This window comes from Pinus tabuliformis, chromosome 6 (genome assembly GCF_031772625.1).
Source record: "Pinus tabuliformis cultivar Carrire ecotype Pingquan chromosome 6, CPIR1, whole genome shotgun sequence".
NCBI lineage: Eukaryota > Viridiplantae > Streptophyta > Pinopsida > Pinales > Pinaceae > Pinus > Pinus tabuliformis.
The window spans coordinates 573,143,536-573,287,714 of record NC_142292.1 but is presented as its reverse complement, the minus strand read 5'-3'; the positions used below and the strand labels follow the sequence as shown (position 1 = coordinate 573,287,714).

The 144,179-nt window shown below is 38.9% G+C and overlaps 1 pseudogene; it reads right to left on the bottom strand.

Annotated features, from left to right (window-relative positions):
* Window positions 1-52,758: 52,758 nt before the first annotated feature.
* On the bottom strand, window positions 52,759-109,199 carry LOC149259813 (uncharacterized; annotated as a pseudogene).
* Window positions 109,200-144,179: the final 34,980 nt, after the last annotated feature.

Sequence of the window (144,179 nt, the reverse complement as noted above, 5' to 3'; positions counted from 1 at the left end):
ACAGTGTATTGTTACGTTGAGTCGAGCGAGGAGATGTCTAGGAACTCCATCTCATCCTGGATGTACCATGTAGATAGTCACAATACTTGAGTACCAAATTCAGCTCGTAATCCTTGATACCCAACTTCGTGCGGAGGGTATGGAAAACATTTGTGAACTCTAGCACATCTTGGTACCTTCCCTATCGTAGCGTGGTCCACTTTATGTATTTATCTTCATAGCTCCTAACATGGTAATATTGTTCCTTGATGGTGTCTTGGGAAGAATCCCAAGTGTGTGCGACTGAAAATAGTGAGGATTCCCTCTCGTCCTTTTTTTCATAGTAGGTTTCCCACCAGTCCTTAACGTGTGGGGCAGATTTGAGAAGTGAAAAAGTAATATTTTCCCGGTTGGAAAAGACACGAAATGAAAAATATCCTTCCAACAGATTCAACCATTTTTCTATGGTGTTCGCATCTATCTGGCCCTCAAATATGAGAATATAAAATTTAACTTGTACCTTAAAAGGAGTGGTGCCTCTAGAGTGGTTGTTGGATGAAGATGCATTGCCTGTGGGTAGCCTTCGGAGGATCTAGGAAAAGTTATCCATCATCACGTTCCTTTGTCGCTCGAGAGCTTCCTCAAGCAATATTTTGAAAGGATCTCATGCCCACTCATCTTTCTTTTCTTCTGTTATGGGAGGTCGTCATGGTTTATGAGGCTGGTCTTGCAACGGTTCAACCAGTTCGATCTCTAACTCCTTATACCCATTAGGGACATGCAAAGAAAAACAGATAAAGAGTAGACCGCTTTGATACCACTAATCCAAACTTAAATAGGAACACAAAAAATTACAGATATAACCATAAATATAGAGATGTAGCAGAAATAACACTTCATTTCATTAATGTCAAAATACTGAAATATGCTTACAAACAGAATGGAAATAAATTAGCTCGGGGGATGGTAGATTATCTCTGAGAAGAGATATTGTGGCTACATGCCTCTAAACTTTGTCACAATTAGGCTCAAGGGCCTATTTATTATCGAACAACAAGGGAAAACCCTAACCCCAAGAGATGTAACACCAAGAGTTTGTGGGCCCCGTTGGGGTCAGTTGGGCAACCAACTTCCCAGGGTCGTAACTTGGTCATATTATCTTCATTTGGCGCGTATGATACCTTTTTGGAAGGTATCTTTGGGTACTACAGGATTTTTCTACGGGCCTACTACAAACCTTAAAAAAACGTCGTTTAGGGGGTCAAAACTGCTCCGGAAGTTCAAGACCCGAAAAAATGCTAAAAAGAGTAAATGCTAAAATAATCAAGGAAACAGATGAAACCAAATGGAAGTCTAGGTGGAATAGCGAGTGGCCACCAATATCCAGCTAGATCAAAATCCCTTTGATTGACTTTAGGGAGTTAGAAGAGTCATTGTGGTGCTTACTGCATGAGGTGGTTTATAAACCACCTGCACAATGCACTCTCTCTCTCTTGTCTGGTTGACTTGATATCGGTGCAAAATTACCTTAAGCAATTAACTCCTAAAACTCTAAATCTGACTCTGTATGGTTATCTGTAAGAAATGTTGCAATGTAATTGACCAATGGTTGGGTGGAGAGTTGAAGTATTTCTTGTAGAAATTTGATAGAAAATGCAACTACTTAAGATTTCAAACTGAAAAACAAGAGACAATTCTACTCTACAATTTTATAAATTGGAAATCAAAATTTAGAACAACATGCATAGACATGAACCAAGTAAAACCATAAGTACACAGTGATTTCTAGGGGAACCCAACAGGGAAAAACCCCTCAAGCCTCTTTGCATTTACAATTTCATGCTCTAGCTCTGAGCACAACCTACAAAAGAAACATTGTTCTCTCTGTTGAATGAGAGGATCTAGCCAACACTTAGCCAATTTTTGCCTCCTCCAACCTCTTATTTCCTTGCACAAACTCAAGCTCCTAAACAACATGTATGTCCCTATTTCCTTGTGCAATTCCAAGGAATTGATCTCCTGACTGCATGTAACAATTGTACACTCAACTAGTACACAACTCATGCTACACTAGCCTTTTCTCCTCCACTTCAGTTGCGAAATTCAAATTCCATGCATGTATGACCTATTTTGGATTGATTGATCAGTTAACTAATGGATCTTTGAGTTATATTGTTCTCCCACTGCACAAATGACCTTCAACTAACTCTATCAATAGTTATAATCAGTTAATTGAGTACAAGTGAAAATAACTGAACTATATTACTAAAATTTAGCAATCACACATGCATGACTAAACTCCAAGCCCACTAACTTGAATTTATTTAGCTAACTGAGTGACAAGAGCCATGTCACACTAGTTAACTGCCTCCAATTTTTCCTACTGATGTGGAAATTTGATTTACTCAATTTGACTAAGGCTAAAGTCAAATTGAGCCTTTCTTGCTACATTTTCTAACACTCACTCTTAGCAAGAAAGGGATTTTTTACCACTGAAAATACCTACAATTGTTTTCCTCATCCATATGGCCTCACATGTTGCTTGACTTGCAGCCATGTATTCAACCTCCACTAAGCTGAGTGCCATAGACCTATGCTTCTTGTTGTACCATGAAATATTTGTGGACCCAACAGTGAAGATAGAACCTGAAGTACTTTTCATGTCTGATGGACTCCCTGCCCAATCTACGTCGATGAATCCGTAGAGATTCACTCCCTCTATCCTCTTGTACCATAATCCATAGTTGGTAGTGCCTCTGTGGTACTGTAACACATGCTTTGTTTCCTTCCAATATAGCTTGGTAAGCCTCAGCATAGATTGACTAAGCTAGTCTACTATATAACACATGTTGGGTCTTGTGTTCACCAGATACATCAAAGACCCCACAAGCTACATGTAAATCGTAGCATCAACCTCTTCACCTGAAGTGGCATTATCCTTCCTCCAGTTCGTAGCTAGAGGTGTGTCCATAGGCTTACAATTCTTCATGTGAAATCTCTGAAGTATTTCAAAGGCATACTTCCCTTGAGATATAGACAACTCATCATTACCTTGCCATACTTCCAACCTGAGGAAGTAATGCATTAAGACCATATATTTCATCTCAAATTCCCTTGCAAGATCCTCTTTGCAAGAGCAGATCATCTGCTCATCACCTGTCAATATTAAATCATCAACATACAAAAAAAGAATAAACAACTTACCATCTACCACAATGTGATAGAGGTTTGCATCTACTTCAATTTTGGTGAAGCCCAATCCACTGATATAAATTTTTATCCAAGTGTACCATGCTCAGGGTTCCTATTTGAGACCACACAATGCTCTCCTAAGTTTTCACACTCATGACCCCTAATCATATGTCTCAAATCCTTCTAGCTTCTCTATGTAAATTTCCTCCTCAACAACACCATTGAGAAAGGTGGTCTTCACATCCATCTAGTGGATCTTCCACCCCATATGTATATTTAATGCAAGAATTGATTCGATGGAGGAATACATTGCCACAGCGGAAACTGTTTCCTCACAGTCAAATCCCTCTACTTGAGAAAATACTTTGGCCACAAATATCGCCTTGTACTTCTTGATGCTCCCATCAGCTGCATACTTCACTTTGTAGATCCATTTGGAACCAACCATTGATTTCCCTTCTAGTGTTCGCACCACTTCCCATACATAATTCTTTATGATGTATTCACGTTATTCCACCATGGCATCAACCCAAACAAGTTGAGAAACGACTTCCTCAAATGAAGAAGGATCTATCTCAGTGAGATTTTTCATGAGAGCCATGTAACTAGTGTACCTCTCAGGTGTCCTCCTCTGCCTATGTTGTGATGTAGGAGATCCCACATGCTCTCTTGTATCTTGTATCAATGTATTAGCTTCTCTCATTCTCTTTCTCCCTTCTCTAGATGTTTATGGTTGAGTGGGTGTCTCCACTCAGCCTCCTCTATGCTCTTCCATTTGTGGCTACTCCATAACTTCCTAAATCTCATCCTGAGGCTCATCCTTTAGAGTTAGAAGCTCCTGCTATGGTGGGATACTCAGTTCTCATTCCAGAGAGAATCTCATATCCTTTTCCTCATCAAACTTGACATCTCTCCTCACCACTGTCATCCTCAGTGAAGGTAAATACACCCAGTAATTGTCTGGAGTTTCGTTGTATCCTAAGAAAACTCCCCTCTGTTATAGGCTCAAGTTTCCTCCTTGAATCCTTGGAGACATGAAAATAAAATAAAGCTCCAGAAATTTTGAAATGAGGCACATCAGGCTTTCTCTCAAAGAAATCTTCCTCTTGTGTGATAATACCAAGTATTCTATGAGGACTCTTGTTCTATGCTTATTCCCATAGATGCAATGGCAACCCCTAATCATGTAGCATAGCTCTTGTAGCTCCAACAATGGTTGTGCTCTTCCTCTCAACTACCCCATATTATTATGGGTTATGGGGTACTATTAGCTCTCTTTGAATACCTTCTTTGGCACAGAAGTACTTGAAGGCATTCGAAGCAAATTCACCTCCATGTCACTCCTAAGAGCCTTCACCTTCTTCCCAAATTCCTTCTCAACTAATGCCTTAAATTCTACAAATTTGGAAAACACTTAATCAATTTTCCTCATGAAGAAAATCCATCATTTTCTAGAGAAATCATCAATAAAAATTACATAGTGCTTATGTTTTTTGTGGAGGCTATAGAGAAGGGTCCATAAACATCAGAATGGACACGCCCCAAGATTGCATTTTCTCTACTATCTCTGCCATGGAATGTGGATTTGACATATTTCCCCAATGTGAAACCCTTGCAGACATCCTGCAGGTCAATGGAGCCTTTAGGGAGACTAGTGGTACTTTGCTGAATTATTTTTAAGGCACCATCATGTAGATGACCCAATATCCTATGCCAAAGTTCTCCAACATCTCGACTCTACACTTTTTATGCCTTGCTACTCAATGCATCGCAATCTCCTGCCTCAAGTTTGTATAGTTTCTTCACTCGAACTCAAATATGCTTCACTTTCCCGGTAGGTATGTGTCTCAAAAAGGATTTCTCTTTACTTAAAATAACATTGTAGCCTCTATCCTCCAATACTGCTACAGAGATCAGGTTCTTCTTCAGCCCAGGTACATACATAACATCTTTGACGCGAAGAGAGGAGGCCTGATCCCTATTAAAGGTGATAGTACAAATTCCTGTAGCATTGTACCTCCCATCATCCCCCAATTCAATATGCATTTGGAGATCCTCCTCCTCTAAGCTACTTAAAAATTCCTCGCACCCTATCATATGGAACGAGGCATTAAAATCAAGGTGCCACACACTCCCCATAATAGTGGTGCCACACGCTCCCCATAACAGTGTTGGCCATGCATGTTATTAGGGTGAAGTCTAATTTGAATTGTGAATCCAATGCTTCACCTCCTGCTCCTCTAGAAGGCTTCTTGTTAGAATTGTTGTGTGAACATTTTGTTGCATAGTTCTTGTATTCATGGCAGTGGAAACATTTTATCTTGCTCAAGTATTTCTTCTTTCCATTATTTTGGTTGGATTCGGGTTTTCTTTGTGTATTATTTCCTTTTCCCTTCTTCCACTTCCCAACCAAGGCAAAAGTCTCTTCATCTTCTTCTCTGGATGATGTTCCATCTCTGGTATTCCTCCTAATATCTTATTGAACCAAATCGGACCACAACCTTTCCAAATTTGGTAATTTTCCTTTCTATTCATAGATTTATTGTAGTTGTGTCGGGATTTTGGAAGGCCTAGAATAGCTAGGCTCACCAGATCATCTTCTACAACTTTCACCCCAACCCCTCCAAGCTCATCTCGAACTTGTGTGAATCTGGATAGATATTGTGGAATAGTATCATTTGTCTACATCCTAATGTTTCAAAGTTTGTCTTTCAGGGGAAATTTTTGATGGTCACTGTTATTTTTTAATAGATCAATTAGTGTCTTCCACATAGAAAATGGTGTTTCTTTTCCATGGATATTAGAGACCACATGGTCTCTCAAACCTTCCAAAAAACTTCTCCTAACCTTTGCAAGATCCTTCTTCCACTTTATTAATTGTTGCACATCCAACTATGGAGTTTTTGCAATATTAGTCTTAACATATTCTAACATACCATTATCATCAAGCATTTCTTCCATACAATCATTCCAGGCTATGAAATTTTAGCTACCCTTCAGGGCATGCTCTAATATCAATCCGTTAAAATACATTCTCCCGAATCTAAAGAAAAACGGCTACATTGAAGCTGCAAATTCGAAATTTCTAAGGAAAAATTCAAAATATTGGTTCTAATGTGATTTTAGGGCTCTAATACCATGTATAAATTTGATAGAAATTGCAACTTCTCAAGGTTCCAAACTAAAAAATAAGAGACACAATTCTACTCTACAATTCTGCAGAATGGAAATCATAATTTAGAACAACATGCAACAAGAAAAACCACAAGTACACAGTGATTTATATGGCAACCCAATTGGGAAAAACCCCTCAAGCCTCTTTTAATTAATCAGTTGAATAGAGAAACTATTACAATTGAATGTTCCAGCTCTAAGCACCACCTACAAAAGCAACATTGTTCTCTCTGTTGAATGAGAGACTCTAGTCAACACTTAGCCGGTTTCTGCCTCTTCCAGCCTCATATTTCCTTGCACAAATATGAGAAAATTCAAGCTCCTAAATAATAGTGAAGTCTTTATTTCCTTGTGCAATTCCCAAGGAATTGATCTCCTGATTGTATGCAACAATTATACACTCAACTAATATACAACTCATGTTACACTAGCCTTGTCTCCTCCACTTCAACTGAGCAGATCGAATTCCATGCATGCATGACCTATTTTAGGCTAATTAATTAGTTAACTTACAGATATTTGAGTTAGACTGTTGTCCCACTACACAACTGACCTTCAACTAACTCTATAAATAGTTAGAGGTCAGTTTATTGAGTACAACTAAAAATAACTGAACTAGATTGCTAAAATTTATAAATCACATATGCATGACTAAAATCTAAGCCCACTAACTCGAATTTACTGAACTAATTAAGTGACAAGAGCCATGTCACACTAGTTAACTACCTCTAAGTTGTCCTGCTGGTTTGGAAATTCGATTTACTCAATTTAACTAAGGCTAAAGTCAAACTAAGCCTTTCTTGCTACATTTTCTAACATTTCTTTAAGTTGCCAACCATTCAAGGTAATCAAAAAAGTGCATTTACTTGTGCTATGGGTAATTAATAATGTCTAATATGTGTTATGAAAGTGTGTATATTTACACAAGCAAAGGAGAAACGTTGATGTTCATGTATGTTGATGATGAATGCTTACTTATATATTCTCATAGTTATGCTTATTTCATAGAACATTGAGTTGTTGTCATTGCTATAAGCTATAGTGTTAGCTACATGAAGAAGCATGGTTGTTTGAATGAGTTTAATAGTAGACTAGTATGGTTTGAGTATCTAGTGTATCTACCGTGCAAAATGCATGCAGTGTGAATTGGGATGGGGGATTGGCCTTTTATTATCTTTGGAACTATTATTTTCCAGTGTCTAAAGGTACTTGAACTCTTTGTTGTTAATTTCTTTCCATTAGTGGCCTTTTGAACTTGGGCCCATAGGCCTTAAACTTAGGGAGTGGAAGCTTAGAGTGGTCACCCTTTTTCCCATATGTTGGTAAAAATAGGTCATAGTTTGGAAGGAGTCAGGGATGGGATGGTGTGTGCAGCCACGAGCTCTCTAAGTAAATTCAAAAAGGGGCATAGTTTAGAAGGAGACATGGTCTGGATGACGTGTGTGCATCACCAATATCTCCATCTAGAATTGAAATGGGGTGTAGTGAAAGTAACCAGGAACGTGATGACATATGTGCAGGTGGGACCCTATGCTCGCCAGGTAGAATTGAAATAGGATGTAGTTGAAGGTGCCCATGAACGGGATGATGTATGCATGGGTGGGACACCACCAAGATTACATATGAATGGGTGGATTCTATTAGGTACCATTCTCTACAATCTATTAGAAAGACCCATGACCAAGATGACGTATGCACGGGGGGGGGGGAGACTTGCTAGGCTATTAAAGCTACAAGTTGTTTGATGGAGATGCAACTGTGATGACATGCTTAGGTGGACTATTTTTTAATGGATAATGGTTTCAAATGAAATGGGGTCAAACTAGTGGATCTCATGGCCTTATGAACGCATGCAAGGTATTGATAGGATAAATGGCGTCTACATGGATGCCGCGTACAAACCAATAGGTGTATGAATACCAAGGGGTGACATGGCAGATCTACATGGGTCACATGTGGGTTCCCCATGGTAGTACCATGCTAACATGGAAAAAATCTAGTTGGTCAAACTTCAAATGGGCATAACTTTCAATCCAAGACTTGGATTGAGGTCAAAATTATGTCATCAAAAAGCTCTTTGTGAGTTAAATGTGATAATGATATCAGAAGTTAAGTATGCTAACTTTGGAGTTTAATCATTTTTGCAACCCCGTCTTCATAAAAAAGTCATGGAAGTTGGGTTAAATAATAAGTAACACCTCCCATGACCCAAGAATGTTTAAGGGGTGGGAGGGAGCATTACAATTTATGTATTTTTTGACTCTGGTTCACAGGTTAATCTCATAGCACTGAATATGGCCAATAAACTTGGATTGGAGGTTCAAAGTCATCCTATCTCATATCCATTGGGATGGGTAGAAAATGATGCATAAATCAAGATAGAAAAACAATCTGGGATAAAATTTTCTATCAGTGTCAATTTTATTGAGGAAGTAGAATTGGAGGTAGTTCCACTTGATGTATCTGTAGTTTTGCTTGGGATACCCTATATGTACATGTCAAATGTAATATTCAAGTAAATTTCTGAATAATACCACCTCATCAAGGATGGGAAAACATCATCATCGATTGACACAAAGGCAAGTCCACTATTTTATTTGTAAGTTCCAACTAAAGCAAGAAATTGATTGGTTCTAGCAAGAAATAAATTTTATTATTTTTAACAAAAAATCAATATAGTGAGGATCCAATAAGGGAAAATACATACCTAGAGGGGTGTACTAAATAAAGAGATGGAAATTGGAAGGTTCGTTGCAAGCATACAAGGGAGTGTTCTTTGAGCCTAAATGGATACCACCCAAGAGGGAAGTTGATAAAAAGATCATATTATTGTTGGACTCTCTATTACCATATATTGGGTTTTATATACAATCCATTTGAAAAGAAAGTAAATTGAAGAAGTAGTTGAAGCATTTTTTGAAGGTGTGATTTGACCAAGTACCTCACCTTATTGGTTTCCCATCATAATTGTGTCAAACAAGGATGGGACTTGGCAAAAGTGTATTGATTTTAGAGCACTAAACAAGATTATGCTCAAGAACAAGCACACCTTGCCCAGGGCTGGTGATATGTTAGTTCATTTATAGAAAAAAAAAAAAAATCACTAAGATTCATTTAAATTCAAGTTATCACCAAATTCAAGTCAAGACACTTGGAAGAGTATCTTCAAAACTAGAAAAGTTTTCTATGAGTGGTTAGTCATGTTATTTGGTTTATGCAATGCACTAATTATATTCATGATATTAATGAATGATGTATTATGCATTTATATATATTCATTTGTTATTGTTTATGAGGATGATATATTAGTTTATAGTGCTACCTGAGAGAAGCACATCTCACACTTGATGTAGGTGCTAAATACTTTGAAGAAGCACCAGCTAGTAGAAAATATCAAAAAATGTGATTTACGCGACAATTTTTTGTGTATTTAGGCTACATGATTAGTGGAAGGGAGCTTAAGATAAATCCTGCAAATATGAAGGCCATCATGAATTGATCGAGGCCTAAAAATGTTTATAAAATTAGGAGTTTCATTAGAGAAACAAGGTACCTGAAGAAATTCATAGCTTCAATTTTTGTGGTAGTTGCATCACTCCACACTATCACAGTGAGTACAAATAATTTCTAATCATGGAAGGGTCAACAAAAAGTATTTGAAGAGTTGAGAAAGGAAATCATCCAAGCACCAGTTCTTGTGTTACCAAACTTGTAGCAACCGTTTGAAGTGAAGACAGATGTGAGTGGGTATGTAAAGGGCATGGTCTTGATGCAAGTTGTAAGGATTGCATGTTACCAATTTGAAGTGTTTCATTGGGTGGTTTTCAACTACTCTACCTATGAAAGGTAGCTCTATGCCCTAGTCAAGCTATCAAAAAATGGAAACACTATCTGATGGGGAGGAGACCATCATCCATATTATTCACCAACCACTATAGTACTTGCAAGTCCAAAGTAAACTACAATAGACCAGACACTACAAGTGGATGGGATTCTTATAGTATTTTCATTTAGTAATCACATATAAGAAGTGTAGCACAAACAAATTGGTTGGCATGCTTTCAAGGACACCCACATCAAAATTATAGCTTTGGGAACTTTGATGCAAATGAATCCTTTCACCCGTGATGCATACAAAGAGGCATATACAGAGGATGAGGACTTCAAGGAGGTGTTCATCAATTATAGAGATAGATTCATGCAAATGATGGTGATAACACAGTTGACTATAATATCCAAAATGGGTTACTCTATAAGTTTGACAAGCCTTACATTCCTAAAGGTGAGTGACTGCAGCAAATCAGAGAGGTTCACACCTCCAAGGTTGTAGGGAATACAATGGAAAAATTATAGAGGTGTGTGTAGAAACCAAAAATGCAAGAAGATGTGGCAAGGTTCGTTAAAGGATATATAATTTGTTGTATTAACAAGCCTAGGAACAAGAAACAAGTTTTATACCATCCCTCACCTATACCCATCATCCTTGGAAAGCATTTCGATGGACTTTGTGGAAGGTTTACAAAAACTAGGAAGGGACATGATTAGATGTTCACGGTACTTGAAAATTTTAGCAAGATGTGCATTCTCATGCCCTATAAAAATTCCATCATAGGACAAGAAGTAGGAAACTTCTTCTTTACATAGTTCTAGGTTCACTTTTGAATGCACAGGCGCATCATTTCAGATAGGGACACTAGATTTCTTAGTGAATTTTGGGCTAATTTGTGGGAGAATAGGGACACAAAATTGAAGAATTGCACAAATACATATAAACATGGGAAAATAGGGGTCAACAGGAGTATGGTTTAGTGTTTAAGTGGTTACAATCAGAAGCATCTGAAGACCTCGAATGAAAATTTGGTATATACACGACACTCTTATAGCATAGCAATCCACACTTCTACTGGTAAGTCCCCATTTCAAAATTGTTTTGAATATTTTCCACCTTAACCTTTGTATGTTGTATATGGAAAACATGGAGGAGGGAGGGAGGATCTCTTAGTGATGTATTAAGAGCAGAAAAAATGGTTGAGAAGATTAGGTGAATCCATTTGTAAGTATATGAGATGTTGAAAAAGTCACAAGAAAAATACAGGGCTATACATTATCAACATAAAACAGAGGATTCATTTAGAGTGGGAGACAAAGTATTGCTACATCTTACCAACAAGAGGCTATAGGATCCTAGTAAGACATTAAGGCTCTGAGATATGAAAAAAGATGGGAGATAATGCCAACAGGTTCAATTTACCCCCACACGTGTGCATTTACTCAATGGTGAATGTGAAAAATATCAAACTCTATAAGCCTTACATGTTGTATTAGGAACAGGAGCATGTCCTACCTTCCATAAAGGACTTAGATCCAGAGGCCCAAGTAGAGTTGAAAAAGGATAAATTTTTTCAAAAGAGGTCCATAACTATAAGATAGTGGCAGCATGACCTTTGGAAAAGTGGGTTGAAGGGAAAACTTCCACGTAAGGCTAAATGGTATTCTTAACCCTTATTTGGCCATTGGGGGTTATGTTAAAATCAAACCATTGATAGGAGAAGGGGGTTTGTTCTATTTGATTGTATCTTGTTCCACTGCATAGTAGAATAACTTGGGAGTGGGAGTGAGAGAACATGATATGGGGGGTTTATTGTTTGTAGAATCCTATCAGGCCATAGGTCCTAAGTAACTCCATAGAGAGTGTCCTCTTCTTTTATATTTCCGTTATTTCCATTCCAAAGAAAGAGATAGTATAACAGTCACACCTTCTAGCAAGGGTTTCTCAAAGCATATATTATGTTAATTGTGTTAGATGTGTGATTATGTTTCATTGTTCTCTATTTTTTTCATTTATTTATTATATGCATAAACAAAAATTAGTGATAAATAAATATGGAATATATGGAAATTAACCAGCATAGTATAAATTTCAATTTATTTTAACATATCTATTGTAATGAACTGTCTAGTGAAACATCCACAAAAATTTACAGATTTTTTGTAGCTACTATAACACCCTCCAAAATTTTGGCTTACACTCAATTTCGAAGCCTTCCTTGGTCTTGCATTTTGTCGTCGCAAACACCAAAAATCATTTCATGAGCTTTCTTGAAGTATTTTTCTCCCTTTTGAAATTTTGGTTAACCGTCATCTTTCAACATGATTGGATATCGCACAATGTGTAGAAGCCAAATTTGATGGTTTCAAGGGTCTATCTTTGTGTATATGAGTTTTTCTAACTATGTAAACATCTGTCACACTCATTCATAAAAAAATTAGCATTGTAGCACAAGTGTCGTCATGGTCGTCCCAAAGTCTATCTTGAGTGTCGCACTTATTGTAAATGTTCATAAAGTGGTCACACGGAAGGAAATGCATTTTCATGTGTGTCGGGTGATCTATGTTGTTGTGTCGTCAAGTATTCTAAGTGTTAGATCACAGTAAAAGTCTTATCATTGTTCACATCAGTCTAACCAGTCTCACACTTAGCCATTTCTGAGAAGGCTTCCCGACTAAGAAACTTGGCTTCATCTGGCCTCCATGAACTGTGCACTATGCAATTCCATTCCTCTAACTATGACATTTCCCCTTGGCACTATGCAATGTGAATTTCCTTTCTCCTAGGACTACTACAATGCATAGTTTATGTGCTCAATATCTCGCCTTGACCTCAAGGTTTACGCAACCATTCCTCCCATCCTGGCCTTCACTGCGCACTGTGAAATCACAAGCCTCAAGGTCATCCCTTGACCCTCTAAATTGTGCAATTACACAGTATCACTACCTCTCTTTCCTCCCAAAACTGCACAGTGTGTCCTCTTAGTGCTTATCACCTCAGTCTGTCCCACTGGCTCTTAGAACTGTGCAGTTTTGTTTTCCTCGATCCTCCTTGAAATGCACACTACGTAGTCTCAGAGCTCAAGCCTCACCCTTAGCTACTAGAACTACACACTTCATAGTCACTGAGCCCTCTTTCCTGACTTTTCACCTAGTTCTGGCTCAGTTAATGGATCAAAATGCACTATCTTAGACTAGGTGGTTTTCAGACTGACGTCATCTCATAATGAATGAATTGCAGATGCAGGTACTCTATCACACCATGGAAAGATGATGAAGGAGGGAAGCTTGATGAAAGACACACTTGTAGCTAAACACACAAGCTAACCAATCAAGAAGAGAAAAGGGGACATCAATTTGCGATCACAACTCAAAACTCAAGATCATTGAAGATTCCTTATCACCAAGTCATACAGAGGTGAAAAGAAGAGCATATTCAACAAGAAACTCAGCACTCAGTAGCAGCAGTGGCTTGACATTGCCACATCATCATGCAGTCCATGTCAGCAGTGTCATGTCATGTCATGAGTAGTCACATGCCACATCTTGTGGCCAATGATGTAACATATGTTTCATAAATGTATTGTAAAGTGAAATTCCAACGGACATGTGTGGAATACGAAGAGTCATGTAAATTCAAAAATTTATATGAATTCAAACAGTAATGAGGGTATTCAAAGAGTCACAAGGAAGGGGAAGCATCACCCCTTATTTATATATACTCCCTCATTGTATGAGCAAAGGACTTTTCACCTTGTCTCCTCCCACAAAGCACTAGAGAGATAAGCTAGTTCTTTAGGGAGAAAGGATGGCTCCAATTCTCTACTACTGGAGCTAGTGATGTACATTGTAAACATGTGTCTTGGAAATTTTACTTAATAGAGGAAGCCTTCAAGGCTAGCACGTTCTTCATGCATGGATTATGAATGTTTGTAAGACTACTCTACGGATGTTTGTATCTCATGTTTTCTTTCACATGTGCTAATATAGTTGAACTATTTCAGTTGTTTTAGTACTTATCTTATTGAGAATTTGATGTAATGGTTGTTATTGTTGTCCCATCCTTGTGGACTATTCTGCGGGTTATTAGACAGATATTTCTTCATTTGTTGGTTGTAACAATTGTCACATCCTCTATGGGCTATTTCATTGGATGTTAGATGGATCCTTCCAGTTCATGTGTGTCTTCTTAGGTGGTACTATTACCCCTCTCTTATAGGCTCACTTTTCTCCTCTCTCTATAGCAGAAGAACCTTGGCACATTTGCAACTGAGCATTCACTAGGCACACCTTCTTGATTTTTTAAGGCACCATTCCATCCCTCTCTCTTGTTGACAGCTAGAGCCAAGGAACATTTGTAAGGACTCGGTAACTAGGCCTTTATACCGGATGGGACTCCTACACAAAATGGTGTGAGGTCTAATTGGGGCTTCATATCAGGGAGACCCCCTGGATGTTGGTGAGTCTAGTACCATCAACATTTATGGCGCTAGAAGAAGGGAGGCCTGAATTTTATGCCTGATAACCCCACCAACCCTAATCTTACTTCCTATGGTCAAGGTAGTAACATTCCTAACAACTTCCCTGCACGCATTCCTGAAGTTGGTAATTATTTTTAGCCCAAGACTGCACAACCTTACAAACTCACATACGAACAACTCAGGACCATCCGCCCCACCACCTAAAATTTTGTGAGAGCTATTGAATTGATACCTAGAATAAAAACTTTCCACATTTTCCGAAGAAGAACCAAACCACCCCTACTAGGATAGTGGTCTCAACAGTTGAAGAGTTGGTTCTCGCGAACCTTGAACAATTAGCAAACTCTGAAGAAAATACAGAAAAACTAAAATGGCCTCCAACCTTCAACAGTGGTGACGGTGATAACGTAGTGCTCTCGGACGATACTTTCCGCGGGTTGGGTAGATAAGAAGAAGAAGAAGAAGACCAATCATATTTTGAAGAAGAAGGGGAATACAGAGAAGAAGGCATTGCAGAACAAGATCTATATTGGATGTCTTAGGGCCCACTTACACTACCAAGTGTATTACATAAGATGCCAAGGCATCTGGAAAATATCCTAACGAAGTACAACCCTAACAAAATAGTAAAGGCAGAGGATCATCTAGACAACTTCTACCTACATCTACAAACACTTGAGGTACGTTATGATGATGTTGCATGTAGATTGTTTTTGTGTACCTTAGATGGTAGAGCAGTTGTATGGTATCTTAGTCTTCGTCTAATTTCCATACAGAACTGGAGGGGGTTTAAGAAAATTTTCCTTGAGAAATTTGTTGATGAAAACGCCCCTGCCATGTTGTTGAAAGAGATGAGTAGTCTCAAGATGGAGCAAAATGAAAAAGTGAAAGATTTTAATCATAGGTTTAACCATATTCTGAATAAGTTCCCAACAAACACTAATCTGCATGAATCCATCGCCATTGATTATTACACTTCTTCCTTGCCAACTAGCATTGCGCAACTTGTAAAGAGAACTGTGAAACAAACTTTGAAAGAAAATTATGAAGAGGCAATCATGGTTTAAAAGGACTTGCATGCGATTAGAGTCATTGTAGATGATGAACCAACCAAAGAATCTAAAGGCATGGGTAAAAGGTCTCAGACCTCCGTGAGCAAGGCCAAAGAGAGAAACTACTAACCTTGAGAGCTTGACTCGTACTGTCAAGACTTCATCAAATGAGGTTGCAGAGCTGAAACAAAGGTCAAGAAAGACCATTGTATGTTGCAAACCTCCTAAGTTAAACTTGTTCAGAAGGACTAGAAATTCCAGCAGTAGCAGCAACCAACCAGCTAAGTCAGTGCAAAGCTCAAACGTTGTATTGAATATTGAAAGCATGGGCAGAGACCAATATTGTTCATATCATCAAGAATATCATTCTGAGAAAACATGACCACAATGGAATCTCGCCATGAGCGATATTTCTACGCATATTGTTGATGCGGTAATGGTTGATGAGTAGACCAATCCTGTAGCAGAAAAGCAATAAGTTACTGCAACTGAAGAGACTCTAAGTGTGGGGCACATAGTAAACATGTTCAATTGTATACTCATATCCCAAAAGTGTATGGCCGAAAAACAGCCTCTGAGTGATGGTCCGTCCCAAAAGCAGATCAACCATTACAATCTTAGAAGCCAAGGACCAGGCACAGGACTATAGTTGACGAAGCAGAAACTCAAAGAAATTTTGTTAAGAAAAATCAGTCCACCCATCAACTCAGCACATAACACTCAGAGAAAGTATGGGAACGCAACTACAAAAAAAAATTACTTCCATAAGTAGTAAGAGTAAGACCAACATTCAAGAAGTCACAAACCAAATCACGCCCCCAGACACTTCAACAATTTGTCCCACTTTGGATTACAATATAATTGAAGACATGAAGAATGTTCGTGTGAATATCTCAATGTTCGAACTAACAAAGATCACAAGCCAATGAGACATCCTCTTATGTGCACTTGGGCAGTCCACCATAGGTAATGATGCTTCTTCAGACAAGGGATCTGGTACGTCCTTTGGTTCCCTCGAATCTATACTTAATGCTTTGACAATGGATGCAAATACACTCTGCCCTCCTTTTTTGTTAACTTTTGAAATCTTCAATTTTAATGTACACAATTGCTTGGTTGATTCTAGTGCATCAGTAAAAATAATTCCATTATATGTCACCAATAAAATCAATGAAAAATGGGACAAAACATATGCCCAAATCATTTAGCTGGACAAGACTCTTGTCCACACAATTGGTGAACTTGAAGATGTGACCATCTGTTTATCATCTGATGAGCGAGTCCACCAATGTATCAACATAGTGATTGTGGAAATTCCAAAAGCATATGGAGTATTTTTTACCAGAGATTGTTTCAGCAAGCTACAAGGGTGTTTTGCTATGGACTAGTCACATTTATGGCTTCCGCACAAGGGAAAAAATAATCAGATCCGAGCTAATTCAGAGAGATACATGAAACATATTGTTACTCCCTTGAATGAACACAATGAACCAATGGCTTTTGTAGAACTTATCTTCGGCAATTGCTTCCTGGAAAGTACTAGTGTAGTTCCCAGTCCTTGTACATATGAAATGTGAACTTTGTACTTTGATGGTTCCAAAACACAGGTTGGCTCTATTGCTGGTTACATTTTAATAGACCTACTACAGAGAAACATCTAATCTCTAGCCGCTTGGAATTTGAGTGCACGAACAACATTGTAGAATACCAGGCACTTGTTTTGGGCTTCCAAAGAGCCATTGACCTCAACGTTGTGATCCTAAAAGCAGTAGGTGACTTAGAAATTATTGTGCAATAGGTATGTGATACCATACATTGTGTGTCACCCCATCTTAAAAGCTATCAAAAATAGGTATGGCATTTGATTTCACAATTCCAATCTTTTAGTATTATTATTGTTCCTAGAATGCGTAACACAGCTACGGATGCATTAGAAAATGTTGTTGTTATGTTGTCACCATTAAGGGACAGTTTTTCTGTTGAAATTATTTATAAGTCATCTGCCCCTGATAATATCACTAATTTACGCGTTTTCAATGATGACCAGAAGATACTGCACTTCATGGTAAATTTTGATGTTTCCAAGAACATAACAATCGTTGAAGACGAGCACGAAAGAACCTTGTAGGATGAAGCTAGCTCAAGAAAAATAAATCTCATGCCGAAAGGTGTGGTATCACTAGAAAATTTTCATGACCTGCAAGAACCATTTCTGGGGACTTGTTAATGCTAAAACCCATAGTTCCACAATGTTGTATGAGAAAATCAATTTGGGAACAAAAAAGGATCTTAAGTTTGTTAATATTGGTACTTGTTGTAAACCACAGGAGACGCAAGGCTTTATCCGCTTGTTTAAGAAGTACTGAGATGTATGTGTGTGGATGTATGACGAACTTAAAACTTATGACATGCAAATTATCCAGCATGTGATTCCCATAAAGGAAGGGGCTAAGCCAATTCAACAAAAGCTACAAAAGGTACATCCGACGCTTGAGCCCCTCATTAAAAAAGAGTTAAGGAAATTTTTGATGCTCAGATCATATACAAAGTGCGACACTCCACCTGGGTATCAAACTTGGTCCTCGTAATAAAGAAATCTGGGGAAATCCGATTGTGTGTTGATTTCTGAAATCTGAATCATGCCTCGGAAAAATATAACTACCACGTTTCATATATGGAGCAAATATTACAAATAGTATCGGGTCAGAAATATTTTCTATCTTGGCTGGATATTCAGGATACAACCAGGTTCTAGTCTCAGAGCCTGATGAGCTTAAAACAACTTTCAACACAAAGTGGGGCACATTTGCATTCAAGTGAATGCCATTTGGGTTGATTAATGTTGGTGCTACTTTCCAATGTTCCATGGACATCGCATTCTGGGGACTGATTGGACATAGTGTAGTGGTCTATCTTGATGATGTTACAGTGTTTTCCAAACAGAGTTTCGATAACATACACCACTTGAAGAAAATTTTCAAGCGATGTCACATGTATATGATATATCTTAATCCAAAGAAGAGTATATTTGTAGTGTCTAAGGGTAACCTCTTAGGCCACATCATTGATAAGAGTGGGATTAAAGTAGACCTAGAGAGGTTCAAAGAAATTAAGCATATTCCCTTCCGAGTGAACAAAAAAGCTACGCAGTCGTTTATTTAGAAAAGCAATTTCCTTCGCAAGTTCATTTCCGATTACACTCGGATTGTTAAACCAATACAAGAGATCATAAATAAGGATGCAATATACAGATCAGACAAAAGGGAAAAGGGAAATTTTTCTCATATCAAACAATCTATTACAGAAGCACCTGCATTATATAGCCAAGACTTCAGCATATTTTTTTCTCTACACCTTTGCTTTTAACACTTCTCTTTTCATTGTGCTCATGCAAAAAGATGATCAAAATAATGAGCGGCCTATATATTTTATGAGTGCTAGTATTCAAGGACCCGAACTCAATTATCCTGCCATTAACAAGCAATCTTACGCATTATACAAGGTGCTAAAGCACTTTCGGCCCTATCTTTTGAAAAATCATTGTATTACCTTTATTCCCCACCCAGCATTCAAATCATTGTTTGTCCAACAAGAGCTAGGTGAGAGAAGACATGACTAGAAGAATGATCTACATGAATATGACTTAGAATTTAGACCAGTTAACACAATCAAGGGCCATGTTCTATGTCGACTATTAGCAGAAGAAGTGGACACAAAGGAAGAAGAATATGTCTCGGGTTGGGAGCAATAAATTGAAATGTACAATTTCGAGTGAGCTTCCCCCACTATTGTCATGAACTCTTGGTACATGGATGTGCGCCAATAACTTGAACATAGAATTGTGCCCCCTCATCTATCTGCACAACAAAACAGAGCACTCAGACTCAAAGCATTATCCTACCAATTGGTGCATGTGGTTCTTTTCAAAAATCACCATAATGGAGTATTTCTCAGGTGTTTGGAAGCACATGATTCAGAGAAAGTAATGCCTGATCTCCACGACGGACTAGTCGAGCGACATTTTGCGAGTAACACAATAGCACATAAATTTATATGGTTTGTCTTTTACTAGACTACATTATTTAGGGATTCTCATGCTTACACCCACAAGTGTCTGGTCTGTTAGAGGTGTGCCGGCATAAACAAGAAGTCAGCAGCCCCATTGCAGCCCATTGCAGTGGAAGAACCTTTTCAACAGTGGTTCTTGCATATTATTGGAGAAATATTTCTACATTCATTGAAGCAGCACTGCTATATTCTCACTTCTACAAATTATTTCACGTGGTGGACAGAAGTAGTTCCGCTCAAAAAGATGAATGATCAGGAAGTCATAAATTTCCTTCAGTGGAACATCATTTCCAGGTTCAACATTCCTACTTCACTTTTTTTCGACAATGCAACATAGTTTTCATCGTTAAGACTTTACGATTTTTCATTGGAAAATGGTATTGTATTGAAGCATTCAACTAACTATTATCCAAAGGGAAATGGTCTTGTTGAATCCACAAATAAGAACTTAATTCGTATCATCAAAAGGACCATATTCTCTAAGCAGCGAAATTGGAACTTCACTTTGGTAAATGCTTTATGGGATGATTGAGTCACGCCAAATCCCTCTCTTAAAAACTCACCTTACTTCCTGGTATATGGAAAAGAATCCATCCTCCCAACCAGCATCTACTTACGTGCACTCCAAATTTTGCAAGAATCCCAAGGCAAAGCATGCTTATTAGTATAGTGTAGGATGGACACCCTTCAAAAATTACAGGAAGAAAGGTTGAAGGCAAAAGGAAAGTTTTCATTTCACCAAAATTGTATCAAGGGGTGGTTCGAAAAGAAGTCTGCAATGAAGAACAACTTCAGTGTGGGTGGATTAGTCTTGAAGTGGGACAAATCCCACAAGGACTAAGGAAAACACACTAAGTTTCAGTCCTTGTGGATTGGGCCATTCAGTGTTCATGAAAAGCTTGCACAACACACTTATCATCTTCAATCACTTGACGGGAAGATTAACTCTCCCCCTATCAATGGCTAAGACTTAAAACATTACTTTTAATGATAATTTGGGGTTGTGCCTTACACTGTGTACACAGTATTTTATTTCTTGTTTGTTTGAATTTTGTCTTATTCTCGTCATGTGAATAAGTGTTGTGCATGAACATGTTGTGGCTTCTTAGTATTAGTGTGGTTAGATTCTAAAGAGTCTTGTGACACTTCAACATTTGGCTAACCTTCTCTCTATCTTCCTTGTGTTGGCTATATCTTTTGGCAGATGAAGTTCCAACAGTAAATACGATCCATACGCAAAGAGATTTTTGGTCCAACCATGAACCTATGTCTATTCACGAAACCTTATACCCACAATCGATTCTTGTGTTTCGGTGTTTTCATGCTTATCCAATTAGTAGAAGAGGAGAAGGGGAAATGCTAAACAAAAAAACCTAAACCAAAGGTATCTATATGCTTCTCTGAAGGGACAACCTCTTCTGCTCTCAATAAGTCAGGATCCCTCTTCCACCCCAAAATGAATGTGTTGATGCACAATCCTCTTTAAAATAAATAAAAAAAGGTGAAAGAAGAGAAATGCTTCCTGCGTAGAGAGGTGAAGCAAGCAAATCTGTTGGGGTATTTTCCAAGCTTCCTGGCAGCAGAGAAATTTTTGTGTTCCTTCGTGACTCTGTCAGGGTACTATCTAGGCGTGCTAGCAACGGAGCAGCACTAGAGATGAAAAATTATACTCTGAAAATATTAAGCTCGCGAGCTACACTACCCTTCCCAACTCAAAACATTGTGATATCGATGAATCTTATGTTGTGTTAAACCAAGGAGGAATAAAGGGAACCATGTCTATTCATGGGGTAAGTGGGAAGACCAAATTAATCTGCACGATGATTCAATACTCCTTGAAGAACCAAGGCCTTGCACAGAAGAAGTTAATCATGTTGGAAATAATACTGAGAGGGGGGGGTGAATCAGTATTATCTAGCAATTTAATAAATCTTCCTTATTTGATCTTTGAATTATTTTTGCATGTCAGTACCATAAAATAATGAGCATGAACAAAGACAATAGATAGTCACACCAAAGAACACAAGATATAAGGTGGAAACCCAATGTGGGTGAAAACCACCTGCTGCAATATGTCTCTATCTTCTTTCAAATTAGAAACTCCTTTTACAATGATTTTGTACTGGTGCAGTCCTTTACCAGTACACAGGCTGCAACCTGCAGAGAGCTACAACTCTCTCTCGTTTTCCAGTCTTCTCCTGGAAGGGAGCTACAACCCCCTACTTCTTTTCATAAAGCATCAAATGATCATCAAGTACATAACAGTTAGAGTCCACTACAGTTATCAAATCAGTAATAACAGAACTAACCTAGAACACCTTATCAACAAAGAAATTTAATCAACAGAACATCTTAAGACAGAGACGCAGATTTCCCTTCTGTGGCCTGCGACCAGACGCAGTTAACCTTCTGCTCCCCTGCATCCACACGCAGAGATCCTTCTGCTACGCTGCATGCCCACGCACTGTTCCTTCAACTGCATTGCATCCTGTTGCTGCAGGGACGCACCCAGAAATAAAATCGCGCCGCGTCTTTTTGCTCAGAGACGCACCTGATCCTTATTATGCTCTGCATCCCCACGCAGTGCGCCTGTTACTGTACTGCGTCCCGGACGCACCTGAATCTTACTCTGCCCTGCATCCCCACGCAGGTCTCTTCTTACTGCACTGCGTCCCGGCGCACTTGCCTTTCACTGAACCTGCGTACCTTCGGGTATGAATGATTTCAAGACTTTAAGAGTAACCCAAACAGTCAGATCTACAGATCTGATCATGTGCCAAAGAGATCTCAGTCTTTCAGAAGATTCGCCTTTTTAGATCTAGACCAGATCTAGCCTCATAAGATATTCAACCAAAGACACTTTCAAACCAAATGATCTCCTTTGCTTTATATAGGCAAGCTGCTCCTCAAATCATGGAACAATACCACGAGCCGACACCATAATAACACAATACCGTCGGCTAGATACCAAGAGTAAAACACAAGAAACCCCCACGTGAGCTTTTCTCTGCCTTGAAATGTGTGCACTGGGTGGACGCACCTCCTGAATGGCTGGCCTGCGACTCTGGACGCGGTCCCTGCAAGGTGTACCTGCAGGTACGCACCTTCTGAACTGATTTCCTGCGTCCTTCTTATTTTTCAATAAATTGAGAGCCTTGTCATGGGAGTTGCCATCAAGTACAACATCTGTAACATATAGCCATACCAGAGAACATAATGCCAACAATCTCCCCCTTTGGACTTGATGGCAACCTTACAATCTTCAGCTTCATTCTCCCCCTTTGACATCAAGGGAAAAGGGGTATGCTCCCCCTAAGATCATGCTCCCCCTGAAAAAGAACCAGATCTGTAACAAAGAACCATAATCCACCATGAAAGAGATAGAGACATATTGCAGCTATTTCCAAGATCTCCTTCTGACCATCCTCCATAATGCCAATAATGCATTATATGCTCCCCCTGAACCTGTACCATCAATCAGAAAAGATTCAACAATAAGATGATGCATCAACAACCCCCAGCTTTTGCCTGAGGTATTCAAAAGTGTCCCTGGGCAATGGTTTGGTGATAATATCAGCAACTTGTTCCTTAGAAGGAACATACTCCAACTTGACCTTCTGTTCAAGCACTTGTTCCCGGAGAAAATGATACTTGATTGGTATGTGCTTGGTTTTTGAATGCATAACTGGATTCTTTGAGATGCTGATTGCACTTGTGTTATCACATAAGATGGGGATAGGTGGTGTACAAGTGATTTGAAAATCCTGCAAAGTCTGCATCATCCAAAGGAGTTGGGTGCAACAAGATGCAGCAGCAACATATTCCGCTTCAGCTGTAGACAAGGCAATTGAACTCTGTTTCTTGTTGAACCAAGATACCAGTCTAGAACCCATAAAGAATGCACCACCACTTGTGCTTTTCCTGTCATCCACACTTCCGGCCCAATCTGCATCTGTATAAGCATGAAGAGTAATATCTGTATCTCTAGGATACCATAAGCCATAATTTTGAGTCCCTTGAAGATATTTGAAAATTCTCTTCACTGCCTGAAGATGAGTCTCCTTCGGATTTGCCTGAAATCTTCCAACTATTCCAACTGCATGCATGATGTCCGGTCGGGTACCTGTCAAATAAAGTAAACTTCCAATCATAGATCTGTAGGTTGGTTGATGTACTGCTGCAGATTCATCATTTGTACTGAGACTACATCCTGTGACCATGGGTGTACATACTGGTTTTGCATCTTCCATGCCATATTTCTTCAAAATCTGTTTGAGATACTTGGTTTGAGATAAAAAGATTCCTCCTTCCTTTTGTTGGATATGCAAACCAAGGAAATATGTCAGTTCTCCTAGCAAGGACATTTCAAATTCTTTCTGCATGACCGAGGCAAAGCTTTGACTCATAGCTTCTTCATTGCTGCCAAAAATAATGTCATCTACATACACAACAAGTATTAGCAATTTGTCATTTTCAACTTTTATATAAAGATTGCTATCTGTTGAACCTTTTTAAAAACCTTGTTGATGAAGATATTTGTCCAAGTGGTAGTACCAAGCCCTTGGAGCTTGTTTGAGACCATAGAGGGCCTTTTTCAATCTGCATACAAGGTTTGGATCATTTCCAAGAATGAACCCATCTGGTTGTTCAATGTATACTTCTTCTTCCAAGTCTCCATTCAGAAAGGCTGATTTCACGTCCATTTGAAATACTTTGAAGTTTTGAAAAATTGAGAGAGCAAGAAACATTCGGATGGCCTCAAGTCTTGCAACAGGAGCAAAGGTTTCTTCAAAGTCTATTCCTTCTTGCTGCGCATACCCTTTACAAACAAGTCTGGCTTTATTTCTAATTACTTCTCCATTTTCATTCAATTTGTTTTTGAAGACCCATTTTGTCCCGATAACATTCTTATCTTTTGGTCTAGGAACCAGCTCCCAAGTGTTGTTCTTTTCGATCTGCTCAAGTTCTTCATTCATTGCTTTCACCCAACATTCATCTTTGCATGCCTCTTTCACATTTTGTGGTTCAGTTGAGGAGAGTAATGCTAAATAGCTTGAAGCTTCTGCAATTGTTCTTCGAGTTTGTACACCTGCTTCTTTCTGTCCCATAATCTGAGATTCTGGATGGTTCTTCTGAACATATCTGGTTGGAGTCTTTTCTTCTATTCTTGTTTGCTCCTCTGGTTCTTCTTGAGGTTCTTCTTGAGATTCTTCTTCTTCATCATTCTGTCTTTGAGGGTAGCCTTCATCTTCTTCGATGTCTTCACGATGTACTTGCCTAGGAATGTATCCCTTCTCATCAACCACTACATCAATGCTGTCAACAATTCTGCCAAGTCTTTTATTGTAGCATTTGTATGCTTTTCTATATGGACAATAACCAAGAAGAATGCCTTCATCTGCTCTAGGTTCAAGTTTGCCAAGCTGCTCATCAGTATTCTTGATATAGCATTTGCTCCCAAAGATTTTGAAGTGCTTTACCGAAGGAGTCCTACCATTCCAAAGCTCGTGAGGAGTTTGAGTGTTGTTCACCCGGACATTCATTTTGTTGAGAATAACAACCGCAGCATGTGCAGCTTCACCCCAGAAAGTAGTGGGAGTTCCTGATTCATCAAGCATAGCACGAGCCATTTGTTGGATTGTTCTGTTCATTCTTTCCACAACTCCATTTTGCTGGGGAGTTCTTGCTGTAGAGAATTCTCTTCTTATCCCATGTTCTTCACAGAAATCGAAAAATTCATTTGACGTAAATTCCCCACCTCATGTCGGATCTGAGGCACTTAATTTTGTGACCTGATTCATTTTCCACCAAGGCTTTGAAGGATTTGAATTTTTCGAATGCTTCATCTTTGTGCTTCATAAGTCCTAACCAGACAAACCTGGAGAAATCGTCAATGAATAATATCAAGTATTCTTCTCCTCGAGGTGTTCTTTTCCTGAAGGGACCGCATGTATCTGTATGTACTAGCTCAAGAGGCATGCTAGCTGATCCTTCTTTCTCTGGAAAGTTAGTTCTGGTTTGTTTTCCAAACTGACATGATTTGCATATGGTGTTGTTAGGAATTTTGATATCTGGAAGATCGCGAACTGCCTGATATTTGCACGCTTTCCTTATTTGTGAGAAGGTTAGATGTCCCAACCTTCGATGCCATAACCAGTGCTCTTCATCCTTGGTCAGATAGCATTGTTGTTGTCCTTCTTCAAATATGTACAGATTATTTGGAGTTCTTTTGCCTTTGAGCACTGTTTTACCTGTATCAAGATCACGAACAAGACATCCATTCGATCTGAATATAACCTCGGTTCTTTGATCACACATCTGGCTGACACTTAGAAGATTATGCTTCAATCCATCTACATACAAAACATTTCCAGCCTTGACCTTTTCTTTTAACTGAGCAATGCCTTTTCCTTTTATAGTTGCAGGAGTATCATTTCCAAAAGAGACTTTCTTTCCCTTTTCTAGAGCAGAATAAGATTCAAGTTTTTCTTTATCACCTGTCATATGCTTCGAACATCCACTGTCAATGTACCATAGATTTTCCTGTCCCTCTGCATAAAAAGCTATCCCGCATCTTTCTGTTTGAGGTTCTTTTATTCTCCATGTTTTGGTGCTTGAGGCTTGTTCATTTTTCTGCTAAAACCTGCTCCTGCATTCAGAGTCTTCATGCCCAAAATTATTGCAAATAGAACATTCAACTTCATTTTCAAGAACCGAAAAGTTGTTATAGGTCCTTTTTGTAATCCCTGTCATACTTCTTTGTTTTTGAGCTTCCCTAGTCATGATTGTTTTATATGCAACACATTGAGCTGCTTTGTGACCAAAGTTATGACAAGAAAAGCATTGTCCATTGAAGAAACTTCTGCGGTTATCGAATCTACCTGCCAACTGATTGTAATTTCTATTTTCATCTATTCTTGAACCAAATTGAGAAGATTTTACCTGTGGCTGGTTCACCCTTAAGATGGATTGCCCCTGATAGTTTCTATTTGTAATTCGTCCCTGCTTTACCTGATGATCTTCATTGTTCTTTTGCTCATTTCTTCTTGCTGCATCAAGATAACTCATAGAGGTGGATGCTTGAGAGGTTTCTCCATTGTAGCCCAGACCTGTCTTGTTTAGAGGAGACCGCTGCACATTGATAATCTTATCCAAAGTTTCAGATCCTTTGACAAACTTAAGATTAATAGTTTTTGTTTTCTCAATCTCTTTTCTAAGACCAACAATTTCTCCTTCTAGTTTTTCAAGATGTTTTTCCTTTTCATCAATTTGAAATTGTAAAGTATCAATGATCACATTCTTTTCTTCTATACATCTCTTGAGTCTAGTAATTTCATCATAAAGGTTATCCACATCTACAGCATCCATATAATCATCATCTTCAAATGCCATTAACAACTTATATTCATTACCTCGTTCATCTTCATCACTGTTCGATAGACCATCACTATCTTCATGGGTGTAGTAGCTTTTCTTATTTGCACTTTGTTTCTTGTTCCATCTAGCAGGTTCCTTTCCTTTATCCTTATAAGGACATTTTGTAGCATAATGACCTACTCTTCCACAAGCAAAGCATTTAAAAGGTAACTTACCTCTGAATCTTCCAGAACCTCTTTGAAGTTTTCTGACAAAATTTGATTCTTCTTCCTCTTCTTCTGGGACGTGGATTGCTTCATAATAATCTTCTTTACCTGATGCCTTGAAAGCAGCTTCTCTTCTGTCTGATGGACCTCCCTTTCTCATTTCATAAGCAGTTAGAATTCCATGTAGCTGAGACATAGTGAGAATTCGTAGATTTTCCTTTTCTTCTATAGCAGATACTTTAGATTCAAACTTGGGGGACAATGATCCTAGAACCTTTTCAACCACTATAGCCTCTCTTATTTCTTCACCCAAGTTTTTCATACAATTAACAATCTCATCTACCCGAAGAAAATAGTTAGCCACACTTTCATCATTATACATCTTGAGAGTCTCATACTGAATCCTGAGAGTTTGAAGTTTAGCACGCTTTACCTGTTCATCTCCTTCATAGCTTGTGACAATTTTGTCCCATATCTCTTTTGCGGATTTGTAGTGCATTACCTTCATGAATTCCGTTTGGGATATACATCCTAACAGAGTACTGACTGCTTTTGCATTTGTTTCATACTTCTTTTTCTCAGCTGGATCTGTAGGAGTAGCTGAAGGAAAAGCGTAGCCTGTTTCAACAATGTCCCAAACTTCTGTACCAAGAGATTGAAGATATGCAGTAACTCTTACCTTCCAATAATTGAAGTTTGTCCCATCAAAAACCGGTGGCCTGATTGATGCTTCTCTCTCGTAGTTGCTCATGATGAACGATCTACCTTCAAGCGATCAAGCTTCTCTGAAGGACCTGCTCTGATACCAATTGTTGGAAATAATACTGAGAGGGGGGGGGTGAATCAGTATTATCTAGCAATTTAATAAATCTTCCTTATTTGATCTTTGAATTATTTTTGCATGTCAGTACCATAAAATAATGAGCATGAACAAAGACAACAGATAGTCACACCAAAGAACACAAGATATAAGGTGGAAACCCAATGTGGGTGAAAACCACCTGCTGCAATATGTCTCTATCTTCTTTCAAATTAGAAACTCCTTTTACAATGATTTTGTACTGGTGCAGTCCTTTACCAGTACACAGGCTGCAACCTGCAGAGAGCTACAACTCTCTCTCGTTTTCCAGTCTTCTCCTGGAAGGGAGCTACAACCCCCTACTTCTTTTCATAAAGCATCAAATGATCATCAAGTACATAACAGTTACAGTCCACTACAGTTATCAAATCAGTAATAACAGAACTAACCCAGAACACCTTATCAACAGAGAAATTTAATCAACAGAACATCTTAAGACAGAGACGCAGATTTCCCTTCTGTGGCCTACGACCAGACGCAGTTAAACTTCTGCTCCCTTGCGTCCACACGCAGAGATCCTTCTGCTGCGCTGCGTGCCCACGCACTGTTCCTTCAACTGCACTGCGTCCTGTTGCTGCAGGGACACACCCAGAAATAAAATCGCGCTGCGTCTTTTTGCTCAGAGACGCACCTGATCCTTATTATGCTCTGCGTCCCCACGCAGTGCGCCTATTACTGTACTGCGTCCCGGACGCACCTGAATCTTACTCTGCCCTGCGTCCCCACGCAGGTCTCTTCTTACTGCACTGCGTCCCGGCGCACTTGCCTTTCACTGAACCTGCGTACCTTCGGGTATGAATGATTTCAAGACTTTAAGAGTAACCCAAACAGTCAGATCTACAGATCTGATCATGCGCCAAAGATATCTCAGTCTTTCAGAAGATTCGCCTTTTTAGATCTAGACCAGATCTAGCCTCATAAGATATTCAACCAAAGACACTTTCAAACCAAATGATCTCCTTTGCTTTATATAGGCAAGTTGCTCCTCAAATCATGGAACAATACCACGAGCCGACACCATAATAACACAATACCGTCGGCTAGATACTAAGAGTAAAACACAAGAAACCCCCACGTGAGCTTTTCTCTGCCTTGAAATGTGTGCACTGGGTGGACGCACCTCCTGAATGGCTGGCCTGCGACTCTGAACGCGGTCCCTGCAAGGTGTACCTGTGGGTACGCACCTTCTGAACTGATTTCCTGCGTCCTTCTTATTTTTCAATAAATTGAGAGCCTTGTCATGGGAGTTGCCATCAAGTACAACATCTGTAACATATAGCCATACCAGAGAACATAATGCCAACAAATCAAGGCAGAGAAGCTGGAATTCTACCAGTGTGTCGCTAAGTGTTGTAGTTTCTACAATACCTTCAAAAAATTTGGCTTACATTCAATTCCAGAGCCTTCCTTGGCCTTGTATATTGTCGTTGCAAATGTTGGAAATCATTTCATGAGATTTCTTGAAGTATTTTTCTCCCTTTTGAAAGTTGGGTTAATTATCATTTTTCAACATGATTGGTTGGTGTATAATGTGTCAAAGCTTATTCTGATGGTTTCAAGGGTCTATCTTTGTGTATATGAGTTTTTCTATCTATCTAAACATTTGTCGCACTCATTCGCAAAGTTTGAGCATTGTCACACAAGTGTCGTCACGATCGTCCCAAAGTCTATCTTGAGTGTCACACTTGTCATAAATGGTCATAAAGTGGTCACACAGAGGGAAATTCATTGTTCATGTGTCCTAGGTGATCTATTTTGTTGTGTCGTCAATTATTCTAAGTGTGAGATCACAGTCAAAGTCTTATCACTATTCACATCAGTCTAACCGGTCTCACACTTAGCCATTTCTGAGAAGGCTTCCCGACCAAGCAACTTGGCTTCACCCAGCCTCCATGAACTACATAGTTCCAATCCTCTAGATGTGACCTTTCCTCTTGGCACTATGCAATCAACAGTTCCTACCTCCCAAGATTGTTTCACTACGCAGTTTTTGTGCTCAAGCTCCAGCCTTGACCTCCAAGATTGTGCAATCATTCCTCCTAGCCCGACCTTCACTGTGCACTGCACAGTCACAAGCCTCAAGCTCATCCCCTGATCCTCTAAACTTCGTAATTGACCAGTATCCCTACCTCCCTTGCCTCCCAAAACTATGTAGCGTGTCCTCTTAGTGCTCATCCCCTCGGCATGTCCCACTGGATCTCATAACTGCACAATTTTGTTTCCTTGGTATTTCCTTAACTGCACACTGCATAGTCTCAGAGCTCAAGCCTCACCCCTGACTATTGGAACTATGCACTACGTAGTCATTAAGCCCTGTTTCCGGACCTGTCACCTGGTTTCAACTTAGTTAATGGATCAAAATTCAATATCTTATACTAGGGGGTTTTCATATTGATGTCGTCTCGTCATGAGTGAATTGTAGATGCATGTACTCTATCACACCATGGAAAGATGATGAAGAAGGATATGAAGGAGGGAAACTTGTTAAAAGACACACTTGTAGCTAAACACACAAGCTAACCAATCAAGAAGAGCAAAAGGGACACCAGTTTGCGGTTGCAACTCAAGACTCAAGATCATTGAAAATTCCTTATCACCAAGTCATATGAAGGTGGAAAGAAGAGCATATTCAAGTAGACACTCAGCACTCATCAGTAGTAATGGCTTGACGTTGCCACATCATCATGCAGACCATGTCAGTAGTGTCATCTCATGTCATGTCATGAGTAGTCACATGCCACACCTTATGGCCAATGATGTAACATATGTTTCATAAATGTATTATAAAGTGAAAGTCCAAATGACATGTGTAGAATATGAAGAGTCATGTAAAGTTGAAAAGTCATAGGAAGTCAAACAGTCATGAGGGTAGTCAAAGTGTAACAAGGAAGTGGAAGCATCACCCCTTGGTTATATATACTCCCTCATTGTATGAGAAAAAGATTTTTCACCTTGGCTCCTCCCTCAAAGCATTAAAGAGATAGGTTAGTTCTTTGGGGAGTGAGGAGTGGCTCCAATGCTCCATTACTGGAGCTAGTGATGTACATTGTAAACATGTGCCTTGGAAATTTTACTTAATAATAGAAGCCTTCAAGGACAGTACATTCTTCATGCATGGATTATGAATGTTTGTAAGACTATTCTGCGGATGTTTGTATTTCATGTTTGCTTTCACATGGGATAATATAGTTGAACTACTTTGATTGTTTTAGTACTCATCTTATTGAGAATGTGCTGTAAAGTTTGTTATTTTTGTCCCATCCTTGTGGACTATTCCGCAGGATATTAGGAAGATATTTCTTCATTTGTTGGTTGTAATGATCATCGTATACTCTGTGGACTATTCTGTTGGATGTTAGATGGATCCTTCCTTTTAATATGTGTCTCTTCTTGGGTGGTACTATTACCCCTCTCTTAGAGACTCACTTTTCTCCCCTCTCCGCAATAGAAGAACCTTGACACATTTACAACTGAGCATTCACCAAGCGCACCTTCTTGCTTTTTTAAGGCACCATTTCATCCCTCTCTCTTGTTGATAGTTAGAGCCAAGGCAAATCTTTAAGGATTCAGAAACCAGACCTTTATACCAGATGGGACTCTTACACCAAACGGTGTGAGGTCTAATTGGGACTTCATATCGGGGAGATACCCTAAATGTTGGCGGGTCCAGTACCATCAACAAGATCATTATTGGATATTGGAAGACCCAAAATCACATTGCAACATGATGGATGCAGAAGTAGATTACAAATTATCTCTCTCTCTCTATATGTGTGTGTGTATATATATATACAGATGCATTTTTTGTATTCTACTTTTGACCTCAGTTGGTAACCCTTATTGAAACATTGTTGTATATTATACAATCTAAGAAGTTCCCAAAGAACATTGCAAACATTACTTAGAAATTCACAAAAATTTATTACAAATGATAATATCTAAAATTTGTTGGAAATGTTGTTGTTGGATATTATATGCCAATGAGTGCTTGATTTGGATTAGGCATAGTAGTCTATGCCAACAAGTTTACTAGAGATAACATCAATAAATGTGGGAAAGCATCCCTTAGGTTTATCATGAAGTTTTCCTTGTATATATCACACTTCGAAATGAAGTGCCTTATTGATCTCAAGAAAATAAGTATTGCAAATTTCATAGATATCCAAATCCCAATAGAGAACATGAACAAAAAAATCAACAACCACCTTATAAAATGCGATAAAAATGGAAAATGATTCTTTGGTAATGTATCTTAGCACCTTTAAATACAAAATTTGAAATCAAAACTATGTGAAGGTTAAAATTTTGCAATCCTTTCTCACATACTTAAATATTAATCGTCTCAAGACTACTATGCAAGACTAACATTTCCACAATCCATGGTCACATCATATACTAGAATTTCCAATAAAATGTGGGTATTTTGAAGATTAGAAATCATATCATACTGAAGAGTTACATCCACAAGCATCTCACATATCAAAAGACAATCAAAATCATGGCTATCACCTTTGATAATAGCAACAACATATTTAATACAACTGTGCATCAAAACCAGTGTTATTCCTTAAAAACGGTTTATCAATATTACCACTAATACCCTTGAATTTTCCCACCTACTATACGAATAGAAAACCTACATCTCATGTAGATATTTTCCATCCCTATAAGTTTATTCGTATATGAAATACCACCTTGAGAAATTAATGACTTACAAAATGAAAATATAATTATTCACTATTAATGTCCAAAAAAATATAACTTTGTAACAAAAGAAAAATGAATAATAACAACAACAAATAACATATGGACATAATTTAATCACAAAAAATGGACTAACCAAATAACTACAAGAAATAATCAAAGCTCTAACATCATTGTCCTTTAGTAATAATACAAAAAGAGGACATTATACATATAAAATATTACCCCAAAACACAAGCCAAAACAAACAAGGGGGCTACGGAGCAGCTAGTCCCTGCCTCAGAAAGAAAATAATGGCCAGAGGAGCTTTTCTTGCCGGCAGCAAGCCTGTTGAAACACACATCTAAGAAGCAGCATCACCACAGGAAGAAATAGCACCACAGCAAGCAATGGCAGTAGAGTAAAAAGTCAGGAGCAGATTCAGAGCCTGTTGAAACAAAAGTTGAAGTGACATTGTTTTTTCTAATGAACTCAGAATAGGTCATGTTGAAAGCCTCCAGAGAATGAGATTTGGACCTCAGTGATCAGTATCCACCAGAGCCTGTTGTTGTTCGTGATCGATATCGAGATCCAGACCCATAGCCATCAAGCCTTTCTCGTTATACCCCATTCTTAGCAGTTTGTCATTTCGATGATCCAGAAGTCGAAGCAGTTGTTCCAACAGTGGCTTAGGAAGCACCACCACTAGCAGCGATTGTTTAAGCACCAACAGTTGATTCATCAGTGCAAGCACCCGCACCACTACAAGCATCGACAGAAGTCAAGGCAGTAGCTCTCCTGGAAGTGTTTGTTGTATCAATTACGTACGTAACTGATGACTTTCGAAGTGGAATGGATGAGAGAGGCATCGACTGAGTCAATTGAATCATCAACAACTACAGAATTTGGTCAATCAACAGAGTCGAAATGTTTCAATGGTTGTTCAGTAGTATTAGTAATTGCGTGTGACCTGTGTTAGTAATTGAGCATGAACTTGTTAAAGCAGATATAATTATTGAGCAACACTTCCTAATCAAGGCAATATTAAAAAAAAAACAAAACAAAGCATTGCGAAATTTACACCTGAAAACAAGTAGCCAAAATATTTTTTAAACAGATATGGACATTGTTTTATTGTATCATTAAGTTTAGGAGGAGGTGACAGGTATAAGGCGATAAATTCTCATCGCTCCCACACCAAGGTAAGGTAAGGTCCACCTGTAAATCAAAGACAACGCCGGATAACTCGGATTACTCCGAAACTATTACTTTCAAATGACAAATCACATGCAACAGTTGTTCTCCTCAATATTAACGCTAAGAAAAGCCCAAAACAATTTAGAGCACTCCATTAACGAGCTAGAATTAATAAAATAACTTGGAAATTATGTTCATCCTGGGCACTGCGTATGGGTGTGGAAAGTTTGGCAGCGAAACGATAAATGGTAATAAAAGTAGGTTGTTACACAGTCGGTTACTCAAGTCAGAGTAGTAGTTAGGTACCCCAGATAGGAAGTATAAGTAGCCGCGGCCCACCAGGACTCTCCCAGAGTGAGTAGCCCACTTGTTAAAGGCGCTCATTGGTAAAGACGTTCAAATTGCATGTAGCACACTTGTCCACTTTTTTCAAATTGCATGCAACCTACTTGTCCATCAACTATACCTCTACCATCATCAGGTGTTGTGTTCTGCCATCAGTTGTTGCATTCCCCAAGCAGCTATACCTCTACCATTAGCTAAGAAAGCTGAGTGACTAATTCAACCAGCAGCTGCCCACACCTCTGGATCTTCTACGCTGCTTATTTACTCAAAGCCTGAGGGTAATGAGAGTTTTGAACTTCAGCATCTACGAATTTTAAAACCCATCAATAGTAGATCCAATTGCATATCCACCAACATCAGAAACAAGACCAGATTATTTACCAGCTAGTATACCAGATAGCCATCTATTAACGGTAGTTGCGACACTATATGTTCCAAGCAGCGGTGTTTCGTTATTGTCTGTTCCTACTACTTATGATTTTGAAATAGGTGTTGGGTAGTGATCCAGATTTGGAACCACCCGCAGAAAAGGAAGCAGAGGATGCTAAGGTAGAGGGTAGCAGAGCATGGCCAGTATCAAAGGCAAGGGCTGCATGAGTAGGTGTCTAGGAATACATGTTGTTCCAGTCTCAAAGTCTAGTGTGCTGTTGTGGCGAAGCAACAGGTCAGTATTTCCTTTCCTCAAGATCTGGTTTAAGTTCCATTTGTGGAATAATGCATCGTACATAATAGCAAGGAAGCACTTTTCTCTCTCTCAGTTCTGTACTGATTTTCTTTTTCAAATTATCAGTGATAACGTAATCTGGATCGAGAGATGAGACAACAATGATGAAACTTCTCCATAGCTCGTCTGCATGAGCGTACAATATGGTCTCATATGCCTGTGTAGCAGTGTTTTCAATGACCACTGATTCTTACTAGGATGCAATGACCACTGATTCTTACCAGGATGGCTGGCTTGCCTTGTTCTTTCCCTCGTGCTCTAGTGCAGTGCCCCCAGACTTTAGACTGCGCATTCAGCTAATGGATGGGAGGAACTAGTCTAACCCTGGTTCAGGATTGATTGGTCATTTTACCAGCCAATCTCAGATATTGAATAGAAAAAGCAAATTGATCATAGTTTTCGAAACCTTAGCGGGTTGAAAGGGGGGTGGCTTCTGGCCGAGCCAAATAAGTCATTTCAGTAGGATGGGTCATATTCAGCTGGATAAGGTGCCATATAGCACTCATCATCCGATCAATCGAGAGTTGGATGTGAAAGCTTCATTAACAGAGGTAAATTTCCTATCCTAGTACTATACCCATTTGTTTCTGGCTGAAGCTGTTTTCTTAAAACAAAAACCAGCAGTTACCTTCATGTCTGTTTTTTTAGTTTTTGTTTTCATTGGAAACAATCAAATCAAATTTTCATTAGCTAAGCTATAGAGTAAAAAATGAATGAAAATTTGCAAATAAATTTGTAAATTTATGGAAATTGTTGGAATTCGCTGAAAATTGAATGAAAATTGCTGAAAATTTGCGATTGAATCATAAGAAACAACTGTTGCATAAACAAAATCACTTGAATCACCCATTCCTTCCCTTCTGCGTTGTTTCTCCCTATCCGTTGCGGCTAACTCATATTCTAATTAGCTCTCTATGTACCTGTTGATGGTCCACTCTTGCGTTAGCTCCTCCCTTCTCTATGGATTATACGCAGTTATGTGTATCTTCAGTGGTTATATCAATGGTTGTTTTATACTTCTTTATACTATCAATACGCATACATAGCTTTGTTAATAGCTAGGTGCACAAGTTCTTGCTCATGTTCCAGATTTCACAAAGGCACAGGTCAGACAAAAGAACCGTCATACGCTGCTTGGACAAAAGAATTCTCATACTCCGCTATAGAGAGGCGTTCCAAAACTTGCAGAGGCAGAGGTCGGACAGGTTGTTGTTGTTGCTCATGCTCCACTGTGCAGAAGCACATGTTCTTGCTCATGTTCCAGATTTCACAGAGGCACAGATTTTGCAGAGGCACAAATCAGAGAGAGCCCAAGAATGTTGAGTTTTGCTTGCCTTTCATTTTAAGAATGTTCAGTCTTGCTTGCCTTTCATTTTAAGGCAGGCAATTAAAGTCGGTTGCTCTCATGCAAAGGGAAATTTTGACACGGCAGGGTAGGCATGGTTTGACACGACCTGTCTCCAGACTGTACTTTAATGTGAATTTCAACTTATACTAATACCCAGTAGCGGTGGTTTATGAGCTAGCATTTAATTTTATCGACTAATGCTTACATTAGTTCACCAGTTTCAAAATGCCAAGCAACTAGCTAGTTTCAAAATATGTCGAGCAAACATATATGATATGGTTTTGCCTCCCCGCCTCGGGAAGAGGCCAAATAAGACTCCGAAATAAAATGGAGTGTAAAATATGTAAAATATGTCTTGTCCATTAAAAAACTTTGGGTAAAAATAGTTGAACTAATGCTAAGTTTGAAAATTTCGATTACTATAGTCCCATGCCATTGCCAGATGGCAGGGACTACTAATAAGAGCATAGAGAGTGTGTGATTGGCTTGGAAACGAATTTAGGTTCTATAGCAATCAACAATCAGATCAATGAAGGATAGGTAGAAGGAAGGGGTTGAATAGCCTCGGCCTAGTCCAGAACTAGCATGGTCGTACAATGTGCATATGCGTGCAGAAATAAAAACCAACGTGGTCATACGTTAGCACAAGTGTGTAGGGGTTGTATCATTTATCGAAGCTGGATTTGTTGTAAAAGGGAAGCATTACCCTATTGTAAAAATTTCTATAGTTTATTTGTTGAGCTAATAGAAAACACACACAAAGTTGTAGGTTTTCTTCGGAGTTGGGGTTTCCTTGGTATATCTTGTGTTCTATGAGTAAGATGTGGTTTTCTTCTGATTTATTTATTTTATGTTATGCATACTAAGTTAGAAAACTTTGTGTATCTGCAATTTAAGTTTCCAGTGCATCAGTTATTTGTATTTATGGTTTTTATACTTAGAAATTTGTAAATCGGTTACTAGGTTTTAAGGAAATCTAATATGGTATCAAAGTGTAGCCTCTAATTAAATATCAAACACAATTTTATCTTTAGGAGTGGGTTATGTGATTCATATGGAGCGATTTTATCATATCAATATGGTCGTTATGGTTTTAAAGTAGTGTGCATTACTTACGGGTAGTGTTATTCATTTAGAGCAGTATGATTTGGCAGAATGTTGTATCAAGGTCTCTATTTTGAAGACAAACTAAATCGTGCATCCAACTTATGTTCATGGCATGAAAGGATAGCAATAGTGCTCGAGAAGCAATGGGTATGGAATTTTGTTGATAATGTCCCAATCGCACACTCTGACCCTCAATAGTTAGCTCATCATAACAAGATGGGTGCCAAAGCAAGAAGAATCATCTTGGAGGGAGTCAAAGACCACATTATGCCTCACCTTAATGGGAAGAAAATAGCCAAAGCCATATGGAAATCCATCACTGCTCTCTATCAAGGTTCAAGTGAGGCCATAAATTTAGTATTAAAGGAAAAGCTCATAAATATTACAATGTCCAAGTCAGATTCAGGGTGTCTTGCCTCACCAAGTTTTCCAAAGTAAAGGAAGAGTTGGCTAGTGTGAGTGAAACAGTTCCAAATAGGTATCTGGTAAATTTTGTTATATTTGGTCAATGGTTTCCCTGAATCAAGGAAAGTCTTCAAAAATTGGATATGTTCCTGAGAAAACCTTCTAGATTGGGAATTCTTATGGGGAGACTATCTCCAAGAGGAGATTGGCAGACAAGTTGGGTCACATTTTAAGGTTGAACAAGATAAAGAAAAGCTCACTCTAGCTAGCAAAGGGAGAAAATATAAGGGCAAGAAGAGTAGTGGTGGTGGAGAGATGAGCTCCAAAATCAAGAAGAAGAAAAAGGATCTCAGTAATATCAAGTGTTTTTTGTCCCACCAATTTGGGCATTATGTTATTAAATTCCCTATCGGGAAGAAAGGTTCCAAGAATGACCAAGTAGTAGCCTATGTAGAGATCAATGAGTTATCTTATCATTTTTAGGAGTTTTCACTCATTACTTGTGTGGAAATCTCAGTGGCTACTAGTTTATGGTATGTGGATAATGGTGCGTCCAGTCATATGACGAGAAACAAGAAGTATTCCAGCTAACTATCAGAAAGGCACATGTAGTTCGATATTGATATGGGAGATGACAGAAAGTACTGATTTTAAGATAACAATTTGATTTGGGAGGGATTCGGGAAACCATTTATCTCATTGATGTCATTTACATACCTAGGCTCAAGAAGAATCTCATTTTAGTTTAACCATTGGAGGATAAGGGGTACAAGGTGACATTCAGACATGGTAGGTTTTTCATAGAACCCTTAGACTCTAAGGTGTTAAATCAGGTCGGGGTCAGACACAAGATCTTGTACAAATTGTAGTTTGAGACAATCGTAGCATTAACTAGCAAAGGGGTTCATGACTCAAGCAACAAGCTTGGGGAGTTATGGCATAAGCGCATGGGGCATCTGTACCATGGAGCGCTAAATATTCTTAGGGAGATAGTGATAGGATTTCCATAGTGCAGTGTGGAGAAACATGAGGTGTGCAAGTGTTGCACACTTGGCAAGTATTCCCAATCATCTTTTCCTAGCATAGATAACAGGGCCATGGGTATCTTTGACCTTGTTCATTAGATGTTTGTGGTACTTTTTCTACAACATCCCTTAGTGGGTAGAAGTATTATGTCACCTTTATAGATGATCACTTGAGGAAGACATGGATATTCTTCATGAAAAGTAAGGATGGAGTCTTCTCAAAATTTATGGAGTTTAAGACCTTGGTTGAGAACCAGACTAACAAGAAAATCAAGGAATTGGGGTTTAATAATGGTGGGGATTACACCTCAAATGAATTCGAGTTGCACCAAGGATAGCATCAGGAGGGAGTTGACTACATCATATAATCCTCAGTAGAATGGGTTGGAAGAGCACAAGAATAGGGCCATAGTTGGAGTGGCCAAAACCCTGTTGCATGACCAGGGGATACCCAATTTTATTTGGTTTGAAGCATGCAATACAATAGTTCTCTTTTAGAACTGAAGCCCACACAAATTGTTTGGGTGAGTTACATTAGAAGAGGTGTTTACAGGGAAAAAATAAGATGTCACATTTCCAAATATTTGGTAGTCTTGTGTACACACACATGTTCCAAAGGAGGAGATGAAGAAGTTGGATCCCACAACATAGAAGGGAATATTTATGGGATACAATGAGACATCCAATGTATACATAGTGTATATTCCAGCACACATGAAGACATTGATCAAGAGATATGTGAAGTTCGAGGAGGAAAGGGCCTTAAGCAACTCCTTAGAGTGTGATCTTATTACAGTGTAGGAGAAAGAGTAGTAGGATCCCAAGAAAGAGGCTCAGCCCCAACATCTCAAACTACACATGTACATGTTGATGGGAAAGCCGAGCAGTAGAAGGACGAGGAGGACACTCATTTTGAGGAGAGAGAGGAGCCCACTCAGGCAGTGACTCCTAGCACAAGGAGAAGGAGAGTGATATGGGTAGATCAGTTGATCTAGGAGGCACAAGAGTAACTTGGTACTCCTATCACATCAGTTAGACAAAGTAGACAACCACAAAATTACAAATGATATATGGTACTTATGACGGGGTTATTGGATGATGAGACTTCCAATTATTAGGAGGCAGTCACTCAGCTGGTGTGGAGGGATGCCATGGTGGAGGAGTATGCCTCCATCATGAAGAGAAATGTTTGGGAGGTGTTTTTGAAGCTAGAGGGAAAATATATGTTGGGTTGGTCTATTAGATCAAGCATGGGGTTGATGGGAGCATCGAGAAGTATAAGGCAAGATTCGTGACAAAGGGTTCTTGAAGGTAGAGGTGATCAATTATGATGATATATTTTCCCCAAGACTAGATATTCATCTATTAGGGATATTGAAACTATTTAAACTATTTAAACACTTATGGGGTGGAAGATTCACCAGATGAGTTGAGTGTGTGTTATATTCTTTCCATGACTATACCCACGCGTGAAGTTACCACCCCCCCTTCGTTGTGTTGGGCATAATGGGGGGGTCACAAGGGGGGGGGGGGCCCTATCGGGGGGTTTGCAGGGAGCCCCCTTGCATGGGGTCCAGGGAAATGCCCCGAGAAAAAAAATTGACCCTATATTAGGTGGGCAGACCTACCTATGGTTTTGCACATGGATTTCACACATGGTTTTGGGCATGATGGTTTTATTACCATGGTATTTTGTAGATCCGGTTAAGGTAACTATAGTTATGTTCTGATCTAGGGTTAATGGATTGGGTTTTATGGATGCTTCGGCATGTATATATATGTATTGTAACATTGACAGGAATATAATGAAAAATAAATCTGGTAGTCCCAGTTTTGGGATCCAGGGGAAAATCTTTGTGTATTTGTTTTTTGTTTCTCACCATTGCATATTCTCTATTCTTTAAGAATTAGTTTGCAGGTAATTTCTGTATAGGTTTAAAACCTACAAGATTGAAGTTAAAACAACGTTCCTCAATGGGGTAGTTAAGGAAGATATATATATTGAGTAGTTGAAGGGGTTTGAGACATGCAACAGGGAGACATGTTTGAAGACTCAAGACAACCCTATATGGGCTCAAATAGGCTCCATTGACATGGTATGCTTGAATAAACAGTTACCTTCAGGGATTAGGCTTCACCAAGAGTGAAGCAGACCCCGACCTCTATTACATTGTTGTTGGAGTTGAGCCCTATATGTGGATGATATTATTTTGACAGGTGTATATAAGCTCATCCATGAATGTAAGAGAATGTAGGCATTGTTGTCATTTATGGAAAAGGAGCAACGAGATAGACCTTTGATGTCGTTAATGTATGCACATTTGATGGAATTCTTGTGATGCTTATTATCCTTGTGATACTTGACAGAAGTGTGGCCACCATATGTTATGAACCCTAGTATTGCAACAATAATGTTGCAACTCCCAAGGCTACCAACTTAAATTATCAACCTGGGTTTCGTACAAACTTAAGAGGGGTCGACACTGTATGTGTAGTATACACCTTCCTCTTCCTAGTCTGACTCCCTTTGATGCAAGTGAAAGAAGGAAATGAAACAACTTCAAATGAGAAAATATCTAGGTAAGTCGCCAATACTAAGTTGAAAAAGGTAAATAACAATAAGCAAACATATTCTACTTTTGTTGGGAAATATATCTATATATATATATATATATATATATATATATATATATATATATATATCATAAAAAAATAAAATAAAAAAATAATAATAATAATAATTAAAAAAAAAATTATTATTATTATTATTATTAATTAATAATTAATATTAATATTAATAATAATAATAATAATAATAATCTATTCTATTTGAAAAAATGTAAAGCACAATGAAAACCAAGCAAATATAATCTATCTTGCTGGAAAGGAAACAAAATTAAAGGAAATATACTCTATTTTGCAGGAAAGGGAAGTCCTAGATTACTTTTGCAAGAAGGAAAGCACACTTTGCTTAAAGTAAATTGCGAAAAAGAAATCTAGACTAGTTGCAGAAATAAACATTCAAGAAGCAAACAATGTAAGAGATAAATGGTGACCTAACCAAGCCTTAGTTCAAAGAAGGTGATCTCAAAGCGTTCATAGGCTATAAATATACTTCTACCATGAATTTGGAGTGAATTTGAGCAAGGAAGATCTCGAAAACAAATTGTTACAAGATTGTTGTTTCTCAAGTTAACTTGTCAAATGCCCAAACAAATCAAATGAAAATGAGATGGGGCAAATTTTATTATTAGTAGGATTCCCTAGGACTCCAATTCAAGAAGAATAAATCAAAAATACCCTTGCTAACAGGTGCTAACAATTAGCAGAAAATTACTACTCCAAAAATCAGAAATTCTGGAATTAGTGAGCTAGTTAACCTACCAAATGCCTAACCTAACCAAGTGAAAATGCTATGGGGTGAATGGTTTTATTAATTATAATGTTTTTAGGACACGTGATAAAATTTAGCAGAAAGGTACCACTAAAAACTAGAAATTTCATAGCAATGAACTAGTGAGTTGATCTAAGTACCAAAATGCCTAGGCTAATCAAGTGAAAATGCTTTGGGGTAAATTTTTTATAAATTTGGATGTTTTTAAGCTTCAATCCAATTATAATCAACTCAAAATAATTTCATAAACATGTGCTAAAATTTAGCAAAAAATTACTACTATTTTGCTACATGATACTTCCAGAAATTTCAAAATTGTGAACTAGTAAACAAATCCAAGTAACTCAATGATGAATATGACTTTGCAAACTTGATTTGGAGATGCATCATACTTGTAACTATATAAATTCCTGAAAAACCACTTATTTCAATAATTCAACCAATCTAACCTACATCACATGAAATGTGAATATTATATGCAAAAATAGGAAATGAAAGAAGAATAAATGCAAGTGAATAAGAAGTAGGGCTCTAAGGCTCCTGGGATGGCCAAGCCCAAGGATAATCAGGTCCTATGAAGGAAATCAATCTTTAGAAGCTAAAAATGGCACTAAACTTCATTATTAGAGTCAATCCAAGTACATCCATGCTAGAAATGAAAGTAGAACTGCTAAATGAATGGTTTTCTTCACAAGAAAACTAAGAAAATCATGCCCCTAGAAGAAAAATCGAATTGCTACTTATAAAAATTAATGGGAAAGCATCCTCCTTGAAAGAAGGTATTTTTCCCCTCCAAAATACCTCAAAAAGTGGATATGGTTCCCAACAGTAGGAATCTTCATTAAATGACAGGGAGCACATTCCTAGATTTTCTCAATCACTGTAGCTCCATAATATATTCAATAATTTCATAATATCTTGTTCATTTATTATCAAATATTGGTTTATCTTGTAGTAGGGAGGAAGTCTTTATACTCAACATTCTCTCAATATTATGCAAAAATAAATAATATTAGGCACATAATATGAAATTATCTCTAAAGCTTCCTAATGAACACATTATAGCTCAAAAACATGTCATCAAATGAAAATAGAGAGGTTAAATGTATTGAAGGATGGTTAGATGGGCCTTAAACTTTATCTAATTTGGAGGTTCATCATACCCCCCTAATGAAAGTGATGCTTATCCTCTTAGAAATTTAGCCACCTAACTATACCTCATTCATGGCCCTGGTGGCCTACATAACATTTCTAAGTTCTTTCACTTAAGAAGCTTGGTTGTAGGTTCTACAAGGACAAGCACAAAAATATAGTTGTTATTTTCATGCAAATTTTTAGCGGTCTTTCAAGCACAAAAACATAACTTTTCCATTACAGGTGAAGGTTGTTGGCTTGTAGGGAAAAGTGGCATCATCTCCATTGCATTCACACCATATCCCTTGAAACCATCATTCCATTTTCACTCATTCTTCTAAACTTCCTATGCATAGAAAAATTATATTTTTTCTAGAGACCATTATTCTTCCTTTTTCCCCTTATGAAAGATGGGCTCCTAGAGATTTCTAAGTTTTTCAAGGTCTTCCATGTCCTTTCCCAACCTCCTGATACCATTTTCCACCATTTTGACACCTTTGGAATCCTCAAAACACCCTCGGATGCAATCTTGTAGCAGTGTAGAGCATCATGTAGTACATCACAAAATCTATCATATCTTGACCAGAATTGCAACTCATGTCTAATTTTTGCCTCTCATCTTTCTATAACATCTTCTAGGCCTTGAACACAAGCTAGAAGAGATCATAGACCTCTTCAAAAGCCTCTTTTCATCACTAAGTTTTGAGTTATATTTTGATGGTGAATTTATTCTTTTATTTTTTTGCCTTCTTCTTCTCTTTTGTGGCCTATATGATTTCCCAATGGCCTTTGGAGCTCTCCATTCTGCTATTTATGTCATAACAATTTTGATAAGGTATTTATTAGGCATTTTTGTTGTTGTATTTAGCACAATTTGAGCCTCTGATTCTCCTTCTTCCTCCTTGATTTTCCTTTCGGCTTGTTATCCATCCTATCCTTCTTCTTCATTACCTTCTTCTCCTTGGTTGTGGGCTCTCTATGGTTAAATCTACCCTCACCATGTTCCCTATTGTAGCTTCTTCAAATTTTTCAAATATTTTTTTGTTAATCATCATTTTCTGGGCAGCCTAAGGTTTTAGAGCAGAGATGAGAGGAATAGTGTTATTTTGTTGATCATAGGTATAAAAATTATATGCCAAATTCAAAACAAAATCACCTTTCTGCTAGCATGTTCTTACATAAAAATAAAAAATAAATAAATAAATAAATAAAATAATAATAATAATATTAAGGTTTGAAAAATTTTAACGTTCAAGCGTTTGTCACAGGATGTCTTTATAGACATAATCTGATCATCATTTTGTGTATGGAAGGTGATAAAAATTTACTACTTACCCCTCCCCTAGAGACTCCTCCTTGGATTTGGGGTTTTGGAGGAAAATTTGCACCAAATCGAGCCCTTTTCACCCCTCAAGCCAATCTTGTCGCAACTGGTTACAATCTTGTATCATTTGTGTGAAATTGTATAGCAATGAAATCCAATCATGTAGAATCTACTATTTGGCCTTGTAGTACCTTTGCAGTAGCCTATGAGATCCCTAGTGCATCCTAATCGACCTCCAACGATAGCAGTGGGCCCCTTTACCATTTTTGGAATGAAAATCTTGGTACAAATGAATTTTGGCTCGTCCTTTATTCATTTTGTGGTTTGGTGGTGGGCTCAACACATTGTATGAGCTAGCCCCACCTACCTCCTTCGTAAATTCGCAAACCCATAGGTCCACTCCTCAAAATTATCACCCTTCCCTTTTTTTCATTTTCCCACGTTGCATGAGAGAGGAAATTAACCTAATTTTTCGAGGGTATTTGAGACTACTAACCATCTTCAACCTATAAAACCTTCTCTCTTGTGCATTGACAACAAATTTTTAGCCTTAATACACTCAAGAGGAGAGGTGAAGAATAATGCATACATGTGCCTAACTGATGGTCTCTAGATGCCTTGATGTTTACATCTGCTTCAGAAATGGTGGTTGATCTATTGATTGCTTGAGGTGTTATTTTCCATGCTAGTTGCTTCATGCTTTGGTCCTTCTTTTGACCAAAATATTTTGTATATATTTTTTGATAGCTGCCTCACTAAGTGAACTTTGTTGATGTAGGTTCTTCAAATGGTGGATCGATCTGTTGTCATTGGAGATGAATAATGACCCTATAGCAGCTCCTAAAGAGTTGTGTGGATGCCCAATATTAAAAATATTGTCCTTCAATGCTTCAGTATGGCTAAGTCTTCACTATGGTGTTATCAAGTGTCTCCAACTGTGGTTATGTAGAGTTTGTGTAAGATGCTACAAGATTATATTCTTTCTTGTAGTAGTCACATAGGCCCCTCCAAGACCACAATAATATTCATGCAATACATTCAACAACTCTAATAATTCATGGTGAACTCATGGATAGGGACAAGAAATATTGGTGGTGGTGAAAATTGTGGAAGAAGGGGTGAAAATGGGTTTTTTTCATGGACAAAGATGATTTTTTGGATGGAGAAGTGGCTGAATGGTGTGGAGGATGTATGATGGTGGTTTGGTAGACTTAGTTTTTCATTTCCCCAAGGAAAACATAATATTTGACCCTTCTCCCTAATCCAATCACAATCCTGTAGCAAATTTGGACAATCCTGTCGCAATTCTGGAATAATCATGTAGCAGACTTGTTTAACTCATATCTCTCAAACGGTAGATTGGATTCACCTGAGATTTTTTGAGCATGTTTCCATCATCATTATGCATCTCCCCATAATAAAAAGATACATTGGATGCACGAATATCGAGAAAAATAGAAAATGGTTGTAGGTGATGGTGGCCATTTTCTCGAAGAGTATGCACTGGATTTTGCTGAAATTTATTGAGCATGTTATCATCATCCCTATGCATCTCCCCATGAAACATGTCAAAAAAAAGATTCACATATTTTGAGATATGGTCAAAACATTCTATGCCTAGTTTTTTTTTCACAATCTTGTAGCAACATAGAACTTTCCTGGAGAACTTCAAGACAGCAAGTAAAATGAATGGGAAAGTCTTGGAAATGATGGGTGGATGTTGTAAATGGATTAGGGTTATTGATTTAAATGGACTTGGTCATGTTGGATCATCTGGGAAAATGAGGTTAAATATTAAGTTTGACTTCCCTTGACTAGATTTTTGAACACCTTTTTCTTATGGTGCTAACTTGTTCTTGTTGCTTGCATAGGTTGAAGAGCACCTACATTCATGAGAGAGAGATACTTAGGGAAAATAATATTTTTTTTCTTTTCATTTTTTCATTTTTTCTTTTTTCCTAGGCCTGCTAGTTGCCTCAATGATTTTTCAACCATCAGGTATGCATATGCGCCTCAGAAGAGGTTTTCACCTAGGATCTTATTTCTTTTCTTTTTCCTTATATTTTCCAACCCATTGGCTGCCTCATGAAGGTTTTCAATCAGTGAGCCAATCTCAAGTGCCTCAAAGGAGGTTTTAAACTGAGATTTTTATTTAGATCAAGAGAATCATTTTGAAGATTTTTCATCTCAACATTGTAAGGGGGCTGAGGCATTTTATTGTTGGGGTTGGTAAGTGATTGTGTAGGTATTTGAGAGGCATTACATCTTTGAGATGGATTTGGAAGAGGTGGATGGTATGTTTGTTGAGATTGGAGTGTAAGATACTGAGGATATTAATGGAAAGATGGATTCCCCCATTGAAGAGGTTGGTGTAAATGTGGGAATTGAGGATATTGAGGGAAATATGGATCACCCCATTGAGGAGGTTGGTGATGATATGGATGAAAAGAAAAAATGGCATAAGACCCCTAATATGGTTGAAAAGGTTGAGGAGGAAAAGACCCTTGTTGATATGGGTTGACAAAGTATAGCTACTCCATGCCTCCTTCTAACTTATCTGCCACATCTTCTTCTTCTACATGCAAAAGTGTATGGCTGTGTGGTTCTTACTAAACCAAATGAAATATGCCTAATGCATTTTTTTTGTTTTTCTAGAAAAGAAAGAGGGAATCATTCCAAGAACATGGGAGTTCTTGTTTTTACATCGTCCCTAGTAGCAACTCCAAAAATTGATGAGCCTCAGTATTGCAACAAGAATGTTGCAACTCCTAAGGCTACCAACTTAAATTATCAACACAGGGTTTGTACAAACTTAAGAGGTGTCTGCATTGTATGTGCAATAGACACCTTCATCTTCCTAGTCTGACTCCCTTTGATGCAAGTGAAAGAAGGCAATGAAACAACTTCAAATGAGCAAATATCTAGGTAAGCCACCAATCCTAAGTTGCAAAAGGTAAATAACAATAAGCAAACCTATTCTACTTTTGCTGGAAAGTAAATGACATAAAGGAAATCTATTCTATTTTCAAAAATGTAAAGCACATTGACAACAAATCAAATATAATTTGTCTTGCTAGAAATGAAATATAATTAAAGTAAATATATTATATTTTACAAGAAATAAAATTCCTAGATTACTTTTGCAAGAAGGAAAGCACACTTTGCTTAAAGTAAATTGCAGAAAGGAAATCTAGACTAATTGCATAAATTAACATTCAAGAAACAAGAAATGTAAGAGATAAATGGTGACCTAACCAAGCCTCAGCTCAAACAAAGTGGTCCCAAATCATTCATAGGCTATAAATCTACTTCTACCTTGAATTTGGAGTGAATCTAGGCAAGGAAGATCCTGAAAACAAATTGTTACAGGATTGCTACATGATTGTTGTTTCTCGAGTTAACTTTCCAAATGCCCAAAAAAATCAAATGAAAATGAGACCAGGTAAAAAAAATTATTAATTAGGATGTCATAGGACTCTAATAAAAGTGGAATCACTCAAAAATACCCTTGCTAACATGTGTTAAAAATTAGCAGAAAATTACTACTCTGAAAATCAGAAATTCTGGAATTACTGACCTAGTTAAGCTACCAAATACTTAACTTGACCAAGTGAAAATGATATGGGGTAAAAAGAATTATTAAGTATAATTTTCTTAGGACTCAACCCAAGTGGAACCAACTCAAAAGAGCTTTGTTAACATGTTCTGAAATTCCGCAGAAAATTACTAATAAAAAGCAGAAATTTGAGAGCAATGAGCTAATAAGCTTATCTAAGTACCCAAATGCCTAAGATAATCAAGTGAAAATGCTCCAAGGTAAATTTTGTATTAATTTGGATGTTCTTAAGCTTCAATCTAATGGAATCAACTCGAAATAAGTTCATTAACACGTGCTAAAATTTAGCTGAAAATTACTACTATTTTGCTACAGGATACTTCCAGAAATTTTAGAATTGTAAAGGAGTAAACCAATCCTAGTAGCTCATTGATGAATATGACTTTGAAAATATGATCTGAAGAATCATTATACTTGTAAATTTATAAATTACCTGAAAAACCACTTATTTCAATCATTTAACCAATCTAACCTACAACAAATGAAACATGAATATTAAGTGCAGAAATAGGAAATGTAAGAAGAAGAAATGCAAGTGAATAAGAAGTGCAAAGAAGATAAAGAAATTGTATAGCAGGGATCTAAGGCTCCTAGGATGGCCAAGCCCAAGGATACTCAGATTCCTATGAAGGAAACCAAGCTTTAGAAGCTAAAAATGGCACCAAACTTCATTATTAGAGTCAATCCAAGTACATCTTCTGCTAGAAATGAAAGTAGAGTTGTTAAATGACAAGTTTTCTTCACAAGAAGACTAAGAAAATCATGCCCCTAGAGGAAATTTGAATTGGTACTTATAAAATTAATGGGGAAGCATCCTCTTTTAAAGAAGGTAGCTTTACCCTCCAAAATCCCTTAAAAAGTGGATTTGGTTCCCAACAGTAGGAATATTCATTAAATGACAGGGAGCACATTCCTAGATTTTCTCAATCACTGGAGCTCCAAAATCTGTTCAATAATTTCATAATATCATATTCATTTATTATCCAATCTTGGTCCATCCTATAGTAGGGAGAAAGTCCCTATATTATCTCATTCAGAATTTACTCAATATTCTCTCAATATTATGCAAAAATAAATAATATTAGGCACATAATATGAAATTATTTCTAAACCTTCCTAATGAACACATTATATCTAAAAAAAATGTCATCAAATGTAAAGAGAGAAGTTAAATGTGTTGAAGGATGGTTATATGGGGCTTAAACTATATCTGATTTGGAGGCCCATCAATATGCATGTAAGGAGGTACAACTAAGAATAGCTTATGACCAACAGGGTAGAACAAAGGTATGGAGATGTTGATGCAAAGGGTGATGGCAAAGGAGAAGAAAAATAGAATGGAAAATGGTGTCATTGATGGCATATTTGTCTTGGATCTCTTATTGTTCAACACATACATGGAAAACACATAGTATGAATGATAAGCATGAGAGTACATCTATTATTGACATGATATACATTTATAATACATAGTAGTGACCCTTGGTTTCATATTCCAAGTGGTCCCTTGGACTCCCTTTGGTTGTTCAGCTTCTGCACCAACCCTTCGAGGATTAGGTGTCCAACATTCCCCCCCTTAATCCGAAGGGTTATGTATGAGTCCAAGAAGAGAGTTGTAATACAAAACATGCAAAAATGCATGGCAGCACTAAAGTAAATGTGCTCTCTGAAATGTTGGTATCAAGGGAGGTGGTTTAAGGATGACCACCAACACTAGAATGATTAGTGAAGTTCCCAGAACTTTTCCAGGTCTCGCAAGAAGTTGAGGTCTTCTGCTAGAGGAATTTCTCCTGACGTTTTGAAGAGGGAAACCTTCAACCTTAAAAGGGAGGTCTCACCCCACATAAAAAAGGGAGAACCTCGACCTGAAAAGGGAGGTCTCAACATGTGATGGTTTAAGGATGACCAACAACACTGGAATGCTTAATGAAATTCCTAGAACTCTTCAAAAATTTGAAAGAAGTTGAGGTCTTATTCTAGAGTAAGTGTCCCTTATTCTTTGAAGAGGCATCACCAATTGAAGGCATGCTCTGGGGCATCTTTGTTTCTGGCTACAACACTGAATCTGGTACGGCAGGTTGTGGCTCAAGCTCGCTTGATGTGGCTTTGAAGCTTGTAGATGACCATCACTTCCCCCCAATTGTCAGATACAAGGTGATATGGTGGAGAAAACTCAATTTCAAGGTTGTTCAATACTCTAGAACAAGTTCGTACATATGATGGAAATATCTTCTTGGTTGTTGATGCCCATTTCCAAGAAGCGATCCATCCAAGATGAATCTTTGTTCTTGCAAGAGGCTTGTTTTTGAAGCATTTTTTTGAAGAATGACTGGTTTTATGAAAGTGCTTACATGGATGAAGATCAAAACAATGATATTTCATATGCCCAACTCGGTCACAATGTTGGCATTTAACATTCTATTGTTGTTTCTACGGAAAAGGAACAGAATCTGAAATAGAAAAAGGTGAATTGTCATGAAGAAATCTAGCACTTTGAAATTGGATTAGCTTGGAGTTGTCTGGAATATGAAAGGACACCTCCTTATCATATCCAAGACCTGTTATGTGCTTGTTGTGGACAAGCTCTTACCAAGGTCTGATGATTGACTTGGGAAGTGCAGACTGAATTTTTGCATAAGCATGTACAACTGTTGCTTCATTGGGTACTAAATCTAAATGAACTTCAACAATATTGACTTGCTATTGATGGGAGTTTATCTCAATGTTCTGAACAGAATGATGCTTACGATGTTGTAGCTCTTCTTTTTGTAGCTTTGTCTCAAGCTGCAAAAACTCAATATTCTCTTGTGCATTTTGGAGACAAATTTTAATATTGGAAAGAGAGGTTTTGTTGATATTAACCATCTCATCAACAGTGGAATGTATTAAATTATTCAGTAGTTTCAATACATCATCCATTCGATCCATTTCAAACCAATATAATTAGAGAAATGATGTTATCTTCAACTACAAATTGACCTATAAAATGATAAATAGTTGCAACTATTAGATGAGTAGAAGGATACCAATATCACCAAGTCACTGTAGCAGATAGCACAGTAACAATTTCAATGCAACAAATGACTCGCTGCTTTAATGTACTTACTTCTCAAATTATTCAAACTACTCACACTATGAAAAATAAGATTCAATCTCTGACTTTGTTTGCAAATGAAATTTTTCTACAGTTCTAGAGCCTCCTTACAAAACATCTTTTCATAACATTTGAATACGAATTCAAGATTCACAAATGCAATCATCTATTATCACTAAATTTACTTCAGTAATTTCTGGTGTTTAATGGGGTCTCACCCCCTGAAATCCGAGCAGTGCAATGATGATTATGAAGGAAAGTAGCCATAATAACACCTCCTAGGCTATGAATAACCCAATCAAGCAAACTTCAAATATTTGGCCACACTGATGTTAAGAAGTTAGTTACTTGCCTCCTCTTTGGAAGATCGAGGAAGAAGTTAGTTACTTGCCTGATGGAGTTTGATTAAGAGGAGATATCAATGTGCAATTACTTGGTGATCCATCCACCGTGAAATCACAATTCCTTAAATTTGTTGAGAAGACAGCCCCGGTTTCTATTTACACTTCTGGAAAAGGTTCATTTGCCACTGGTCTAACAGCTTCATGCCAGAAATATCGAAATGAGATTGGATCTTCACTACGCAATGTCTAACCTTGGAAGCATCGTTGAGGCCCCTTTAAAATAACATCATATGTGACAATGCCTTTACATAACACTTCAATGCTTATGCTACAATCCTTTTAAAAGAACACACCAAGCCATATATATATGCACGACAGTCAACAAAGTGTTTAACGCACATACAACACCAATGTAGCTAACATAACTCATGGATTTCAGAAACATTTACGATATTTTAAACACAACATGGAAAGCTCATACCAAAGAAACATATGTTGTTATATAACTCATATGTAATGTTGTAATGTCAACAAAACTCATTGCATAGTTCATACGCATCGACAGAAGAAGAATATTAGGTGTGGGCTCGCACCATGGTCTTAAACTCAATTTAACAAGCATTTCGGGCATACAAGTTGTGCCAGCAATAACAGAGTACAACATCAACACCACCACCGTGCGCCTCCACACAATCCCTGCTATCAAAACCCAAAAATCCTTTGGCGTTCTATACCGATTTGCATTTAATTTCTAACCATCGCGAGTCAAGATAAACCTTATAAATCCCAAAGATGAATCCTATTATTGGACAAGAAAAGTTGTCATCCCCGGGTTATGATCATTCATTCCTGTTAGGTTTCCTATTCCACAACACCACTGTTGAACAGCAGCATAGGAGTCCACTAAATTTTCTTGGATGGTATCTAGAATAAAGCGTAGCTAAGAAAAACCCTCGCACTTCTTTTCAAAAATGTAGTACTTGGCTCCCTCTAGAGTTCTGCACCGCCACAAGATTTATTCAGTACACTCATCCATGGAGTCATCGTTGATTTTGTTGTTTGCAAGGCCATCTGTGTCATTATTCTGCCCGCGAGGCACATGCTCAACCCTACATCTTCGAAATCTGCCTTGGAGCTGTAATACGGTGTTGTAATACCTTTCAAGCCTTTGATCCCTCACCTAGGACTGCCCGTTCACCTGGTTGCAAATGAGCTCGCTATCTCCATACGCCACAATATCTGTAATACCATTATTGATAGCATGTTGAAGCCCCACAATGAGGGCCTTGTATTCTTCTATGTTATTAGTCAAGTTGTAGCCCAAACGACAAGAAAATCTCTCTATCTCTACGTTGTTACCATCTTTGAGCATGAAGCCAATACCCACAGTGCTAGGATTTCCTCTACAGGCTCCATCGAAATGTAGCGTGGCTATCACAGTCGGAGGAGTTACGAAACACAACAGGAGAAGGTGTCTGTTTTGCAATGGCAGATCTCTCAGTTCTACAAAATGGGTAGAATAGGCAGAAGATTTTTTGTATGGGAGAATATACAAAGCTCATGGTTGAAAAGCGCTCAAGGCAACCTAAATGATATGTCAGTCTTCAAAGGAAAATAATGGCTCAAAATGGAGCAGGACCAGCAATCGCCAGCTCTGATACCATGTTAAACACATACATGGCAAACACATAGTATGAATGATAAGCATGAAAGTACATCTATTATTGACATGATATACATTTATAATACATAGGAGTGACCCTTGGTTTCATATTCCAAGTGGTCCCTTGGACTCCCTTTGGTTGTTCAGCTTCCACACCAACCCTTAGAGGATTAGGCGTCCAACACTTATGTTGCTTTCATATGTTGTGTAATTGGTTACATATTCTTGTTGGTTGTTGATGAAATAATGATTCATAGATTGTTGTAATGCAAGGAAAATACATGATACAAGGCAAAGGAAAAGTTATATGGTAAAGTAAAAGGTATAAGGCAAAACAAAAGAAAAACGCAAAGGCAAATACAAAGGTAAAGACAAAGGAAAATGAATGATACAGGAAAAGGAAAAGGCATGATATACGCATAGGAAAAGGCAAAGGCATGAGAGAGGCATGATAGGAACTATAACGCACCATTTTGATCTCAAAAACCAAGTTATAATGCAAGTCACTTATCGTACAGACTGAGTTACATTGAACAGTAACGTGGTCTTTCCTTCAGCTGACCCAAGTTACCAAAATTTGAGCAATAATCCTTATAATGGTATGATGGCAGTAAAATGTAAGGTTGTAATCATTAAAGTTAGATTTTTTTAATGTGTATTTCAAACTCATCTTATGTATTTAAATATTAAAAAGCTCAAAGAATTTTGGAAATGAAGAGACAACCTTTGGAATGAAAAGAGACAAGACTTGTCATTTCAAATTCATGTGTGGAATATTAACAGCCATCAAAGTTTATTTATAAAATGTGTGATATTGGAAGGCTATAAAGTTAGATTGTTAGAGAACATGAGACCTTATTGAGTTATTCTTCATTTGTTACCTGACACATATAGAGAAGATGTGAGGAGAAGATGAAGCAAAAACAAAGATGGAGGTATGCAGAGTTATAGACTAGGTAAACCAGCATGTTGTTTCTTGTGTGTATCAAGGTATTATAGTCTCCTTTCAAGTGGTAGCTTGATAAATAACAAGTTTGAGCCTATTGAGGTAGGAGCCTCTTGTGGGTTGTATCCTACAAAAAAATTGTGGGAGTTGGAGCTTCCTTGCAAGTTGAAGCTTGCAGAAGAATAAAGGTATCAACCTCTTGTAGGTTTAAGCCTGCAGAAAATTTGATGCAATAAGGGAGTAGGAGCTTTCCTTTGCATCACAACAATGAAAAATTCATGGTTTTCTCCCTTTATGGGTTTTCCACTTATATCTGGTGTCCATATGTGTTGTTATTATTTGTTGATTTGATGTTACGTTTTACATATTACATGTTGTTCACATATTAAATTTGTTGTTCATAATGTGTTAATTTGTTCATTTAATAGTCCAGTTAACCATTGAAAAGAAAAGTAATTTATTCCTTTAAGAGCCATATTCCTTCTTTGTAAGTCTAACACTTGAAATATAGATTTGTTTGAATTATGGACTATCAAAGTGTACCTGTGCTTAGTACTACAAACCTTTTGGAATGGAAAGAGAGTAAAATCTAAACTGATAAGTGATGGACCCTATGTATGAAAGCTACTGTGTGAAGAATATTGTAAATATTCCCCCTCTACACAAGAACAACAATGGAATGCTTAGGAAAAATGTGCAATTTATAATAACCTTCACTATAAGGATCTTGAGACAATGATAGATCTAAAAACTACAAAAGAAATCTTGCATAGGTTACAGTTCATGCATGAAGGAGACACTTGTAGCGAAAATGTAGAAAAGAAGAAAAATCCTCTTCATAGGGAAAGTGTTCAATCAAATGATACATGTTTTAGTAGTGTGAGTGTACCTAATCTTCATGAGGAAAAGACAAAAGAATAAATCAAGCTTGACTCAACCTTCGCTAAAATAGAAATATTGAGGAAGGAAATTAGAGACCAAAATAAATCATTGCAGATATGTGATGAAAGAGACCAATAGTACAAGGAAGAAATTATAAGCATGAAGACATAATTATAAGCAAGAAAAGTTGAAGAGTTTATGAACAATTGACTGAAGGAGAGAGAGGAACAGTTTGAAATATTAGAAGTTGAAATTGTTTCAACCATAAGTGAGTTAGAAGAAAAGGGTAGATTGTATAAGAAGATAGAAGAGGAGGTTGTCTCCATGAAGAATAAATATGAAAATAATAGTCACTTAAAAGCAACCACAAAAGAGGATACAGTAGCATCAAATAGAGTAGTAAGAGAAACTAGTAGCAACATAATAAAAAATAAACGCAAGTAGCATAATCAATAAGAAAATAATGAGTTGAATAAAATTCCCTTCGCTCCCATAAATGAGTTGAGAAAATTTGGAAGGTTTCAAAGGACATTCTTTTCTCCCTTGAAAGATATTATTGTAGCAGCCACAACCACCCTCCAAAATTTTTCATTCACTTCGTTTTGGAGCCTCCCTACTAAATTCCCAACAACTTATCTTACACGGCCTAGGTACTTGCTTTCATTTGAATTTTATCTTTTGCTTTAAATCTTGTGTCCACTTACTTTCTTTACTTCCTAACCACAAGTTGACCTCCTATGACTTTGTTGCAAACCGGTTCTAGCATTGCCTTGATGATCTACACAATCCTAGAGGGAAACCAACCTTGCTCTCAGGAAATGCATAGTTCAACCTAGTAGTGAGCTTCGGCTTCATAATTGCGTAGACCCAGTTGGAAGCTTATCTTTAGCTGGAAAATTGTGTATCTCATGAGAGGCATCTAGAGCCACTCAGCCCAGGAATTGCACAGAATCAGTCCCTAATATGTTTCTTGATGCATGTGTTGGTGATTTTCCCAGTTCTCCCCAAAACTACACCATTTCTCCATGTATGCATGGTAGCCTTTCTAGAAAAATCAAAAAGTAAAAAAGCGAAAAAAACATCCCTATGAAATAGGGATATATTTTTAGCAGTTGGAGTTACACTTGAGTTAATTTTATAAACTACCGCCATATGTCGCTTTTTCCTAGATTTTTGGCCTTCGCGTCATAAACCCTAAATCAATCAAATCTATTTAATGGATGCCACCAGAGCTCATTTAAAAATTAAATCTTGGAGCTCTGGAATTCCCGAGGCATCTAGGAACCTTTGGCACAGTCGACGCAGATTTTCCAGGTAAGTCTTGCTTTTCTTGCCTTTTGTTGCTTTTTCTGTCGCTTTTGTTTCTTTGGCTTGTGAGAGTGTTGTTTTACCCATTTTATTGAACGACCACTGGCGTTTTGATTTGTTTTAGCTTGTAGAAGTGTTGTTTTAAGTTTTTCATTTCCTTTCCTAAGCGTCGTATGCATAACCTAGTTTTTGCACTAATGGTCGTTGTTGCGACGACTCTTCCCACAAGATTTGTTGTTTTTCTATTTGATTGATTCTTGCATTTGTTTTGATTGCATGCATCACCATTCACTCAAATCTGCACCAATAATTGCTCACACATTCATATATGCTCGTTTCCATATTTCCCTTAGGCAAATCTAGGCTGCCTTGGCCCAGATCTAGCTCTTCCCAACATGCACTGCGCATTTCCAAGAGCCAGTCTACAAGTCTTACCCTCTGGGATTTCGTAATACGCAGTCCAAGCCAGCATCAAAGCCAGAATGAACTGTGCATTGTGCAATTCTAGTCATCAGCAAGCCACACTGGACTGCGCATTGCATAGTTCCAGTCATCATCACCTCTCACTGGTAGTTGGGACTGCGCAATGCGCAAATCTAGATAAAAGTATCTCACCTCTAAAACACAAAATTGTGCAATCTTTCCCAACAGTTGCCCAGTTTGTTGCATGATCAGTCCTTGAAGTGCTTTTGATTTCAAGATAACATTTTCATGCCAATTTGCTCTGTATCCAAGTACAGCAATTGTTAATTATCTTCTCAGCAGTACAGGTAACATGGATTCCAAGAGAGTTGGATCAAAGGATATTGTAAAGATCAGCACTGGATATGTAGTTGAACAGGTGTCAATGAGCTTTCCAGTCTATGTGGACACATAGTTTTTCTTAGAGAAGGGCATGAAGATAACATGGCAGGAAATTAAGGACATATTTGTAGCTAGCTTCAAGGAAGATCTGGAAGATCAACAAGTCTATGTCAACATCCACAAGTCAAGCTTGTATAAGGTTTCATGCAGGTACCATGCCTTCCCATGTGCGCACATCATTCACTCAATTATCTCACATATTGATCCCGAGACGATGACATTGACTAGTTCCAGTGGAACACATCTTGCTACCTTCAAGACGGAAAACAATCATTGGATGTATCACTTACCACGGTCAGTCAACCGCATGGATGAACTCTTCGATACACCCAACAGCAATGTGAACACTAGAGACATCATGAAGTGTTGAGTAAAAGAGCCATAGAAGTTCAAGTTGACACCCAATCAGGTCTATAAGACTAAGTCACTCAAGAAGGCCTACCAACTCTTGATCATCTTTGCATGCCACTTATACGGTCAAGAGAGCACGAAGACCTTTCCGCAGAATTGGGTGGTTGTTTATCCATGGATCCCCAGGGCATGTCATTGGCAAGAGGAGGACCCTTGGAGGTATTGCTACAACTCCTATAAGATCAATGAACCGGTCAGCATGGCTATAGAATGGAAAGCAGCTCTGCAGGCAGCAACAACATAGGAAGAAGCAACAACAACATTAGTGAGAAGATAACCGGTGCAGGACAAAGGCAAGACGAAGATTTCTAAAAACCCAGAGGTTGAGCGAAGCTACAAGTTTAGAGAAGATCCTCTAGTTGAGAAAGTAGCTTTGGAAATAGAGGCAAAGAGGCGACAGTGTGTAAGGAGAGTAGAACGAAGGAAGAGAGAGAAGCAAAGGTTGGAGTATATGGAGAGGAAGTTGTAGGAAACAGAGAAGAAGTTGAAAGAAGAGAAGGAGCTAAGAAGGAGAGAAAGGGAAGAGAAGCATAAATAGGAAAAGGACGAAAGGCAAGGTGCAATGACAGAAAAAAATTTCTCTTATACAGGTTGAGGAGTCAGAGCAGCCAACAGATGAAGAAGAGGGTGAGCAGGTACAGGTTCAAGAACTTGCTTAGCATATTGAGCAAATGGTGGAAGCAATGGACATGGAGTTGGAATAGGACCCATAGGACCAATACATCGACCTCATGCCAAGAACATATGAGGTCGTACCTCAGTCTCCACCACCTCCAGGATCAGAACCAGTCTCAAGCCAGTAAGGAGAGATTGTTGTCCTTGATGATGATCTAGCGATGGATGTGTACAACCTTTCATCTGATGAGCCACAGCAAAGGATTCTACAGGTATGAAGAAAGCAGCTCCTTGATGATCACACATCACCTGCACACATAGAGGAAAGGGTGATTGTTTCATATGTTAGAAGACATCTATCTACCTTGGTCAATGCCTCTAAGGCTTATAAAGAAGCCACAAGTTCAACTATCAAGTTCTTATTAGAAGAGAATGATCGAATGGCAAAGGACTTGCAAGAGGCCAGGCAGAGAATAGAACAGTCTGCAGGATCTGCTATGGCAGAGATGAGAAAATCGATACTTGTTGAAGTATTGACTCTTGAGACCACCATGTGGAAACTATAAGATATATTTTTTACCATGCACAAGGCAGTTTTCCATCTATATGGTTTTCAACAGCAGTGCATGAAGATTGTCCAAACTCTCAAATACATACACGTTGCTATTACGCATGTACAGGAATGGACAATGAGGTACAAGGCAACCCCTCTTTACTTGCATAAGATAATTAAGTTGTAGGCAGAGCTAGACAAAGCACGGATTCAGATGTTGATCTAAAACTATGAGCAGATCCCTCTGCTCATCACTAGCATTGAGGCTTCCTATGCACGTTTGTTCAAGTGTCTACAATTCATAGTGATGAAACACGGGATCCCTTCAATCGGATCCCTCCCTCAAGCAATGAATAAGAACCAAGTCCTTCTATAGGTTTACAAGTACATGGAGCAATTGATGTGAGAGGCCACCAATGATGACTTACAGATGAGCACAGAAAAAATGTAAAAGTACATCAATAGTCCAACCACCCTCAGGGCAATGTTGTGCACACTCAGAGATGAGTTGGACAAAGGTTCCATAACCATATACCCGAAAGACATGGAGGGCAAGAATCTGTTTCCATAAAGACATCACCAAATAGTATGGTGACACAATAGTGTAGTACCAAGCTTGGTATCAGTTAATTGCTGAATACCATCAAGAGGATGTTGTTAAGTTTGTTGAAAAATGGAAACACGAAATTCCAGTTTAATTTGTCCTTGACTTATACTATGAATTAAATTTGAATTCTATTCTCATAGCAACTTAAAATAGTTAAATTAAGTTTATTAAACTTACTTAACTTAGGAAATTTGAGTTGGAAGTATTTTGAAAGTCATGTATATGTTCTCCCTACTTTGTAGGAGTCCAGTGTGAGTTAATTGTGAGTTGTAAAATAGAAGACTCAGTTTCATGAGTCAGTTCAGTTAAATTAGTTCTCAAACTAATTGACAGAACTAATAGTGAGTTAACAGTCAGTGGTGACACTAATGAACTCCACCAATGCTACTCTAGTTAACTGAATATTTACTCATCAGAAACTCATGCATGTCGATTCTGAGAAAGACCCAGTTGAGACTAGAGTGCAGGGACAGTGTACTATTTATTTTAGATTTTTCTGAGTTGCACTAATAGTGCATGCATTCAAGAACTGATCCTTGAGGGATTGCGCTATTTTTAGAGGCTTTATTTCCCTTTAAATACAAGCTATCCTTCATAGGAATTACACCTTGGAATAAAGACTTGGAGAGCTTGTAAAGAGGCTAAGCTTTGGCCTTGAGATTGCTTATGAGTTGGAGACTGAATTTGATGAGTGTTGGGATTGTTCTAGAGAGAACAAGCATTGTAATTTCATCTTGATTTTCCGGATTAATACAAAACGGATAGTTGGGTTTTGAGTTGTGGCTTTACTCAAATATTTATTGTGTTATGTACCTTTGATTCTCTTCCTCTATTGATTATTGTTTACTCGATGTTTATGGGCTTCCACTGTAAAGAGTAGAAGTAGATTCTTGTCTCTTGCTTTAGCAAATTGCATTAGCTTGTGAATCTATAGGATTTTCTACATGGTATCAGAGCAAAATTATTTTTTGGATCGAGAGTTTGCAAAGCAGATCTAATAATTTATGTGCAAAATTTTCAGATTCAAATTGCAGATTTGGATTCCTTGGGAGATATCGTTGATTTAAAATTGGCTCTCTAGAGGCGATTTCGAAGTTTTGAGTTTCTGGGTAACAGGTGAAATTCAAATTTGCAATACATACTTCAGGATCGGTAGATGGCATTCCATAGGTTGAGGCTTGAGTATGCCTTGGAAGGAAGCTCGAATTTCATAGCCTGGAGGGACAGGATGGAAGCTGTGCTAGAGGACAATGGCTTGAAGGAATTTGTTGAAGAAGCAATTCCTAAGCCAACCGCTACTGATGCACATAACTTGGCTGAGAGGAAGAAATGTGTGGCAAAGGCAAGGCAGATCCTTGAGGAAGTTCAAGATCATATTGCCTTGAGTCTCCATGGAAAGGAAACCCCTCATGTTATGTGGAAAACATCGACGAACTTGTATCAGAATAGCAGTGATCAAATGAAGTTGGCACTCAAGGATAAACTTCGTAAAATCAAGATGGACAAAGGTGAAATGATTCCAAAGTACTTGACCAAGTTCACTCAATGTCGGGATGAACTTGGAAGTGTTGGAATCACGGTTGTTGAGGAGAATATTGTGATCCTTGCTCTTCTTGGACTCCCAAAGAGTTGGCATAGTTATCAGGACTTTGTCAATGGTCAGGAGAAGCTACCAGATTGGGAATGACTATGGTCAGATTTGATGTAGGATGAGATCAGGAGGAACACCAGGGATGGATCTTCATCAAAGACTGATGATGAAGAGAACTATGCCTTAGCGATTAAGGCAAGGAAGGGGAAAGGTAAAATTTCTTGTTCCAAATCAGATTATTATCATGGAGGTAAGAAGAAGGACATGACGAAAGTTAAATACTTTCATTGTCACAAGATGGGTCACTTTGTTACAAATTTTCCATTGAAGAAGTCCAAGGAGAATTCCTCAGGAAGAGCGGCGGGTGAGGCTTTGGCCTCCCAATTCAAATTAGACTTTTCCCTCATTGCATGCATGGTGTCTTAAATGATGGGAAGTGTCTGGTACTTAGACACCGGAGCTTATTTCCACATGACTGGAAAAAAATATTTATTCAGTGAACTGGAGGAGAAAGATCTCAAGATGCATATCGAGATGGGTGATGATGGTAAGTATAGTGTTACTGGTGTGGGCACTATTACTTTTCAGAGGGAGCATGTGGCTCCACTCACCTTGAAGAATGTTATGCATGTATCCATACTGACGAAGAACTTGGTATCCATTGCCATGCTTGAGGATAGAGGCTATGATGTGATATTTTTGAAAGGAAAGGCGTTCCTTCGACACATAGCCACGGGTCAAGTAAAGAAGATAGGGATTCAATTTTAGAATCTCTATAATATAGAGGTAGAGGATTGTGTTTCTTTGAGTTCAAAATCGGAAAAGATGTTGAGCCGAGACATCGGCGAGTTGTGGCACAGGTGATTGGGCCACTTGCATCATGGGGCTTTGAAGATATTGTAGCAAATCTCTACCGGTCTTCCCAAAGGTACGCTTGAGCAAGTTGATACATGCAAGGGTTGTACTTTGGGAAAATACACCAAGTCTTCCTTTGGAGATAGAGACAGTCGAGTAGAGTCTATTATGGAGAGAGTCCATTCAGATGTGTGTGGACCATTATTGAAAGCATCCATGGCCAAACATAGGTATTATGTTATATTTTTTCATGACTATTCTCATAAATGTTGGGTATTTTTTATGCAAAAAATGGATCAAACTTTCACAAAGTTTTGTGAGTTCAAAGCATTGGTAGAGAAATATTTCGGCAAGAAGGTTAAATCTCTATAGAGTGATAACGGTGGTGATTATGTCTCCAATGAGTTTAAGAATTTCTATGAAGCGGAAGGGATTAAACAAGAGTTGACGGCACCCCATAACCCTCAACAAAATGGGGATGGCAAGAGGAAGAAGAGGAGCGTAGTAGGGGAAGCAAGGGTGATGTTGCATGATCAGGGCATACCACTACACTTTTGAGCTAAGGCATGCAACACAACAGTTTATGTTCATAACCGTAGCTCACATCAAATACTTGAGATGAAGACACCAGAGGAGGATTATTCCGGTAAGAGGCCAGATGTTGATCACTTCAATATTTTTGGGTCATCGGTTTATTTCCATGTGACCAAAGATACACGGAAGAAGCTTGAGCCAATAGTAGAGTTGGGGAGCTTTTTGGGGTACACTATGTTAGCCTCCTATTGCAATAGGTTTCATATTTCATGATTGACAGTGGAAGTGCCAAAAATGTTCATCTTTTCCATGCTGCAAAAGTTCCATTTTAGAAAGATTTCTCAGTTAAGGGAAGGCCAAACAGCTTAATCTTGGCTTCCCTAGGTTTAAATTTCTTGTTTTTAGAGATAGAGAATAAAGATCTGACCAAACTGTTTAATCTTGGCAGATTGTTAGATAGGTAGAGAATCAAGGGTGCTCAACAGCCTAATCTGAGCCCCTGGATGAAATAAGGATAGATTTAGATATGAAAATAGTTAAAAGAAAAGAAGAAAAGCTGGGTTTGCTAGTTCAAGTGCACCCAAACCAAAAAGAAGAAAAAATGTTAGGTAAGTAGGCTGGGTAAGTAGTTTTGTGATTGCAGAATCAAGCTATGTGATCCATTTCATGTTTTCAAGTGTCATATCTATTCAGATCACAAGTACAAGGCAATTTTCCTTTGGAGCAGCTCAAGCGAGGCATGTCTAACTCCCCCTTCTTCTTATTCCCCAAATCATTCACTAACCTCCCCAAAGAGGTCAAGATCTGCTTGACATCTCTTAATTTCATCACTTTTCATATCATTAGCCTAAGTAAAGGTTTGCTTTGCTTAGGAGTACTCTTATTCACTCTTTGAGCCATTTTCCCCTTCAAATAGCCTAAGATCTTCAAACTTAGCGCTTTCTTATCATTTTCATATTAATTTCTAATTATACTATGTAAATCCCTATCTATTTCCCCTTCCCCTTACTAAAAAGCACTAAATAGCTCCCCTATGTACATATCCCCCCCTCTGGTTGAAAAATAACCATAACTATGCTTGGGAATTGCTAAGTTTGCCTGAAACTTAACAAGAACCCTCATCTTGCCTCTTTAAACCATCCTCTAATGCAAAGGACCCCTTCCTAAGCAAAAAATCTTCCTTCAAGTGTATAAAAACCATCATTAACCATGTTTTAACCTTTTTAAAGGCTCAAAACCCTTCTCACAACATATAAAATTCCTCTTAAATGCTTTTGGACTCCTTCCAAGCATTAAAACCCATCTTTTTAGGCTATTGGACCCCTTCCAATGCCTTAGAATCCCTTCAAAACATTAAAAAGGCCCCTCCGATTTCACAAAGCCTCCCTTTAGTGTTAAAACCTTCCTCCGAATTAATTTTCCCCCCTCCGACGTGATATCGCTGTCGGAGGTCGCAGCGATCATTGTTGGCCCCTTTTTATATGCTTCCGATCCTTTCCCCGCCAATGCGATATCGCAATCAGCGTATCGCAAAGTCATATGCCCCATATACATGTTCCTTCCCCTTTCACCGATGCGATATCGCTATCGCATCTGAAGCGATATCGCTATCGGGAGCCCTCCGCATCTCAGTTTCACGTTTTACAGGCATATATCACATTTTACCGCATAAACCTAAGTTTTTCATAAAACTTAAGTTTATCGCAAAAACCCCGCATTTTCATCTTTCGCAAGCCTTATCACAATTTCCCCGATGGTAAAGCACTGATGTAATCATGGTCGTCCATCGTCCCGCCCAGATCAACGGTCCAGATCGTTTTGGCGATCGCCCATTTCGGCAATCGCATATGTATTAACCATCCGCCCCGCTGATTGCCGAAACGCGGAGTTAATCTCAGCCACCCATTCAGGCCCGCTGATCAACGACTCATATTGATTCGCATCATTGCTATATGGCTCCGACCAGCAGAGCCGAAAAGCTACAAAGCGCGGCATATATATATATTTCGGGTCCGAAAAGGCCCTTTGTACAGCGAAAAGGGAAGGCTCCGCTACTCCGGAGCCGAAATAACAATAAAGCAAGCCTAAAAAGTGTCGGGTCCAATAAGGGTTCGTACTATACGCTCTGTTTCGTGGCCCGAAAAGCTATAGAATGCAGTGTTAAAGGATTTCGGGTCCGCGGACCCGTTCCATTGCAAAACCACCGATTTGGGTTCGTCGATGGGCCGGACCCGAAATACAATAAAGAAGAGCCTATAAGCAAATCGGGTCCGTATGGTATATCGCTCGTCGGAGGTTTTATATGTTGGGACCGCCGACCCTCCGACCGCCGAGTTAGCGCCAGCCGTTGGATCGGCCCGCGCCGGATCCAACGGCCCAGATTTAATCTTTGCTACAGTGATCGCTCCCACCCCATTTTTGATGAAATTTCATGTTTTAAGGCATTTTTTTCCTTATAAAAAGAAAATGGCCATTTTTACAGGACTTCTTCCAGCGCCCGCGCCCGGCTCCCGATAAGGGAATTCATGCATTTCTACATCATTTTTTATTGCTCCAAAGCACAAAATTGCTCCAAGTACGGGATTTTGGCCTCGGGAGAGCTATGAGCATCCGTTCCTCCTCCTGTTTTACAGTTTTCTTTAGATTAAGCATTATTTTGAATCGGCCATCGCCGATAGCATTCCAAAGGCCACAAAAGTCATTGCAGCAGTTGTTTTTGCATTAAATTGGCAGATAAAGGGGCGATGGGACAGTCAAAGAGTATCAGAGGAAAGATAAGGCCTAGATTCAGTACCAAAGTGTATCAGGATGCGGCAAAGTGTATCAGTGAAGGTTTTCAGTGGAAGACTTTAATTCCGAAGCAGGAAAACATTAAAGAGCCCCCAGCAAAGTCAATAAAGCAGCTCTGAGCCATAAAGGCTCACCAACTCACAGCTTTGGCCATTTAAGGCATAAGAACCACTTACAGGCGCAGATGAATGAATTTAAAGCACAGTTATGGCTAAAGAGCCAGCACATAGCAGCAAAGGACTGTATTAATCCATTTTTGAGGCTGTTGTCCCCTGCGCAACTCATGTAGATATTTTAGGCATTTATTTGAAGCATATGTTAGGTCAGAAGGACTCATTTCATCAGATCTGTTTGAGATCTGTTTTGTAGATATTTTTGAGATATTTTTCCTTGAGATCTGTCTCAGATCTGATTGTCTGTACATATTTTCCCTATTTAAACCACCCTCTGCATTGTAGAAAGGGTTGGTTGGTTGATAATCTTCTTTCTGGACTTGCACTGTATACTTCGAGAGATTTAATGAACAGAGATTGTTGGAATACCTTGTGTCTGGACTGTTTGATGTGGATTTGATGGCTGAAGAGTAGATTACAGAATTCTAATGCTCTCTTCATGGAACAATAAGTCTTTCTCCCTTGTTTTCAGTTTCTATGTATGCTATATCATCTGTATGTCATGATCTAAATTGCAGGAAGAAAGAATAATTCAGATATTGCTTATTTGTACTCTGTTCTCAATTCCTTTATTTCTCCATGTTTTCCTCTGAATTAGTCCTAAATATGAATACTTCTTTGATCATATTTACACTAGTTCTTTCATATATGACTGTTATTTAGGAATCCTTGATTGCTCCTATATGATGTTCACTCACCTTCCCTCTGTTAGCATAATGAGAGCTGCTTAGCTATCTTTCATTTCCTGACATCCATTTCATCCTTATTCTAGCTTTGATATTGTTCCTTGTTTAAACTATTATGCTCTGTAATTCCTCTTGTGACCAAGAAAACGCACCAGCAGCCTTAATCCTTGACTCCATGCCCAATGGTCTAAACTTCTCCCACTATGCAGGCCAACTCTGTCTAAACTATCATCCATCCCACCAAATTTCAAACAAAACCCAAGTACATCATAACTAGCCTAAAATCAACCCAAAACAAAGCTAAATTATAAAGAGAGAGCCCTCTCTGACTGCAGGTAGGCTAGGACCTACAGTCCAAAGATTGGTTTGTGGTTACCTCGGCCATATCCCTTAAGGAACCAAGGGACAACCTGAGTGATAACATACTGGCGACTCCACTGGGGAAATTCTTAGAAAAATCCAAAAGCAGCTTAGAAGCTGGCTCCAAAGAGGAAATCTCGTTTTCTGGAGAAAGTGCTCCTTTTCTTCAGAACTTTTTCATGTTTAGTTCTGATCTTTGATGGTGGACAGAGATCAGGCACTTCAAAGTTAAGTCATCCACCTGGCGACTCCACATCATTTTCAATCAAGACTCCATTGGAGGAATGAACCTGAAAGAGAAAATATTTAAGTTTCCTCTGAAACAGTTCAGCAAAGTTATATTCCAACTGTTCCATCCCCGCTGTTCCAACTGTTCTGTTTCTTCCTGTTGTTCCATTTTTCCCGGCAAATATGGCGAATCGTTATACACCTTTACAGTTACCTGCAAATCTAGGGGCTATGCCTCAGGATTATCAAACCAAAATCACATATTTTGATGGTACTGGTTCTTGCACAGCCCTGCAACATACCAAAAAAATGTAGCACTATTTTGAGATTTATGAAATAGATGAGGATGCTATAAGAATGAAAATTTTTGTCCAAAGTCTCAGAGGTGACGTTAGGCCCTAGTTTAGAGCTCTTCCTGCAAATTCCATAGCTGATCCAGAGGCTCTTTACCAAACATTTCTTAACAGATGGGAGAAGAAGAAGGATCCCCCGCACATATTATCAGAATATGATAATATCAAAAGAGGCCCTCAAGAGGCTGTCTTAGACTATTGTGCAAGATTTAACAGTGTTTATAATGCAATCCCACAAAACCTCAGGCCTCCACCTGATCTTGCTTTGTATAAATTCCCGGATGGTTTTGATGCCGACATGGCATATCAACTGAGGGAAAGAGCCCCTCAAAGTTTAGCTGACATGCAAAATGTAGCTGTTAGTGTGGAGGAAAATCTGATTGCCAAGAGAAACAGAGCAAGAGCTGAGAGAAGAACTGCTTTCAAAGATGAAACTTCAGTTTCTGAGCAATATATGGATGAATCTCCCAATCTATTGTATGAATATAATTGCTTTTCTTCTTTCAGTTGTCTTCCCAAATATCATCAATATGAAGAATATTATGTGCCTAATGTCCAAATTAGCCTTGCAGAGGAGTCAGAGCCTATTTTGGCAGAAATCATAGTTCAGGATCAGCAGCCTGAACCTAGTGATCAGCTTGCTCATTTCAGCTATGAAGAGGAGAAGGAAAGTGCAGAGAATTTTGATTTCAGCGAAGGAACTTTGCCATTTTGTTTTGAGTCTTTTCAGTTTATTAAGAATAATTATCATGCAGTATGTAATTAAGTGTCAGCAAGTGTTGATATTGATCATCTAGAGGAGAGTCAAACCCTTGCTCCTAATGCATTACCTCTAGATTTGCAGCCCCAAAGTGCCACTGAATGTCAGATTGAAGAAGAAGACTTGAAAGCAGCAACGTATGATCAAGAAGTCCCTGATGATCCCCTGCCTCTTTGTTTTCAGTCTTCTGAATTATTTGAAAAACAAGAGGAGCAGAAAGTGCAGATCAGTCAAGTCCCATTCGAGCCTGTTTATAATGAGTTGCAAGTATCGCTCCAAGTTTTGTGCAATCCATTAGATGGCAGGCTGAGTGATGGAATAAATCAGCTCTCTTCTCCATTAGAAGGCTGCAAGGCTCAATATCAAGTTGATGATCCCCCAATTCCAAAGCATGATAGTTGTCCCAAACCTTTGTACAGTTCTTTAATTCAGTCCAGCAATAATGTATATATGCTGCAGGACCCTTTTGTACAGTTTCTTGTTTCAGCAAAGGAGATCAAGACTGTCCTTGTCTTTGCAGGGATTAACAAAGCTATATCAGATTGCAGGATCTCCATTTCAAGTACCAACAAGCACAAGCAGCAAAGCTCATTGATGTTTATAATGCTTAAGTGGCTGCACTGGCTGTTTCATTTCACCTAACCAGCAAAGTAAGTGCTGATTAGAGTAGGTAGGTAGGATTTCAGTTTTCCGTTTGGATAGCAGCTTGCTGCAGTTGAAGCCCGAAGTGAAGGCCCTAAGCTCTTCAAGTCTACTGTCATGTTCATAAATAAAGCAGCCAGCAAAGGGAAGTTTTTCAGAGTACAGCAACAATTGAAGATCAAGGCAATCTGACCTGCTGTTCTTGACTTTTCACAAGGAAAAGCCATCCCCAAGTGGAGCCACCATTAGCCTCCTATTGCAATAGGTTCCATATTTCATGATTGACATTGGAAGTGCCAAAAATGTTCATCTTTTCCATGCTGCAAAAGTTCCATTTTTGAAAGATTTCTCAGTTAAGGGAAGGCCAAACAGCTTAATCTTGGCTTCCCTAGGTTTAAATTTCTTGTTTTTAGAGATAGAGAATAAAAATCTGACCAAACTATTTAATCTTGGTAGATTGTTAGATAGGTATATAATCAAGGGTGCTCAACTGCCTAATCTGAGCCCCTGGATGAAATAAGGATAGATTTAGATAGGAAAATAGTTAAAAGAAAAGAAGAAAAGCTAGGTTTGCTAGTTCAAGTGCACCCAAACCAAAAAGAAGAAAAAATGTTAGGTAAGTAGGCTGGGTAAGTAGTTTTGTGATTGCAGAATCAAGCTATGTGATCCATTTCATGTTTTCAAGTGTCATATCTATTCAGATCACAAGTACAAGGCAGTTTTCTTTTGGAGTAGCTCAAGCGAGGCATGTCTAACTCCCCCTTCTTCTTATTCCCCAAATCATTCACTAACCTCCCCAAAGAGGTCAAGATCTGCTTGACATCTCTTAATTTCATCACTTTTCATATCATTAGCCTAAGTAAAGGTTTTCTTTGCTTAGGAGTACTCTTATTCACTCTTTGAGCCATTTTCCCCTTCAAATAGCCTAAGATCTTCAAACTTAGCGCTTTATTATCATTCTCATATTAATTTCTAACTATACTATGTAAATCCCTATCTATTTCCCCTTCCCCTTACTAAAAAGCACTAAATAGCTCCCCTATGTACATATCCCCCCCTCTGGTTAAAAAATAACCATAACTATGCTTGGGAATTGCTAAGTTTGCCTGAAACTTAACAAGAACCCTCATCTTGCCTCTTTAAACCATCCTCCAATGCAAAGGACCCCTTCCTAAGCAAAAAATATTCCTTAAAGTGTATAAAAACCATCATTAACCATGTTTTAACCTTTTTAAAGGCTCAAAACCCTTCTCACAAGATATAAAATTCCTCTTAAATGCTTTTGGACTCCTTCCAAGCATTAAAACCCATCTTTTTAGGCTATCGGACCCCTTCCGATGCCTTAGAATCCCTTCAAAACATTAAAAAGGCCCCTCCGATTTCACAAAGCCTCCCTTTAGTGTTAAAACCTTCCTCCGAATTCATTTTCCCCCCTCCGACGTGATATCGTTGTCGGAGGTCGCAGCGATCATTGTTGGCCCCTTTTTATATGCCTCTGATCCTTTCCCCGCCGATGCGATATCACAATCGGCGTATCGCAAAGTCATATGCCCCATATACATGTTCCTTCCCCTTTCACCGATGTGATATCGCTATCGCATCTGAAGCGATATCGCTATCGGGAGCCCTCCGCACTGCAGTTTCACGTTTTACAGCATATATCACATTTTACCGCATAAACCTAAGTTTTTCATAAAACTTAAGTTTATCGCAAAAACCCCGCATTTTCATCTTTCTCAAGCCTTATTGTAATTTCCCCGATGGTAAAGCGCCGATGTAATCATGGCCGTCCATCGTCCCGCCCAGATCAAAGGTCCAGATCGTTTCGGTGATCGCCCATTTCGACGATCGCATATGTATTAACCATCTGCCCCGTCGAATGCCGAAACGTCGAGTTAATCTCAGCCGCCCATTCGGGCCCGCTGATCAACGGCTCATATTGATTCGCATCATTCCTATATGTCTCCGACGAGCGGAGCCGAAAAGCTACAAAGCGCGGCATATATATATTTCGGGTCCGAAAAGGCCCTTTGTACAGCGAAAAGGGAAGGCTCTGATACTCAGGAGCCGAAATAACAATAAAGCAGGCCTAAAAAGTGTCGGGTCCGATAAGGGTTCGTGCTGTACGCTCTGTTTCGTGGCCCGAAAAGCTATAGAATGCAGTGTTAAAGGATTTCGGGTCCGCGGACCCGTTCCATTGCAAAACCGCCGATTTGGGTTCGCTGATGGGCCGGACCCGAAATACAATAAAGAAGAGCCTATAAGCAGGACGGGTCCGTATGGTATATCGCTCGTCGGAGGTTTTATATGTTGGGACCGCTGACCCGCCGACCGTCGAGTTAGCGCCAGCCATTGGATCGGCCCGCGCCGGATCCAACGGCCCAGATTTAATCTTTGCTACAGTGATCGCTCCCGCCCCATTTTTGATGAAATTTCATGTTTTAAGGCATTTTTTGGCTTATAAAAAGAAAATGGCCATTTTTACAGGACTTCTTCCAGCGCCTGCGCCCGGCTCCCGATAAGGGAATTCATGCATTTCTACATCATTTTTTATCGCTCCAAAGCACAAAATTGCTCCAAGTAAGGGATTTTGGCCTCGGCAGAGCTATGAGCATCCGTTCCTCCTCCTGTTTTACAGTTTTCTTCAGATTAAGCATTATTTTGAATCAGCCATTGCCGATAGCATTCCAAAGGCCACAGAAGTCATTACAGTAGTTGTTTTTGCATTAAATTGGCAGATAAAGGGGCAATGGGACAGTCAAAGAGTATCAGAGGAAAAATAAGGCCCATATTCAGTGCCAAAGTGTATCAAGATGCGACAAAGTGTATCAGTGAACGTTTTCAGTGGAAGACTTTAATTCTGAAGCAGGAAAACATTAAAGAGCCCCCAGCAAAGTCAATAAAGCAGCTCTGAGCCATAAAGGCTCACCAACTCACAGTTTTGGCCACTTAAGGCAGCAGAACCACTTACAGGCGCAGATGAATGAATTTAAAGCACAGTTATGGCTAAAGAGCCAGCAAATAGCAGCAAAGGACTGTATTAATCCATTTTTGAGGCTGTTGTCCCCTGCGCAGCTCATGTAGATATTTTAGGCATTTGTTTCAAGCATATGTTAGGTCAGAAGGACTCATTTCATCATATCTGTTTCAGATCTGTTTTGTAGATATTTTTGAAATATTTTTCCTTGAGATCTGTCTCAGATCTGATTGTCTGTACATATTTTCCCTATTTAAACCACCCTCTGATTGTAGAAAGGGTTGGTTGGTTGATAATCTTCTTTCTGGACTTGCACTGTATACTTCGAGAGATTTAATGAACAGAGATTGCTGGAATACCTTGTGTCTGGACTGTTTGATGTGGATTTGATGGATGAAGAGTAGACTACAGAATTCTAATGCTCTCTTCATGGAACAATAAGTCTTTCTCCCTTGTTTTCAGTTTCTATGTATGCTACATCATCTGTATGTCATGATCTAAATTGCAGGAAGAAAGAATAGTTCAGATATTGCTTATTTGTACTCTGTTCTCAATTCCTGTTATTTCTCCATGTTTTCCTCTGAATTAGTCCTAAATATGAATACTTCTTTGATCATATTTACACTAGTTATTTCATATATGATTGTTATTTAGGAACCCTTGATTGCTCCTATATGATGTTCACTCACCTTCCCTCTGTTAGCATAATGAGAGCTGCTTAGCTATCTTTCATTTCCTGACATCCATTTCATCCTTATTCTAGCTTTGATATTGTTCCTTGTTTAAACTATTATGCTCTATAATTCCTCTTGTGACCAAGAAAACGCACCAGCAACCTTAATCCTTGACTCCATGCCCAATGGTCTCAACTTTTCCCACTATGCAGGCCAACTCTGTCTGAACTATCATACATCCCACCAAATTTCAAACAAAACCCAAGTACATCATAACTAGCCTAAAATCAACCCAAAACAAAGCTAAATTATAAAGAGAGAGCCCTCTCTGACTGCAGGTAGGCTAGGACCTACAGTCCAAAGATTGGTTTGTGGTTACCTCGGCCATATCCCTTAAGGAACCAAGGGACAACCTGAGTGATAACATACTGGCGACTCCACTGGGGAAATTCTTAGAAAAATCCAAAAGCAACTTAGAAGCTGGCTCCAAAGAGGAAATCTCGTTTTCTGGAGAAAGTGCTCCTTTTCTTCAAAAATTTTTCATGTTTAGTTCTGATCTTTGATGGTGGACAAAGATCAGGCACTTCAAAGTTAAGTCATCCACCTGGCGACTCCACACCATTTTCAATCAAGACTCCATTGGAGGAATGAACCTGAAAGAGAAAATATTTAAGTTTCCTCTGAAACAGTTCAGCAAAGTTATATTCCAACTGTTCCATCCCCGTTGTTCCAACTGTTTTGTTTCTTCCTGTTGTTCCATTTTTCCCGGCAAATATGGCGAATCGTTATACACCTTTACAGTTACCTGCAAATCTAGGGGCTATGCCTCAGGATTATCAAACCAAAATCACATATTTTGATGGTACTGATTCTTGCACAGCCCTGCAACATACCAAAAAAATGCAGGACTATTTTGAGATTTATGAAATAGATGAGGATGCTATAAGAATGAAAATTTTTGTCCAAAGTCTCAGAGGTGACGTTAGGCCCTAGTTTAGAGCTCTTCCTGCAAATTCCATAGCTGATCCAGAGGTTCTTTACCAAACATTTCTTAATAGATGGGAGAAGAAGAAGGATCCCCTGCACATATTATCAGAATATGATAATATCAAAAGAGGCCCTCAAGAGGCTGTCTTAGACTATTGTGCAAGATTTAACAGTGTTTATAATGCAATCCCACAGAACCTCAGGCCTCCACCTGATCTTGCTTTGTATAAATTCTCGGATGGTTTTGATGCCGACATGGCATATCAACTGAGGGAAAGAGCCCCTCAAAGTTTAGCTGACATGCAGAATGTAGCTGTTAGTGTGGAGGCAAATCTAATTGCCAAGAGAAACAGAGCAAGAGCTGAGAGAAGAACTGCTTTCAAAGATGAAACTTCAGTTTCTGAGCAATATATGGATGAATCTCCCAACCTATTGTATGAATATAATTTCTTTTCTTCTTTCAGATGTCTTCCCAAATATCATCAATATGATGAAGATTATGTGCCTAATGTCCAAATTAGCCTTGCAGAGGAGTCAAAGCCTATTTTGGCAGAAAGCATAGTTCAGGATCAGCAGCCTGAACTGAGTGATCAGCTTGCTCATTTCAGCTATGAAGAGGAGAAGGAAAGTGCAAAGAATTTTGATTCAGCGAAGGAACTTTGCCATTTTTTTTGAGTCTTTTCAGTTTATTAAGAATAATTATCATGCAGTATGTAATCAAGTGTCAGCAAGTGTTGATATTGATCATCTAGAGGAGAGTCAAATCCTTGCTCCTAATGCATTACCTCTAGATTTGCAGCCCCAAAGTGCCACTGAATGTCAGATTGAAGAAGAAGACTTGAAAGCAGCAACGTATGATCAAGAAGTCCCTGATGATCCCCTGCCTCTTTGTTTTAAGTCTTCTGAATTATTTGAAAAACAAGAGGAGCAGCAAGTGCAGACCAGTCATTCCCATTTGAGCCTGTTTATAATGAGTTGCAAGTATCGCTCCAAGTTTTGTGCAATCCATTAGATGGCAGGCTGAGTGATGGAATAAATCAGCTCTCTTCTCCATTAGAAGGCTGCAAGGCTCAATATCAAGTTGTTGATGATCCCCCAATTCCAAAGCATGATAGCTGTCCCAAACCTTTGTACAGTTCTTTAATTCAGTCCAGCAATAATGTATATATGTTGCAGGACCCTTTTGTACAGTTTCTTGTTTCAGCAAAGGAGATCAGGATTGTCCTTGTCTTTGCAGGGATTAACAAAGCTATATCAGATTGCAAGATCTCCATTTCAAGTACCAGCAAGCACAAGCAGCAAAGCTCATTGATGTTTATAATGCTTAAGTGGCTGCATTGGCTGTTTCATTTCACCTAACCAGCAAAGTAAGTGCTGATTAGAGTGGGTAGGTAGGATTTCAGTTTTCTGTTTGGATAGCAGATTGCTGCAGTTGAAGCTCGAAGTGAAGGCACTAAGCTCTTCAAGTTTGTTGTCATGTTCATAAATAAAGCAGACAGCAAAGGGAAGTTTTTCATAGTACAGCAACAACTGAAGATCAAGGCAATCTAACCTGATATTCTTGAATTTTCACAAGGAAAAGCCATCCCCAAGTGGAGCCACTATTAGCCTCCTATTGCAATAGGTTTCATATTTCATGATTGACAGTGGAAGTGCCAAAAATGTTCATCTTTTCCATGCTGCAAAAGTTCCATTTTTAAAAGATTTCTCAGTTAAGGGAAGGCCAAACAGCTTAATCTTGGCTTCCCTAGGTTTAAATTTCTTGTTTTTAGAGATAGAGAATAAAAATCTGACCAAACTGTTTAATCTTGGTAGATTGTTAGATAGGTAGAGAATCAAGGGTGCTCAACAGCCTAATCTGAGCCCCTGGATGAAATAAGGATAGATTTAGATAGGAAAAATAGTTAAAGAAAAGAAGAAACGTTGGGTTTGCTAGTTCAAGTGCACCCAAACCAAAAAGAAGAAAAAATGTTAGGTAAGTAGGCTGGGTAAGTAGTTTTGTGATTGCAGAATCAAGCTATGTGATCCATTTCATGTTTTCAAGTGTCATATCTATTCAGATCACAAGTACAAGGCAGTTTTCCTTTGGAGCAGCTCAAGCGAGGCATGTCTAACTCCCCCTTCTTCTTATTCCCCAAATCATTCACTAACCTCCCCAAAGAGGCCAAGATCTGCTTGACATCTCTTAATTTCATCACTTTTCATATCATTAGCCTAAGTAAAGGTTTGCTTTTCTTAGGAGTACTCGTATTCACTCTTTGAGCCATTTTCCCCTTCAAATAGCCTAAGATCTTCAAACTTAGCGCTTTCTTATCATTTTCATATTAATTTCTAACTATACTATGTAAATCCCTATCTATTTCCCCTTCCCCTTACTAAAAAGCACTAAATAGCTCCCCTATGTACATATCCCCCCCTCTGGTTGAAAAATAACCATAACTATGCTTGGGAATTGCTAAGTTTGCCTGAAACTTAACAAGAACCCTCATCTTGCCTCTTTAAACCATCCTCCAATGCAAAGGACTCCTTCCTAAGCAAAAAATCTTCCTTCAAGTGTATAAAAACCATCATTAACCATGTTTTGACCTTTTTAAAGGCTCAAAACCCTTCTCACAACATATAAAATTCCTCTTAAATGCTTTTGGACTCCTTCCAAGCATTAAAACCCATCTTTTTAGGCTATTGGACCCCTTCCGATGCCTTAGAATCCCTTCAAAACATTAAAAAGGCCCCTCCGATTTCACAAAGCCTCTCTTTAGTGTTAAAACCTTCCTCCGAATTCATTTGCCCCCCTCCGACGCGATATCGCTGTCGGAGGTCGCAGCGATCATTGTTGGCCCCTTTTTATATGCCTCTGATCCTTTCCCCGCCGATGCGATATCGCAATCGGCGTATCGCAAACTCATATGCCCCATATACATATTCCTTCCCCTTTCACCGATGTGATATCACTATCACATCTGAAGCGATATCGCTATCGGGAGCCCTCCCCATCGCAGTTTCACGTTTTACAGCATATATCACATTTTACCGCATAAACCTAAGTTTTTCATAAAAATTAAGTTTATCGCAAAAACCCCGCATTTTCATCTTTCGCAAGCCTTATCACAATTTCCCCGATGGTAAAGCGTCGATGTAATCATGGCCGTCCATCGTCCCGCCCAGATCAATGGTCCAGATCGTTTCGGCGATCGCATATGTATTAACCATCCACCCCGCCGATTGCCAAAACGTCGAGTTAATCTCAGCCACCCATTCGGGCCCGCTGATCAACGACTCATATTGATTCGCATCATTCCTATATGGCTCCGACCAGCGGAGCCGAAAAGCTACAAAGCGCGGCATATATATATTTCGGGTCCGAAAATGCCCTTTGTACAGTGAAAAGGGAAGGCTCCGATACTCCGGAGCTGAAATAACAATAAAGCAGACCTAAAAAGTGTCGGGTCCGATAAGGGTTCGTACTGTACGCTCTGTTTCGTGGCCCGAAAAGCTATAGAATGCAGTGTTAAAGGATTTCGGGTCCACGGACCCGTTCCATTGCAAAACCGCCGATTTGGGTTCGCCAATGGGCCGGACCCGAAATACAATAAAGAAGAGCCTATAAGCAGATCGGGTTCGTATGGTATATCGCTCGTTGGAGGTTTTATATGTTGGGACCGCCGACCCGCCGACCGTCGAGTTAGCGCCAACCGTTGGATCGGCCTGTGCCGGATCCAACGACCCAGATTTAATCTTTGCTACAGTGATCGCTCCCACCCCATTTTTGATGAAATTTCATGTTTTAAGGCAGTTTTTGCCTTATAAAAAGAAAATGGCCATTTTTACAGGACTTCTTCCAGCGCCCGCGCCCGGCTCCCGATAAGGGAATTCATGCATTTCTACATCATTTTTTATCGCTCCAAAGCACAAAATTGCTCCAAGTATGGGATTTTGGCCCCGGCAGAGCTATGAGCATCCGTTCCTCCTCCTGTTTTACAGGTTTCTTCAGATTAAGCATTATTTTGAATCGGCCATCGCCGATAGCATTCCAAAGGCCACAGAAGTCATTACAACAGTTGTTTTTGCGTTAAATTGGCAGATAAAGGGGCGATGGGACAGTCAAAGAGTATCAGAGGAAATATAAGGCCCGGATTCAATGCCAAAGTGTATCAGGATGCAGCAAAGTGTATTAGTGAAGGTTTTCAGTGGAAGACTTTAATTCCAAAGCAGGAAAACATTAAAGAGCCCCCAGCAAAGCCAATAAAGCAGCTCTGAGCCATAAAGGCTCACCAACTCACAGTTTTGGCCACTTAAGGCAGCAGAACCACTTACAAGCACAGATGAATGAATTTAAAGCACAGTTATGGCTAAAGAGCCAGCACATAACAGCAAAGGACTGTATTAATCCATTTTTGAGGCTGTTGTCCCCTGCGCAGCTCATGTAGATATTTTAGGCATTTATTTCAAGCATATGTTAGGTCAGAAGGACTCATTTCATTAGATCTGTTTAAGATCTGTTTTGTAGATATTTTTGAGATATTTTTCCTTGAGATCTGTCTCAGATCTGATTGTCTGTACATATTTTTCCTATTTAAACCACCCTCTGCATTGTAGAAAGGGTTGGTTGGTTGATAATCTTCTTTCTGGACTTGCACTGTATACTTCGAGAGATTTAATGAACAGAGATTGCTGGAATACCTTGTGTCTGGACTGTTTGATGTGGATTTGATGGTTGAAGAGTAGATTACAGAATTCTAATGCTCTCTTCATGGAACAATAAGTCTTTCTCCCTTGTTTTCAGTTTCTATGTATGCTATATCATTTGTATGTCATGATCTAAATTGCAGGAAGAAAGAATAGTTCAGATATTGCTTATTTGTACTCTGTTCTCAATTCCTGTTATTTCTCCATGTTTTCCTCTGAATTAGTCCTAAATATGAATACTTCTTTGATCATATTTACACTAGTTCTTTCATATATGACTGTTATTTAGGAATCCTTGATTGCTCCTATATGATGTTCACTCACCTTCCCTCTGTTATCATAATGAGAGTTGCTTAGCTATCTTTCATTTCCTGACATCCATTTCATCCTTATTCCAGCTTTGATATTGTTCCTTGTTTAAACTATTATGCTCTGTAATTCCTCTTGTGACCAAGAAAACGCACCAGCAGCCTTAATCCTTGACTCCATGCCCAATGGTCTAAACTTCTCCCACTATGCAGGCCAACTTTGTCTGAACTATCATCCATCCCACCAAATTTCAAACAAAACCCAAGTACATCATAACTAGCATAAAATCAACCCAAAACAAAGCTAAATTATAAAGAGAGAGCCCTCTCTAACTGCAGGTAGGCTAGGACCTGCAGTCCAAAGATTGGTTTGTGGTTACCTCGGCCATATCCCTTAAGGAGCCAAGGGACAACCTTATTGATAACACACTAATACACCCCACAACTATCGGGTGTAAATTCCAACCAGTCGGATGACAGTGGTTCGCAGGGATATCAGGTTCGATGAGGAGAAGGCCATGTGAGTATCTCTTGAGAGGGAGCTTGAGCTACATGCAGATGAGGAGATTTTAGATCCTAAGGTTGAGGGGCCTCAGATTGATGTGGAGAAGCCACATGTAGAGGTTCAGAGAGTGGAGACATCCACTCAAGAAGATTCTTCCATAGAGGGAATAAAGTGCACTAGAGAAGCTGACAGATTGTTGGATGATGCATGGGAGAATGTGGGAGCAGCCAATTCTTAGCGCAGATAGAGGAGGTCACCATAGAGGTACACTAGATACATGGCACTTATCGGTGCATGTGTTGTGACAGAGCCATCTTCCTTTCAAGAAGCATTGCAGCAGCCGGTTTGGGTTGATGCAATGGTGGAGGAGTATGACAACATAGTTTGAAACAGTGTTTGGGATGTGGTCCCGAGACCGGGGGACAAGTTAGTTGTGCACTCATGTTGGATTTACAACATAAAGCAAGCTACAGATGGTTGTGTTGAGAAGAATAAGGTCGGACTTGTGGCCCGTATCTTTTCACAGGTAGAAGGGATTGACTATGATGAGACCTTTGCTCCTATTGCAAGGTACTCATCTATTAGATCTATTTTGGCACTATCAGCGCAGATGGGTTGGAAGATCCATCAAATGGATGTGAATATTGCCTTCCTCAATGGCATGATTAAGGAAGAGGTGTACATAGAGCAGCTCGAAGGTTTTGAAACTTTGGACCATGAGTCGCATGTGTGGCAACTCAAGAGAGCGTTGTATGGGCTAAAGCAAGCACCATGTGCTTGGTACACCAGGATAGATAGCTAGTTCACTGGGTTGGACTTCACGAAGAGTGAAGCAGATGCAAACCTGTATCACATAGTGGTGGAAGGTAAGTTATTGATCATTGTGCTTTCTATAGATGATCTCATACTAACAAGTGATGAGAAGCTCATCAAATCTTGCAAGGAGGACCATGCAAGAGAGTTTGAGATGAAGGACATGGGGCTCATGCATTACTTTCTTGGCATGGAGGTATGGCAGGGAGATGGAGAGTTGTTTGTATCTTAGGGAAATTATGCCAACGAGATACTCAAAAGATTCCACATGGAGAGTAGTAAACCCATGGAGACTCCCCTAGCTCGTAGTTGGAGGAAGGGGGATGCTACTTTAGGAGAAGTAGTGTGAGTTATTGTTTACAGGTAGCTTGTGGATTCACTCATGTTCTTGGTGAACACACGACCAGATATGTGTTATGCAGTTAACCATCTTATTCAAGCAATGGTTAGGCCTAGCAAACTATATTCGAAGGCGTAAAATCATGTATTGAGATTCCTCAAAGGCACTACTCAGTTTGGGTTATGGTACAGATGGAAAGAGGGAGTGAAGCTTCAAGGCTTCACTGATGCATATTGGGAAGGGAGTCCATTCGACAGGAAGAGCACATTAGGAGTGATCTTCAGTATTGAGTCAACGACAGTTTCTTGGTACAACAGGAAACAGAGATCAGTTGCACTCAGTTTGGCAGAGGCAGATTAAATGGTTGCAAGTCAGGCAGCATGTGAGGCTATCTAGATGAGGAAGATCCTGGTTGGTTTGTTTGTTCAACAGATGGATCTGACAGTGATTTATTTTGATAACCAAAGCTGTATCAAACTCTTTGAAAATCCAGTCTTTCATGATCGGTCCAAGCATATTTATATCTGGCATCATCATATCAGATATTGTGTATTGAGGTGGATCATGTTGTTAGATTACATTCCCACAGAGGAGAAAGATGTTGACATCTTGACAAAGGCATTGTCAAGATGTAAATTCGATTTTCACAGAGACAGGATTGGGGTAGTTGATAATCCCTTTCTTGTTGAGAGGGAGTGTTGAGAAATGGCAACAAGAAATTCCAGTTTAATTTGTCCTTGAATTAAACTATGAATTAAATTCAAATTCTATTCTCATGGAAATTTAAAATAGTTAAATTAAGTTTATTAAACTTACTTAACTTAGGAAATTTGAGTTGGAAGTCTTTTGGAAGTCATGTATATGTTCTCCCTACTTTGTAGGAGTCCAGTGTGAGTTAATTGTGAGTTGTAAAATAGAAGACTCAGTTTCATGAGTTAGTTCAGTTAAATTAGTTCTCAAACTGATTGAGAGAACTAATAGTGAGTTAATAGTTAGTGGTGACACTAATGAACTCCACTAGTGCTACTCTAGTTAACTGAATATTTACTCATCAGAAACTCATGCATGTCAATTTTGAGAAAGACCCAATTGAGACTAGAGTGCAGGGACAATGTACTATTTGTTTTAGATTTTTCTGAGTTGCACTGATAGTGCATGCATTCAGGAACTGATCCTTGAGGGATTCTGTTATTTTTAGAGACTTTATTTCCCTTTAAATACAATATATTCTTCATAGGAATTACACATTGGAATAGAGACGTGGAGAGCTTGTGAAGAGGCTAAGATTTGGCCTTAAGCTTTCTTATGAGTTGGAGATTGAATTTGCTGAGTGTTGGGATTGTTCTAGAGAGAAAAAGCATTGTAATTTCATTTTGATTTTCCGTATTAATACAAAACAGATAGTGGGGTTTTGAGTTGTGTCTTTCCCCGGATATTTATTGTGTTATGTGCCTTTGATTCTCTTCCTATATTGATTATTGTTTTCTCTATGTTTATGGGCTTCCGCTGTAAAGAGTAAAAGTAGATTCTTGTCTCTTGCTTTAGAAAATTGCATTAGCTTGTGAATCTATAGGATTTTCTACAGAGTTGGCCTTTCCCCAAGATTTCAAGTGATGATGTTTGTCTTGTTAGGATGACTCAAGCCTATTTTGTCCTGCATGGGTATATGTGGAAATTGTTTTATTATTTTTAAATATATTGTAAGTGAAATTCCAAGTGTCATTAGTGGAATGTGAACAGTCACAATGGAATGTAAAGAGTTATTTGTAAAGAAGTTGAAGATTCATGAGGGTAGTCAAAGGGGAATGTCAAGGGTCACCCCACCCTTTGTTATATATAGAACCTCATAACTCATAGTACAAGCTTTTGGCTTCGCATTTCTTAGAGAAGGCTTGGAGAGTAGTGTGACGATCCTTGGCTTCTCCACAGCGCAGAGTGAGTACATCTCTTTGGAGGAGCAGGCAGTGTTGACTATAATGTCCCACTATTGGGGCTAGTGGCTGTCAATGGTGTATGTATGGATGGAACTTTCACTTAATAATATAATTGAGCCAACAAGTTTTCATGCATATGTTGTTATTGTAGTTGGACTATTCTGGTTGCTTTAGCAATGTATCTTATTTAACTTATGCATTTGTGTATGAACTATTTTTTCTGCAATTGTATGAATCTTGTTGAAGGTGTGTTGTTGTATTAACCCATCACTTTGGTTTGTGGACAATTTTGCTTTCCAGCTTGTGATGTTATTCTGCTCGTGTGTTCCTTTCAGGCTGTGTATTATTACAGGATTCTAAGGGACATGCTTCCTTTTCCCCTCTATGTGTAATAACCCCATAAATCTCACTTGACTCATTGCAAGGTCACACACTTGCTTCCGACAAAGTTATCATGCGCGCTACAACGGTCAAGGCACTATTTTACTACCCATTGTTGGGACTCTTACTCCAAATGGTCTGAGGTCTAGTTTGGACTTCTTTCCAAGTATATCCCTTAATATGTTGGTGGGTCCAACACCGTCAACATTTATGGCACTAGAAGGAGGGAAAGATGACAAGATGAAACCTCAAAGTCTGTTTTGAATCTCTGCATATCATTCATGACTTACATTACAATCTCAACTCTGGCATGTTTTTCTCATGCACATGATTTTGAATTGTCAGAGGATGTCATCGATGACTTGTCACAAATCACATACAACGGTGAAGGCAGAATAGCCCTGTTAAGACACAAAGTTGCCTTCTTAGGTTTCTATGAGAGGAATGAAGTCCCCTCATACGACATTGCCTGTGGGCTATTCACTCGTGCATTCGAAGGGTATGTTGAGAAATGGTTTCACACATTGTTCGTGTCCTCTATTCACTCTTTTAATCATATGATCAGAAAGTTACGAATTTCTTTCTTCTGTTATGACCATCAAGCAGTTAATAAAAAATTCAAGAATTATGAAAAGCACCTAATGAATCTATTGTGAAAATTTGGGATCACTTCTGTAATCTTGCTTTTCAAATCCCTGAAGATGAAATTGATTGGAAATTTCTTAAAGAAAGATTTCAGTATCTTCTTCATGTATCTGAAAATCCACATGAGTTAGAGTCATTCAAACAACTCTCAGCATACCTCGGTGTTAGAGCTTCCAAATATAGGATGAGCAAGGTTGCTATAACAAGTGACCTTCCGTCCTCTTCTCATCAAATATCTTTAGCTCCGCAAGACGAGGTGGGAGAAGTTGTGAACCAATATGTTGAACTGTCACCTCCTCCCACCCCACCTGCTTTGGATATCTATGCAGATTTGGACTGCAACCTTGATGGTTATCACGTAATCTCGTTCTCTCAACCTTTGTCCTCTGGTTCCTATGATCCTCCGGATTTTACTATGTTGTGTTCACCTGTTCTAGACTCCACATCTGATGTTCATGAGGATCAAGTTGTCGACAGAGTTGGTGTTGAGCAGCGAACCTGCCCTGTCATTTTTTATGATTATGTGTGGGAATATGAAGAAGAAGTTAGAATGAAAGATGACCTCCTTCTGTTCGCACCTCATCCACTTTATCGTGACATCTTCTGTGATCCTGCCATTTCTTATTTTTCTTGTGAAAATTCATTCTCGGATGTTTCTAATTCTGATCATTCACAGGACACACAAGATCACAATTCGTCATTTGATTGCGGGGAGGACAAGCCTTTATTTTGAAATCCACCCAATCTATCATCTTTTCTTTTTGAACATTCAGACGGCGAAAAATTTTGTTTATCATCAACCCCTCTATATGATTTTTTGGATCATGAGGATGTCGATTCACATCTTGAATTTTCTAATTGTGGTTGTTGTGATCTTTTTATTCATTCATTTGATCACAATTCTGATTCACTTGTTGATATTTCTAAGCCACCAACCTTTGATGATACATCTTCTGATGAAGTGGAAACCCCTCAAGCTATCAAGGCACTTCATCCCAAGCTGATGGTTATGTCAGGTTCTCACAGCCCTGAGGTCAGTTCCACTTCTGGCCAGAAATCTGTTGAATCACCCCAGGCTCCTCATCACTCTCTCGTTTGCATTAAAAATCAATCTAATCTAAATTTTTCACATCCTCCGCCAGAATCACATGATCTTATTGCTCATACATTGGAGGAATCACATGTAGCAAGCACTGTTGTGAAACAAAAGTTCTCTTCTTTTTGTATGTTTTCTCGTTTTTCAAGATAGAAAGAGTGTACATGTATGTCATCTGCGCACAGTGTGATGCTACACCATGGTATGTCTACAGAGTTCTTTTCATGTGCTTTTACTCTTTTATTTTTTGTAGACGCATTTAAAATTTGAGCGCGTTAGTTTTCATTTTTTTATCTTTCTTGCTTGATGGTTTGCCTGAATATCTTTCTTGTCAACCATGCCTTCACTTACATGGGCCAACCAATGCGCTAGTGGCTACATTGGAAATATCACTTCATGTGAGAAGGCATGTGCACTGTTTAGCTTAGGAGAAGGAGTAGTGTTTTCTTTCTTGTTTGGCTTTTCCTTACTTGTTTATGCATTTGTTTTAATGCTTTCCTTCACTTTTTGTTTATTATGCACCCGTAGGATTAGATTTCCAATGAAACCGTGTTTGGCTTCTTGAGACAAGCAGGGTGAAATACAAGTAGACTTGTACAACTATCAACATTTGGTTAAATGTCTATTCCCTCTCCTTATGAAGATCTTGTGTTATTTTAGTCGATGATACCTTGATGGAAAATATGTTCCTTTTAGAGTGAGTCTTGGTGAAGTCACAATGCTTGCAATTTAACTAGTACTGCCTACTCTAATCGGTTTTCTATTTTCGGTTAACCCTTGTCAACTCAGTGAAATAGAGTAAGGTAAGGGGAAAACCTTAACAATTATTTCAGAGATATATATAACATCCTTCTCTGAAGGACAACCTCTTCTGACTCATGAATAAATAAGTGCCTATGCACAGTTCTTTGAAAATGAAAAATGAAAAAAATAAAACAAAGGCGAAAGAAGAGAAAGTCTTCTAGCACAGAGAGGTGAAGAAAGTAACTATCCAGGGGTATTTTCCAGGCTTGCTGGAAGCGGAGCAATGCTTTTGTTCCTGGAGTGACTCCATCGGGGTACTGGTCGGACCTGCTGGTAGCGGCGCAACACTAGAGATTAAACTTAAACTCAAACATTCTATATTACTTGTGCATCAATATACCCCTCATCCAAAATTGAAACAACTCAGTTTACTTGGCTTGGTATGTGTGTTGACCGATCAAGAGAATGGTAGGGACTATATCTTTAACTTAAGCTAGTGAAGGAACCATGATGATCAAAGAATTGAACAATACTTCCAGAGGGGTTAGACTTGCTTTACACAAGACAAGGTCCATATAGAGAGTTGGACTTCTACCAGTGCGTCGCCAATGTTGTAGCGGCTACAACCACCCTTCAAAATTTTACCTTCGCTTCATTTTGGAGCCTCCCTACTAAATTCCCAGCATCTTATCTTACATTTCTCAGGTACTTGTGCTTTCATTTGAATTTTATCTTTCGCTTTATAGCTTGTGTTCTCTTACTTTCTTTGTTGCCTAACTGTTGGCATTACGACACAGATGTGGTGCTATGGCATGAGTCTTGTCCTTGATGGCAACTCACTCAAGTGGAAAATCTCTGTTCAGGCTCTCAAATTCATAGAAAATGAGATATCCGCAGGTGCGCCTAACAAAAGCTACGGACCCGCAGGTGCCCCAAACAAGAAGTGCGGACATAACCGCAGGTTCTCCGAACAAAAGGTGCAGACGTCAAATTCACTCACTTTCATGCAGAGAAGCGCGCGCACGTGGGAATTTTTATGATTGATCCATAGTATTTAGTCTGACGTGTTTGATCCTATGGTTTTGGTCTGTGGTATAACATCTAAAATATTGAACCCCGGTTTTGGGTCCCTTGTATTGGCTTTCTATGGTTTTGATCCATGGTTTGTGTAAGGGCTTGCCTATAAAAGGGAAAGGAGATCATTTGGCTAGGCACTCATGCGTTGAATATCTTAAGAGGAACAAGATCTGAAATACTTGTAATCGATTGATGAGATAAAATTAAACCTGAGCATGAGAAGGTTGATCAATTGAGGGGTCGTGATCTCATGGGCGCATGATCAGATCTGTGGATCTGACAGTCTGGGGTACAATTGAGGACTGATAAAGTGTTTATATCTGTAGGTCCGCAGGCGAGATACGGCTCAGGTGCGGAGGTACGCAGTCCAGTAGACAGCGCAGGTGTGGAGGTACGCAGACCAGTAGACGGCGCAGGTGTGGAGGTTCGTAATCCAGTAGACAGCGCAGGTGCGGAGGTCCGCAGTCCAGTAGACGGCGCAGGTGCAGAGATCCGCAATCCAGTAAACAGCGCAGGTGCGGAGGTCCGCAGTCCAGTGGAGGGCGCAGGTGTGGAGGTGCGCAGTTCAGTACACAGAGCAGGTGCGGAGCTGCGCAGGCTAGACACAGCAGAGGTGCGGATATTCGCAGGTTTCTATTGATGAAGTTGCGGACTTTTCTTGAAATATTTGTTGGTTGCCTTTTGTCTATTGCTACAGTATTCTGGGTTTAGATTACTGGTACTGCTTTTCTGGTTACTACATTTTGAGAAGCTATTGGTTGATTCAGTAGTTGATTGTAAAAGCAGATTGGTTGATTCACATGTACTTGATGATTATTTGATGTTCATGGATCCAGTCTGAAAATTGATGAAACGTGATCCTTGGAAGAAAAGAAGTAGGTCAGCACCTACGTACTAGTAGCTCAGCTAGTACAAGAGCTAAGGGGGTTGTAGCTCCCTTCCAAGAGAGTCTGGAAAACGAGAGAGGGTTGTAGCTCTCTGCAGGTTGCAGCCTGCGTACTGGTAAAGGACTACACCAGTACAGAATCATTGTAAAAAGAATTTTCTAATTGAAAGAAGATAGAGACATATTGCAGCAGGTGGTTTTCACCCACATTGGGTTTCCACCTTATATCTGGTGTTCTTTGGTGTGACTATCTATTTTTCTTGTTCTTGTTCATTATTATATGGTACTGACATACAAATTAACGGTCAACATCTGAAGAATAGCTTAAATTATAAATCTGGAAGGTATAGTGAAAAGAATTTGATAATACTGATTCACCCCCCCTCTCAGTATTATTTCCAACACTAACCACAAGTTGACCTCCTCTAACTTGGTTTCAAACCGGTTCTAGCACTGACTTACTGATCTGTGCAGTCCTAGAGGGAAATTAGCCTTGCTCTCAAGAAATGCATAGTTCAACCTAGCAGTGAGCTTCGACTCCACAATTGCATAGACCTAGTTGGCAGCTTGTCTTCAGCTAGGAAATTGTGCAGAGCATGAGAGGCAGCCCGAGCCACTCAGCCCAGGATTTGTGCAAAAGCATTCCCTCATCTCTTGCCCGATGCATGTGTTGATGAGTTGCCCAGTTCTCCCCAGAACTACGCAATTTTTCCATGCATGCATGGTAGCCTTTCTCGGAAAAGAAAAAATAAAAAAATAAAACATCCCTAAAAATAGGGATCCATTTTTAACAGTTGGAGTTACACTTAAGTTAATTTTAGAAACTGTCGCCATGTGTCTCTTTTTCCTAGATTTTTGGCCTTTGCGTCATAAACCCTAAATCGATCAAATCTATTTAATGGACACTGCCAGATCTCATTTTTACATTTGATCCTGGAGCTCTGTCATTTCCGAGGAATCTAGAAACCTTTGGCACAATCAGCACAACTTTTCCAAGTCCTTATTTTCTTGTCTTTTGTTGATTTTTCTGTCGCTTTTGATTCCTTAGCTTGTGAGAGTGTTGTTTTACCCGTTTTATTGAATGATTGTTGGCATTTTGATTTTTTTTAGCTTGTAGAAGTGTTGTTTTAAGTTTTTCATTACCTTTCCTAAGCATCACATGCATAACCCATTTTTTGCACTAACATTTATCGTTGCAGTGACTCTTACCACAAGCTTCATTGTTCTTCTGCTTGACTAATTCTTGCATTTTTTTTATTGCATGCACACCACTAACTCATATCTGCACCAACCATCGCTCACACATTCAGATATGCTCCTTTCCATGTTTCCCTTAGCCAGATCTGGGCTGCCTTGGCCTGGATCTAGCTCTTCCCAGCATGCACTGCACATTTATGGATCTCAAGGCTCTGCCTTGGCTCCAGGGATTGTGTAGAGGTTGTCAGTGATTGGCTCCAACTGCACATTGCGCCGTTCTAGGAGCCAATCCTGGAGTCTTACCCTTTCGGATTATGCAATGCACAGTCCCAGTCAACTTCAAAGCTAAACTGAACTGCGCATTGCGCAGTTCTAGTCATCAGCAAGCCACACTGGACTGTGCATTGCACAGTTCTAGTCATCATCACATCTTACTAGAAGTTAGGACTACGTAATGCGCAGATCCAAGTAATCGTCCCTCACCTCTGAAACACAAAATTGTGCAATATTTCCCAGCAGATGTCCAATTTGTTGCATGATCGGTCCTTGAAGTGCTTTTTGATTTCAAGCTAACATTTGCATTCCATGAGTGTCTGCTCTGTCTCCAGGTACAACAGTTGTTGAGTAGCTTCTCAGCAGTACAAGTAACATGGATTCCAAGAGAGCTGGATCAAAGGATATTGTAGAGAGAAGCACTAGAGATGTAGTTGAATAGGTGTCAATGAAATTGCCAGTCTATGCAGACACACAGTTGTTCATAGAGAAGGACATGAAGATAACATGGCAGGAAATTAAGGACATATTTGCAGGTAGCTTCAAGGAAGATCTAGAAGATCAACAAGTCTATGTCAACATCCACAAGTCAGACTTGTATAGGGTTGCATACAGGTACCCCATCTTCTCATATGTAGACATCATTCACTAGATTGTCTCACATACCGATCCCGAGAAGATGACATTGAGTAGTGCCAGTGGAACACAACTTGTTACCTTCAAGATGGAAAACTATCCTGACGATGAACCACACTAGTTGGTTCGAAACGCGTCGACAAATGATATTCCATGTGATTTTCGTCGAAGAATCTTTCTTAACTTGATATGGATCACAGAAGCTTAAACTCTATTATGGAAAACTATCATCAGAGGTATCACTTACCGCAGCCAGTGAACCACATGGATGCACTATTCTATACTCCCAACAGCAATTTGAACACTAGAGACGTCATGAAGTGTTGGGTAAAAGAGCCATCAAAGTTCAAGTTGACACCCAATCAGGTCTACAAGACTAAGTCACTCAGGAAGGCCTACCAACTCTTGATCATCTTTGCATGCCACTTGTATGGTCAAGAGAGCACAGAGACCTTTCCGTAGAATTGGGTGGTTGTTTTGGATCAGTTGGAAAATGAAGGAAGGCCATTCAACTAGTCGGATATGTTGGCTCTTTAGCTGAAAGTGCATATGAATAATGCCCAGAATCCCCCTAAGGATGAGCAAGAGAGATTCTATATGTTCGCGTACCTGCTTGATGCAATTTGTGCCCATCGTTAGTTTCTTGGCATGGGTTAGAAATGGACACCATCAGAGGATTCTGTGAACATTTATTGCAAGTTTCTTTTTGAGTGCATCTATCGAGGACTCATGGTGATGCTATCTAACTACTTCATCACCCCAGTTTACAAGATGATCTTTGAGAAGGATCCACCTTGCATGTCCCAAGAAGTGATGCAGGCATTGCTTAACATTGCAGATTAGCATGCCTCACTCAATGGCACCTTCATCAGGATGATTGACAGAGAGAAGCCTCTATATGTGCTACCAAGGTTTTCCACAGATAAGTTGGTCATGCAAGAGGTTTCATATCACATTGCCACAGGTTTATCAGTAGGAATGCAAAGGAGGAAGAAGGCACCATGGCCTACTCTTCCTTTGTAGATTAGATTGTATGAGATCTGAAGCTTGAAGGATGTGGATGTCGAGGTCAAGGACTTAGAAAAGTTTGAGTTCGACACTAAGGATTTCAATCCGTATGATCCCCACTACATATTCAATAACCATTATGGAGTGTGTATTATCCATGGATCCACGGGGCATGTCATTGGCCAGAGGAGGATCCTTGGAGTTATTTCTACAACTCCTCTAAGCTCAATGAACTGGTCATCATGGCTATAGAATGGAAAGCATCTCTACAGGAAGTAGCACCACAGGAAGCAGCAAAAACAGTAGCAGTGAGCAGCAAACAGACGCAAGACAAAGGCAAGAGGAATATTTCTGAAAAGCCAAAGGATGAGCAAAGCTTCAAGTTTAGAGAAGATCCTCTCATTAAAAAAGTAGCTTTGGAAATATAGGCGAAGAGGTGACAACACATAAGGAAAGTAGAACGGAGGAAGAGAAAGAAGCAAAGGTTGGAAGATGCAGAGAGGAAGTTGCAGGAAATAGAGAAGAAGCTGAAAGAAGAGAAGGAGCTAAGAAGGAGAGAAAGGAAAGAGAAGTAGGAATAGGAATGGAAAGAAAGGCAAGGTGCAATGACAGAGCAAACTGCACCTATATAGGTTGAGGAGTCAGAGAAGCTAGCAAATGAAGAAGAGGGTGAGCAAGTGAAGGTTTGGGAACTTTCTTAGCATATTGAGAATATGGGGGAAGAAACGGACATGGATTTGGAACAGAAGCCATAAGACCAAGACACTGACCTCATGCTGAGAACAACTGAGGCCGCACCTCATTCTCTGCCACCTCCAGAATCAGAACAAGTCCTTAGCAAGCAAGGAGACATTGTTATCCTTTATCATTAGGGGGATTTTGAGGTCTAAATTAGGTCTCCTAAATAAATAATAAAATAATAGTGGACATAATAAAATAATATTAAATTACATCATCAAATTTTAGAGGGAAAAGAAAACATTATTTTTTTCAACTCGTATTTTCAACTTATCTCCTTATGGGTTTACTCAAATTTTGAGTGGAAACACTCATTGGATGCAAAATATGATTCCTCATCCAAGGACTACCCATGTTGCATACTTTCAATGAACCCACCCACACAAAAATTGAGAAATACATGAAAAATGTGATTGTGGTCACGTATTTTCATGTATTTCTCATTTTTCATGTAGCAGGGTAGATCGACAATATGAAAAATGGGTACTCCTTGGATGAGGAATTAAATTTTGCATCCAACGAGTACTCCCACTCAAAATTTGAGTAAAACCTTAGAGAGATAAGCTGAAAATACAAGTTTAAAAAAGTTATTTTATTATTTTATTATGTTTTAATCTTTTTACTTCAAAAATGGTGAATCATCCCCCATGGTTGACATCATCATATTGAATCCTATTAGTTCTTATAAAGTTTATTTTGGTTTTACATTTTTCTTGGGAGGCCTATTTTAGACCTCAAAATTCCCCTAATCGATGATCCAGTGATGGATGTGTACAATCTGTCATTTGATGAGTCATAGCAAAGGATTGTACAGGCGCAAAGAAAGCAGCTCCTAGATGATCACGTGTCACCTGTACACATAGAGGAAAGGGTGATTGTGTTAGATATTATAAGACATCCAACTGCCTTAGTCGATGCCTGTATGGCTTAAGCAGAAGCCACAAGTTCAACTTTCAAGTTCTTGTTAGCAGAGAATGATCAGATGGAAAAGGACTTGTAAGAGACTAGGTAGAGCACAGAATAGTCTGCAGGATCTGCTACGGCAGAGATGAGAAAAGTGATACTTGTTGAAGTATCAACTCTTGAGACCACCATGCGGAAACTGTATGAAACATTTTTCACCGTGCAGAAGGTGTTTGTCTATCTATATTGTTTTCAGTAGCAATGCATGAAGATTGTCCAAACTCTCAAAGTCATACATGTTGATATTATGCATATACAAGAATGGAAAATGAGTTACAAGGCAGCCTTGCTTTACTTGCATAAGATCATGAATTCGCAGGCAGAGCTAGACAAAGCAAGGATTCAAATCTTGATCTGAAAGTATGAGCAGCTCCCTTCACTCATCACTAGTGTTAGGTCCCTATAATACTAGTGATTCCCCCATTACTATTGTCATTGTATCCCTTATTGTTATTTTTGTGCCCCTGTTGTCCCCATATTGTTATTATCGTACCCCATAGAATCCCTCTATTGTTATTTTTGTGCCTTTATATTATTATTGTTAGGTCGGCTTGGTTATATTGTGACCCCTTAAACTCCTATATATAGAAAGGACGTTTTGTCATTTGAATCAACCAAGAATTGTTCATTTGTGTAATATAAAGGAGGTTTCCCCCTTGAATAGGCTTATTTCTAAGGCGTTCATCTATCTTTTTGTGAGATGGTTTCATAACATTTAGTATCAGAGCTTTGGATTCTAGGGTTTCGCTACTCCAAACAGGTCATCGTTTCATTTTCGCTATAACTTTTTTTCTATGACGTTTCAGAAGCCAAAAAAGAAACCCATTCAAGAAGAAATCGCGTTGAACCTCCAGTCCAAATTTTAGATTTTGTCTCGCTATATTTTCGGATATATGATCTAAGGAAGTTAGGCTTTTTGCAAGCTCCAGAATTTCATCTAAAACAGGTCATCATGGATTTTTCACTATAACTATTTCGCTACAAATTTTCAGAAGCTAAAAGAAAAACCCATTTGAGAAGACATCGTTCTGAATCTTGGCTCCGAAATTCAAATCCTATCTAGCTATATTTTCGAAGATATAATCTGAGTAATTTAGGGTTTTTGCAGACCCCCGAATTACATTCCAAACAGGTCACCTTGGGAAAATCATCATAACTTTCGCTCTGAGCATCAGATTGAATTTTCGTAAGAATTTATACAAATAGGATGGACTATAGTTTTCTTGGGTATCATTTTCAGAACCTAAGGTTGAAAAAGTGACCCGCGGAACATTGTACAAGTTCGCTCTACTAAACCAGTCTATACTCAGGCCATCATGGGAGATTTAGCATAACTCTTCATTGGAGAATCCAATCTTAATAAAACTTGCGAGGTTAGAAAATATTGCTCAAAGGGTTACCACAGGAAGAAATTTCAGACCAGGGAGATCTAAAATTACAAAGATACATCAGATTCAATATCGAGCTCCTACAAAGTGAAAAAATGTGTGTAGTTTTTTAAAATTTTTGCATAAGCTTGGTTTGAAAAATTAGTTTGAAGGAATTCAAAGGGCATAGTGAAGCATTATTATTGGTAATTGATGCCCTGAAGAAAGAAAATGGAAACACCTAGTAAGCAACCTGAAATCTCTAGCATGACTCATGTATAAGAGGAAGAAATGCAACATGATATATCAAAATTACGAGACCAAGTGCAACAAATTTCACTCGCACAAAAAGTAACAGAAAATAAGATGGATGGTTTAAAGAAAGACGTAGAAGCTAAGATGGATGGTTTAAATAAAGGCGTAGAAGCTAAGATGGATGATTTAAAGGAAGGCGTAGAAGCTAAGATGAATGACGTGGTAGCTAAAATGGACGGTGTGGAAGCTAAGATGGATGAAATGGAAGCTAAGATGGATGATTTAAAGAAAGGCATGGAAGATTTGCAGAAAAATTTGAAGACAGATTTGACAAAGTTTCTACAAGAAATTCTTACTAATGGCGAAAGGGTAGGAAAGGGAACTCATGATGAGAACAAAATAATTGTTAATCATGATTTCATAGACTCTAACGTTGGATCGAAGAACCACCATGTTCCAAAGATCAATATGAGGAAGTTTGATGGCAAGGATCCTGGAACATGGATACTACAGATGGAACAATTTTTCGATCTCCATAATGTGCAAAACACACAAAAGGTACACATTGAAACTTTATATTTTGAACCAAATCAGTTTGTAAGGTATCGATGGCTTTGCTCTCGTAAAGAAATTGTCACTTGGGCTATTTTTACGGATGAAATGATAGCACATTAGGAGGATACAAAAGCAACACTTTTTTTAGCCAATTGATAAATCTCAAACAAAAGGGTTCAATGATGGAGCACATTGAGGACTTCCAAAAATTGAATATAAGGGTAAAAGATATTCCAGAGGAGCATAGGATTGATGTGTTCATAGGGACTTTAAAAGATAACATCCAACATGAGGTTCGCCTTTGGGAACTAGATTCATTGGAGAAGGCATTCAGCTTGGAAAGAAAAATGGAAAGCAAAATTATGGCAACAAGGAAGCCTACCACTCACATTCATAAATATGGAAGTGTTACTACCCCTAGCCATCCAAAACCTATAAGGTTGACACCACAACAATTGGAAGAAAAAATAGCAAAAGGGCTTTGTTACAGTTGTGATAGAAAATACACTAAAGGTCATAAGTGTGCAGAGAAGAAATTATTTTACATAGATTGTGAAGAGGAGGAAGAAAAGGAACAAGAAATGTCAAAAGAAGAAGATATACACCAGGAACAAACCCTAGAAAAATAAGAAATGAATCCGACCATATCTTGTAATGCATTGGCTGGAATTACCATTCCTCAAACTATCAAGATAGAAGGGCATATCAAGAAGAAAAAGGCAATAGTTTTGATTGATTAGGGAAGTACCCATAATTTTATTCATTGTAAGATAGCCAAGGAATTGAATTGCTTCCTATATCCAGCACCAGAGTGTCAAGTGATGCTTGCAAGTGGAGGAACCATAATTGCTCAGGAAAGTGCCATAATATCAAGCTATCCATGGGAGAATATGTATTGAATAGCCTAATGCTTTCCATTCCAATGGGTGGTGCTGAGGTTGTACTAGGAGTCCAATGGCTACAATCCTTGGGTACAATAGCTTTTAATTTTCAAGAACTTTTCATAAAATTCTCTTCAGAAGGAAAGGAAGTTGAATTAAGGGGTATTACAGGGAAACCAGGAAAGATAATCAACTCTAATATAATGACAAAGCTTCTAAAGAAAGTACAACGAGGCATAATTGCCCAATTATGTTCACTAGAGATTCCCATATCGAAATCATCCATTTCTCTAGATCTCCAAAAAGTCTTGGACAATAATTCCAATGTATTTGAGACTCTCAAAGGCCTCCCACCTATTTGTGATCATGATCATGCTATTAATTTTGTTCCAGGAAGTGTTCCTCCAAACATTAGGCCTTACAGATATCCCTATGTGGAAAGAGTGAAATTGAATATATGGTTGCAGAAATGCTAGAGGCTGATTCAACTTAGTCAAAGTTCTTTCTCTACTCCAGTAGTATTGGTTCATAAGAAGGATGGATCATGGTGCATGTGTCCAGATTATAGGGAGCTCAAAAAGCTCACTATTAAAGATAAATTTCCCATTCCTGTCATTGATGAATTATTGGATGAATTGCATGGATCAATTTACTCCACCAAGTTGGATCTTCATTCAGGATATAATCAAATCAGAATGAAGACTGAAGACATTCCAAAAACAGCACTTAAAACTCATGAGGGTCATTATGAATTTTTTGTCATGCCTTTTGGCCTTACTAATGCACCTTCTACATTTCAAGGTTTGATGAATTCCATTTTCAAACCCTTCCTTAGAAAATTTTTGTTAGTATTTTTTGATGATATACTAATCTATAGCAAGTCTTGGAAGGATCATGTCCAACATGTTGACATGGTGCTCAAACTATTGGAGGAGAAACAATTATATGCAAAAATCTCCAAATGTTTCTTTGGAGTACAAGAGGTGGAATATCTGGGCCATATTGTATCTCATGAAGGTGTTAAGGTAGACCCTAGCAAAATTAAAACCATTAAGGAATGGAAAATCCCCACATCCATAAAGCATCTACGAGGATTTCTCGGGTTGACAGGGTATTATCGCAAGTTTGTTAAGAATTATGGGAGGATAGCAGCACCTCTAACAACATTATTGAAGAAAGATGCATTTTCATGGACTCCAGAAGCAACGAAGGCCTTTGAACATGTTAAAGAGGCAATGTGCCAAGCACTAGTCTTAGCTACACCGGACTTCACAAAAACCATTATTGTGGAATGTGATGCCTCGGGAAATGGAATTGGTGTTGTTTTAATGCAAGAAGAAAGACCCATTGCTTTCAAAAGTCATCCAATCAAAGGAAAGTATTTACACAAAGCTATTTATGAGAAGGAAATGTTGGCAATACTACATGCACTTAAGAAATGGCGACCCTACCTAATGGGAAGACACTTCAAGGTAAAAACAGATCATGATAGTCTTAAATACTTTTTAGAACAAATATTATCTTCAGAAGAGCAAAAAAAATGGGTCACAAAGATGTTGGGTTATGACTTTGAAATCATCTACAAAAAAGGGAAGCAAAATGTTGTGGCAGATGCACTCTCAAGAAAGGATGAGGATGTGGAAGCATTTCTTTGCGCCATTTCTATTATCCAACTAGATTGGATAAACGAAGAAAAGGATCAATGGAAGAATGACGAGGAAGTGTGGGTACTCATTCAAAAGATACAACAAGACCCAATACATCTGATACATTTAGCTGGAAAAATGATTCGTTATGGTACAAGCATCGGTTATACCTATGTAAGAATTACCAACTCAAGCAAAAGATTCTTAGGGAATTGCACACCTCTCCCTTAGGAGGGCACTCAGGATTTCTAAAAACCTACCACAGGGTTAAGAAGGATTTTTTTGGGGATGGCCTTAAATCGGATATTCAAAAGTTTGTGGCGGAATGTTTGGTTTGCCAACAAAATAAAGTTGAAACAATAAGACCCCATGACTATTACAACCTTTATCGATTCCAAGCCAACGTTGGGAGGAGGTTTCAATGGATTTTATCAAAAATTTACCCAAGTCTAAAGGAAAGAGTGTTATCATGGTGGTAATTGATAGACTTACCAAGTATGCACATTTTTGTGAATTATCTCATCCATTTAAAGCGAGTTCAGTTTCTACTGCATTTATGGAAACAATTCAAAAGCTATGCAGAAACCCAAAGATTATTGTAAGTGACAGAGATCCCATTTTCACTAGAAATTTTTTGACAGAATTATTTTCTTGTCTTGGTACTCAGTTAGCTCATAGCTCATCTTATCCTCCTCAATCTGATGGGAAAACTGAGATAGCAAACAATTGTTTGGAAGGATATCTTCGTTGCTTTGTACCTGATAAATAGGCACAATGGGTCAAATGGTTGCCTCTGGCTAAATGGTGGTATAACACTTCCTTCCATACTGCAACAAAAATGACCCCATTTATGGCACTTTATGAATATCATCCACCATCCATCACATCATATTTAAGAGAAAATTCTAAGGTTCAAGCAATGGAAGATCACATCGAGCATCAGCAACAAGTTCTCCAACTCTTAAAGGATAACCTCACCTTGGCGCAAAATAGAATGAAACAGCAGGCAGAACAACATCACAACGAAAGAAGTTTTGATGTAGGTGATTGGGTATTCCTACGGATACAACCATATAAACAAATGTCCCTCAAGCAAGCTAAGAAGGATAATAAATTATCACCAAAGTATTATGGTCCGTACAAGGTGTTGCAAAAGATAGGTACAATGGCATACAAATTGGAGCTTCCTGCAACTTCCCGAGTGCACCTAGTTTTCCATGTTTCATGATTAAAGAAGGTTATAGGTGGCAAGCTTCCAGTTCAAACAATATTTCCAAAACTTGATGAGGAAGGAAAAATCATATTGGAACTTGAAGCAGTCAAAGAAACAAGAACTTGATAGCTACGAAATTGATCAATTTTAGAGTATCTCATCAAGTGGAAGAACTTACCTGTTGAAGATTCCACATGGGAGGATGAGAATTTTATACAGAAGCATCTAGAACTACTTAAGCATTGAGGACAACACTTTTTTGAAGGAGAGGGGCATGTTAGGTCTTTATAATACTAGTGATTCCCCCATTACTATTGTCGTTGTATCCCTTATTGTTATTGTTGTGCCCCTATTGTCCCCATATTGTTATTATTGTGCCCCATAGAATCCCTCTATTGTTATTTTTGTGACTTTATATTATTATTGTTAGGTCAACTTGGTTATATTGTGACCCCTTAGACTCCTATATATAGAAAGGACATTTTGTCATTTGAATCATCCAAGAATTGTTCATTTGTGTAATGTAAAGGAGGTTGCCCCCTCGAAGAGGCTTATTTCTAAGGCATTCATCTAAATTTTCTATCTTTTTGTGAGTTGGTTTCATAACAACTAGCATTGAGGCTTCATATGCATGGTTGTTCAAGTGTCTAGATGTCATAGTGAGGACACATAGGATCCCTTCAATCGGATCCCTCACTCAAGCTATAAAGAAGAACCAAGTCCTACTGGAGGTCGAAAGGTACATGGAACAGTTGATGCGAGAAGCCACCAGTGATGACTTGCAGTTGAGTGCGGAAAATATGCAGAAGTACATCAGTGATCCAGCCACACTCGGGATAATTTTGTGCATGCTCCAAGATGAGTTAGACATAGGTACCAGAACCATATACCCTGAAGCCATGGAGGAAAGATTTGATTTCCATAAATACATCACCAAACAGTACGGGGACACAATAGCACAGTACAAAGATTGGTATCATTTTGTCACCAAACGCCATCAAGAGGATGTTTCGGAGTTGGTCTTTCCCCAAGCTTCTAAGCATGGTGTTCGTCCTTTTAGACTTACTCAAGCCTATTTTGTCCCACATGGGTTTATGTGGAAATTGTATTATGATTTGTAAATGTATTGTAAGTGAAATTCCAAGTGTCATTAGTGGAATGTGAATAGTCACAATGTAATGTAAAGAGTTATTTTTAAAGGAGCTGAAGAGTAATGAGGGTAGTCAAAGAGTCAAATAGGAATGTCAAGGGTCACCCCACCCTTTGTTTTATATAGAACCTCATAAGTCATAATACGGGATTTTGGGAGCCAAGATTTTGGCTAGGCATTGCTTAGAGAAGGATTGGAGAGTATTGTGATGAGCCTTGGCTTCTCCACAGCATAGAGCGAATACATCTCTTTCGAGGAGCAGGCGATTTTGACTGTAATGTTCCACTATAGGGGTTAGTGGTTGTCAATTGTGTATGTATGGATGGAACTTTCACTTAATAATATAACTGAGCCAGCACGTTTTCATGCATATGTTGTTATTGTAGTTGGACTATTTTGGTCGCTTTAGCAATGTATTTTATTTAACTTATGCATTTGTGTATGAACTATTTTGTATGAAATTGTATGAATCTTGTTGAAAGTGTGTTATTGTATTAACCTGTCACTTTGGTTTGGGGACTATTATGCTTTCTAGCTTGTGATGTTCATTCACTCATGTGTTCCTTTCAGGGTGTGTACTATTACAGGCTTCTAAGGGACACACTTCCTTTTCCCCTTTGTGTGTTAGAACCCCCATCCATCTCACTTGACTCATTGCAAGGTCACACACTTGCTTCCGACAAAGTTATCATAATTACCTTTGCTCACTACCGCGGTCAAGGCACTACTTTACAACCCAATGTTGGGACTCCTACTCGAAATAGTCTGAGGTCTATTTGGGACTTCTTATCGAGGAGATCCCTTGACATGTTGGTGGTCCAACATCATCAACAGATATCAAGTGCTTTTTCTTGCAATGAACCTAGACATGTAACAGCAGAATGTAAGAGCAATCAAATCAGGACTATTCAACAAAAGTTGCAGCAAACAAGAAGGTATACTCTAGCGAGTAAACTAAGGAGACCATCAAAAACCAAGTACACAAATCATTTATATGGCTATTCTTACATGTGTAATGGATTTGGACATAAATTTGTTGAATCCAATTTGTATGCAAATAATATGAGTACAAGAAGATACACACCATTTCCAACATTTCTTGGTCCTACAAGGTACTATTTATGTAGCAACCTTGGCAGCAAATCCAAATACTACAAGTTGGTCTATACATTAAAGAATTCTACACAAAATATGGAGACCACTGTAAAAAAAACCAAACAATGAGCCAAAAGGAAATGCAAACAACAGAAGGATGCCAACTAAAGTATAGAAGAGAAAGACAAAGGAGAAGCATGTGACTTCAATGATAAAATGTGTCAGTATTAAAAGGAAACAGCATCTCAGGTGGAGCATAGCCCCATTAATTCTCCTTGGAGACTTTCAATCAAGTAGATTTTATTTCAGAGCCTCTAAATATGAGTATGGAGGAATACATTTAAAATGCAATGTAGTGGAAGAATGGAGAAACGAGGTTTACTTTTATACCCTATCAAATCAAATTTTAGTTTACAAAGCGAAATTTGAACAATATGTGACCCCATCATGCCTCATTTAACCCTCTTGTTTGGCATGGTCATGAAAATGAAATATATCCATATGGATATGCAAGTAAAAACTCAAGCAAGAAATGAAAAATCAATGCAAGTTATTCCCTCTGGAAAAATAAAATAAATAAATAAAGGAAAGGAGAATGTCATAGAGAAATAAATGTATTCTACAAATACTTATAAATAAATCTACTAGAAAAAGACTAAAATATGTATAGACGTCAATGCAAACCTTAGATATTATTGATGCTACAAACGACCTCATAAATTGGCTACTTCAAACTAAAACAAACAGTTTTCATAATGACCTATACATAGAAAGAACATGGAACTTTAAAGCACAAGGGGCTAACCCTCTTGTAATCAATCAATTATGATCTAAAGCTTAGAATATTCATTTATAGTTTAGAAATAAACAAAATTGAATACGAGGGTAGGTACATGATTCCAACAAGATCTACCACTTCATTGATTCTTATGGATGTAGGAATAAAGGTTGCAAAAGAAAATTGAAGGAGTGAATCTGATGCTCAACTATATAGGGAGTTGATTTTACTCATTAGTCGGGGCTAATACTAAATATAGTTTGGTAGATCAGAGCAACAAAGGATAACTTGTATACTTCATTACTTGTGATTGAATCAGAGAAATTGGGAAAGGGAAGCAAAGAAGAGAGTTCATCAACAAAGAATGGAAACACCTAGGCCAGGAGGTTGTTGTCAAAGGACAGAAATTCCCATGTCATAATCAGATAAAATCCTTCATCGAAAAGGATTTGGATGACAAAGTGGGGTGTTTTTTACAATAATTCAGTGTTCAATATTAAGGGTGAGAGCAGTGAAGAGAGTGAAAACGAAAGTGATGATGATAAACAACTTACAGGTCTTGCTGTAAAAAATTGAAAGCAAGAAAAGTTTTAAGGCTAAAGTTGGGTGGAATTGAAGATGAGATGGAAGAATAAGTTGATGAGGATGACGAAGTCAAGAAGGATATTAATGTGTTAACAAAAGAGTAGAATATGGAAGTTGTTGTTGTACCTCTGAGATGATAATGGTCAATTGATCATGCCAAAGCATCTAAGATATATGTTTTGGGGTTTTGGTTTTGGTTTTTATGGAGGACAAATACATAAAACAAATTATAAGAATGATGTATTAACTCTTTTAGATAGAACTGATCAATAACCAAAGGGATGTTATTTAACTTCACACAATGATTTTAATTTGATAAGATGTGAAGAAAGAATAATAAGGATATATGATTGCTTTACCTTTCAGACAAAAGGATAAATTGTCATAAGTGGGAAAACCTTTGACCAATGTTCAAAAGTTAAACAAAATATGCTTAAAATTACATAAGATACTGAAAATTTTATGATTTAGAGGGAGCCTTTCAGACAAACAATCCAATATCTCAATCTCTTTATAATAATAACTTCAGAAGGAATTTTAAGAATAATTGTAACACATTTATTCTCACTTGATATCTTTGTAAAACTTAAACATATGCAGAATTAACAAAATGAATGAAACACATGAAAGACTTACAGAAGAAAACAAGACTATATGATACCAAATTCAGAATCCTTTTCTTTATTATCAGTGATCTAGAAAAAGCTTGTACATCAATGCTTTACAAAATTGCTTATGGAAAGGTACCACCTTTAATAACTCGTAGAAGAGAGTTATTTATACTAGTTTGGATAGTGAACAAAATATCCTAAATTGATTACAAAAATAGCTTGAAATAAAATAGGAAAAGAAAATTGTTGAATGATGTGTCCCTATTAGGTAGGAAGTTGTTGATGATTGTTCCTTCAAAACTGTTGTGTTGTCTTCTTGTTGGAATGGAAAGTTAATCAATTGTTTCACACAATTGATCCCACCTCTGCTCACTTGGTATCTCCAGATTTACCATTCTTCTAAGTATCTCATCAACTTTGGTATATATTTCAAAATTGAGTTTAGTGAGAAAAAGATGTCCAACTTCATATGTGATTGTGAGGTCAGGGCTCAGGGCTTCCAAAAACTCTTTGCCAATAATCTGTCTTTTTATTCCTGCAAATTGATTGTTGTCTGCTACAATAGTATATAATCTTTCATAGTAATCATCCAATTTTACTAGTTGATCATCTGATGTCACTAACTCTAGTAAACCTTTCTTTTTCAAAATACTGAATTTAGAATGAAACCTTTTGACTGCAATGTTCAAAGCTTCACATTTTTCTTTCAGCTGAGTCAGTAGATTCTTCTTCATTAGGACTTTCTTAATCTCCAAAATAGTAGTTGTCCTATCTGGAATATTTATCTCTTGTAACTGTTGCCTTGTCTTAGAGTTTAGTACTTTGATCATCCCTGCTGCTTCTTTGGGTTTTGTGCCCAATGTTGCCCTCTGATTATCTATCTTTGTCCTACATCTAGCAATCAATTCTTGCTGCTCAAAAATAATTTGAATAGATGGCCATATTTTTGTTATGGAGTGGCTGATATCTAACCAGATGTCCTCTTTGGCCTCGGCCAAAGTGTCTTCCATTAGAGTCTTACTCTCTAATTGTTTGACCCTTTGTTCTAACCTATGTGATTTTTGCATTTCCTCTACATACAAGGTGTCATTCTTTACCTTCTGTGACTCCAGGGCTTGGAACTTTTGGAGTAGTTTTTCATTTTGTTGTTTTTTTACCTGTAACTCCTGTGATAATCTTGTTGCTTCAAATATTGTTGAAGATGAAGCAATGTTAGTAGGTGATGATCCTAAATCTATACCTATTATGGGAATTGTTGTTACTGAGGTCACAGCAAGTTGTGCTGCATATTTTTCCTTGAGAAGTTGTTCTATTTGCTCTTCCATTTTCTTGATCTATATGTTTTTCTCAATAATGAGCTTCAACATATCCTCCCCATGTTTTTCATTTTCTTCCATCTCTTTGGTTTGGGGATCCTCAGTTGAAGGCAGTTTCAACTGTTTCTTCAAAGTTGTTATCTCTATATTCTTCTTCTGGAGTATTTCTTCAATTGCTTTACAGTCTTGGGGATCATATCCAATTTTGATAATAATATCTTCTAAAGACTTTAATTTGTTATCTTTAGCTAAAGATGACAGTTTTTCAATCTTAAGTTGTGACTGCACATTTGACAAGGCAGTTCTGAGCTTTGAAAGAGACATGACAGTTGTAGTCATTGTTGAAAATAACATTTCACCTGATTGCCTATGCAAATCCATTTGGTCAATAGGATGTATCTGGTTTACATCAAATGAAAATATGGTCTTCTTGTAATCTGTTGTAGATTTGGGAAATGGAATTTGAGCTTGCAAAAATGCCATTTGCATCCTTCCTCTTTCATTTTCAAAGGCAGAGAGAAGTTTGTGCTAAGAAGTGGATGTCTGCTTCCAAAACTGACTATATACTTGTGATTTAAGACTTTCATTTTTCTGTTTGATTTCCAAAAATGTTGAGAAGATATTAGTATCTTCTGCTGAGCTAGTCTCAGTTGACTGAATAATCTCCATTAGTTCATTTGAAGAAGGAGTTGAAGAAGTAGAATGAGGTTTGGGATCTGTGGTCCCTGTTGATGAAACATCTTCTAAATCTCCAAGATCAATGATTTCTAGTGGCTTGCTCCCTGATGATAGTGACAATCCAGTGTTCAATTTATTTTGCAGTATATAGTACTCTTTAACTGATTCTGTAGCTGACTGAGTTTCCTCTCTGTCTCTTTTGTGTTGAGTAATTTGAGTGACTAGAGTATTTACCTATGGAGTGGTTATAACCTATTCATCTGCTTCTAAAAGAGTTCCTTCAGACCACTACTCCTGGTTCTTAAAATTATCCAATTCTAGCCTGGGAGTATGGTTGTAAGGTGTTGCCTTCAACTGAACTCTAAGGGCTGAAATGATCCCAAAAGGATCATAGGACAAAGTGAAGCTTGGATGGAGATTCATGCTTTTTAATAATCTATCTGCCTCTGTACCTGCAGACCTAGTATTACAGATAAATGTACCTACCTTGGCCTTGAGTTTGAATTGTGACATTTTCTTACTTGAGACAAAATGGACTTCATCCATATTTATCATATTCCTGATGTATTCCAGTGAGAATATCCTCATTGGCACATACTTAGGTAGTTTGTATGGAGCTAACTCACTACCATATATTCTAACTTCAGTGTAGTTCTGGTATAGATACCAGTCACCTGTCTTAGTCTGTTCTGATAAGTGCAATGTCTTCCTAATCTCTTCCCCAATTTTGGAATCTGCCTAGCTATTGAGTAATTGAATAACTGGATGTACAAAAAAATCTATGAACTAAGAGAACGTAAACTTTGTTGATGTTGCTTTCACTAACTCTGTCCAGTGAATCACTAATTGATTCACTCCCTGCTCCTGTTAAGTTGAATGTGCAATGAATCTCCCTACTGAAACAAAATCAAATGGATTATGACTAAGCTATATCTGAAAACTCCTTGTGTGGTAAAATTCATAAACTGCTCATGTGTATTATCAGCCAAGAACTGGCTATAATTATACATGAAAGCTGGTTGATATTCTTTGTTGAAAATGGAAAAGAATCCAGGGATGGATTCATCAACATATTGATCATTTCCATAGCCTAGGAGGTATGATAGCAGGGAGATGAGATGTCTAGTGGCTTCAGGGAACATAGAAGATGAATAAGGTGGATTTCTCTTGGGTAATGCAGCATCCTCTGGTAGAAAAAGTTCAAAGATAAGGGCTCTTTATGGGAAGGTGAGTTTATTGTAAAGGTCCATGAGAGCTGCTGGTGAGAAATGGCTGAGGGAGTCAAATGGAGGTATCATTAACATTTGGTTTATACTCTGAGCAATAATGGTGATCAGGATTTTTCCATCCTGAGTCATCATTGTTCTTTGTACAGGATCATACCTGGCTTGACACCAACTGATTAAATCAGGGAAGTGATGAGTCTTGGGAAAAGAGTACAATGGAAAAAGTGTTTCCCAGAAATGAATGGGATCTTCTTTGTCTAGATACTTCTGCTTTAACCATGAATGCAATTCGTGGAAATCAAATTCGCATTCACAGTCAGTGACTTTGGACAGGGAGTCTATAAGGGGAAGGTGATCTAAATCAAGCAATGTTGTGGACGGATTCCCTTCTTTGACAGTCTTTGGTGTTTTAGCTTTAGGAGCCATCTTGCTGCAGGGGGAAATTCGGAAACTTTTTTATCTAGAAGACGAGTGACAAGGGAAAATATACACAGAGTGGCGAATAAATATTTTGGTGTATGGATGGACACGGAAAAGTGGTAAAGAGTAGAGCCATGGGATATTTATAGGTGAAATCAAGCTTAATTTATTGTTTAAATCTAGCCATAGGCAATTAATTTGCAAAGGGGCAAGAATTAATGTCTAACGGGAGATTAAACGGTTAACTGAGGCTAGCAACGGCTTCGGAGCATAGGGCACAACAGCTTTGCGACATGGCGGGTGGTGAATGGGTGAGATATAATGGACTAGTGACATGGCGGATTTCATATGGAGGAGGGGATAACAGGTCTATGACACAGCGCAGGAACAAGGTCAACGGTTGGAAGGAAGGAAAACCGTCGGCGGGATTTCGGGGGGATGCGCGGTGGTTTATGGTTTTGTGCTTTGGGGGCCCAAAACTCTGTGGGAGTGCCACGTAGAAAAAGAGGGCAGCCATTAAAACTACTTTTCGGACCCCCCCCCCCCCCTCGCGTTAATGGGAAACGACCGAAGGGGGGCCGAAAAGCTTCCTCCGTCATTGATCCGGGTGGAGCGAATGATATCCGTTGAAAGGTGTCCAGTAGTTATTTGATATTGATTTGACATTTTGTCTCTTCTGCCCATCATATGTTATGACCTTTTTGTAAAGCGACCAAGTTTAAACAATAATTAAACCCTGATTAAGGAATTTAAACATTATTTTAAACTAAACAACAATTTCAAAGGAGCATTTGAGCTAGCAACCTTAATTTTTATTTTCTAAAGCAAATATTCTTCTTTTTATTGCTTATCTAACATTTTTTATTTGCCTTCCTTTTTTAGAGAAACTACCCTATATTTTAATTATTTGGACCTGAAATGATAATAAATCCTAACATTTTTTATTTTTATTTTCAATTTTGTTTTTGGTCCATATCCTAACTTATCATTTTTCAATGGCATTTTTATTTTTTCAACTAATATCTAATTTATCAAAAATAAAAGAGTTACAACATCGGCTCCAACTAGGGACTTCTTTCTCCTGTAGAATGTAGAGAACTTGCAGATCCATGTGCCTTCTCCTCGGGCTCTGGAGTCTTTGCTGTAAAAATCATACTGACAGTTGAAAAAGTAAAATAAAACTAAACTTTTTACAATGATGGTAGTAAAATCTACTTCAACTTCTCAATACTGAATATAATGCTTCAGAAATCTTCCATTAACAGGAAATGTGGAATATTGTCCCTCTAGATTTTGTAACACAAAAGTGTTGTTCCCTTTTACTTCAGCAATAGCTAGAGGTCCAAACCATAGGTTGTCAAACTTTCCATGTTTTCCTTTGTCTTCTCTTCTGGAATCCCATCTTAGAACTAAATCTCCCTCCTTGAAGTCCCTTTCCCTGGCTCTTCTATCAAACAAGCTCTTCATTTTATTTTGATATTTTTTCAATTTGTATTGGACTTCATCTCTGTTCTCATTTAGTTCAATGATTTGATTTATCCTCCTTGAAAAATCATCAGGTTCATCAGTTGATTCCTACAGAAACTTTAAAACAGGGAAAGCCAAGTTGGTAGGGAAAATTGCATCTTTCCCATAAACTAACTGAAAAGGAGATTTTCTAGTAGATCTCTTTGGAGTAATCATGTTTGCCCAGACTACATAAATTAGATGAGTGTCCCAACTCTTTTTATGGTCTGCTAAAGTTTTTATGATAACCTTTACCAGACTTTTATTTGATGATTTTGCAAGACCATTACCTTGAGGATAATATGGAGTTGAATGGTGTAAAAAAATATTGTATTTCTAGAAAAACTCAATCATTTTAACACTAGAAAATGTTGTGGCACTATCAGTAAAAATCTGGCTTGGGCAACCAAACCTGGATAAAATGTTTTCTTCAATGAATTTGATCACTATTGCATCAGTGGCATTTCTTACTGGAATTGCTTCCACCCATTTAGTAAAGTAGTATGTTGCAGTGAGGATCCATCTATGTTGATTGCTTGAAGTGGAATGAATCTCCCCAATAAAATCTAATCCCCATTAGAGAAAAGGTGTTGAGACTAGTGTTGGGATTAGTGGAAGAGCTGGCAGTTTTTGCTTACCAGTAAACATCTGATGAGGGACACAACTTATGAACTTTGCTCCTACTTGTAAGAACAATGTTGGCCAATAGAATCTTGCCCTTAATATCTTATATGTTGTTTCTCTCCAATCATAATGTCCTCCACAAAATCCTGCATGAAATTGGTCAATGATCCCTTCAGTCTTTGATTTTGTTAAACATAATAACAAGATATTGAGTGGGTCTTTCCAGTACAGATTTGCATTTATGATATAGTATTTGATTTCTTTCAATTTGAGAGTTTTACAATGACTTTTGGAAAATGATCCAGGACATTCAAAATGAATCAAGAAATTTACAATATCTTGATACCAATTTGATAAAAGAAATTTCTCGTCAATATGTACAAAAATGGTCTCATCTGAAGGTAAAGGTTCTTGTGGATTCTTTTCTTCATGATGTTGGGAAGGTTCTTGTGAATTCTCCTCATTCAAATGTTGGGAAGGTTCTTGTGGATTCTCCCCTTCTGCATAGACAGAAGGTTCTTGTGGATTCTTCTCATTTGAATTTTGGGAAGGTTCTTTTGGATTCTCCCTTGGTATTTTCAAAACAGAGTTGATTCCTAGCACTTTATAATTGGACTCAGCGAGAAGCTTAGCTAATCCTTGACCCTTTACTAGCTTTGTGGTTTTGATAGTTAGATCATACTCCAAAATTTAAGTGATCCATCTACCTCTCCTCCCATCAGTATATGGTTGAGTGAGAACATTTTTAACAGCATTGTTGGGAACATATGCTATGATTGTTGAATGTAGAACATACATCCTAAAATATTTCAAAGACTGGACTAGGGAATAAACCTGCATCTCAATTATGTCATATTTGAGCTCAGCATCTCTCATGACTTTGCTAAAAAAAGGCTATAGGTTGGTCATGGGAATTTTCATTCCTTTGTAGTAAAACAACAGCAAGGGTTGTTTTAGAGGCAAAGAAAAAGATACTGAATGGTTTGGTATAATCAGGACTGGCCAAGGTTGGAGCTTCAGAAATAGCTTTCTTGATTTGATCAAATGCATGTCTGGAAGAGACAGTCCATTTAACTTCATGACCCTTCTTAAGCATATCAGTTATATCTTTGACAATTTCAGCATAATTGGGTATGAATCTTCTTTAAAAGATTATTTTACCAAGAAAAGCCTGAACTTCCTTTTTATTTATTGGTAATGATAATGTCTGAATGGTTGATACTCTGTTTGGATCAATGACTACTCAAGTTTTAGAAATTATATGGCCAAGCAATTTCCCTTTTGTGATAGCAAATAGAGACTTCTTTGGATTCAATGATATTCTGAATTTCCTACATCTTTCAAAAACCTTCATCAAGTGCTTTAAATGTTTTTTATCAGAATTAGAAAAGACTATAAGATCATCAAGACAAATAAAAAGAAATTTATTTACCTGGCCTACAAAAACTATATCCATAGCTCTTTGGAATGTAGCTCCTGCATTTGTCAAACCGAAAAGCATCCTAGCATACATGAAATTACCCCAAGGTGTTGTGAAGGTAGTCTTTTCCCTGTCCTCCTTGTCGACCATAATTTGATTATAACCAGAAAATCCATCTAACATGGAAAGTTTGTTAGCTCCAGAAACTTGTTGAAGTAACTGATCCATTTTAGGTAAGGGATAGTTATCTTTTAGTGATGCTTTATTTAAGTTTCTAAAATCAACACAGATTCTAATTTCACCATTATTTTTCCTAACAGGTACTAGGTTGGCAATCCAATTAGAATATCTTAGTGGAAGAATAATTTGTGCATCTAACATTTTCTTAAGCTCTTTCTCAATAGTTGGTAGAAGAACTGGGTTAATTCTTCTGAGTTTTTTCTAGTAGGGTTTAGCTTCAGTTTTTAATGGGATCTTATGTTCAATGAGGGATGTGTCATAGGTTTTAAGATCAACATAAGACCAAGCAAAAACATCTCTGTATTTTTTAAGTAACTTAATATATTCATTTTTAACTTCCGGGGCTAAATATGTGAAGATATTTATATTTTGCACTTGTTCTTGGGTTCCAATATTGATTTCTTCGATGTCATCTTCAGGAGAAATGGATGGAGGGTTTCGAGGAACATCATTATAATCAAATAATTTCTCTAAAGGAATTAACCCTTTAGGAATGAAGTTGTTTGATAATTGTATGATTTCATGATCTGCAATCTTGGAGTTTAATTATGGATCATCATTAGCTTGAGGATTAACCATGTCAAGATTGTCTTCATCAATTTGCAGAAGAGAAAATTCACCTACAAGTTGAAGGAAAGATTTTAGTTGTTCATCGTCCTCAAACACCTACCAATTCTTTTGGTTATCTCATATGGATGGCCTTTATTTGACTTGGATTTGGTCTAACACTTGTGTTTGATCAGGAACCTTGAATGAGCTTGTAGAGACAGCCAAAGAATCTGCATGTATGTTTTCATTTCTAGGGACATAGGTTATGTTGAAGGCATTAAAGGAATGTTCAATGGAATCCAAAATCTCATTTCAATAAGACCTAAGCCTAGGATGCTTTGTTTGGAAAATATTCCTAACATGTCTCACAATGAGTTCGGAGTCAATGAAAACACTCAAATTGTGTACCTTTAAACTCTTGGTTAATTGTAGTCCTATAAGGAAAGCCTCATATTCTGCTACATTGTTGGTAACTTCAAAATCAAGTTTACATGATTGTGTAGTGTTTTATTTTTCTGGTGAGATTAATACTACCTCAGCCCCTGATCCATCCTTAGTACAAGAACCATCAAAGAACAGCTTCCACACATCAGTTTGATTTGATATAGGGTTTTCAACTACATATTCAATTTTTACTTGAGATTCATGTATGTGATTTGAAGAGAGTTGAAAGTAGCCAAAATCTTGATCAATAGCATAGATGGGGCGGTTCTTTGGTTGATCTATTTTGCATACGGAATTCACAAATCTAAATTCAATACAAACTAAATTGTTCTCCCTCATAAATTGGAATAGTGGCATAAGACATGTCCATCTGAAGAGTTCCCCCTCATTTGGCACAGCAAGACCTTGAAAGGAGCATTCCAAATTTGGGAGGGATATCGGTGACAACTATATCTAATAATATGCTCTTTACTAGGATATGGGCAAGAGTGACTACTAAATCCTTAATCAATTCTAGACAAGGTACCCTCTTGGAATCAAAGGTGTACAAATCATGATAGGATCTAGTTATGTCAAGATTTAAATGATCCATGATGGTTTTTGGCATGAGATTATGTGATGCTCCAGAATCAAGCATATAGTTGTATAACATGGAGTCATTTGTCTTTAGTGTCACATAGAAAGGGGGTATTATTTCATCTATCATATTTGAACTAGGACCAAAGACAACTGTTGGTTTTTCATCTTGAAGGCTAATAACATCACTTTCAGCATCAACAGAGGTGTTTTGTATCCATTTGGAAACTTGATTTTTATATCCAGGATTTTTTTAAAGTTCTGAGAGTGGTATATGGATCTTAACTCTTTCTAACTCTTATTCAACTTTAAATGTAGTTAAGACAGTTTTATCAATTTGAGTTGTATCAATTGCTTGATTTAATGGTTGAATAGTAGTTGTCTGAGTTTCAACCGCTCTGGTATGAGGTTCAATTGTGGGAGGTTCCTTAAGAGGTCTTCCAAGGCCAGGTCTAGGTCTAAGATCATATCTTTTGTTTAGCTCTGCAATTAGAAATTCAGAGAAGGCATGGTATTTGGAAACCTGTGAGGATTCTTGATCTTCTTGAACTTGTTTATTTTGTGAAAGAGGAATAATAGTGGTCTGACCAGAAGAGGTATCCATATTGTTAATGTCTTCAGTGATAGTCATGGTATTGTCATCAAGTTGTTGATCATCTATCAACAAAGGAGTTGGAACCTGTTGATCGTTACTAGGTCTTTGCAAAATTTGTAATTGTGGAGTTCTTTTGTATTGACCTTGATTCTGATTTTGAGGTCGAGTGATCGTCTATTGAACAGTTCTAGGTTGAGCTTCAAACTTGAAAATTCTATTGGATAGATTTCTAAGAAGTGAAGTGATCTCATCAATTTTGGAATCTTCAGTTTTAGTCTTTGAAGAAGTAGAGGCCTCTTGACTAGATTTAAGCTTTCTTTGGGCCTTTTCCTCTTTAGCTTTTAAAGTGGCTGAGGCAACCCTATTTGCTTCCACCTCTATAGCATTAGTTTTCATGTCTTCAAGAGTCCTAGAAGTTCTTTCTCTTAACATTACAGCAAAATCATCTTCAAAGGCTTTTGAAAACCTAGATTTGGCTGTTGCTACAGGGGGTTTGCAATCAGGGGGCATCTTATGGTAAAGTTTGTTGAACCTTTTAATAAAATCAGCTACAGGTTCACCAAAGTTTCGTTTCAGTTCTTCAAATTCAGTCAAAAAGTAAAAAGCATCTTTCTTCACACCCCATTGGTTTTTGAATATATTTGTTAACTCTTCCCAAGACCTAATGGAATTTGCAGGTAATTGCCTAAACCAGGTAGAGCGATTGTGCTACCAATGGAGATGACATCCAAAAGTGAGAAATTCAAATGGAGTTGGGTCAGGATGGGTCCATAGTGACTATTATGAATGTTACAAGTGTTGTGTTGGACACACAACTCGTAACCTTAAAGAACATTACCTAGTCATTATACGCAGAGAATGTTACACTGATGACCAAGCAGTATCAAAATATTGTTATAGGCACATTATAAGACAAAGAGGCATGCCAACATGATAGAGATGCATAGACGGATGGTAAAATGATAGAGAATCAATTTGTAATGCTAGGTAACAGAGGCAGAACAAACAGATGAAGAGGCGATAGGAATACAGTGACAAAATGGATGGAGTGTTAGAATATCAAGTGTTAAATGTAATGCAGAGAATCCAAACTGAGGCAGCAGATGGATAAGTCATGTCAGGTTGTGCCAAATTGAGCTCGATGTAATGCACACAATGAAGCCATCATTAGTTGTTTCAACAATTTTGGTATGCAAACCCACTACTCATAGATAGAGAAAGCTATCATCAGTTGTTTCAAGGATTTTGGGATGCAAGTTGATCTGTTATCACCTAAAAAATTATCATCTAGCCATTTCTTACTTGGTGGATCGAAATACACCATGTGGGATTAATTTTACCATGGTAAAACCACTTTCACCATAGGAAATAATTTAATAAACCATTTTTCCTAAATTATTTCTCATTAAAATCCAAAATCCCCATTATAATAATTAAATAAATCATTATTTATTTAATATTCTCTAGAAATAATTATTAAATCCTTATTTGATAATTATTTCTTATCACTTTTGACTTAATCACCTTGGAATAATTAAATAAATCATTATTTATCTATTGTTCGTTATTTATTCCCTATTTTCCTTTTGAGATAATTGTTAAATCATTCTTTCATAATTATTTCAAGTTCATATTTTTCTTAATTCTCACAAAGTGATTAATAAATCATTTTTATTTGTTAATTACTTCAACCACTTTCTAAATAAAGATATTTGACCATTTTGAATATTTTTCCCCTCTCAAAAAATATAATAAAGTATTCACAACGACTAGATTTTGATTTAGTCAATAATATTTTATTATTTTCTAATTCATAATTTGGCTCAATAATTTGTTATAAATAGAGGGTTTTCTATTCATTGTTCATCATGACCATTTTCTTTGTTAACATTATCATCTCATATCATTGAGCTCCCACTTGAGTTCAAGCACCATTTTGTTTTTCATGCCCATTATAAATTGAGAGAGAGAAGCACGTTGCTAAAGCAGAAGGACAAGAAAAGGACCCATCCCACGAAGGGGGAACTACAAACCCATGTTGTAATTTCTCCTCACCGGGTGTATTCATTAATAAAATTATCTTTTGATTAAGTCCTCCATTGGGTTATTGCACTTTTATTTTATATTTTTATATGTTTTTATTTGCAATATATATTGTGTTGCAAGGTTTTTCTTCTTGTTTTATTGTATATATGAAGCATAGAAGAAGCCATCTTTTGTTGTTAGGGTTATAAGTCACCTATAACTTAAGTAAGGGATTTTGGTACACTTCTCCAAAAAAAATACACTAACAAATGGTGACTCCACTGGTGTAGTAATTCAAAACATTGGTGACTATTTTTTTATCTATTTTCAGTGTTTCTTCAAAAAAAATATTTCTCTCAATTTCTATTTTTAGATTTCTTCTATTTTATGGAAAATTTTCTGCTTTTATTGGGGTTTCTTATCTTTCTGCAAGTCATAGGTACTAGCTAAGCAAGAGATAGCACAATCTGGGTCAAAACTGTCAAGCAAGAGAAGCGGGAACATAGCACACTTTTTGGCCCTTTTTTTGTTCCCAACAAACTTTTCATCCCAAAAATTGCGCCCAACGCACTTTCCAAGTCAGTTTCTACACTGCAATTTTTTAATAAATCTTTCAGTTTTTCCAAATTTTGCCAATACTGTTGCATGTGTGCTGGGAAGGGTTTCCATTATTTCCTCAGTCATCTCTAGGCCTGGATCCACTCATTATTTTCTCATTGAGGAAGGAAAAATTCCCCTAGGGTTTTGAGTACACCTCCATTATTTAGGAACAGAATTGTTGAGATGAGTCTAGTGTGCAACATTTTCAACCATTGCTTTTCAGTGTTTTGTCCACTATTTTGCAGTCATTTTAGATAGGTTTTTATATTTTTTTTATTCCATTTAGAATCTTGTATTTCCCTTCCCCCTCAGGATCCCCTTGTGTATCCTTGCTTTTGCAGCTTCTTACTTGTCTTTTTCCAGCATTATCACCTCTATTTTTTGTTGGTTTTATGCGCCATTTTCAGCAAATTTTTTCCTTTAGTTCCAAGTCCCTTAGACATTATATATTTTGGCCATTTTTTGTGTCCTTGATTTTCTTTTTTTCCCTCTTTTCTCTTTCTGCTTGATTCCCTTCTTGGGTAGGGGGTTGTGTGCTTCAATTTGTTGTTCATTTTATTATTCATTTTCAATATTATTTACAATTTATACACTTTATTTGAGCAGCATTAGCATCAACAAAACGTGTTTAATTAACTCATCCACTTGATACATTTTTCACACACACACACCCTAAGCGAACGTGAGCTTGGTTATCACCGCCAAGCCAAGACTTGAAACAATCCACCTTAATAACTTAACTCACATAGATTAAGCCCACTTGGGCACCAGGGCCAAAACAATCTTTGTAGTTAGGTGTAGGATTAGTGGGATAGGCTTCCAATAACACCCATTAATCACTTACATTGAAACATAGAAATTTGACATATTAAGGAGCTTAAAATCCTTCACCATCCCATGGTCCAAAACCAAAGCATGTCAGAAACCCGATTAAGAGGGGGTTAGGCTAGATCACAGTGTGAGTGGTTGTCTTCAAGGATACCTTACTCATGGTATGGAATTTCATGCCATGGTTAATCACCAAGAAGCTTAAGACCCAACCTCCCTCGTGGGACAAAGGTATCCTTATTGGCCAATCTTAGGAAAACACCCTATAGGACTCATTGTGGGCAAGTAGTTGGTCCTCTACCCCAACTTTCTCTAAACATCTCTGCTTGCGGGGATCAGGTTCTGTCAAGTAATAAGCTCTTGGAAGGCAATCTAAAATAGTATAACTAAGACTTGTCCAAGGATTTAGATCACCTTTAAGCTAGAGGTTGTTTTTTCTTTGAGAGGACGTGTTTTCTTGAATTAGATTAGCATATAATTATAGTTAGCTTACACTTGGCACCATTGCACTAGGTGTTTGCTTGTTGATTGTTACTCTTTTCTCCTATCATCACCCTTTAATCTATTGAGTCACTTTTGTCTTCACACCATTGCGCCCCCTAGGCATATATCACGGAGAATTTGTGGACTTCGCCCATAGTTTCCTTTAGGACAACTTACTCGTTCTCATCGTGCTTAGACCCATCCTCCTAGTCCTCCATTGAGTTCCCATACTGACTCTATTTCTTCTAATTCTTCCAGTTCTTCCTCTGATTCCACATCTTCCCAACCCCACACCGCCAACATGTTAGGAACTAATGTGGGTGGTGGAATCCCAAGTGGTAACCAAGGTAACCCTACCAACAGAACCTCTGCAGGTATAGCCACCAATCCTCCCTTGCATCCCTATATGGCTGACCTGAGCCACCATGATTTCAACCAGTTTATCAATGATCCCCTTCTCCATGACCAAAATTGGCCTCCTATGCCCACCAAACTCCCCTCATACATTCCTAAGTTTGAAGGTAATCATGTAGAATACCCCACCAATCATGTTCGCTCTTTTCACATGTGGTGTTCATAAAATTCCATTACCGAAGACTCCATTCGTCTTTGTTTCTTCCAACGCAAATTAAATGGAGTTGTTTCCAAATGGTATGTGGACCAACCACATGCCTCTCATTATACCTTTGCGACTCTCGCCAAATATTTCCTTTCATATTTTCAGTTATCCCTCTGATACAACGTAGGTACATAACTATTGACCTCTTTTCATCAAACTTCTACCACCCGCCTTTTTGACCACGTACAAGAATGGCATAGAAGGAGCATGTGTAGAGCCCCTAAGTTTGAATACCATGTATATATGGATTTTTTTTTAGAACCCTTTTGGCCCCCATAAGTGAAGATGCTTCCTCCCACTTCCCTCAGACTGAAGAAGAAACTCTCCAGATAGTCTTGAAATATGATCTGATCTACACATAGTCAGGTTATGTTTATATTGTCCTCCCTAATATACCTCGACCTGATGTGGCTAATTCACTAGGGGCATCTCATGCCACTGAAGGTATCATTGGATATATTTCCCATCCTCAACCATCACCATATCCTCAACCTCCTATGAGTTATGTTCAACCCTAGGGGGGGACCAATTCTGCTTACACATATCCCCCTCATGATTTGTTGTGTGTCAACTCTTATCAAGGTACAAGCACATCATATGCATTTATCCATCTACATCATTCGATGTCAGGGCTAGAATTTTCTCAACATGGTTATCAAAATGTTGTTGTGAATCTTTACTATTCTTATGCACCACCGAGCACTCCATCCCCACTGACACCAACACCTCAACCTTCAATTTCACCACCTCCTCTGCAACAACAGCAACCACCTCCACAGAATCAAGTGTATGCTCAGTATAGTACTATAAATCCCCCTAACCCCAAGAGAAGGAATAAGGGGAAGGGTAACCAGAATCAACAACCTTAATATAACCAAGGAAATCACGGTAAACAACCTAATTCCCTTAAGGGTGACCATCCTAATCCCGCAACCCAGCAATAAGGCAGACAACCCAAGAAGAACAAGGCTCTTAGAAAAAATAAACCATGTACTTGTTTTATATTTTTTGGCCATTACACTCATGAATTTCCTCTTTTACCTCAAATTCATCAGGCATGGGAAGCTCAAGCAGTTGCCTTTAGAGGACCTCAGCTTATGGCTCTGCCTCCTCCCCCTTCTTCTTCTTCGCGGCTAGTTGTGCTTACTAATTAATTCTCTCATCAAGGATATGTCACTGCCCAACTCGCCCAGAATACTGCAACCCCCTAACCTTCAATATCTAGCAATAGTAATTACCAGATCCTCATGATGGATTCCAAAGAAAGCAACCTCCAAACTCCGTGATGCAGGAGCATTCAGCTCAAAAGAATCATTGTATTTTAGTAGACATAGGGGGGTCTTGTGTTTTAAGGAAGTTGGTTTCCTAAGTGTTGAATTAATGTAATTACTTAGGTTTTGAGTGATTTTAATGAAAATAGGAATTAATTAAGTATTGTGAGGCATATTGTAAATGTTCTCAAATGAAGGGGAACATGAGAGAATCATGATAGTTGTGAGTTCATAGGAATTGATAGCTTTGGAAATTAATTGTAGATCTTGAATTAGGAATTAGTTCATGATTTATAGGATTGAGAGGATTCTTAGGTTTTAGTTGAAATTATTAAGGATCTGAACCAGAAATTGGTTATAGACTCCTTTTGTATAAATGTAAGCCTAAAAGGTATAAAAAGGGTTAGTCAAGTTAGATAGTTAGCTGGTTAGCTAGTTAGAGGTTGTGAGTTGGAGGTTTGATTGTAAGCCTACGGGCAGGTAGGAAAACAGAGGCCACTGATTAGAAAATCAGGCCAGAGAGACAGAGAGTCTCATTATGTAATCATTTGTTTATATATATATATATAAACAAATGATTACATAATGAGACTCTCTGTCTCTCTGGCCTGATTTTCTAATCAGTGGCCTCTGTTTTCCTACCTTCCCATAGGCTTACAATCGGAGAAGTCGATTCTGAATTGTGTGGTGTGTATTGATTAATGGAGTTATGAATTGTGTGTGAATTAGAAGTTTCTGCATAGTATATGTATGCAGGTGGAGTTCGGGAAGAACACAGAGAAGAAGTGAGGATGAAGGATCATGTCATATCGTTGAATTTGATTGAAGGATCAATGTGAAGTTCAGGAGTGACAGTGTTTAAGAGTACATGGAGTTAAATCAAGAGGAAGTTTTGTTGCAAAACAATCAAAGACCAGAAACCCTGGAGGAACCCGAAACCACAGAGAACTTTGAGAAACCACGTAAAGGTGAAGAAAGTAAAGGCACGAAGGAAGGAAGTAAACGTACACCGGAGCCATCGGATCATTTAGATTGATGAATATATATGGCGGAAGAAGAATGGCAGAGGAATAGATCTGGATCGTCAGATCAACAGATCTGATAGATCAACGACGATCAACAATTGCAAGGGTAGGAAAGTACAGATTTTCTTGATCGTGGCTGAAGTCCCGCACTCGCTCCTAGCCGCCAATCTCATATTCAACTCTTAGATCATAGTCAACTGCGGGGGTTAAGCCTGTTTTAATCCGTGTGCTGGTTGAAGTCCCACAAACCTATAGATTTGATGGCCTCGTATATCCAACGGATATCGGGTCATAAAGTGATCGAACTTTAAGTTCAAAATCGGACCCAAACATTTATAGATCAAGGATTTATATTCCTTATCGGCTCCGTAAGGTCGGGTAAACGTCACGCAAGTGGTCCGTGTGATATCACTGTTGACCATTGGATCAAGTGTGCCTTGATCAAATGGTGGAGGATCGGCAATTAGGTTTTTTGGTCGGGTGAACCATCAACCGTCGGATTAAATCATGAGATCAACGGCAAAGATTGAAGCGATAGGACTTGGGCCTGAGCGGACCCGAGAAGTTTATGGATGTGAGTTTAAGTTTGTTTGAGTTCCGTAGGATGAATGGAAATTGCACAACATCCGTTGATATCAGGAAGAGAAATTGATGGTGGAATATTGACCGGATAAAGGTGAGCGTCGGAAAATGTGCAAAGGTCGTGGATTGGCGAAAAGGTAAGGTTAAGTGCAGTTTATGTTATATTTCTATTATAGGAGAATTATAATAGAAATAAAGCGGGATTAATGAATTAAAAGGTTAAGTCGAGTTTAACCAAGTCTGGGACCATGGTGTGGTTAACGTTGAGTTAAGTCGAGACCAGAGTTAAGAGGGTATGGTTAATACGTGTGGGATTAAGGATTAAGCAAAGTTTAGGAAGGGTGAATAAAGTTCCGCTGGAAAGGCTTTATTAAAGTTTAAGACTATGGACAGTCAATTATAATGTTTCCGCATGAGATTTAATTAAGGGGCCTTAAACCTTAATTTTTGAAGGTTTGACTAGGCAGGGTAATTGAAATTCCTGGGACAAATGAGATTATGCATTTTATATGAAAACTGTGGGTAAAGTCAGCTTAGGTTGGCATCATTTGGTATCAGAGCAGAATAAGGAAATTTTGTGTAAAAGGTCTTTGGGAAATTTAGAACAGAGTTATGTTTTAAGATGTGTATGTAGGCAAGAGGAGATCAGATTTTAATCTGATAAGTAGTAGGCACACAGAGATAATGTGTAGCAGAATTTACAGATGCAAGAAATAGAGAACAATCCATTCAAAGTGCAGGAGAATGGTAGAACAAGATCATGCAGAGATCTTGAAGGTAGCAACATAAGAAGGTGAGAAGATTGCAGCAACCTAGAGCAAGGAGTGCTCAATTGGTTCCAGAGGAAAGAACCAGAGAGATGTCAAAAGACTAAGCTCAGAGGAGAGAAGCTTAGTGAGGCATATGTAGCAAGAAGGAGACTTGTTACTGCAGAGGTATTGTTGCAGCTCACAAAGGTAATTCCACAGAGGATGTGGGTAGAATTGCTAAGGGATAAAAAAAGCTGGTAGAAGTTTCTGAATGAAAGCACAATGTGGCAGAACATTGAGGAATTCCAACAGAGGTTGGATAAAGAGGACAGTTGTGTTCTTGAAAGGTGCAGATGAGTTGAAGCCTGGAAGGATGTTAAATTGGAAACTAGGGCCAAAATCCATGTGGATCATCTTATTCATGGCTGATAATATTTTTATTAGATTCCTCTCATCGAGAGGTGTAGGATTGATCTAAAGATCATCCGATTCCGATAAGTATTTATGGAGATATGAATTTATTTTGATTATGGAATTATTATCAAGCCGACCTACAACTCATGTAGGCTCAGAAGCCCAACAGTCGCATCTATTCAAACATCAACGTTGTGTATAAATACAGGAGGACTTTTTCTCATTTTCACTCACTCAGCTCATCACATCTCTCTCTCTCTCCTGCACAGAAAAGAGGCTCTTCTCTACTACGTAGAAAAGAGTCCCTCTCTCACACCTAGTTTGAAGGAAGCTGTTGAAACTGAAGCTGCAACTGCAGATCCAAACTTTGACCAGTGTGGACCATCAAATCTCCTCTTATAAACTGTGCTATAGGTTCATCTGGACCTCCTCTGAAGGCCGCAACTTTTGGTGGTGGAATCAAGCCGATCTGACAATCATTTTGCGATATATCGACTGCCCTAGTTTGAAGGAAGTTGCTGAAACTGAAGCTGCAGCTGCAGATCCAAACCTTGACTAGTGTGGACCATCAAACCTCCTCTTCTGAACTATGTTGTAGGTTCATTTGGACCTCCTCTGAAGGCTACAACTTTTTGTGGTGGAATCAAGCCGATCCGACAGTCGGTTTGCGAGATATCGACTGCCCTAGTTTTGATGATGAAGCCTAATGTTGATGTTGTTGAACTAGGGTTTGCTACTGCTGATATAAATCAGATTTATTGTACTATTTCTCTCTGCTGAATTATTGAATATAAAAGAAGATTTGATCAAAGGGTTTCCCCACACATTGTGGGGTTTGTCCCTGGCTAGCCACCACATCTTGTGTCTCTTGTCTTGGCTTGTTTTATGTCGATTGTTTAATGTTCTATCTGCACTTTACTTTATGTACATGTGATTGCTAATCTATGGAATATAATAAGAAAGAGAAGTAAATTGTTATAAGCATAGAACATACCATAAATTAACATGGAATAAGAGCTGAGGTGAAGACAAAGCCCGAGCAAGAGCAAGAGCAATCACCAAAGAGAAGATTGGCAAGGCTATCCTAAAAGAACTATGGGATCCTTAACACTCTTCCCTGCCGAAGACAAGCTCCATGAGAAAGATGACTATCGCGGATGGAAGATGTCTCTCAATCTAACCTTATAAGATCAAGGAGTGTTGGACCATGTGAGAGGAAATATTGTTGAGCCTCCATCAAATGCACCCGCTACTGCTAGGAACAAATGGAAAACCTATGAAGTCAAAACAAAGAAGATCATCCGGGACTCTATCGACAAGAGCTTGGTGGCCTATGTTTCTGAGCTGAGAACCTCCAAGGAAATCTACGATAGACTGGTGAGTTTATTTAAATTTAATGATGCAAATAAAGTTTTGTTTCTTAGAAATAAGCTGAAGGAAATTAAGAAGGGAAAAGATGAGAGTATGCAAGCATACTTCTTAAGAATCATCGAGATCAAGAACGATCTCCTATCTATTAAGGATATTATTACTGATAGGGAAATGGAACTCACGACTCTTGGAGGATTGCCATCCAAATGGTACGTGTTCAGGACTACTCTTCTCAACAATAACATAATTCTTGGTTTCGAGGAATTAATGGCTAGATGCATTCAAGAAGAAAAGGACGATGTTACATTTGCGATAAAGCAGGTCACTATGCAAGGGAGTGCCCTGATAGAAGGGACTCTCACTGGGACGATGATCAAAATCCCTCTCATGGCAATCAAAGGAATGGCAAATCTAATAGCAGAGGTAAAAGGAGTGTTGGAAATCAAGGAAGAGGACAACCATTCAAGAAGGCTAGAAATTCGGATGTATTATATGTACCTGACCTCAAAAAGAACCTGGTGTCCATCTCAGCAATGAAAGACAAGGTAACCTTCAGCGATGGAAAGAGGTTGGCTTTAAGAGGGAGACTACTATACTCCTGAACAGAATGGTGTGGCGGAAAGGAAGAACCGTACAATTGTGGAAGTTGTTTGTGCCATGCTCCATGATCAAAGACTTCTGAAGTTTCTTTGGACCGTAGCTGCAAACACTGCCGTATATCTACAAAATGGATGCCCTCATCAAGCATTGGGTTCCAAGACTCCTGAAGAAATGTTCACCGGTAAGAAACCTGACGTATCTCATTTTAGAATTTTTGGAAGCCCTGTATATTTTCATGTGCCGAAAGACAAAAGGATCAATGGGTTCCACATCTCTCTTCTAAGTTCACAAAGGGTGAAGTCGAAGCAGAGCATATTATCAGAATGGCATAGCAGAAGTTTCTAATGACCCATCTAAACATCACTTCATTGGGAAGTTCGGATCTAAGGGTGGAAGGAAAGGCGGATGCCTTGGTTGCAATAAGTTCGGCCATTATGAGAAGGAGTGTCCAAATGGCAGGGACACATCACTTGATGATCATTCCTGGGACATCTTCAAAAGAATGACAGGTAATGTAGTTCATCAAGGAAAAATGGTCGACTCTTCAAAGAAATCAAGAAACCTCAGGTATGAAGAATCAAATATTGTTTCTGTTAAGATAAAGAAGTGTTATCTTGTATTGACCTTCAGATTATTTGGGAATCTGGCATATTGATTATAGTGCTTCAAGGCACTTCATCGGATAGAAGGGTGCACTCTCTAATTTGGTAAAGATGGAAACAGTAATGGGATTACACTTGGAGCCGATGCCACGTATCCTGAAAAGGGAATGGAAGTCAAAGGTTTTATGGTGGCATTCATCAATGGAAAGGTATGTGTTTGAAAATTGAATTTTCGAAGATGTTTTTGTGTTCAGGGTTGTAGTAAGTCCACTAGGGACCATGTCCATTAACACATAGCACCAGAGGTCTATGATTCAGATGGTGACTGGGAAGCCTAATTTCAAAAGGAGCATGAAAGTACATGTCTGAGATGTACCGAAAGAAAATCTTACAAGGGGACCATTCCCCTAGGTAGCAGCGCGACAAGTTTGGAACAACCCGTGGAGTTTGAGATTCGTGAACGGGAACCTCATGTATACAGGTGGAAGAAAGCCCCCTATGGCTTGAAGCAAAACACCTCAGGCGTAGTATGAGAGGATTCATAGCTGTTTGATGAAGCTGAGATTCACTGGGATTGAAACCAATCCAAACCATTACTCGAAGGTTGTGGATGATGAACCTCTCATACCGGCACCTTATGCGAACGAACTATTTCTGACAAGTGCAGACCCTCTCATTTGCAGAAGTAAGAGGGAGTTGGATTCTGGACATATGTTTTACAGTTAGCATGGTGAGCTCATATTTGGTTGAGTCTCACTGGATTGGTGCCAAGAATCTTCTGAGATATCTTCGGGACACAATCTATCATGAATCGAGATACACTACCGGAAATATGAAAACTACATGATTATTCAAATGTTGACGGGGCGGGCAGTGTGAAGGATCACTAGAGCACTTCTCAGTGCTGGTTCTCTTTGGATTCTACTTTGATGTCATGTGTGAGCAGGAAGCAAAAATCGGTTGTTATAAGTACCACCGAGACCGGATACATAACTACAAGTATGACCTCGTATGAAGTTGCTTGGTTGTGGAAACTCTTCAGTAAGCACACATGATGAATACCATTGTGATTCTCTATGACAACCAGAGATGGGATTCAAGTATTGAGGAATCCCATATTTAAAGATTACTCCAGCAGATAGATATCAAATACTGCCTTATCTAGGATATGGTAAGTCGATGAGTAAGGAGGCTCCATCACACTGAGATGATGTACAGGTCGCTACACTTTGTCAAAGCCCCGGGGAAAGATCATATTTGTGATTTTCCTGAACAAGTTGGAGTTGTCAAAAGACTCTTCTAAAAGGGTCTTGCATGTTTCATACATTGAGCTCTGGGAGCTCTGGGGGATCGCGGTTCTTACTGGAGCAACATATGACCACAGGATGACTCACCCTCCCCTGGTGGTGCACACTGTGGAAAAAATGATTCACTCTCTTGTGGGACAAGATGATTCGCTCTCTTGTGAGACAGGATGATTCGCTCTCCTGTGGAAAAGATGATTCGCTCTCCTGTGAACAAGATGATTCGCTCTCTTGTGGGACAAGATGATTCGCTCTCTTGTGAGACAGGTTGATTTGCTCTCCTGTGGACAGGATGATTCGCTCTCCTGTGGACAAGATGATTCGCTCTCTTGTGGGACAAGATGATTCGCTCTCTTGTAAGACAGGATGATTCACTCTCCTGTGGATAGGATGATTCGCTCTCCTGTGGACAAGATGATTCGCTCTCTTGTGGGACAAGATGATTCTCTCTCTTGTGGGACAGGATGATTCACTCTCCTATGTAGCAGGACGATTGGTTCTCCTGTGAGGTCTGGATGATGTGTTCTCCATGACGATTATGTAGCAGGATGATTAGTTCTCTTGTGAGGCCTGGATGATGCGTTCTCCATGGCGATTGTGTAGCAGTATGATTAGTTCTCCTGTGAGGACAGGATTGATTAAGTTCTCTTATCGAGGCATCCTACCCATGCAGTCCGGGACTCGTGGGAAGTACCTCTCATCTAATCAATGAGCAGGGAAATGAATTTAGGGACCATAGTAGTATCGATGGATGCATCATTGTATCTACCATACTCCCTACGCTAGGATGACCTTCATTGATCTGGGATCAATGATACTGGTCTGGGACAGTGGTAGGAGTTGTACCCACTATGACGCTAACTTCGGGTCGGTTGAGACTGGTCTGGGACCAGTGATACATACTCTGAGACTGACCTTGGGTCAGTGTAGTACTAGTCTGGGACCAATGAGAGTGGTACATATTATGATGCTGACTTCAGGTCGGTTGAGACTGGTCTGGGACCAGTGGCACACTCTCTGAGACTGTGATACTGGTCTGGGACTAGTGGTAGGAGTGGTACATACTATGACGCTAACTTCGGGTCGATTGAGACTGGTCTGGGACCAGTGGTATGCACTCTGAAACTGACTTTGAGTTAGTGGAGGATGATACTGGTCTGGGACCAGTGGTAGGATTTTTACTCACTATGACGCTGACATCGGGTCAGTTGAGACTGGTCTGGGACCAGTGGTACATACTCTGAGACTAACTTTGAGTCAGTATGATGCATCCTCGATCATTTCTTCTTCTTCATAATTCGAACAAAAGCAGAGCAGAGAAGAATAGAGCAGAGCAGTACAGATCAGTACAGGGAAAAACAAGACAAAGCAGAATAGAGCATAACAGGGCAAGGGTCAAGTTGTCCAGGGCAATGCATTTGATGGATGAATAGTAGCGACCGACAAACAGATTGCAGATGGAGTTCCCCCTAGTTGAGAGGGAGTGTTAAATTGGAAACTAGCTAAAAAAATCCATATGGGTCATCTTATTCATGGCTGATAATATTTTTATTAGATTCCTCTCATCGAGAGGTGTAGGATTGATCTAAAGATCATCTGATTGCGATAAGTATTTATGGAGATATGAATTTATTTTGATTGTGGAATTATTATCAAGCTGACCTACAACTCATGTAGGCTCAGAAGCCCAACGGTCGCATCTATTCAAACATCAACGTTGTGTATAAATATAGGAGGAATTTTCCTCATTTTCACTCACTCATCTCATCACATCTCTCTCTCTCTCTCCTGCGCAGAAAAGAGGCTCTTCTCTACTGCGCAGAAAAGAGTCTCTCTCTCACACCTAGTTTGAAGGAAGCTGCTGAAACTGAAGATGCAACTGCAGATCCAAAATTTGACCAGCGTGGACCATCAAACCTCCTCTTCTGAAATTCGTTATAGGTTCATCTAGACCTCCTCTAAAGGCCGCAACTTTTGTTGGTGGAATCAAGCTGATCCGACGGTCGGTTTGCGAGATATCGACTACCCTAGTTTGAAGGAAGTTGTTGAAATTGAAGCTGCAACTGTAGATCCAAACCTTGACCAGCGTGGACCATAAAACCTCCTCTTCTAAACTATGTTGTAGGTTCATTTTGACCTCCTCTGAAGGCTGCAACTTTTTGTGGTGGAATCAAGCCAATCCGACAGTCGGTTTGTGAGATATCGACTGCCCTAGTTTTGATGATGAAGCCGCTAATGTTGATGCTGCTAATCTAGGGTTTGCCACTACTGATATAAATCAGATTTATTGTACTATTTCTCTCTACTGAATTATTGAAGATAAAAGAAGATTTGATCAAAGGGACAAACCCCACACATTGTGGGGTTTGTCCCTGGCTAACCGCCACATCTTGTGTCTCTTGTCTTGGCTTGTTTTCTGTCGATCGTTTAATGTTCTATCTACACTTTACTTTATGTACATGTGATTGCTAATATGTGGAATATAATAAGAAATAGAAGTAAATTAACAAAGGAACAAAGAGAAGTGCTCAAAGAGGTTCCAGAGACAGAGAACCAAGTGCTTGCCAAAAGACCAAGTACATAGGAAAGCTTGGTGAGGTAAGTGGCAGTAGGGAGGACTTGTTGTTGCAGAGGCTTTAATGCAGCTCATAGTGAGTGAGTGAAGAACTCATAGAGATGGAGAAGAAGATGACTACTGATAGTCATAGTGGAGGTTTTGAGGAAGACCACAGCAGAAGAAAAGTGAAGAAAGAGAATGCCAAGGCAAATGGCAAGAGAATGAGTCAAGAGGAAATTGACAAAGAGATTGTTGAGATGAAAGAACAACTCAATGTATTAATGATGATACTTGAGGAAAACCAAAGACTAGGTTGGGTCTTGAAGAAAAATCCAGTGAAGTGGCATAAGTTACAAAGAAGGCTACAATAGAGGCAAGTGAAGAGCCTGGTGGAAGAACTCAGAGAAGCTGAGTTGGAAATGGAAGTTTCCATTTGTGAAGCAGAGTAGGGTGAAGTTCTGGGTGAAGATGAAGACTTGAAGACTGAAACTTCAAGTGAGACCAAAGGGTCACATGATTTTAAATCTGATAATTTGTGTATGTTTGTAGGTGAAACATGTGAAGAAGGACAATTTGTTGATATTGTCATAAAGGAGGAAGAAGAAAGGCAGAATCTAAATTTTGTTCTGAAAGAAGATGAGATAGATAGGTCTCATATAAATACATGTACATAGTTGGGAAAAGGTTTTACTTTTCAGCATATTGCAAGGACTGAAAGTAGAGGAAGTTGGACTCATGAGGATGGCCAAAAGCAAGAAGAAGTAGAGAAGGATATCAAGCAATCAAGTGAAGGACTTGATGAGATTGAAGAGAAGACTATTGAAATATTTCTAAGTCATGTAAAGAACTTGGAACAACAGGAGGACTTGATGATTGAATCATCAAATGAGATCATGAGGTCTTGTGGTTTTACAACTGACAAGTTGTGTGTGAATGCAGGTTTTGCAGAAGACAAACCATCTTATGGAACTGTCTTGAATGAAGCTGAAAGTTGCCAAGTAAAGTATGATGATGATTGTCTTTCAAATGAAGATCAAGTTGAGTTATTACAGCAGAAGGAGTTCATAAATTCCTTGCTTAGTGGAGGAAATATCTTTAGTAGAGATGAGACAGTTATGTCTTATGATAAGGAATTTGCTATTGGTAAGAACAACGAGGAATTGATTTTCTTAAATGGCCAAAGGGAGAGTGATGGACAAACATCTAAAACTATCATAAATATGGAGGATCAGAATGAAGAAGTAGTGTCAACTAGAAGTTATACTTGTGACAAAGAAGAAGATAGTGAGGATTGTACAGAGCTTTTAGGAGAAATTCCAAGTGAGATGGCAAATTTATGGCATGAGTTAAGTCTTTTGGAGAAAAGGATAGAAAACCAAAAATTAAGTGTTCAGGTTGTAAAATCATAACTGAATGAGGATGAAGAAGTTCACTATAGTGGACAGGGACAGGAAGACATCATTGAAACAGATGGTGTGGAGGAGAGACTAGCTGACAGTCTCGTGAATTCTTTTGAGAATTCAAAATAGCATACTGATGTGCTAACAGAAGAGGAAGAATTAGAGCAGCAAGATGAATTGTTGCCAAAGGAAGAAAAGGCACAGAAGCCTTATGATTTTTATTTTAACAATTGTTTTATGATTACAGGTTTTTTTGCAGACAAGGAGCAGAAATTAGATGTTGCAAAGGAAGATATTTTCAAGGATATTCAGGAATTTTGGGTGGAAGAAATATCTATAGCAGCACCTGGAGCAATATCAAGAGTAATAGAAGAAGCTGAAGTAGAAAAGGCTGAGGAAAGTAATCAGCAGTTTAAATATGAATGTATAATGTGCAGTGAGATGTAGAATGTGAAGGTGCCAAAGTTAGTGGACAACAACAACGACCTGAAGTAGAGAAGAAGAGATAGAATAAATGGTAGAGTATGGACCAGCCCAAGGATGTGCTGGAAATGGAGATTGAATAACTATGGTAGTTGATGATGAAACATTCTAGGATGAGGAAAATGACAGCAAGAAGGATGATCAATCAGAACTTGAACCTGATCAACAAGGAGAGAAAGATGAAACAGAAGACAGCTGACCTACAGCAGCAGCAAAAGTGTAAGGCATTTGGGCAGTTACAAAATAAATTTTGGGACCCTGGAGGTTTTCTATCAACATATGAAGGCACATGATCAGGAGATCATGAATGTTTTCTACTTTGGGAGTCTGATGCAGGAGCATTCAGCTCAGAAGAATCATTGTATTTTAGTAGACATAGGGGGGTCTTGTGTTTTAAGGAAGTTGGTTTCCTAAGTGTTGAATTAATGTAATTACTTAGGTTTTGAGTGATTTTAATGAAAATAGGAATTAATTAAGTATTGTGAGGCATATTTTAAATGTTCTCGAATGAAGGGGAACATGAGAGAATCATGATAGTTGAGAGTTCATAGGAATTGATAGCTTTGGAAATTAATTGTAGATCTTGAATTAGGAATTAGTTCATGATTTATAGGATTGAGAGGATTCTTAGGTTTTAGTTGAAATTATTAAGGATCTGAACCAGAAATTGGTTATAGACTCCTTTTGTATAAATGTAAGCCTAAAAGACATAAAAAGAGTTAGTAAAGTTAGATAGTTAGAAGGTTAGCTAGTTAGAGGTTGTGAGTTGGAGCTTTGATTGTAAGCCTACGGGTAGGTAGGAAAACAGAGGCCATTGATTAGAAAATCGGGCCAGAGAGACAGAGAGTCTCATTATGCAATCATTTGTTTATATATATATATATACAGAGAAGTCGATTCTGAATTGTGTGGTGTGTATTGATTAATGGAGTTATGAATTATGTGTGAATTAGAAGTTTCTGCATAGTATATGTATGCAGGTGGAGTTCGGGCATAACACAAAGAAGAAGTGAGGATGAAGGATCGTGTCGGATAGTTGAATCTGATTGAAAGATCAATTAGAAAGTTCAGGAGTGATAGTGTTTAAGAGTATGTGGAGTTAAATCAATAGGGAGTTGTGTTGCAGAACAATCAAAGACCAGAAACCCTGGAGGAACCTGAAACCACAAATAACTTTGAGAAACCACGTAAAGGTGAAGAAAGTAAAGGCATGAAGGACGGAATTAAATGTACATCAGAGCTGTCGGATCATTTAGATTGACAAATATATATGGCAGAAGAAGAATGGTGGAGGAATAGATCTGGATCGTCAGATCAACAGATCTGATAGATCGATGGTGATCAGCAACTACGGGGTTAGGAAAGTATGGATTTTCTTGATCGTGGTTGAAGTCCTGCACTTGCTCCTAGCCATCAATCTCATATTCAACTCTTAGATCACAGTCAACTGTGGGGGTTAAGCTTGTTTTAATCCATGTGCTGGTTGAAGTCCTGCAAACCTGTAGATTTGATGGCCTCATATATCCAACAGATATCAGGTCATAAAGTGATCAAACTTTAAGTTCAAAATCGGACCCAAACATTTATAAATCAAGGATTTATATTCCTTATTGGCTCTGTAAGGTCGGGTAAACGTCGCGCAAGTGGTCCGTCCAATATCGTTGCTGGCCATTGGATCAAGTGTGCCTTGATCAAACGGTGGAGGATCGGTGATTAGGTTTGTTGGTCGGGTGAACCATCAACCATCGGATTAAATGATGAGATCAATGGCGGAGATTGAAGCGATAGGACTTGGGCCTCAGCGGACCCAAGAAGTTTATGGACATGAGTTTAAGTTTGTTTGAGTTCCAGAGGGTGAATGGAAATGGTGCAGCATTCATTGATATGAGGAAGTGAAATAAATGGTAGAAGATTGAATAGACAAAGGTGAGCGTCGGAAAATGTGCAAAGGTCGTGGATTGGCGAAAAGGTAAGGTTAAGTGTGGTTTATGTTATATTTCTATTATAGGAGAATTATAATAGAAATAAAGCAGGATTAATGAATTAAAAGGTTAAGTCGAGTTTAACCAAGTCTGGGACCATGGTGTGGTTAACATTGAGTTAAGCCAAGACTAGAGTTAAGAGGGTATGGTTAATATGTGTGGGATTAAGGATTAAGGAAAGTTTAGGAAGGGTGAATAAATTTCTGCTGGAAAGGCTTTATTTAAGTTTAAGACTATGGAAATTCAATTATAATGTTTTTGCATGAGATTTAATTAAGGGGCCCTAAACCTTAATTTTTGAAGGTTTGACTAGGCAAGGTAATTGAAATTCTTGGGGAAAATGAGATTATGAATTTTATATGAAAACGGTGGGTAAAGTCAGCTTAGGTTGGCATCACTCCGTCGCACCAATATAAAAAACCTCTTGATAAGTCAGTGATTGATTCCCAACCCAAAGTTTCCACTAAGCCCCTATCATCACTAAATGGAACCTTAAAAATTCCTTTGCCTAAGGTATAGGTTCATCCCAAGATCACCAAAGGTCCATTACGTTGAAATGTTGCTTCTTCTAAAGTTTCCCATACTTACAGTATAGTAGATGACTTGGTGAATTCTCATGCCTCCATGTCAACGTTGGAAGTCCTCTAGACGTGCCCATCCCAATGGAAATCTTTGTTTTCTTCTATAGGTGTTTTGGATCCTCTTGATGATCGTATGATCGCCTTTGATGTTGATCAAGAGAAACATCCCCCCTACCTTCATATGTTTTCTTTCATACAGTAGTCTCTATAAAAAATGACATTGTTCAGAGGTGTATAATAGATGAAGGCGCCTCCACCTATGTGATGGTCGCTAGTGTCTAGAAGCAACTCGGTTCCCCTGACCCATCACCATCCACTATCACTCTTCGTGCTTGGGACAGTCACCCCTTGCAGCCCTTCGGTCTATATCGCAACTACACCATCAGAATTTTTGGAAAGACAGTCTTGATCGATATCAAATCCATTTATGCCCCTTTTTATTATAACATTTTGTTGGGTCGTAGTTACACATATATCATGTCATTTTCTGCATCCGCTGTCTTTTGTAAGAAGTGCTTCCCTCATAATGGAAATATCGTCACTGTCAATTAGTTAACTTACTATGGCCCCCAGTCACAGATTTATCCTCTTTCCACTATCTCATCGATGACTGGAAATAAGACCACTCCTACCCTAACTGATGTTTCCCCTAGGGTCTATAAATATTCCACGTTGCTTGGGGCTTATTATGGGCCACCTCCTACCCATTTATAGCCTAACTCCTCGAGTGTTTGCATGATTCAAGCGTCACAGTCCACTGGCAAGCAGCCTGGTACATCTTACCAATTTCCAGCTCCTCCTCAACCCCTTTCTCTGGACTCAACTCATCCTTCAGGTACAATTCCTCCAGGCCATTTCCCTTCCATTGGTATCTCCCTCAGTCCTTTCTAACCAGGAATTGTTCCTTTAGGTCTCAACCACCCAGGAGAAGTTCCCCTAGGTCATTACCCCTCTGGTTAGATACCTTTCTTATTCCCACCACTAGGAATATTTTCTACCCCTATCATGGCTATGTTGATTCTACCTAACATCACTTTGGGGATCCTAGTATGGTACATTGATCCTCCCGCAAACACTCCCCCCAACCAACTCAAACCTTATACAACTTTGACTCTGGTTCAACCCATTGTTCCCTCCCCTTCCTTTGCTTCAGTTCCACAAAAACCTCAACAAGAATCCACTCCTATTGCGAAAGCATCTAGTGAGGGGGGAAATGCCTAGAAAAAGGGAAACAAAGACAAGGCACCCCAAGCAACTCCCACTCCCCTAAAATCCAAAGCCTTCTCCCCCATGTGCTTTGTGTGATATTTTTGGGAAATCCATCAATAATTGTCTTGAGCTCCCTCATATTAAGAACGTGGTCTCTAATACCTTTCCCAAACCTAAATTCCTGAGGTCCATTTTACCTTACCCGAGTCCTCTAAGAATAAAAAAACCTTACACACGAATCACTCTTATGCTTTGTGTGATTAGTATCCCATCACTGTCCCCGTCTCAAATATTTTAGTGATACACTTCAAGTGCTTCATGAGTTAGATTTCGCTCGTAGTGACTCTACTTCCCCTCTACCTGCAGGTTCTAGCCCCACTGCCTTTCCAGTAAAGGAGGTTTCTCAACCCACCATGGTGATTCATCCTCCTGATGTAGAGATGACAAATAGTTTAACCCATATTCTCTACTTGTCATCTTCCATGGGATTGATATATTCATACACTTTAGAATTTTCCTATTGTTCTTCTTCAAAGGACACTTAGATCTCAACATCGGTAGATGTCACATCTATTATTTATTTGTCCAACTCTTTTGACAATGTGCATGTGAAACTTATCTCTCATGAAGATTCCTCGATTAATTCCTCTTCATTATGTGTTCCCTCTTCCTCCTATCCTCCCATCTTTCATTATGATGAAGACATCATGAAGCCATGACCACCCATGATTATCCTTGGGATTATATGAAACATTGTGCATACTTCCTTTCGCATCAAACCCATGATCAATATGTTGTGGATTCCAAAGGCTTCATCCATGGTGAGGTCAATTGGTTCAAAAATCCCATTCCTACACCATATGCTTTCGAAGAAGGGAATATGGCCAACATTTCCCCTACCATCAAAATTAACATTTCGAATAAACCAGGGGTTGAATAAAATATCACCTTGGGGGGGAAATTCACCTCGGAAGAAATTAAGGCTTACATTAAGTTATTCAAATAATTCCATGATGTTTTCTCCTGGTCCTATTTTGAGATGCCTGAACTTGATCTTGTCGTTGTTGAACACCATATCGACATATGGCCCGATGACATTCTAGTGCACCAAAATCAAAGACTTATCCATCCTTCCAAGTGTGATGTTCTTAAAGCCAAAATTGACAAGCTCAAGCAAGTTGGTTTCATTTATCCAGTGAATACACCACATGGGTGTCCAACCTATTCCCATTCCAAAGAAACAAGGAACCATTTGTGTTTGCATTGAATTTTTCAATATGAAGAAACTTTTTCCTAAAGACAACTTCCCCACACCTTTCATAGAAAAAATCATTAATGAGTGTGCAGGACATGAGGTCCTTTCCTTTATGGATGGATTCTCGAGGTACAATTAGATTCATATCCACTTTTTCAATCACCTTAAAACTTCTTGTACTAGTTTATGGGGACCTTTTGCTTATATGATCATGCCTTCTGTTTAAATAATGTTTGGGCCACTTTTCAGCATGCCATGTCCTTTTTTTTTCACAACCTCGATCACATTATCCTTTCATATCTAGACGATCTCACTACTCATTCCATACTCTGCTCCAACAACTTTATGATTTGTGTACCATCTTCCTCCGATGTTGCAAGTATAACTTTTGCCTCAACCACCTTAAGTGTGTCTTTTGGGTTCTTTTTGGAAGGCTTTTAGGCTTTATTGTCTCCAAATATGGTGTCACCCTTAACCCCCTCAAATTTCAATCCATTTTGGAACTTCCCTGTCCTTGCACCCTTCACCAACTACAAAGCCTCCAAAGCAAAGCCATCTTTCTTCGTCGGTTTGTTCCTGACTACGCCACCACTACTCATGGATTTCTCATACTCCTTTGATATAACATTCCATTTGTTTGGGATGATCAAGCTCAACAGTCCTTTGATTCCCTCAAACATTCCCTCACTTCCACTCCCCTGATCAACCCACCTAACTTTGAGAGAGACTTCATCTTGTATGTCTCAGATTCCACCTATTCGGTTATCGAGGTCCTAATACAAGAAGATGGAACCATAAATGAGCACATCATCTGTTATGTCAACAAGAACCTTAGTGATCCCCCTATGTCCTATTCCCATGAAGAAAAGTTGGCCCTGGCTATTTTGTTCTCTGTTCAGAAACTTCGTCATTATATCCTTTCACGTATCACAAGGGTTGTGACTAATTCCAACCCCATGGCTTTCCTGTTGAGTCGGTAGATCATCAATGAGAAGTATGCCCATGGATCATTATCCTCCAGAAATTTGATTTGAGATTTGTCATGCCCAAGAGTAAGAAAGGTTTAGCCCTTGTTGAATTCATTTCTGACTTTCCTACTGGTGTGCCAGATCTACCAGTAAATTATGACCTTCCAGATGAACACTTGTTCGTTATAACCTTTGGTTACCCTTGCTATTGCGACATCCTCACTTATTTGTGAACCCAGAAATTTGCCCCCCATATCACTTGCGATGATCGACAACATATTCAACATCAATCCCCTCGCTACCTACTCATTGGTGATTATTTTTATCATCGTGGCATCGACATTGTCTTTAGTTGTTGTCTCACCCATGCTGAAGTTGAGCAAGTGCTCAATGCTTGTCATGATGGCTCTTCTGGTGGTCAGCTCTATGGAATGGCCACTACCCACAAAACAAGTGTGTTAGATACTTTTATCCTTCTCTCTTTAATGATTGCATTGGGGCATTCAAACATTGTCCCAATTGTCAATTATATGCCCCTAAGGCTCGAGCCCCACCCACTTCCATCCATCTTATCATCATAGTCGGTCCTTTCTGTAAATGGGTCATTGACCTTATGGAGTTTCAACCTCCATCTCCTAAACCATAAGTATATTATCGTGATCATCGATTATTTTACTAAATGAGTTGAAGTCATGCCCACATTCAATAACACCGTATCCACTACAACTCTTTTCTTCTTTAACCATGTAATCGTTCCATTTGGATTTATGAAACAAATGGTTTCCAACCATGGCAAACACTTTGAAGATTATATTTGGCATGAGATATCCTCATTGTTGGCTTTGAACACCAATATTCATGTTCTTATTACCTCCAAGGAAATGGACAAGTTGAGGTTGTCAATAAAATCCTCAAAACCATGCTTCAATGGATGGTGAATAATCACAAGACCAATTTTCATCTTATTATCTTCCCTGTGTTGTGGGAATATAGAACTTATGTCAAAACCTACATTGGGTTCACTCCTTTCCACCTTGTCTTTGGACATGAGGTAGTCTTACCAATCGAGTGTGAAATCCCCTCCATCCACCTTGTTGTCGAACTCCTCCAGGACACCCAAACTTTAGAACAAATACTCATCATGCTTGAGTGCACCAATGAAGATCTTCGTGTTGCCTTGCAAACCTTTGATGTCATGATGGCTCACCACTCAGAGGGAAGACTAGTACACACATATGTATATTGATCTTCTAGGTCATGCCACCCACGGTCTGTCACCCAAGTCAGTAGCAAGTTGAACCTAGGACGGAGATCCTATAGTGTTATGCTCTTAACCTGCAAAAGATACCCAAATACAGAATATGCGAAGAAAGATACTCAGAACATAGAATAGTGAGAGACAACAGCAAATATTTTATTATTCAAAAAGCAATGTTCACTGGGCTCTTCGAGGGGGCAACCTCCAATAGAGCAGAGCTCAATACAAAAATAAGACACGATGCTCCTCGTAGGGAGTCTCTATCCTTTATATATGACTCATACATGCAATACCATGGATCAATACCATGGTTTTTATTAATACCATCTATCTAATACCATGGCCCATTGCAACTAACTGTGGTCCCGTCATTAATTGCTGGTTAACCACTTACAATTATTAATATGGGCTTTATTGACTCTTTACTATGATTCAATCCCACTACATAAATAAGGGGGTTAGGGTGGGACCCTAACATGCCCTCCCCCTTAAGAATAGCCTTGTCCTCAAGGCTGAAGCTGCGGAAACTACTAAAGAATAGTGGTTGGTTCCCAAGTTGCATCTTCCGGAGAAGTGTCTTTCCATTTGACAAGAACTTCCCTAATCATGCGGCCACGCAGATGCCTTTCTCGTGTATCTAGGACCTATTCAGGTTGGAGCCAGATTGACCCTTCCTCGTCCAATTCAGGTAGACTGGTTTGAATTCTGCAATTGTTCCCAATCACTTTCTTGAGGCATGAGACATGGAAAACTGGATTGATTTTTGCAGTAGGTGGCAAAGCTAGCTTGTAGGCTACTTCTCCAATGCGCTGAAGTACTTAATATGGCCATTAGAATTTTGGAGATAGTTTCTGACAACCTTTGTCTTTGAGTGATGTTTGCTTATATGGTTGCAGCCTCAAAAATACTTGATCCCCTTCTTGAAATTGGCGCTCTGAGTGATGCTAGTCTACCTGTTGCTTCATGTGGTTTTGAGCTTGATGAAGATTCTCTCTAAGATGGGCGAGCATGGTTGCGCGGTTTTGTAGGAGTTGATCCACTGCTTGTACCTTTGAGCCCCCCTTAATATAAGAAGTAGGGGAAGGAGGGAGTTGACCATATACTGCTTCATAAGGAGTCATTTTGGTGGTGACATGATAGTTGGTATTATACCACCATTCAGCCAAAGGTAACCATTGTACCCAAAGATGTTGCTTTTCTGAAGTGAAACACCTAAGGTAGGTTTCCAGACATTTGTTGATGGCTTCTGTTTGACCATCCGTTTGTGGATGATAAGAAGTACTGAGTTTTAGTTGGGTGCCTTGTAGCCTGAAGAGTTCCTGCCAAAAATTACTGGTGAAGATCGGGTCGCGATCGGACACAATAGAAGTGGGCATGCCATGCAATTTGAAGATCTGATCCATGAAAGATTGAGCGACCAAAGTCGGTGTAAATGGGTGGGGTAGGGCGTAGAAATGAGCATACTTCGAAAGCCTGTCCACAACCACCATGATGACTGACTTGTTTCCTGACTTTGGAAGACCTGTAATGAAATCCATAGAAACCTCCGTCCATATTGCTACCGGGATGAGCAACGGTTGTAATGTGCCTGGTGCTTTGACAGTCTCACCTTTGTAGCGTTGATAGACATCACATTCTGCTACAAAAGTGAGGATTTCCTTTTTAATGCCTGTCCAAAAAAATGATCTTCTGGTGCGAGCATACGTCTTCTGAAAGCCTGAATGTCCTGCAATGGGGGATGAGTGCAATTCTACCAAAATGTGACTTTTGAGGGTGGATGTTGGTGATATTATGACTCTGTCCCTGTAGCGAAGAATCTCATCCTACCATGAGTAGCCCTTGGTGGAATTTGGAACCGCCTGCAATTGAGAAATGAGTTGGGAGAGCCCGGGATGTGAAAACCATTCCCTGCGAGCCTCTTCAATCCATTCTGGAATGGGAAGGGAAATTGCTAGCAGGGTACTTCCTTCCTCAAATTGGCAAGATAATGCATCTGCTACACTATTTTCTTACCCTTTCTTGTAAATGATCTCATAATCATATCCCAACATTTTTGCGAGCCATTTATTTTGTTGTGGGGAGGATAGGTGTTGCTCCAAAAAATATTTAAGATTGTCATGGTCTGTGCGGATTTGGAAACGTCGCCCCAATAAGTAAGGTCGTCAATGTTGTGGGTAAAAGTATCCAACACGGAATGACCCTATCCCACTCTAAGGGTGATAGTTCCTTAGCAACAGCTGAAGCAAAGCTATCTAAAGTTACTTCTTTATGACATGCAAGAGATGAAAGGAAGAGATCCACTTACCGATGTCTTGCGCAAATGGTCGATCCAATCTCCTCTATTTTCCGCTCACTCCCAGCTCCAAGTCTTCTCACGGGCCCAGCTACACGAGATCCTGCGAACAAGACAAGAAAAGGAAACTACAAGAAGCATGCATTCATAATTGATTCAAGGATTAGCATAAATCAAATACGCAAGTAAGACAATACACCATTGAAACACATGCGAATAGAAGAACCTCAAATGCTTTATTAATATAAGGAAGTAAGGTTCAGGCAGTGATACAACCGTGAGAGGTCCAATCCAGCATCACCTTCCCGACGGAAAGAAATCTCCTCTTCACCTCCCTCAAGCAATCACCCAATACTCACAACTGTAAACCAACAGCAATTCTTTGCACAAAATTCCGGCCCCCAGATCCCATGGGATGAGATCCTTATATAGAGTTTTGGAGTGAAGATAAGTCAGCTTGATGTGTGACTTGTTGTCCTCTTCAACTCCAGTTGTTCTTCAGTCCTTGAGTCCACTCGGAGTTTCTACCTTCCACTTGGAGTTTTAGAACCTCTTTACTCATCATTAGGCGAATCTTCTGATCCAAGTGTCATTTTGGAAGCTTCCTGGGCACTGGAACATTGAGAAAATATTCCTCCACATGTCAAAGTACGCCCAGCGCAGGTAGCCTTTGTTGCACTTGCTATGCAGCACAGGTACACCATAGAGCTTTTGACATTCAGCGCAGATGCTTAGTGGAGCAGCTGCTTTGATCCAAAATTGACCTGTTTTTGAGTGTTTTTCAGTGGAGAACTGATTTGCAGTGCTGTGGTTTGCTGACCTTGTTCCTCTAAGGGTAAGAACAACATGTTTAGGGACTTTGGATCCCTCAGATTATTGACATTTCATGCTCCATGCTGTAAGGCACAAAAATGTCTATAACAGTTGCCCCCTAAAGTATGAGGTCGTTTATCGGGTGAAATGCTTTATTAGGAGGATCCGAAGTTCATTCAATCGTCGAGAGGTGACCTGTAACAAAATACAATACAATACATTATCTTTTCATACTTTCTTTTCATGATCTAGCTGATGCGGGCATTTCCCATGCTCAGCTTTATAAATACATTTGCTGTACATAAACAGACGATCGTCTGATAATAGACTGATAATTCTCTGCTTTTAATTATCATCCTTTTAGTAGGAGGATCATCTGCTGCACATGTCTATGTTTTTATCTCCTGAATATATATCGCAGCCCGGATGGATGAAACTAGATCCGGGGTCTTCAAACTTGTCCGATCTTCACTCTAGTACAAGTCGATCCATGTGAGGATTTCTTGAAGTCGAACATGGAAAGACATTGCTTGATTACCAGTCAATAATGTAAACTGTTAACAAGCGCGAGAGGAATCACCAATAATGATGATGACCCTCAAGGTACTGCAGCACAATTCACGTGGCGTGAATATAGGATCTGACGTCGAACACCACGCAAAGTCTCCCGGTCGAAGGTCATTAATGTATACCTATCGCCGGAAGTGAGAAACTTGCCATTGAGGCATGCAAGCTTCAAAGTACTGAGGGGGTGTTCCTAGATCAACTTCTTGGATAGTGAGCTGATGTCGACAAGAAGTGATCCGTCAAAGGAGGGCCTTAATGAATCCCACATCAGTGACACGGAACGGAGCTAGTGATGATGGTGAAAACGATCTGTGAAATATGATTCAGGGTGGCGGTCATGGAAGGACGAAAGATGATGTATGGTAGTGGATGGGACCCGGTTGACACTTTCTGAATGACATCTCTTGAACATATAACGACACTGATGTGATGGATCGGTAGCATTACCCCATGTATGGATGGTATGGCGAGACCATGGTGAAGGGACCGGTGAATGATAATAACCCAACCCGATATTTACGGAGGCAAAAGTGTCATGTTCAAGAGCGACTTGCTACCATTAAGCTTTGAGGATCTTCCCAATTTTTCCCCAGTCATTTCTGACCAGTACCTCTTTATTTTTGTCAAGCTTGAGGAGGATAACATATGCTTGTTCTATAACCTGCCCTTCGGGCAAGCCTATCGCTATGTTTTAACGAGCTTAACGATAGGGAAACTCGTTCTCGTCTAAAGACAAGTTTGTCGCTATCTAATATTTTTAACGAGCCCAGCGACAAAGACAACTCGGTCCTTTTCATCTTTAGAGAGTCTGAAAAGGGTACATAAAGTGGACTCCAGGGGTCCTTTTTCGTCATCTAATCCCTTAAGTCCGAAAAAGTATAAAACAATACAGAAGGGATGAATGTTCGATATCTTTATCGAGCCGAACTAGACAAGCGCTCGATCTTTTTGTGCAATAATCCCTCAGGTCCAAAAAGATTAAAATCTAGAGGAGGGATAGCTCTTCCGGTCCTTTTAACGAGCTGGAAGGCCAAAACTCGGCAAACTTTTCATATTTTACGAGTCAGTGAAAAGAGCTCAAAGAAGACTCGTGTTTTGAGGAACGAGTGATAAACAGGGATAGCAGCAGATTCCAGGTACAGGTTGGAATTTTCCAATCACGGCAGTGTCACAAGGATGGCTAGGTGAAATCACTCTTCGCAGTTGTTCCTCAAAATAGGTAAACAATCAGGTGGATGTGAATGATCGGCCAAATGAAAAGTGGAGGTGATGGTGCACAAACACGACCAAGGCTTTTATGGCTGATGAATTTACGGTCTCAAATGGTTATTTACCGGTTCATTTTTTCTTGATGAGCTTGAACTCTGGGGGGAAGCTTGCTCACATGTGCATTTATTTTTTAATGAGCATGAACTCTTGCTAAAACTGCTCGGTTTTGCGTTTATTTTTTAACGAGCATGAACTTTGCCAAAACTGCTCGTTTGATAAGGTCAAATTCATATTTTACCATGACTAGTTTTTCTTTTCCAGAGATAGTACTGTTTCATCAATTGCTGCAACAAACTTGTTAGAAACGGATAACATGAAGTAAAAATACTAAAATTTCACTTTGAATTACGTAAAAAAGCAATCAAAAGATGTTTTTACCTCTCATTTTACCATTTCATGTGCATTTGGTTTGTTGGAGCTTTGGAGGTGCCTCTTCCTCTCGATTTTTCACCAGCTGATTTCGGGAGATTCTGTGGACGATTTTTAGCGTCGTTTCCACCAGGTAGGAGCTAAACCCTAGCTCTATCTTTTCATGGTCTTATTTCTCAGTTTTATGCTTGTTTTCCTGCCCCCATGAGCCCCTGGGATTTCACTAGGGCGCTCTGTCATCAGCGCAGGTGCCCCATTCGAAATCTGCGTTGGGATTCTCATTTTTCAAAGGCAGTTTGTCCCCCAACGCAGGTGAGACCCTTCTCTACCTGCGTTGGGCGCAGAAAACTTCTTGGTTGCACTCTTTTTCATGAGAATTTTGCCATTTTCTTTACCGAGTCAGGGATCTTACTCCTCCTCTTGTTTGTTTTGCAGAGTTTATTGGAGAAGAATGACTCTTACGTGGCGAGAACGAGAGCATGAAGAGGAGGACATGATTGCCCTCCATGATCCTGTTACCGTGAGCGCGTTGCGGAACTGTGGCTTGCTAAAATTCTTCCGCATATCTAGCATGAGGGCACAGATACGTTTACTGCAGTACCTGCTTGATTCTTCGGATCCTGTTAACCAAGTGTTCCAGATTAGGGGCAAGTCCATCCCTTTGACCATAGTGGACATTTACTTCTTGACTGGGTTGTCAAGGCGGGGTGCCCCCATTTCCTTGTCCGGTTCGGCCCGAGGGAGCGATTCCGTGAAAGATTATATCCGTCAGTATTGTAGGGAGGGGTCCCAGCCGAGCAGAGACGGCAAGGTTTCTATCCGTGATATCACTGACAGGTCTCTCAGGTCTATTCTGTACATGATTTGTAGGATGGCCGGCAGCGCATCCCCTCATGTTGCCAACAGGTCTTATGTGCAGCACGCCCTGGAGTGTCTTCAGCCGAAAGTTTTTAACTGGTGTGATGCAGTACTGGTTCAGATGAAAAACCAGTTGACCAAAGTAAAGGACGGGAAACTGAAGAACTTTGGCTTCGGTTCAGTTTTGACTGCCTTCGCTTTGGAGAAGATACCCCTGATGCAACCTCAGTATATTGTTCTCGACTTGCCATCTCCTACTGAGCCACGCATGCAGAGGTGGGTTGACCACATGTCCAGACACGCAGGTCAATCCCAGATTACTTTTACTGATGCCTTCTTTAGGTGGTTCGAGCGGCAAGATATGGCTTTTTCCGAGTATCCATATATTGACATGGATTTCCGAGGCGATCCGGATTTGGTGCTACCGGACGGCGAGCAGTGGGGTGATCTTGGTAAATATTTTGACCTTATCACTATTTACTGTCTTTTATTTATAATGTCCTTGTGCTTTACTCTTTCAAGACTCTAATCAAACTCATGTGTGCATGCAGATGTGGGCCCCGTCCGTCCAGCAGTTCGTCGGAGAGTTCCGGCCGCTGCCCCAGCAGGGGAGGCTCCTGGGAGAGCTATTCTCCATGACCTTGACTTGGCCGAGACTCTTGCAGCTGTGCAGGAATAGGTCGAGGGTCTTACCCTTGGGATTCTGGATGTACGGATCGATGAGTTGCCTCTACGATTGCAGCGACATACTGCTGGTGTTCCTAGACGATGGTCTCGTCTTCTGCGCATGATCGCACAGGCCGTGGCATGTTATCATGAGCATCACTAGGCTAGGGTGCCCCCCAGCCATTTTTGAGTTTTGGGGTCGTATTACCGATTTTGTCTTGATTACAGAACATTATATGTAAACCGTAAACAGTTATATATATTTTTGATTTTCGGGGTTTATTCCAGTTTTTATGTGATCCATGTATGAAACATCGATGATGCTTCTCTTTTTATCAATTTTGCAAATGTCTATCTAACACATAGTTTGCTAATGAGTCGGTTAATGTGTTTAAGTTTCTGGAAATGTGTTGATATTGGATAAAATCAAACTGTCTTTCCAAGATTTTAACTCTTAGGAACTTGCGATAAATAGCTGGATTTCGGACAGAGTAGGTACCATTGAGCTGTAGTACCACGAGCTGTGAGTCTAGCCTGACGACTAGCCGGCGTATGCCATGGGTGATGGCATCAGAGAGGAGCTCTATCAACGCGCTATACTCAGCGATATTATTTGTTGATTGACCAATACATACCCCCCTGAAACTCACTAACTCGCCGCTTGGGTCAAAAATGGCCCATGCTGCAGAGGATAGGTTCCTCGAACTACGACTCGCTCCGTCGGCATATCCAACCCACGGTTCCAATGGATTTGACATCTGCAATAAGTGTAAAAAAGGTGGATTACTTAAACCGAAACAAACGCTCTAGCGAAAACAAAAATGTAACAAAAGCATACAGGTTACTATTAGGCATAGTAACGTTTAAGGTACAACCCGTTACGGGGTTGCGCCAGTGGAACTCCGTCATAATCTACCAACTCGTAGGCACCTTTTGCTAACACACTTTTAACAATATAAGGGCCCATCCATAAGGACTTGAATTTCCCAGCTCCCAATTTATCGGATTCTTGGTCATAAAGCAAGACCAAATCACCTTCTGAGAAGACACGAGGTTTGACATTTTTGTCAAACTGCGCCTTGACTTGTTTCTTATGGGCTTCGTTAGCCAAAGCGGCATCACGACGGGTTTCATCCAACTGGATTAATTCCAAGAAACGAGCCTCTTCTTCCGAAGTTCCGGGGAGGAGATCAATTGCGAGTTTAAGGGACGAAATTTCACACTGGATTGGTAGGATCGCCTCTAGGCCATACACCAGTTGAAACGGTGTGAACCCAGTGGCATTCCTTACCGATGTTCGGTAGGCCCACAAAGCCGAGTACAGGATCAAATGCCATCTTCTTTTGTGAACCCCCACCATCCTTTGCAGCATGCGCTTCAGGACTTTGTTGATTGCTTCAACTTGTCCGTTAGCTTGCGGATAGTACGGAGTAGAGCTGTCGTGAGACAATCCTAGTTTGGCAGTTAATTCAACCATCATGTGATTGCGAAAATGTGATCCGTGATCTGTTACTATGGCCTGTGGTATGCTGAATCTAGCGACTACATGATTAAAAAAGAATAGGGCTGTTGTTTCACCAGTGTTATCCAATGTAGGCATCGCCTCGGCCCATTTGGTAAAATAGTCAACTGCGACTATAATATACCCATGCCCCCCGGTCGAGGTGGGGTTACATTGCATGAAATCGATGCCCCACTTGGCGAAAGGCCCCACAGCTATTATTGGCTGTAAAGGAGCGGGGGTTCTTCTGGTTTTGCTATCAAAAATCTGACATGCATGGCAACTTCTAACTGCGGTTATGC